This window comes from Aristolochia californica, unplaced genomic scaffold, assembly GCF_029961685.1.
Source record: "Aristolochia californica isolate CCGP_79_NKW_82.1479 unplaced genomic scaffold, dmAriCali1.0.hap1 SCAF_10, whole genome shotgun sequence".
NCBI lineage: Eukaryota > Viridiplantae > Streptophyta > Magnoliopsida > Piperales > Aristolochiaceae > Aristolochia > Aristolochia californica.
In genome coordinates, this window is record NW_027181771.1 from 1 (window position 1) to 107,309 (window position 107,309).

At 42.1% G+C, this 107,309-nt stretch overlaps 2 protein-coding genes and 1 pseudogene across 5 annotated transcripts; 2 read left to right on the forward strand and 1 right to left on the reverse strand.

The window, feature by feature from the left end:
• The first annotated feature begins 5,265 nt into the window (after positions 1-5,265).
• LOC137966272 (peroxisomal 2,4-dienoyl-CoA reductase [(3E)-enoyl-CoA-producing]-like) lies at positions 5,266-6,059 on the forward strand (annotated as a pseudogene).
• Positions 6,060-16,284: 10,225 nt separating this feature from the next.
• Positions 16,285-16,943, reverse strand: LOC137938831 (protein ALP1-like). Its single transcript, XM_068783895.1, has 2 exons — positions 16,820-16,943; positions 16,285-16,739 (listed from the first exon to the last, which is right to left on the reverse strand). The coding sequence occupies exons 1-2, from the start codon at positions 16,941-16,943 to the stop codon at positions 16,285-16,287; spliced, it is 579 nt and encodes a 192-aa protein (XP_068639996.1).
• Positions 16,944-20,409: 3,466 nt separating this feature from the next.
• LOC137943228 (two-component response regulator-like PRR1) lies at positions 20,410-86,975 on the forward strand. Of its 4 annotated transcripts, none has more exons than XM_068788918.1 (8): positions 20,410-20,850; positions 30,228-30,532; positions 49,513-49,674; positions 70,937-71,070; positions 71,222-71,389; positions 85,469-85,547; positions 85,634-86,632; positions 86,723-86,975. In XM_068788918.1, exons 2-7 carry the CDS (start codon positions 30,316-30,318, stop codon positions 86,620-86,622), a joined length of 1,749 nt encoding a protein of 582 aa, XP_068645019.1. In that variant the 5' UTR covers positions 20,410-20,850; positions 30,228-30,315; the 3' UTR covers positions 86,623-86,632; positions 86,723-86,975. The 4 variants fall into 4 exon arrangements, with proteins under 4 accessions (XP_068645019.1, XP_068645020.1, XP_068645021.1 ...); XM_068788919.1 differs by having other exon boundaries at positions 85,637-86,632; XM_068788920.1 differs by having other exon boundaries at positions 85,658-86,632.
• Positions 86,976-107,309: the final 20,334 nt, after the last annotated feature.

Below are 107,309 nucleotides of genomic sequence, written 5' to 3' on the forward strand. Positions count from 1 at the left end.
CCTAAACCCTAAACCCTAAACCCTAAACCCTAAACCCTAAACCCTAAACCCTAAACCCTAAACCCTAAACCCTAAACCCTAAACCCTAAACCCTAAACCCTAAACCCTAAACCCTAAACCCTAAACCCTAAACCCTAAACCCTAAACCCTAAACCCTAAACCCTAAACCCTAAACCCTAAACCCTAAACCCTAAACCCTAAACCCTAAACCCTAAACCCTAAACCCTAAACCCTAAACCCTAAACCCTAAACCCTAAACCCTAAACCCTAAACCCTAAACCCTAAACCCTAAACCCTAAACCCTAAACCCTAAACCCTAAACCCTAAACCCTAAACCCTAAACCCTAAACCCTAAACCCTAAACCCTAAACCCTAAACCCTAAACCCTAAACCCTAAACCCTAAACCCTAAACCCTAAACCCTAAACCCTAAACCCTAAACCCTAAACCCTAAACCCTAAACCCTAAACCCTAAACCCTAAACCCTAAACCCTAAACCCTAAACCCTAAACCCTAAACCCTAAACCCTAAACCCTAAACCCTAAACCCTAAACCCTAAACCCTAAACCCTAAACCCTAAACCCTAAACCCTAAACCCTAAACCCTAAACCCTAAACCCTAAACCCTAAACCCTAAACCCTAAACCCTAAACCCTAAACCCTAAACCCTAAACCCTAAACCCTAAACCCTAAACCCTAAACCCTAAACCCTAAACCCTAAACCCTAAACCCTAAACCCTAAACCCTAAACCCTAAACCCTAAACCCTAAACCCTAAACCCTAAACCCTAAACCCTAAACCCTAAACCCTAAACCCTAAACCCTAAACCCTAAACCCTAAACCCTAAACCCTAAACCCTAAACCCTAAACCCTAAACCCTAAACCCTAAACCCTAAACCCTAAACCCTAAACCCTAAACCCTAAACCCTAAACCCTAAACCCTAAACCCTAAACCCTAAACCCTAAACCCTAAACCCTAAACCCTAAACCCTAAACCCTAAACCCTAAACCCTAAACCCTAAACCCTAAACCCTAAACCCTAAACCCTAAACCCTAAACCCTAAACCCTAAACCCTAAACCCTAAACCCTAAACCCTAAACCCTAAACCCTAAACCCTAAACCCTAAACCCTAAACCCTAAACCCTAAACCCTAAACCCTAAACCCTAAACCCTAAACCCTAAACCCTAAACCCTAAACCCTAAACCCTAAACCCTAAACCCTAAACCCTAAACCCTAAACCCTAAACCCTAAACCCTAAACCCTAAACCCTAAACCCTAAACCCTAAACCCTAAACCCTAAACCCTAAACCCTAAACCCTAAACCCTAAACCCTAAACCCTAAACCCTAAACCCTAAACCCTAAACCCTAAACCCTAAACCCTAAACCCTAAACCCTAAACCCTAAACCCTAAACCCTAAACCCTAAACCCTAAACCCTAAACCCTAAACCCTAAACCCTAAACCCTAAACCCTAAACCCTAAACCCTAAACCCTAAACCCTAAACCCTAAACCCTAAACCCTAAACCCTAAACCCTAAACCCTAAACCCTAAACCCTAAACCCTAAACCCTAAACCCTAAACCCTAAACCCTAAACCCTAAAACCCTAAAACCCTAAAACCCTAAAACCCTAAAACCCTAAAACCCTAATCCCTAATCCCTAATACCCTAATACCCTAATACCCTAATACCCTAATACCCTAATACCCTAATACCCTAATACCCTAAACCCTAAACCCTAAACCCTAAACCCTAAACCCTAAACCCTAAACCCTAAACCCTAAACCCTAAACCCTAAACCCTAAACCCTAATACCCTAATACCCTAATACCCTAATACCCTAATACCCTAATACCCTAAACCCTAAACCCTAAACCCTAAACCCTAAACCCCTAAACCCCTAAACCCCTAAACCCCTAAACCCCTAAACCCCTAATACCCTAATACCCTAATACCCTTAAACCCTTAAACCCTTAAACCCTTAAACCCTTAAACCCTTAACCCTAAACCCTAAACCCTAAACCCTAAACCCTAAAACCCTAAAACCCTAAACCCTAAACCCTAAAAACCCTAAAAACCCTAAAAACCCTAAAAACCCTAAAAACCCTAAACCCTAAACCCTAAACCCTAATACCCTAAAAACCCTAAAAACCCTAAAAACCCAAACCCTAAACCCTAAACCCTAAAACCCTAAACCCTAAACCCTAAACCCTCAACCCTCAACCCTCAACCCTAAACCCTAAACCCAAACCCTCAACCCCAAACCCCAAACCCCAAACCCCAAACCCTATACCCTATACCCTAAACCCTAAACCCTAAACCCTAAACCCGATACCCTATACCCTACAAACTCCAAAAACCCTAGAGACCCTAAAATCTCCAAAAACCTTATACCCGAATACCCTATACCCTAATACCCCAAACCCAAATCCTTAAACCCTTAAACCCTTAAACCTCTAAAACCTAAAACCTAAAACCCTAAACCCTAAACCCTAAACCCTAAAAACTGGACCCCTAAACCAGAAAGCGAAAGGAGACTCTAGGAAATATTCAAATTGTAAATAAAAATAAAAGTGACCATGTTAATCAAATAATTAAGAAGAATAAGCAAAAAAACACAAAGCCAGACATTCGTACCTCGCGGTGGAGTGACAACAAGAGGGTGACTGCATTACGGGAGATGAAGAAGAGGGAAAAAAAGAAGGAATAAAGGATGAGGCGTCCCAGGTGGTTAAGGCGAGGGAGAGGAAGAGGACGACGGCGAGGAGAGGCGGAAGGCAATGAGGCAAGGGGAGGCAAGGGGAGGCAACAGGGCTAGCCGTCGGCGGCGGAGTCAGGATGGGTTAGGCGAGCGGGGCGAAATGAGAAGAGAAGGAAATAATGGGGAACGAGAAGCGAGTGGGAGTTGAATGGAACTTTCTTGCTCTTCCTTCTCTTCTCTATCTTCTTCCTCCCGTCGCACGCCCTCTCCTTTTCTAAATCGCTGAGATATCTGAGAATCTCCGGCTCTCCCCCTTTCTGCATTCTACTTACTACTTAGACATCGTCGGAGACGTCGACCAGATCGGCCGCTCCATTGGGCCACCGTGTCCTTCTTCCTCACACTTCGAGATAAGAAGAGAGGGAAAGAATGGGGAACGAGAAGCTAGTGGGAGTCGAATGGAACTTCTTGCTCTCCTTCTATTCGCTATCTTCTTCCTCCCGTCGCACGCCCTCTCCTTTTTATCTCCCTTTCTCTCGAAACGTTAAAAACCCTACCCGAGGTCCATTATATTTTTTTATTTCACCCTTCTCGGGAAGTAAACCCTAAACCCTAACTCACCTGCGGACGAATCAACACGACAGCTCCAAGCGACACTCGGGGTTCCCTCTGGAATCCAGATTCCACCGGCACATGCCTCGGAAATAAATGTTCCATATAACTTTTACCCCTGCTTTTTATTTTTTTATGTTTTTTAAAATCTTTTTCGTGGAAAGTACCAAAATACCCCCATCTTTTTTTCGTATTCTAGGTTGTTGTGCTCAATATTTCGGGTTTTGGGAGAAAGGGGCAATGGGTGAGTGTGTATTTTTAGGGACTTGAAGGAGGTGAAGGGACGGTTATGATGCGTTTTAGCGTTGGAGAAAGCGACAAGGTTGGGATAAGGCATGAACGACGTGTCTTTCGTTCCCGGTGGATGACAAACTAAGATCATTGAGAACGAGACGACGTGGCAGAGGCTGGAATTGGAGTTTTGTTATTCGTGTACAGATAATCTTGCTTTGATTACGTAATCGACTGTAATTAAATTGATGAACAGTCTTCCCTATAATCGGACGACTTCATCCAACTAGAGAGGGTGTTTAGTTTTAATCAATTTGTAAGAACCAATTCACGTGGGACAAGAAAAGCAAATTCGCATTGAAAATAAGAATTACCCGTGACACAATCAAACAAGAATCAATTAGAAGGGAGAGAGATTGGGGTAAATACTTCACTAAATCAACTTTCATTGGAGCGATTAAAGCAAACTCAAATTTGATTTGATCAAATAATCTTTTGTTTTGGGTTATAAGGTAGATTGTTTTGCTTAGTTGTGACAAATATATTGAGGATCACAATATGAGTCATCTTACATGTTACTAAAAAAATTTAAAAAAATTTTAATCTAGAGTAAACTATTAGATGAATAAATAAAGCATAATGAACATAATGTATTAGAAAATATTTGTAACATGTACATGAAAAATTATAATGCAGCATAATGTAACTTTGTAATAAATATTATACTTCTATAACATATTATGACATATTATAATATAATACTTCTATAACATTATATAAAATTCATAACAGACTTTTAAATTATAGAAATGTTTGTATATTATCACTTTTTTTTTCTTGTCCTTTTTTTTTGTCATCAATGCATGACCTTAACTTAGGGGTCTTATGCGTCTTCCTGTAGACGCGGGGTTCAGGGTACTCTGTATCATAAATATCAGACCAGTGTGACTATATAGTCTTGTTGGATATAATCAACTAGATAAATTGCTTAATGTAGTCGCAGTAAGTGAATGGATTGATCACTCTTTATGTGGGTTGGAATTTGAAGTCTATGTGTGTTGGAATTTGAATTTCTGTCAAGACAGTTGTTGATGCGTTTTTTGTTTTCTTTTGATTAATCTTGAGTGGTTCACGTTATTCATGTTGGAGTCTAACTCTATGTTTTTATGGTTGCAGATTTATTTCACTTCGCACATTATTCGGGTTTCATCATCAATAAGTCAATGACTGTTTTTTTCGTGCTACATGTTGTTTTCCTCTATTACTATAATGAGTGTTCAATGTTCTTTGTTGTCCACATAAAATAGCTATATTATTAGATCCAATTGATTATAGACGTATTCCTATTGGTTTCATTCATGTGGGAGCATTTTATATTTCCTTAATGGAAATTTGTAGCATTATTAATTGCATTTGTAGATATCATAATTTATGTCTCTATTGAATTTTGTTTAGCCATTATTTCTATGAACAAGCCCTACTTTTAGGAAAAACTATTTCACAATCCAATTGGAAATGTCCTCATTTTAGGTGTTCCAAAACATTCCTGATATGCCTCTCAGTAAAATTCATAGTTGTTATTGTTCACGATTGCTTGTGGTTACTTTCACAAGGAATCTTAAACAATCACATTATTCATTTGCATTTCAGGACCATGGCCCTCTACTCTTGGCTTCCGAGGTAACTAAGTAATTTCCATTATCCTTTATCTATGTTGCAGTTATGGATATTGATTTTGTTGGAACTTTTTCAATGTGCCATGAAGCACTAAAATATCTAAAGAAATGAGCCCCACAAAGAGAGGATTCATCTTCTGGGGGATTTACTTTGAACATCAGTGCAACTTTACTTTATACAACATCCTAGTAACCACATTCATGTATCTGCGGCTAAGGTTTGTCGTGAACCACATTCCACTTAACAGTAGTTTAGCTTCCCCTGGCTTCAGGTAGTTTTACACTGCACCTATTCCTCCTAACTGGCAATTGTAGATAGTATTACAAGGAAATTGACTCTAGAGTAGGGAACAAACTATGATATCAAAGTAAAATGGGATGGCACCAGGACCCATTGGAGACACTACAGAGATGAGAAAACTTGCACCTCATGAACTGGTGAGCTTAGCCACATAATCCATGCCTTAGTACAAACTTGGGGAGAAATGGGATATTGCAATGGCTGCTATATACCTGGCTTATGATGTAGGTTTGTGATTATTCACTATTGTAAGGATTTTTCTGTTATATAGCTCTGCATACAAATTTAGTGAATGGACCCCCCCACAGGTGATTTAGGGTTTAGGTTCATTCATGCTACTTATATCATTTTGAATCTTATTCTCCAATTTTTTGTCCCCCACTCGTAAATATGTGAATGTAACGACTCTGGTAGTTGATGGGGGACTACGGCTCAGCCCACCGCGCATTATTCCAAAAGAAGTTGTAATAAGTCTCTCTAGAATGGTTGAGAGGAAGTCCATAGTTGCACGAGTTGGGGTTCTAAAGAGTAAACTATAAGATAAAAGCTATTTATAATTGCTTAGAAATAAATTACAACCTTGTAATGGTTTTCGTTCAACAAAATCTAGGAAGCTATATTTCATTTGGACTACAATAACCAAATTTTTGTTCTCCTGAAGAGTCTGTTCTTTAAAACTTTTATTTTTCCATACTCTGTGCAAATTTAGTCAATTTGGAAATTTGGTCATTTTATTGAGAAGACTTTGTGGCCTAACAGTCTGGCACCAGGCATTCAAATCCTAGAGGAGTCATATTACTCTTACTATGTGCTAAACTCTTTCAATTTTTTTAGCCAACTGTATGGTGATATTAGTTTGAGCTATCAACTGTAGTTTTTTTCTTCACATATTGTTTTTTGTATTTTTGTTGTTCAACCTCCAAAGAGCAATTATTTGCAAGGATTTTGACACAACTAACTTGTAAGACTAGTTTAGTTGGAAAAATGAATTTATTTATCTTGTTGATTTATGTTTCTTATTACTTGCTGAGAAGTTGGACCTGTGGCCAAGTTAGTCTCATACTCATTCCTTGAAAAAACGATGAAATGTGAATTTTCACCTATCATGGTGGAACATAACTTTGTATTGTTTTGGTTTATTATGGTTCATATATCTTCTTCCTTTTTCTTCCTTCTTCTTCTTTTTTATTTTTATTCATAAGAAACTGACAAGAAGGGGAAGGAGGAAGAGGAGGCCATCCCCACTTGCAGTCGCCTTCCCAAAGCCGACGGTAGGGAAACGGCATCCCTTGTTCCCTTCTTTTTCTTGGCATCCTTTGGAAATTGTAGACTAAAGTGGAGAATGGAAAGGGGAAGGGGAGGTCATCCTCCCGTTCCAGTGATGGGAGGAGGACCACCTCACTTACCCCCTTCTTCTTCTCACTGTTCTCTGCAACTTGTAAAGGTCAGCATAGTGTAATCCCTCAATAATTTTAGTGACAAAAAGGTGATGGCAAGAAGAGGACGACCTCCCCCTTCCGTGTTCTACTTTGCTTGACAAAGAAAGGTCTCCCATGGACAGTGGTGGGAGGCCTTCACTCTTTTTTTTAATAATGTTTACTATAATTGTTATTGTTTATTTTTTGAAACTATTTATTGATCAATTAATTTATTATTTCAACTTTGAATTAATCATTAATTACATCTAAATTAAATATTAGCAACTTAATTTATTTCAGTAATTTATTTAATTTATCAACACACTATTGAATTTCACAATAATTTCTACAAAAGGTGTGTTCCCAATGCAATGATTTATTATTATTTTAAAAAAAATGTTTCTATTGCAATGTTGATGATCGACCCATCATAATGCACCATAATTAGCCTCTTGATTGAGCAAGCTTCATCATCCTGGTATTTGTTCTTTAAATGATACTGGAACCGTGTTTAACCGAATGGTTGTTTCCATCCTTATTATTACATAAAGCATTCTTCAGTGAGTTTTGCTTCCTTTTTTGTTTGATTATCTGTTTGTTTCTCCCATTTTGTCATGACTATGCCTATTTTCAAGCTAACTTTAGGAACAAAACAAAATATTGGATAAAATGTCATATTAAAGGTTGCAAAGATTGAAAATCTCAGTCGACTGGGAGAAAAGTGAAAACAAGAAAAGACTATCCTTTCAAGGAGTGTTGCTGCAAATGTTGTGACGCACAACCAACAAATTATGCTATTTCCACTTATGTGTAGTAGTGTTGTTTCTTTGTTTCCCTATAACTTTGAGAAGTTTTTGGTTAAAATTTTGGAAAACTCTTTGGACATTTATTTTATCGTTTATTGTTCTTGGAGATCATAAATTCCTTTTGTAGTCTAATAGCAATTATACACACACACATACACACACATTGCTGCAAGATGCTCCTCGTCTGTATTGGTAAAAGATCCTTGTTTTTATTTTTCATTGTAGATGATTGAAAAAGATTTGTTGTCCTTGAAAAAAAGTTAAATCGTGAGGAGAGATAGTTTAGTCAAATGATGCCCTATAGACTGCAGAGCCATACTTCAACTTGTTTATGAAAAATTATATTAATGTTTAGTTATCCATTGCATTAGTAGGAAGCTTTAGACACTAAAAAAAATTTGAGTGAACTACCAGCGTGCATTTCAACTACTTTATGAAAAGTTACATTAATTTTATTTCTCAAATTGCAATTTGTGCAAAATTGGTGTGTAAGTGTTTCCCAATATTGAAGAAGATATGTAATAGCCTATATTGGGATTATTCATAGAGGTATATGACCTTTATTTAGGACAGCTATTGGGGTACTACTTAGAGCCTTTTTTTGACTACCAGGTCTGGGCACTGGTATCATGAGTCTTAAAGAATTTCCAGTAAATTTGTAGGTTCTTTACAATTTCATGTAACTTATTTCCGGTGCACATTGGCATGAGTCTTAAAGAATTTCCAGTAAATTTGTAGGTTCTTTACAATTTCATGTAACTTATTTCCGGTGCACATTGGCATGATACTCTCAATCTCACCATGGATTTTTACTCTCACCATTTGATGTGTTTTTTTGCCACGTGCGTGACATGAGTGAACCATGTGACCGCCACACGGTCGCCACACTTGTGTAACCGGTTTGCCATGCGTACGCCATGTGTACACCACTTGGATGACACGTGTGTGCCACACTTGCTTCATGCGTCGCTATTCGTTCACCACATAGGCACGATGCGGCGGCACGTGTTTGACACACATGGATATCGGTCTTTTATAGTTTAGCCGTCCATTGGAAAGCACTACATGTTTTATGTGTTTTGCTTCAGAGGTGAATCTCATTTTTCCATTCGTTTTCATGCGCTTTGCTTTTCAATTTGTATGTGTGATGAAAAAAAATATGATGACGTGGTTTGTCAAATTGCCTACGTCTAGGGGAGTTGCAGAGGAATTTTTATTTCTTTTGAGGAATCGGAATACAATAGAGAGAGTCTCAAACCCTCTATGTTCAGTAGCATCAAAGAGTCCCAAAGTGTTTTGTACCAGCAGCAGAGTCGAAGTCACGAGCTGCTCTGTTTCTAGCAGCAATGACCTTTTCTCTGTTCAACCACAGCAGCGTCACGACTTCACGACCCTCTCCCTTTTCCAGCAACAGCGTCACCCTGGCGAGAGTCTCACACTGTATCTCACACTGGCACACCCAATGACGCAGATACAGAAATCCCAATGAATTTCTCTGGAAACAACAATCGAAAAACCGCTCCTCTCCGAAACCCAAGCCTTGTTCAAGCAGTCGTTGGGGAAGGCATTTCTCAGTGGAAAAAAAATACCTTTGTTCTGAAACCCTGTTTTTGTAAGTCCCGAGACTTACTCTCTTTTTTTTTTCGCTGTCTCTTTGTAGGTTCCAAGAGATAAATCAACAAAAATGAAGGCCCTTCATTTCTTTGATTGAGTGCAGCACACGCAACACAGAACATAAGAATGGTCCTCCGGGTCCCTTGGGCCCACCTCTCGAGTGATGTGGACCAGACTTCACAGTACTCAACAATTCTTCCACTTGGAGACCGGTACACCCACTGCATCACCTTGTTCCACAAACATGATATCTTCAACCTCTTCAACTCACTGCCCATGTCTTGATGCTAGAAGACCAACCGAAGTTGTGTACAACTTCAGTTTCTCCAGTGTAACACCCTTTGTCAACACATTAGCAGGGTTCTTACTTCCACAAATTTTCTCAAGTAACAACTGTCTGTCATCTAACAATGATCGTATAAAGTGATACCTGATCTAAATGTGCTTAGTGCTAGAATGAAATGTTGGGTTCTTGGCAAGGAATATGGCACTCTCACTATTGCTGTAGAGAATGCCGTTCTGAATCTTTTTGCCCAATTCCTCCAAGAAACCCTGTAGCCAGATCATCTCCTTTGCAGCTTCTGATACTGCAATGTCCTCAACTTTTGTAGTAGACAAAGAAACTGTTTTCTGATTAGAACCCCATGAAACTGCAGTACCACCCAAAGTGTAAACAAACCCAGTGGTACTTTTTCTGCTATCAACATCTCCAGCTAAATCAGCATCAACATAGCCCCTCACCTTTAAGGTCTCTCTTAAGAAACACAGGCACGTTTCTGAGGAGCCTTTTAGGAACCTCAAAATCCACTTCACTGCTTCCTAATGTTGATTTCCGGGGTTACTCATGTATCTACTCACAACTCCCACTGCATGGGCAATATCCCGTCTAGTGCAAACCATAGCATACATAAGTGAACCAATGGTTGAGGCATAAGGAACCTTACTCATGCAATCTTGTTCCTCCTCTAACTTGGGTGACTGATCCTTGCTGAGTCTAAAGTGACTACCCAAGGGCGTGCCAACTGGTTTGGCCTTGTCCATATTGAACCTACTGAGTACCTTTTTCACATAATTAGCCTGAGAGAGTCTGAACGTGCCTTTGACTCTGTCTCTGACAATTCTCATACCAAGGATTTGCTTCACAGCTCCCAAATCCTTCATTGCAAAGTGCTCTGATAATTGCTTCTTCAAATTATTGATCTCATCAGTGCTAGCCCCTGACATAGCAACAGTGATCTGCCTGACATCTGATGTACCCAGCACTGCACATGAAGTTGTCAAATTTCTTGTACCACTGTCTTGGAGCTTGCTTCAGGCCATACAAGCTCTTCTTCAGTCTGCAAACTGAACCTTCCTTTCCATGTACTGCAAACCCCTCAGGTTGGTGCATGTAGAAGTCTTCTTCAAGGTCTCCATGAAGAAAGGTTGTTTTCACATCTAACTGCTCAAGAAATAAATCTTTAGTAGCAACCATGGACAGTACTAACCTGATAGTAATGATATTCACCACAGGAGAAAAAATCTCAGAGTAATCAATACCATGCTTCTACTAAAAGCCCTTTACAACAAGTCTAGCCTTGTACCTCTTATTGCCATCATGCTCAGTTTTCACCCGGTACACCCACTTGTTGTGCAATCTTCCCTGGTGGAACTTCTATCAACTCCCATGTCTGATTCCATAACAGGGAATCCATCTCATCCTTCATGGCTAACTCCCACTTGCTAAAATTTTTATCTTGCAAGGTTTCTTCGTAACTCTGCGGTTCTCCACCATTTGTCAACATAATATAAGTAGGTGAGAAACGTTGTGGAGGCCGAATAGTTCTAACTGACCTGTGAACTGCAGCTACAGGAGTGGACAACTCTAAATCTGACTACCGAATAATAGGAATGGGTGCACTGGACAGACTTTCCCCATCACTCACATCTCTGCACTACACTGTGGCCTCTGGTAGGTCATCCAACCTCACGAACTCGGACTCTTGAGGAGCTGCTTCAACAATTGTACTGGACTTGACCTGTACTCAATCTTCATATTGAAAATCACATTCCTGCTTCTTATAATCTTCCGACCTTGATCATCCCGGAAACGATAGCCAAAAGCCTTGTCTCCATAGCCAATGCAATAACATTTCTTGGACTTAGCCTCAAGTTTACTACGAGCATCAGAATCAACAAGAACATAAGAAAGACAACCAAAAGTTTTAAGGTGAGAAAATTTGACCTCTTTCCCGCTCCTGGCCTCCTCAGGCAATCCACAATCCAACGAAACTGATGGCCCTCTGTTTATCAAGTAGACTGCAGTACTAACTGCATCGTCCCAGAAAGTAGGTAGTAATCCAGCGTGCAGCCTCGTGCTTCTAGCACGCTCATTTATGGTTCTGTTCATACATTTAACAACTCCATTTTGTGGTGGTGTCCCAAGAATGGTCTTCTCCATTCTGATACTCAGAGCTGCACAATATTCCTTGAACCCGCCATCAATATACTCACCACCATTATCAGACTTCAAACATTTCAAGTTTGTCTCTGTCTCAACCATGGCCTTCCAAATTTTGAACACATTAAATACTTCAGATTTATGCTTCAAAAAATAAACCCATACCTTCCTGTTGTGATCATCAATGAACGTGACATAATAACGAGAACCTCCAAGGGATGCCACTGGGGAAGGTCCCCACACATTTGTGTGCACAAGGTCTAGTTTTTCTTTCTTCAGTGTTCTGCCACTTTTCAAGAAACTGACCTTCTTTTGTTTTCCCATAATGCAACTCTCACACATACCGAGATTGCCACTTTTCAAGAAACTAACCTTCTTTTCTTTTCCCATAATGCAACTCTCACACATACCGAGATCAACAGATTTCAATTCTGGTAGCTTGCCTCTGGACAATAGTTCTTTCGTGCCCTTCTGACTCATATGGCCAAGCCTGCAATGCCACAAATCTGTTGTGCTTTCTGGAACGGTAGTAGTAATAGTGTTATTCAACCAGTAGTCGAATAAAGTGTACCAATTTTTTTTCCCCGAGCCAGTACCAATGCCCCTTTGGTGACCTGCCAGGTGCTATCTGAGAACACCATTGAGTGGCCACAATCATCAAGTTGCCCTACAGAAATGAGGTTCTTCTTCAACTCAGAAATGTACCTGACCTTTTCCAAGGTTCATTTGTTCTTGTTAGGGAGTGCAATGTCAATGTCTCCCATCCCCACCACGTTCAAAGTCTCTCCATCAGCCCAAATACACCTTCCCAAAGTCATCTGCAACATAGTTTTGCATTATCTCCCAATGGTAAGATGTATGGAACGAAATCCCCTGAATCCAGTATCTAGTCATCACCTGGACTATGAACTATAAGCAATAGTGCATCTTGTACTTCTTCAGTTCCCACATTAGCACTATTATTCTCGGTCTTCTTAGGGTTTCTACAGTTCTTCTTTATGTGGCCAACTTTGCCATAATTCCAGCAAGTTGCTTGCTGACCAGGCGTTGACTTGCTCTTGCCCCTTTTCTTTGATTTTGATCTGCCTATGTTTGAGTTCTTGTCATGTGATCTCCCCCGAGAATCAACATTCAATGCTGAACTAGAACCCGAGGTCTCGCCTAAATCCCTCTTGCGCACCTCCTTAGCCAAAATCAAATTACGAACATGATTATATTTCAAATTTATTTACCGACAAAATTACTGACAACCATTCTCATGGCTTCCCAACTATTTGGCAATGAGGCCAATAGTATCAGTGCACATATCTCGTCATCAAATTCAATTTCAATAGACGACGATTGATTTGTGATAGTATTACAATCATTCAGATGTTGTGCAATAGATGTACCATCTACCATCTTCAAATTGAATAACTTTTTTCATCAAATAAACCTTGTTATTCATTGAAGGCTTTTCATACATACCTGACAAAGTCTTTATGAGACCCTCAATCGTCTTCACCTTGCTGATGTTGCTTCCAACGGATCTCGACAGGGTTAGCCAAATAATCCCCAGAACCTGTCGATCCAACCGATTCCAATCGGCCTCCTCCATTTTTTTCAGTTTCTTCCCCAGCAGTGGAAGATGGAGTTTCTTCCCATAGATGTAGTCCTCTATCTGCATCCTCCAGTATCCAAAGTCCGTGCCATCGAACTTCTCGATCCTCAATACCTTCACTTCGTCTCCAGCCATCGTTTTCCCTCATACCCGAACCTCAACTCTGATACTCGACACAAAATTTACGTGGTTTGGAAAATTGCCTATGTCCATGGGAGCTACAGAGGAATTTTTATTTCTTTTGAGGAATCACAATACAATAGAGAGACTCTCGAACCCTCTTTGTTCAATAGCGCCAAAGAGTCCCAAAGTGCTCTATTCCGGCAGTAGAGTCGAAGTCGCGAGCTGCTCTATTTTTGGCAAGGATGACCTTTTCTCTGTTCAACCGCAGCAGCGTTGCGGCTTCACGACCTTTTCCCTTTTCTGGCAACAACGTCGTCCTGGTGAGAGTCTCACACTGTATCTCACACCGGCACACCCAATGATGCAGATACAGAAGTCTCGACAAATTTCTTTGGAAACAACAATAAAAAAACCGCTCCTCTCCGAGACCCAAGCCTTGCTCAAGCAATCATTGGGGAAGGCATTTCTTAGCGGACAAAAAACACCTCTGTTCCGAAACCCTATTTCTGTAAGTCCCGAGACTTACTCTATTTTTTTTCGTTGTCTCTCTGTAAGTTTCGAAGAGATAAATCAACAAAAATGAAAGGCCCTTCATTTCTTTGATTGAGTGCTCACACGCAACACAGAACATAAGAATGGTCCTCCGGGTCCCTTGGGCCCACCTCTCGAGCGATGTGGACTAGACTCCATAGTACTCAACAGTATGGATGGATGTGGTTGGTTATTTTTTAAGTCACATTGTTAATCTTGTCAAACGATAATGAGGTGAAATCATGGTTGTGGATGTTGAATGTAAGAGTAGTTGCACGACGTTGTTTATTCAGTAGGGTATAAATAAATCATTTTTTGAATATTTATATTTATTCTATTTACTCTTACATGTAACAGTTCTAAAATTATGTTTTTTTTTTTTTGAGAGCAGCGTGGCACGATTCGAACTAGCGTCCTGATTCACCTAATGTAAGAAGAATACCACTAGACCAAACGACAATCAGTATATTTAGGTTTGTCAAAATATATTTTATCATTTCAAATGTTTTATCTGATTTAAATGGATTGGGGAAGATGAGATTGATGAGTGTGATGGTCAGTTAAAATGTATTTTCTAGTTGAAGTTTTTTGTATGGAGGAATTTGGCTATTGCCATTTCTTATGAATTGTTTTCTTTCTTTCTTATTGATGGCTCATGTAATCTACACTATCTGTAATAATTTGTATTCTTGTTATATATGGATATAGAATTAGAGTCCAGGTACATAAACTCACCCTCTTGTTCAGGAAAGATGGTTGAATATGCCTGATTGTTAGATTTCTCTATATTCATGGGGGTCTTTTTTGTTAGTCTTTCTAAATTTGGTGTATTAAAGTCAAATATTGTAGTAAAATAGTCAAGTTTTAGTTAAAAATAGTGTGGCTTACACTTCATTTTTTTGTCTGTGGAGAACATTTGAAATTTTCTTAAAATGCTCTTTGGTCCTTTACAATGCTCTCATACCTCTTTTTATAAGTCTGGTCAATAATAAGTAAGCTACTAACTGTATGCGAATTTAGTCAATTGTGCAAATTTACATTGAAGTAATGATCCTTACAATGTTTTGACCTTGCCTTCCAAGTCTAAGCCAGTGAGTAGGCTCGAAGTATTATCTTGATATTGCTATTTCTAAACAGAAGTGTAAAATACCAAAAGCTAATGCAAATGTGGTGTGCACCCTTATTATCATATGAAATCGCTTTTATAAATATCATCTCTATACGAATTGTTGTTTTTGCTCTGCTAAAGTCTTTCAACATCTGTTGAAGGGCGTAACTAACAATTGTGTATGTTCTATGGCCAATATTTGTAGTCATTTCTGTTTGGAGAGTTCTATTTTAATCTTCTAAAATTTGTCAATTTGCAATCTATATTTTTTAGTTTTAAACTATCATATGTTTTGTTACTCTTGAAATACAATTTGGCCATAAATTGATGGTCTATTTTTATGCTGTTATATATCATTAATATGCTCAGTTACCATTTTACCATGGGTGTATTGATATACAATGGAAGTTTTTGAAGGAATATACTATTTTCATTAAGATACTAGCTGTAGGCTGATTTTGTCAATTGTGTAATTTTAAATTGAGGGAATTGACTTTAGAGTTTTTAGTGTTTTCTATCATGTCTATGCCACCGCGTAGACCGGAAGTATGATCATGATAATTCTTTTTTTAAGAAAAGCATATAATACAAAAGGCTAATGCAATAGTATGAAACCTTTCTACATATCCTTCCTACAACAATTATTGGTCTTGCTCTTTTGAAGTCTTTCAACATCTTGGTTTGTTAATCGTAAGAGTTATTGCATGAAAAATTGCTAGTAACTTTAATTGTTATTTTTTATTTGTCACTTAACCAAGAAAAATCTTCTCTTGCCTTTATGATATCCCTTCAAACTAATTCTTTAGTGAGGTCTATATTACTTTTTGCATGCTATCATTGTTTTGTATATTAATTTTCTTCCATGATTTATTGTTTATGGTTGTTTTATTCATTGTAGACTCTTCTATTTTTGTTCTAGCATTATGATTAGCCAGAGGTGTTCATTTTTTTCTTCTTCTATTATTCTTCATTTATGCTTTTGTGTGTGGTACCTCTTCTAAGTCATGTCATATATTAGTTTAATAACATAAGATATATTTTAACATTAAAACTCACAACCATCAATAATCACTCCACATGCTAGTTGCTATGGCATCTCGAAATTGTGCGGCTCTAGTGGATTCTCATGCACGCCACCTCCACATGGTTGTTGATAAGTTGTCTTCATCCCCAAGATCATCACTACCATTGCTAACTTCATCCTCATTTATACCTGCTAATCGGACCTCATCACCTCCTCCACCAAACTCATCGTCCGGATCATCATCTTCCAATTCAAACATATCATTGTAATCCTCTTTACGTATATAATTGTGTAATATGCAACAAGCTATTACAATTTTCATATGAATCTTATAAGAAAATGGAGGAGGGCCTTTCACCATTTGAAATCGAACTTTTAAAGCACTAAAAGTTTGTTCAATATTATTCCTCAAAGATGAGTGCCTTCGGTTGAATAACTCTTTATCATTTCTAGGAAGGTTATCTCCAAATTCTTGTTGATGATAACGAGTTTCTCGATATGGAGCCAAAAATCCTGGCATATTTGCATAACTAGCATGGACTAGATAATATTTACCTACAGTACAAAAAATATTTCACCTAAGATAATTGAAGATAAAATAGAAAAAAATTACTACATAAAAATATATTATTTACCTTCAGGTACAAAGATTCTATCTCGGCGAGTCAATGCGTCCTTCAGTACATGAGAATCAGCTGTTGATCCCTCCCATCCAACAAGTACATAAGTGAATTGCATATCAAATGTACATGCTGCCATTACATTTTGTGAGAGATATCCCTTTTTATTCCAGAACCTTTGTTGTTCTTCAAGTGGGATGTTTGCTTTGAAATGAGTTCCATTAATAGCCCCAATACAATCCTAATTATATGATTTCAATTAATACAAAGTAACTCTAAATATTAATCTAAAATTGTTCATTAGAAGCCAAGTGATGTTACCTTAAATACGGATAAAACATTGAATTGTTTAAAACCTTCGAGTGAGTGCGTTTTGAAGGCAGTTTGATGTAATCAGACTGAAGTTTGATAATAGCATTCAACACCTTATTGAATACTTACTTATGGTCCAATTTGATCTATCAAACATCTCTGCTATGACACTATACGATTGTTGTTGACCAACAGTTAGGAGAAAATATGCAAGTTGTTCTTTTACTGAGATGGTCTTTGTGGGTGATAAAAATCATTTACTATAAAGTATCTCTGCCAATTTATGAAACAAAATTTAATTCATCCTGTAAACTTTTCAAAATTTAACAGGTGATTTCGCTAATGCCATTTGCAAATAAATCGGACCACCAATCCCACGAGGACGTAGTGCACGTCTATTCCTATGGCTGAGAGAGTATCTTCCCATCATGTACAAAATACATGTGAATGCTATCATTCTTATAATATTTTTTTTTGTCTTTCTTAATATCCATGGAAACCTGCAAATACAATCACCACAATCACAATGACGACTATAAAAATAATTCATGTTTCTTGCTAAATTTCATAAACAAAAAATCATACCCTTATCTTCAATCATTCCTTTATACAATCATATCCAATCACACATCCATAATATTTATCCACACAATAAGAACACAACAATCATGAAAACCCAAATCTTATCCTTAATGACATTCATAATCTATCAATGATAAGTCTCATGATGTCATAATTAAAAAACATAATTAAAATTCAAAACAATCGTCCCAAAGTAGATAGTGTACTTAAAACTTATTACTACATTTCACCAGAACAATATTTAAGCTACTGGAGTCGCTCTTCCACTGTCATATTTGTAAACATGTTCCTCTTAACTTTCGTATCCAACTGTTCAGGAGCGCAAAACTTCCACTGTTTCTGAATGTCTAGGATTTTCGATAGGGCTTCAATTCATTTTTGTTTGTTGACTTTATCATCTTCCGATTTTATAGCATCACACAATACCCCGACAACTTCTTTCATTGTATCAAGGAACATGAACCTGTCATCAGTAGACATTTTCGGTCTCTTTCTACGACGACTTGAAGTTGACGGGTTAGCACTTCGAGACTGATCAGGTGCCGACTCATTTTCTATAAAAGAATGGTGATGGAGTATCTCTGCCTAAGTTGACATCCTCGAGCATGTCCAAGCATGAATTTTCTTCCTCAAGTTGGACATCATTGCACATGTCTATTTTGTTGACTTTATCATCTTCCGATTTTATAGCATCACACAATTACCCCGACAACTTCTTTCATTGTATCTAGGAACATGAAGCTGTCATCAGGAGACATTTTCGGTCTCTTTCTACGACGACTTGAAGTTGACGGGTTAACACTTCAAGACTGATCAGGTACCAACTCATTTTCTATAAAGAATGGTGATGGAGTATCTCTGCCTAAGTTGACTTCCTCGAGCATGTCCAAACATGAATTTTCTTCCTCATGTTGAACATCATTGCACATGTCTACATTAGTTTGACTTACTGTTCCCATGGCTATTGAGTTTCCCACTACCAAAGCTAATTTGTCATAAAAGGGGCAACCTTGTTGTCTATACTTTTCAATATCTTTATGATCCTACAAGAATAAAACATCATTTAGATGACTTGGAATAGAGTTATAGTAATGCGGAAAAAATACAAAATATTTTACAGTACATCATAATTTACTGACCTTGATGTAGTCTTGCCATACAAAATAACATGCAGTAACTCGGTGTGTGGTTGAATCCTAGTCGAACCCACTAGTGTTGAGACAACTCGTTACTGTTTTGTAAGTTTTCTTCCATGATCTTGTTCGATTCTTGAGCTACTAAACATTTTTTTTATTAGTTGCGTCTTCATTGAGCCTATTGACACAATCCAAATACACCTCATGCTTCCAAACCCCATTGGGCATCCTGTTCTCCATATTGACTTGCTCAACCAAGAGATCGAACATTTTGCTGTCATCCTCGAAGGTCCAAATGTCATATGATCGAGGAGTTTGTTGTCTTCTTCCAACCATTTATAATCTAAATCCGAGATGGTCCTCATGGAATTTTTTTTATCAGACAACCATTAATTGTCGTAGTAACTAGGGATACACATAAACACAAACAATAAAAAACAAAATACCATGTGGTGGATATTTATAACACCCAAATCTCCTCACCACATGGCCAAAACAATCCATAGCACTTCAAACATATTCAACAATATTCTAAAATATTTCAAAATTAATCGAACTAATTCCATTGCAGATAACTAGAACAATGCAAAAACACACTCATCAAGTCCAAATTCACCGAACACCCTGAGTATAGCCCCATATGACTTCGTAGTCACTATGAACCGTACATCGTCAGTGATGGGGGTCGGGTTTCGTTGGTTAATGGACGCCCATGTAGGCGATTTAGTCTTGTTTGAATTGGACTAAACACCCTAAACTCTAATAAATTAAAATAAATCATAAACCCTAAACCACCTTAAAACCCCTAAAAGCCCCAAACCCTAAACCCTAGACCTTAACACACCTAAATGCCCCAACCCCTAACCCTAGACCTTAAAACCCCTAATTTTTTTAAAAAAACCATAAACCCTAATTCCATACCTAAAGGCTAAACCCTAGACCTTAAAAATCCTAAAAGTCCCAAACCCCAACTCAAATCCCGAAATTAAACCCTATCAAGACGAAATTGAACCCTAAATCCCACAATTAGGCCACAATCAAGATAAATTACGCACAAAAATTTAAATTAAATCAAATACAACACTAAATTAATTGAAAACAAAATTAGGGTTTTGGCTTACCTTCTAAAATTTGGAGAAAACCACCACCGAATAGGGAAATCTAAGCCCAATCGAAGACATCGACGCCTAAATATCGAAAATCAAAGGAAATCGAAACTAAAATAAGTTAAATCGAAGGAAATGGGAGGGGGGGGGGGAAGAGCGGCGAGAGCGAGAAACGAGAGGGATGTCAAGAGTGAGAAGAGAGGGAGGCTGAGGGGGAAAAGAGAGAGGGAGACAGAGAGGGAGAAGGAAGAGGGAGGGAGAAATTCATGTTAATGAATAGTAAAATAAGTATGAATTAATTTTCCCTGATTTTTTCCTTATTGAATTACCTGATGTAATTCAAATGAAGTAGAATTCATTATGGACTAATTGCTTAATATAATGAACTAACTAATGCGGGGATAACATCTGTGTTTCATTTAAAAGGTGTTCGATACCATTTTATCTTTCTTTCCGGCTTGAGGTACCGACTTTCCGCGAAAGATATCTTGATACAGAACAGGTGGAAAGTGGTACCTCGAAAGAGACGAGGCCGTAGTCTGCGGTCTCTTCTATCTTTTGCTCTGTGCTTTGTCGTCGTCGACGAGGTCAAGGTCGCTGCGTTGCCGTCATTATAAAGGAGACTTACTCTGGATCTTCGTCTTACTCTCGATCTTCATGGACGTCTCTTCGGCTAGATACTATGATACTCGCAATACCTCCTGATTTGCGATTTTGAAGCTTAGAACGAAGGAAGAGGACGTCAGTTGTCTCCAAAATTGTTTCAAATTAGATGGTAGATCAGTTTGACCGGAGGGCAAACATGGTTAGAGTGTCAAGGGGGATTCTTGAGCTTGTATCTAGCCCGACTAGCCAGATGCCTTTGGGCTGTAAAGTCATCTAGCCGCTCCTTGGGGATGCAAAATTGCAGGTGGCTATTTCTCACTTTTCTGCGTGTGCTATTTTTCTTCCTTCTTATTTATTTATTCGAAGCCAATTTCTAGCTTAAACTTTTAGTAAAGTTGCTCATACACGTGAGAACATTCTTATTTCTTGAAGTCCTATGATCTTCGCTAGGGGTGGCATCGAGCCGAGCCTGAACCTGCCTATGTTTGAGCTCGAGCCGAGCCTAGGATCGACCCTAAAATTGTTATTGAGGTCGAGCCTAATAATTTTAACCGAGTTCGAGCCGAGCTCGAGCATCAACATTCATTTAAAATTTTTCAAAAAATACAAGTCTCGAGTTCATGCTCCAACATACATTTAAAACTTTTCAAAAAATACATGTTAAATCAATTGTATATAAAATTATGCATACATTTTACATAAAATTGGGAATGACCTTTACTTAAAATTGATCATAAGGGTGGCATCGAATTCAGCTGAGTCCGAACCTTGTTTAAGCCGAGTTTGATTTAAATATTTTGAACTCTAGCTTGACCGACCTTAGCCTCGAACCTAAAATTGTAATCGAATTCGAGCCTAATAATTTTAACCGAGTTAAAGCTCGAGCTCTAGCTAAGTTCGAGCTTAACCTACATTTAATACTCTATATAAAATATATGTCAAATAAATTATATATAAAATTATGCATACATTTAAAAAAAAATAATGATAGGGGAGGTTTATGATTGAATTTCAATAATGGATTAGAATGCACCAATATTAATCTTTTTTACTCCAAATCTTGTCTAACTTATTTTGTAATTTTTGAATCTGGCCATAAATTTACTATGGCCTCCTTATTGCCCCTAGTTGAAAATTTATATTCTAGGGAAAACTAGAAATGTTTTTCCTATGATACATATTTCCAAAAAAACCTTTAAATATAATCCTATTACTATTAGTAACTTATTAGAAAATTACAAGAAATATTTTAAATATTTTTTAGGAAAGTTAGGACCTCTTATTGCCTCTTTTAGGGAAATAAATAAAAATTAATAATCAATCTTATATATTACTATACTTATCGATAAATTTTTAATCAAATAAAATGTCAAACACAAAATTGCTATGAAAATTGCCTCGTGCTTAAAGTATTACAGCAATAACTGTTAAATACGTATTCAAAAATTTTCTATATGGTTTTCTAGCCCATCTTGGTAGAAAAATCGTACTTAGAAAATTATATGATTTTTTTAATAAGAATTTTCAATTAGAAAAATGTTTACAAAAAACATGAGACACTAATAGTCTTTAGAAACTTATTTCTACTAAAATGTATTTTCAATTTCTTCAAGAGCCATGAGGAAGGAGAGTTTAAGAATTTTTTTTTCTTTTCATTTTATGATCTCGCACTTGCGAAATTATCTTCGCTTGGGGGCGGGGGGATTATTTCTCCCCCTGCTCGTTCAGGTTTTTTGCGGGGACGAAGAACGATGCCGAGGGAAAAGCTTCTAGCGGTGTCGGCAATTGTCGGGGATAACAGCTGCGACGGAGTCGGTGACGACTGAAACAAAGGCGAAGGCAGACAAGGGGGAAGAAATCGAGCGGCGGCCACAAAATCGGCGACGACGGAAAAGCAGAAGGCGGCCGACGAGGCAGCTGTTGACGGCGACAAAGGTAGCCACAGGACGGTTGAAGGGGCTCAGCAATGACGAGGGGAGGAAGAATTTTCCCCCCTCGCTCCGCTCTGCGCTTTGGTCCAGCTCCCTGGTCCCGAACCTCGATTTGGTCGAGCTCGACTCGTTAATTTAAACGAGCCGATCCCGGATCTCGAACTGGGCTCGAGATTCGGGTATACCGAATTGAACCGAGCCGGAATCGAGCCGCTCGCAAGCCGGCTCGGTTCGAAGCCACCCCTAATCTTCGCCATATTTGATTCTTCTCGTATATTTTGTTATTTTGTTTTCCTTCAACGTAGATATGTGATCGAGGAAGTTTAATTCAAGTGGAAAGTGAAAGCTTGTATTGGTTTTGTTTGTACTGGTCTTCATCTTCTTTTCTAGGTCATATAGTTGGCTGAGGGTGAGAGATGAAAACGATTGAGTGGAACATTTTGGTTCGATTTTCTTGGCATGATATGTCATGTAGTAACTAGTCTAAATATACAATGTAGCCATGACAAAATAGGAGATGTGATTCCATTTGAAGATTCGAATTCTGATCGGCTATTGGGCTAGGCACAAAAGACATTGACAAGAGAATCTCCTTCCACAATGAGTGGCCTGCTGAAATGATCTTGAAATATATGAAATCCGTGCAGGAGCCCAGATAGCGCTGCCGTAGTCGAATCAACAATGCCAAGAGGGCCCGAGTAGGAAATAACCACGGTACTATTAGCATCAAACATCACTCCACCAAAGCCCGCCAAACTGGGACAATCGAGGGCGCACCCATCAAAGTTGAGTTTGAAACAACCAACCGGGGGGGAGTCCAAGCCACCATACGAGGGGATGGGGAGGGAGGAAACATCTGAGCAATCACCTTCCAGTTGATTCAGAGGGGGGCACAAGAGAGGTGCTGAAAATCCTTTCTAGAGTGCATCCAGGTAGAGATGAGGCTCGTGACAGTACAAGAAACCTCAACTATTGTGTGAAATGTGTTCTCAAATCTCCTAGCATTTCTCTCCTTCCAGAGGTACCAAGGAATGTGGGCCACACAGGTAGATAATAGGAGCTTGTCCAACCTGGGCAAGCGGGTCCTAGAGGGGAGGAGGCACCAAGAACTCAGGTTCTGGGGAATATAGAATTGGACGCCCAAGCTGCTGAGAAGCAATGTCCAAACTTGCCAGGCAAAGGACTAGTGCAAGAGCAACTGACAAATAGATTCCTCCTCAATCCCACAAAAGGGGCAAAGAGGATCCTATGATGAGTTGCCATGGCGAAGAAGATTGTCAGTAGTGAGGATCTTGTTATGGCAAGTGCTTCAAAGAAAGAATCTTATTCGGGGAGGAGCCCTGAGGCGCCATGCAGAAATAGCCGAATGAGGTTTAGGGGATCTGGTCCAACCCATGAGGTGGCGGTAGGTTGAAGAGAGAAAAAAAGGGCCACTATTGGCATGGAGCCAAATTATCCGATCAGACACATGAGGTCAGATGGGGATGGCCAAGATCATTGATCAAGCTACAGATGGCCATGGCCTCCTCATCAGAGAGATCATGTCCTAGGCAGAGATCCCAAGTGCCATTAGCCTAAGCATCGACCACAGAGAAGCTACGAAAAGTAGTAAGTTGGTGGAGTGAGGGGAGGGTGAAGGCAAGAGGGGAGAGAGGTTGTTTTTTCTACCATCAAGAAACCATTTAGGCCCGAGAAGGCGGAGCTTAGAGGTCACCATCGGCTTCTAGAAAGCTAAGAGTTGAGCTTCCAAAACCACTTAAGAAGGAGAACAACTCCCATATCCTTAGTGCATATAATTTCCAGACCACCCATAGTCTTCGGCATACAAACGTTATCCCAGCTGACTAGATGATAATGAAAATCATTGCTAGTTCCTTGTAAACATATAGAGGCGGGGGGTTAGGAGTAAATGAAAGAAAGTAGTTGGGTATACCTGCCAAACAAGAGTTAAGAAGAGTCAGTCTGCCAACTTTTGAGAGGAATCTTCCTTTCCAAGAAGATAAGCAATGCTCAAGTCTTTCAATAACCGGGTCCAAAGCTCTTTCTGCGCCCTACAGTCGATGAGGGGGAGCCCAAGATAAGTACAGGGGAGAGTGATAATCGAGCAACCCAAGATATTCACCACACTTTGTAATAAAGGGGGGGGGGGGGGGGGGGGGGGGGGTGTCAATGTGAATTCCCATAATTGAAGACTTGGTCCAATTAATCTTTTGCCTAGAGGTTATCTCAAAAAGGCAGAAGAGAGCCTTAATATTGCCGATTTGGTCGTGAGTGCCAGTGCCAAAGCAAATAGTGTCATCTGCAAATTGGAGAAGAGGGATGTCAAATGTACTCATATCCAAAACAACATCAAGCCACACAAAGCTACGGGCTGAGTAGAACATAGAGGCATTTTTTCGGCAATAATATTGAAGAGCGGCAGGGAGAGAGGGTGTCCCAGCCTAATACCATGGGAGCCATGGAAGTAGCCGTAGATAGTGCCATTAAGATGTAAAGAGTAAGAGGTTGATGAAGTGCAACTGCAAATCTAAAATCTCCACCTGTCCCCAAAACCCATACGCTGCATGACATCATCGAAGAGAGTCCAACTCACACGGTCAAAAGCTTTTTTTAGGAAATGCGGGAGGCCCCTGGCCGAATCCAGAATATCTCTACCATGAAGAAAAACACTTTGACCTCTGTGGATGATAGTGGGGAGAATAACCTTGAGGTGTCGGGCCAGGACAAACAATAATCTTGTATGGGCAAGACACAGGACTGATCGGTCCGAAATTGTGCAGATGCTTGATGTTTACTTTTTTCGGGATAGGAGCAATGAGGGAGGCACCGGTGTTTCTGAAGGTGATACCCCGGTCATAAAAACTGTGGACCAAAGAGAGAATATCCATCTTCAAGGTAGTCCAACAAGATCTGTAGAATTCACCAATCGGAGCCCAGGACTTTGTCATGGCGTCCTCAATCTCAAGGTTTGAGAAGGGTAGCTCAATGAAGGTTGCCAACACGTAGGATATCCCTGAGAATTGAAGATGAGTGAGATGAGGGCGGTGGCTGCATTCTTCCCTGTACAAATCTGTGAAAAAATTAAGGAAAGCATTAGTAATGGAGGCCCTATTCGAGATGACTTCATTGTCGATAGACAGAGAAGTCTCCCGGTTAGTCCTCCAACAGGCTGAGGCAATGGCATAGAAGAATTTTGTATTGGCATCGCCCTCAACAAACAACTTAAATCGGGCCCGTTGCTTCCATTGCATCCGCTCAGTGTGAATAATAGATTGAAGTTTATTCTGAAAATCGTCACGAAGGGAGAATTCAGAGGCTCTTCGATTAGGTCAAGGCCGGCGATCTGGAACTGGAGGGAAGACTTATCGGCAGTGGCAGAAAGACGACATTCCGAGGACCAAGACTTAAGTTTGCTCTTTAGTTGTTTCAATTTACGAGGGAGAGACCAACCATCATAATTTGTTCCCCCAATGGCTCCCCACCTAAAGTGAATTTGTTCAGCAAACTGATTGTCAAGAAGCCAAAAGTTGTCTAACCAGAAAGGAGTCGGGCCCCATATATAAATTTTTGAGTCAATCTAAATAGGCCAATGGTTAGATCCCGCGCGGTTTAGAACCGAGCCACAAACATTTACATATAGTCTCAACCAATCCCTAGTGGCTAAGCAGTAGTAAAGCTTTGAGAGGATAGACACTCTTTGCCTGATCAGCAAACTCTTATGTTGATAAACTTGCCAAAAAATGGGTCCATCTCCAATCTCTCATCATAAAGGGAGCCCCCCCCCCCCCCCCCCCTTAATTTCTGTCTTTTGCTTTGTTTCTCTTTAATAAAATCTCGCACCCTTTCAAAAAACAAAAACCAATGAGTGTTTGGTGATCAATTCCTTCTCTGGCAAGATGAATGGCAACACCATTAACAGATCTATATACATCAGACCATTTAGAAACAACATTGCTAGACAAATCACAAATTTCATAAGAAGTCTTTCAGTGCCTCCAAAGATCCTACAAAGAGCTGTTGCACCAAGTGATGACTACCTTAAGAGTCACTTCCAATCTCAAGGGGGTAGAACAGTATTAGTACTAGAGCCACAAATCATGAATCCACATTAAACTCAGTTGAAGTAGAACCATTTTGTCCGAAGGACCCAATGTTAGTGAGGGCAATAGATCCATTATACCACCTTAAGACACCCTCTGAGCCTGATCAGGATTTCCCTGAGAACATCCATATAAATTCAGCTTAATGTTTCCTTCATGTCTCTACTATTTATAAGGGGCTATTCTAATGTGGGCTCTTAACACCTTGTTCCTGAACAGATAGAGCTTTTTACCCTTTGTCACTCCCCTTCATGCCTAGACCTATATGGACAACTTGACCTAAAATTTGGTGAACAAAGTGATAGACCTAGGGTTGAATTTACACTGATACCATGAAAAACTTCCTACTCGAAAACTCAAGCATAAAGTTGACAGGCCCAACACTGATTCTTATACAAGATAATGATTGTCTATAATACTGATGTGCAATCATTCTCAACAATTTGTGAATAATTAAATCATCTGTGTATATACGTACCCTCAGTTACGTTCTCATGCGCAAGACAAGTTAATTTGATGGCCCGATAAGAGCGATGTTTTCTCTGTGTCCTCTACTTACTGCTTCATCAGAGGGTGGCACTCCCACAAGGTTGAGCATGATGTTACCTTCACTTGGCGCCTTTACGCCCCTCCCAAGATCAAATTCTTCATGTGGAGTGCCTGCCTCAATAAGATCCTTATGGTGGATATTCTTTGATGGAGTGGCCACCCCTTGATTGATCTCCTTTGCTTGTTATGCAACTTGGTGGAGGAATCGATCAGCAGTGCCCCTTCTTATGGCTGGTGTGGACCTCTATTCTTCGCAAGGTTGATTTACAATTCTGTTTGCCTGCGAATCTGATTCCTGGAAGTAGGATGCTTCTTGGTTTTGCTCTTCTTGGAATGGGGAAGTTGATTTTTTCTACTTGTGTTGCTTTCATTCCTTGGGGTCTTTGGAAGGAGCAAAATCACAGATGTTTCAATGCCATGTTTGAATCCCTAGAGAGAGTTGTCGACAATATTTCAGGGCACATTTACTCTTGCCTGCTCACCAAGAAGGCCTTCTCCACTTCTTTGGGTTCCACTATTTGGGATAATTGGCACTGCCTGGCTTAGTTACATGCTCGATCAAGGCGCCCCCCCCCCCCCCCCCCCCCCCCCCCCACTCACACACACACACACACACCATTGTTATGGAATGGTTCCTGCTCGGCCCGGGTTCCTCAAGCTTAATTTTGATGATTCTTGATTCGGTAATCCTGTGATTGCCGGCTTTGGTGGAGTTATTAATGACCCCTCTGGTAATCAATTGATTTCCTTTGCGGGCCCTTTGGGTATTTTGGATTCGACGACTGTTGAGCTTCATGGCCTCCTTAACGGGCTCCGCATCTTTTGCGACCATTGTAGGGGCCCTCTTCACATTGAAAGAGATTTCAAGGTGGTGATTGGATGGTGCGCTAATGATTCCCCCCTCCTCGTGGTGCCACTGGGACGTTTTCTTTGAAATTACCTGCACATTACTTCGTTCATTCAATTAGGCCATTAGTGGTGAATGAGCGCCTCTTCATTTGAATCACGCCAAGTAATCTTCTCAAGCAAAAATCGGGGAATCATGTTTCATACCTATTTTGCAAATCATTCACATAAAAGCGATTGTGCGGGACGCGTCTCTCCCTCCCCCCGATGAAATTTTTTTCCTCATTTCGCTTTGTTCTCCCTCTCTCTTAGCCTTCCTGTCCCGAAATTTTTTTCTCCCGCTCTCTTCTCCCTCTCGGCTTTTCTCCCTTCTTGGCCTTCCTCCCCCGAATTTTTTTCCCACTATCTTCTCCTTATATTTATTTTTTAAAATTATCCATATTTTTTTATTTATAAAATAATTATTTTTATTTATTCATTATATTCATTTTGTAATTACCGTATTAAATTAGTGATTTAATAGTCATAATTAAAATATTGTTAAAGTAAACATTTGATAAATTTTTTGGTTTAATTATCCCATTACTATAATTAATTAAACCAATGGTTTTAAATTTTGTGGCAATATATTATTAATTAATAATACATAAAAATATATATTATGTTATTGATAAAATAATATATTTATTTATTATATAATTTTTTATTACTGTATTAAATTAATGATTTTTAATGTTAAAATATATCTTATGTTATTAAAAAATAATTTATTTATTTATTATATTCGCTTATGTTATTTTTTACTTTTTTTATTTTATTTATAATTTATTCTAGTCACACTTAATTATTATATTAATTTATAGTAAATTGTAATCATTAAGTAATATAATATAGTCTTTCATTAATTACTTTATTAATATATTTTAATACTACACATTAAATCTCTTATAAGTGTAGTAACCATGTTTATTTTGGTTATCTGTTTAGGCATATATTCTATTTAAGTATATTATAAAAAGTTACTCATTCTCTTGTTTATATTATATTTTTCATTTTGGGGCACTAACACTGGAATCTTTTTTCCATTGCACTTGAACTCGTCTATAGTTACGCCCAAGGATGAGTTAAAGTTGAATCAATTCATTTAAGATGAATTGAAATCTTAACTTTATTTCAAGTTCATGAAATCTTAATGAAATCATCATTTCTCAAAAAAAAAAAAAAATATACGCACCCATCCACTTGCGCATGCAGACCAATCCACACGGCCACGCGGCTATAAACATTTGGGGAGGTGTTTGCAAAGCTTTGTTCCCCCTTGTCTCCCTAAGGGGTTCTTTTTTAAGCTCCACCCTGCCTTGCTGGGTTGAAGCCTTTCTTGTTTCTTGCTTTATGGAAGGTAGGTCCAACATTACTTTACTTATCCTGCTTTCTCACTCATAATTTCTCTTGTACTTACCCTACTGTATCACTTTTTTATTTGCATTATTTCCTTTTTTGGTGAATTTTCTCTTCTTTCTTCTTTTTTGGCTCATTTGCAAATTTTGAGACTATCCTTTTTTTGGAATGCGTATCTGCTGTACAACTGGAATCTCATCTTTGCAAATATTGGGATTGTCATTTAAAAAATTTGCATGGCTCTTTTACTGCTGAATGTGTTGTTTCTTTGATACATTTGACCAGAATTGATTTCTTTGTGATCTTCAGTACTTGTCAAGTTTGTCCTTATATCTCATTAGTTATCTTGCTTATCTATTTGGAAGTTAATACTCTATTGTGGTAGGCTATGGTAAATTTCATGTCAATGTGAGTTATTGCGACTCCTATTGCAGTGGCTGTCAATGTAGCTTGGTTCAGTTCAATTCTAAAAACTAATGTTTGAATCTTAAAAGTGACCTTCGACCCCACTAAAATAAGGAATAAGGAGCAATGGCAAATTAAATCTGGTGGTTCTTTCTTGCTTCAATACTTGTTCATTTCTGTTTAGTGTATGTATAAATGTTTCATTGTACTCTTTGATAGATAAGTTAGTTGTATGCTCTTCCATAATTGCTTCAATGTTCACACTTCTTGTATGTTTAAAGTTCATGTTTTCCTTGTCGAGGAAACTGGAGATTTTTTTGTCATAATCTGCTAGAATTGGCAGGAAGTGATCCAGGAACTAATGTGAAGGTTGACACTTTTATCTATTCACAATGGCAACAGTAAAACGCACTGTTGCTAAATCTGGTGTTTGCATGGTCTAATTTATGCAGGTTAAATACTTGCTCTTAAACATTGCTGCTGTGGTGATTGAGCTTTGGGTTATGGAGAATCTTTGTTTGGCATCCCCATCTTCCTTCCATGTCATCATTTCTTATGCAGTCTTTATATTATGTGTTGAAAGAAGTCTTTGGATTTGACCAAGCAATTATGGCGTGTAATGGAGGCAACAATCCATTAGGGAGAGATACCAGTAAGGACTTTCTTGATCGAAGCAAAGTGCGAATTCTTTTGTGCGATAATGATGCGAAGAACTCGCAAGAAATTTTTCAACTCCTTTGCAAATGCTCCTACCAAGGTGAGTCACCTTATTAGTATTTCATCTCATGACTCCTTTGTTTTATTTATTTAATTAGGCTATCTGATAAATAAATTTGAAAGCAAAAGTATCATGAAGGAGAGCAACAAAACCAGTTGTCCCTGGCAGAAAATAGGGAATTACCCCTTTGTTATGGTGATAAAGTCTTATTTTATCTTTTGAAAGCTGAGATTTTAATTGTGGGATGAGAAAACAAAGAGTGACTGCCCCCTGTGCACCTCCATTCTCTTTTTTGTATTTTCTTTACTATTAATGAATCAATTCTCCTTTTATTTAAAAAGTTAGACTTTTCAAGAAAAAATAATTCAGACTTTAAAAAAAAGTAATTCAGAACAAAATAATGTAAACTTATTCTTTCCTTAACAAGAGTGTCCATGTGATGAATTGCTTCGCGCAGGTTGTATATTCTAGTGACTGATAATGATTTGCTTTGTCAGTTCCTCAATTTCCCTTAAAGAATGGGAAGGATTGCCTAGGGCTCAGTGCTATTTGGGACACTACCTGATGGCCACACTAGAATTCCTTTGCACAAGAAAAGGAGAATGAAATCTGGTGGAATAGATGCAAAGACTCATTAAGAGAGAATGAGTATATTTCTCAAATAAAAAAGAATGAATATCAGCCTCTATATATGGAATCAGCTATTCCTAGAGGGCCACTGTAGGAGAAAAGAAAGTTTTTTTTTTTTTGAAAGTAAGAGAAAAAAAAGTTAAAACAGGACCACATGGGATATCACTTGCCCTTGGGGCTCCAATCAAGACTGAACTTGAGCTGACCCATTGGAGGTTGGAAATGCATGTAAGGCGAGCTGAAATCAATGCTCTGGCCACAAATGCTATTCTTCATATTTTGCTATAGTCTTGATTGTAGTTTTCTACTTTGTTGGTGAAATATAGTCTTTCATCCCAATTATCCCTTGAATCTAAAGTAGTTGCTACTTGAAAGGCACTGCTATTCTTTTGTCCTTAACATGGAAAATTGTCATTAGGTAATCTGGTTTTGGCTTCTAAGTGTAAAACTAATGGAATAGGCTTATAATAGCCACCTTTAGTATCTTCTTGTTAGAAGATGCAATTTGTGTTTACTTAGATCTCTTGGAAAGTATTTTCTTATAGAATCTTATTTTCTTGGGTATATGGGGAGTAGGGGCATTAATGTCTTTTATCATTGTTTTATGTTATAAATAGTAGGGAAGAGGGAACCCTAAGTGATCTTCTTTCTACAATTCAACATAAATTATGTTCCAACCATGTATGGTGTGGACACCAGTATGCCCATCATGCCCCAGTGGACCCACCAATTATGGTTGAACTTATTTTTATGATTTATTTTATTATATTTTATTTTTAGTTTGTCTTTACTGAATTTACTGGATTTGATCAGATAGTGATCTTATCTATTTTGAATTTTAAATTTCAATTTTATTTCAGTTTATCTTTCCTAATGTTATTGGATTTGATCAGATAGTGATCTTATCTATTTAGAATTTTAAATTTCAATTTTTAGTTATTTATAGGCTATAACAGGATCTTGAAAGTATTTTTGAAGATGAATTAATATAATCCTTGTGTTTGGTCTCTCCCTCTCTCCCTCTCTCCCTCTCCTTTCTTCTTCTTCTTCTTCCCAATTCTTCTTTCTTTCTCTTCATTTTATTCTTTTCTCTTTCTAATTCCAGCAATTAATTGACATGCACATACGTTAATTAAAATTCGTGCCTCGTCCAACATCAATCTATCTTCTCCAATGTTCCAACTCTCTCCTCTTACGTTCTATCTCCTGTGTTCATGAAAATTCACATGGTATCAGAGCAACAACAGTCCTAAGATGGAGAAGAAGAAAAAGATGAAGAAAAAGAAGAAACATTCTTTTCTTTGAGTTCCTTTTCCAGCACCTGTTTTTTCTTAGGAGTTCGCACCATCATACCAAAAATTTCATATTACTAAATATATGTTGACGGAAAGTTCTTTGAGTCTATTTTCCAATGCAAAAAGAATTTTGGGAATCAAAGTTTTCTACAAAAAGAAATTGACATCTTAAGCAGCAAAGCTTAAGTCGCAAGACGGTTTGAGAGATCAATAAGGATACTTTATATAGAGAATCATATGTAAAAAGAAAGATATGTAAGTCTAATTTATAACCTATCAAACCGTTTTTCAACATGAGTTTTCAAGAGAGATCAATAACGGAAGAATCAATGGTCATGCTTGAACCATCATTTTCCTTCGTCTAAGAAGAAAGAGAACTCAATTCGGCCAAATTGTAGTGTCCAAAATCTATTTGATTATTGATCTCTAAAGAAGTATACTTCATGCAGAAATATTAGTAGCGCCCGTGGGAATCCGGGCATTGCTGGCTTTGGGGAGTTTTCACGGAAGCGGATGGTACCACTCTCTTATCGTATGCTGGTCCGATGGGGATTTTTGATTCTACCTCTGTCGAGCTCTTTGCCCTCCTCAAGGCCTCATCATCTTCTGTGATCGTCTGAGAGGCCCTTTAATCATTGAGGGGACTCCCAGGTGGTAATCAGCTAGTGTTCTTCCTTCATTGACCTGCCTTGGAGACATTGGTTTGTTTTTCGCCGGATTTCTGAAATTGTATCCCAGATCCACTGCTATTGGAATCATGTTCCCTGGTCAGCTAACTCCTTTGCTGACTCGCTTGCTAAGCAGGGAGCTTCCCTCCAAATCAAATCACCAATCCCTCCTCCTAGAGCCCCGCCCCTGACACTTGTCCCATCCATACCCTCTCTGCTCCTTACTCTAGCAGCCCTTTAACCTACTCAGATATCCATCTCGAGCGCCACCCTCCCCACCTCCTCGACTCTTCCACCACTTGCCCTGATTCCGAGGAATATCTTCCCCCCGATCAATGGCCCTTCTCCGAGCTCTGAAAAGACCCCTTCCCCCTTCCCAATGCAACCTTACCCCACTCAAGTACTGCCCCCTTTCCGGAAACCCAAACCTCCCTTGCCCCGTTGCCATCCAGTCAGAATTTTTTTTTGAAATACCCACCCATTTTCTGTGATCTAAACCTACCTGATCCTTCTGTCTCTTGTCTTATTGAAGGACGGGAGATTGTTCCAATTGCCCCGAACTTGACTCTGTCTACATATCATCTCACAAACACTCGAAACTTCTTTGCTTCCTCTGCCACATCGAGCCACCAAAACCCCAACTCCCCAAATGGTCCTTTTAGTACCTCCATTTGGCAATCCCCGACCCTTTTGTCATCCACCCAGAATAATGATTCCCCAGCTGACAATAGGTCAGACTTAGGATCCTTCTATGATGTAGAAGATCGGTGGGACTCAAACCCCCAGGACTATCCAAATCTTATTGAATGGCATAGTCACTTCACCCAGCCAAATAAACGATTGCTAGTTTGTTTAAATATCCACTACCCCCACATTCTTTGTCCAACCCCTCTGGTGACTGTTAAGCCCAAGTCTAATAATCCAATGGAAGCCTCAAGTTCCGCCAACAAATCTCCCATCTCCCCTTTTGCTCTCACGTACTCTAGAAGAATTCCGAAAAAAAGGTCTCCCGTCACCCCTTTTGCTTTCACTTATTCCAGAAGGTAGAAGAAGAGCAAGGCCAAAGAAAATAGCGCGCCAAAACCAAGCACTCCTGAAAACCCTGCACCCAATCCCCTCCCTTCAAGACTTGATTATCTGGCAAGATTCTCTCAGATCTCCCAGACTGAGGCTCAAGATGACTTCATCCAGTTCCTCAAAGATCAAGAGCAGGAGTACCCGTCGCAAGAGTTCGAGGAAACGACAAAGTTAAGCTTGGGAATTCTGAAAATATTACCACGAGTCTCTCCAATGCCCAGAGGAGGATCTCACATCCATGGAACGCCAGAGGAATCGGCTCGCACTCTAAGCGCATGATTATCAAGGTAGCCCTTTTTTAATGCAAGCCAAATATTGTAATATTGGTCAAAACTAAGTTACAATCTTTTGATATTTCAGTTGCTCGTGATCTGTGGTACGATTCGGAACCTAAATGGGTGAAGGTTGATGCGATTGGGCATTCTGGTGGCATCCTTGTCATCTGGAACCCAACTCAATTGAGCCACTCTCACTCAGCAAGGCCAATTCTCTATCGGTATCCGATTTCTGGACCAATCCTTGGGGACATTTTGGGCCTTAGCTGGCATTTATGGCCCAACTTGCCACAATGATTGTGCCTCTTTTTGGGAAGAAATTCTCCTCTTCGTCCAACTTTGGGACCTGCCCTGGCTCCTTGCTGGGGATTTCAATGCCATTGTTTGTTGTTATGAAAAAAAGCTCTCCCGCCATTAGAACGTCTTCCACAATGTGAGCCTTCTCGGATCTCATTGGTAGCCTTGAACTCTTTGAAATCCCTCTCTCTAGAAAAAAGCACTTGGTCAAATGGCCAGAACCCCCCTGTCCTCTCCAAACTTGATAGATTCCTTGCAAATAATGAGTGGTTCCATCTTTTTCCCAACATGTCGGGCCAAGTCCTCAATAAAATTGGCTTCGATCATTGGCTAATTCAAATCAATACACACCCCCTAGCTTGGGGTTGATCTCCGTTTTGATTTGAGAACTCCTGGATCCTTGATGAATTCTTCAATTCCGATCTTGCTGTCTGGTGGCAAGAACTTGCTCATCACCCTAACCTGGGTTGGTCGCTCCCCTTTAAATTCAAAGCCCTGAAGGCAAAGATCCGTACGTGGTCTCTCAACCACAGCGCTGCTGCTACCTCTTGGAAAGATTCAGTCCGCTGCCGCATATCTGAGTTTGATGTCCTCGAAGAGCAAAAGTCCCTTTCTTCTCTTGATTTACTTCTTAGAAATTATTTAAATCTTGAGTTTTCAAATCTTCTTCGAAATGGTACTATACACTGGAAACAACGAGCTAGATTCCGCTGGCTGGTTGAGGGGGATGGAAATACAAAATTTTTCCATGATATTGCCTCGGCCAAAAGGAGGGCTAACCGTATCACATCTCTTTGTCATGGAGACTAGGTGATCACGGATAGTCCCTCTATATCTAACATTCTTGCCAAGTTCTTTTCAGATCTTTATTTAGAGGAATCCTTCAATCGTCCTACGCTATTCTAACTTGAATATAAGCGTTTCTCCTCTTCTGATGCGGATGAACTAGAACGCCCTTTCAGTCCTGAAGAAATTGATATGGCCTCTCTTGGCCTTCCTAAGGACAAAGCCCCTGGTCTAGATGGTTTCAATGGTGAGTTTTATAACAAATTATGGGGAATAGTTAAAAATGATGTGTGTATGCCTTTGTTCAAAATTTCCACCAAGTTGGTATCATTCACAAAGCTGTTGGTGCCTCTTTCATTGCTTTAATCCCAAAAAAAACCAACTCAGCCCCTTCCCAAGATATTAGACCTATCCGCCTCACCACTAGCTTTTACAAAATCATGGGTCGAATTCTTGCCAAACGCCTCAGATCCCTCCTTCCGTAAATCATTAACCCTTGTCAAAGTGCTTTTATTACACTTGTCAAAGTGCTTTTATTCGCGGTTGAAATATTCTTGACTCAGCAATGGCGGCCCATGAATTCCTAGACTCCTTCAAAAAATCCAAGCGGCCCAAGTTTATCTTGAAACTTGACTTTGAAAAAGCCTTCAACCGTGTCAATTGGAAACTAATTGACCAGCTTTTTGACAAAAAGGGTTTTGGGACCCACTGGAAATTCTGGATGACAAAATTATGGTCAGACTAGTGGATAGGACCGTGCAGTATTAATATCAGCCATACTTTGATTTCAAACTTGGCCAGAAATATGGAAGCCACTATCTCAGACCAGTAGACCGATTATGGAGGATGAAACTTAAATCTCCGGAGAGCGCTTTCGGACTCAGAGGCTTTAGTGGCATCCAACCTCATCACTTGTCTATCCTTTGTAAACCCCCAGAATGTGTCCGATACACTCATATGGACACCTTGCACCCAAGGTACTTTTTCCACTTCCTTTGCTTATAATTTCCTGAGCTGCCCCAACCCCTCACAAACCAATCATCCTGTAGCCATCGCATGGACCTTGCTTGCCCCTCTTCGTGCAATTTTTTTTATATGGAGCGCTTGTCGAAACAAAATCTGCACGTCCGATTCTTTAATCCGATGAGGAATCCCTATCCAAGACCCCTTATGCCCTTTCTGCCAAACTTCTCTCGAAATAGCCACCCATGTCCTCTTACTTTGCAATTTTGCCCACACTGTTTGGACTAGCCTCTTCAACCAAATCGGTTTCCAGTACTGCCCTTCTCAAAATCTTACACCCACAATCCTCTTTTTTTTTTTTTAGAAGAGGTGCTGAAGAAAAAAATTACATACCTTGAAGCTAAAAAGACATTTCCTCCACAACAAGATGTTGGAGGGTAACGCCTTTTTTGGCTTGGGTATTGGCTAAGTGATTAGCAGATCTTGGAACATGTTTCCAAATGCATTGTAAAACAGAAATTAACTTACAAATTTCATCAAAAAGCTCCCAATGACGCCAAGGAGGTTTTGATGGCTTCGAGCACCAGTTAATAATGACTTGAGAATCCCCTTCAACCAAGAGAGCACCCTCCTTTTTTTGCTTGAAAAGTTTCAGTCCGTTGAACAGCCCATGCAATCCTCTTTGTTACTAATGCTAGCCTCCCAAAGCTTGGGAAATTACTTATCTCTTGCTGCGTTGGTCATATCATTTGGGCGTTATGGAAGGAAAGAAACAACCGGAAATTCAATTTAAAATCTATCCCTAGTGATATACTGATAGAAAATATTGTTGGCCAAGTTTCCAGGTGGATTCTTCTACGTAATGAATTCCAAAATTTAAACGCCTCCAACCTTCATGGGAACTGGCGGCTGATAGCTGGCATGTTGTATCCTTCTCATCCCCTCACTATAGAAATTTGGTCTCCCCCTCAGATGGGCCACTACAAATTGAATTTTGATTGTAGCGCTTTTGGATACCCTAGCCCTGCTGGTTTTGGTGGAGTTATCCATGGTGGTAGCAGTAGTTTTCTTTTCACCTTCATTGGGCCAATTGGAATCTCAGACTCAACCACTACCGAGCTCTCTGGTTTGTTTAATGGGCTGCAGATTTTCAAACGCTATCAGGTGGGACCTCTCTACATAGAAGGCGATTCTAATATTGTTATCAAGTGGTGTGTGAAGTCAACTCCTCCTCCATGGCGACATTGGGATATGTTTTTTAATATATGTAATTTAATTTTTCTTCTAAACTGTAATTGGAAACACATTCCTAGGTCAGCTAATCATTTAGCTAACACTCAGACTAAATTAGGTGTTTCACTCCAACACAACACCTTGCTGTGGAGGAAGGCCCTTTTTAGCTAGGTATTGTACTCTTTACTCTTTTAATAGCTTATACATCTTCATTCAAAAAAAAAAAAAAAAAAAAAGGGAGGCCCCCTCTAGGCAGCTTTGTATGTTTTGTTGTTGCTCAATAAATCTAAAAAATAAAAATAAAAATATTCAAAGTCTAGTTTTAGAAGGAGCAACTTTCATGTCAATCAGATCTATCTGTAAGGAGATATTCTCATTGGAGTCGGCAAAAGTCATGCTACAAAACGAAGCAAATCAAGCAGTCATAAAAGATTCAAGGACAAAAATTTATATATCAAATTTGGGTGTGTGAGCCCAAATACAATTTAAATTAGCAGTTATATTGCAAATTTCAAATAAGTGTCCTAGTGCCGCTAGGAGGGGATTTTCTTTGTGCACAAAGTCAATGACCACATTGAAGCCTTCGATGATGAGGCGCCAATCAAGACGGTCACAAAAAATCCTGAGGCCCTGAAGCAGCCCAGCAAGCTATATAGTAGTTAAATAAAAAATTCCTAAAGGGCTGGCAAAGGAGTAGAGGAGACAACTATCTTCATCATGGATGATCCCTCCAAATCCAACAAGACCTAGGCAGCCAAAGGCACTGCAATTGAAGTTCATCTTGAAGGGCAAGATGCTGGATTTTATTAAATCAAAAGCTCAAAAGAGCAAGATTACAAGGGAGGGAAGCATTCCCCAACAATGAGAGATTGCTGGGAGGTTCCAAATTTAGCGAATTTATCAGCAATGAATTGGCTGATCTAGAAATATGATTCCAAGTACAAAAAATTGTGGACACAATGTCAGCAATACAATCAATGATAGGCCATTGGCTCCGGGGGGTGGATGATAGCCCCGCATAAGAGAGAATAAATTCCCCACAGTTATCTCTAAAGACACCTCTCGCCCCCGCCGGCCCGGGACAGCCTAATGCATTGCCATCAAACATCGAAGTTGAGCTTGATGTAGTTGCTAGGGGGAGGTTCCCAAACAGCCATGACCGACATCTTGTGAGAACCTGCCATATGAGCTAGTAGACTCCAATTTCAACGAAGGGGAATACTTAACAGAGTAACAAATTCCTTTCTAGTATGCAACAACTAGAGATCAAGCCCACTGCATAAGAAGCCGTGTTATCTGGGTACTGGATTTGGAGTTGAATCTCCGGTTGTTGCGCTCTAGCCTTAGGCACCATGGGATATGAACAAGGCACATGCCGAGAGGAGTAACTTGCCCAATCTAGGCAGTCGAGTCCCCATCACCATCTGACAAGTGCCGAAGAGGTCTTGATGAAGCCCCGCTTGAATGCCAATCTTCTGAAAAATCACCATCCAAACTTGCCAGGAGAACCCGCAGTGAAGAAGAACGTGCTGAATGGACTCCTCACACACACCAGAGAGAGGACTAATGCGGTGAAGCCTCTCTTGTAGAGGTTGTCAGAAGTGAGGATTTGCTTTCTGATGGCAATTCACATAAAAAACTTGATCTTGCTAGGCGCTGAGAGTTTTCATACCAGATTTGCCTTATGCTCAGGCAGACTGGGATCATCTTCTCTAATGTGAGAATAGGCTGAGCCAACAACAAATAGACCATTAATGCTAGGCTTCCATATTAGTTTATCAGTCGCATGCTCTCGGATAGTGATGCTACTAAGACTGGAGAGGAGAGAGCAAAAATCTGTGGCTTCCTCATCGTTCAGCCCCTGGCGGAAAGGAAGACTCCAAGACTGATTTCTCCAAGAATCTGCTACCGAGTAGGTAAGGTCTCTAGCTACCCTAGAAAGCCCTGAGAAGTCCTCCAAGAGGCAGCGGGGGACCTCACCACTCATCTGACCAGAAGAGGAGAGTCCTCCCATTTCCAGTGGAGAAGGAGGTCGCAGCTCAGAAGGCGAGGATCAACTTGTATACTGATTTCCATATCGGGGATAAGTGACGGGTGGCTCCACCTTCTCTCCACCAATGCCCGGAAGATTGAAGATAGAACCTGACCATATCTCTCCATAAGTTGTTGTGTTTGACATTGAAATTTCAGATCCATTTGAGCAGTAGGGCTTTGTTTATTTCCTTCGTAGGCCAGATGCCTAAACCACCCCTATTACGAGGCAAGCAAATCTCCTTCCAACTAACCCGATGGTATCTGAAGGTATTTTTGGGTCCTCTCCAAAGAGATATCTATATCTGAAGTGGTAAAGGTTATTCTGTCAAAAATATCTTTTTTTCCTATTTCTTCTCCTATTACTTCTCCATGCATTGACATGAATTAAGTTTCCTTTTCTCCTAGAGTCCTTGTATTTTAGAAAATGTTCCCCTCTAAATCCGAAAATTTTGGTTTAACTTAATCACTCCTAGTTGGCATCTTTTCGCCTCTATTTTCTCTGCAAGCATGTTTTTTTTTTATGAAATGTTTGTATATTGATAAACAGAAGAAAGGAATACGAACCTAGCTTTGGGGGCAGGACTCCACAACAAAGTGTTGGAGAGACACACCCGCTTTAGCCTGAGAGTTTGCTAAGTGTTTAGCAAAGTGTGGAATTTGTTTCCATATACAATTTAACCCTGAAAGTAAATTACAAATTTCTTTAAACATATCCCAATGTCGCCACGGAGGTTGACCATAGTTTGCACACCAATTGATGACTACTGTTGAATCGCCTTCAATACAGAGGGGGCCTGAGAGATGGCTGGTGAAGACCTTGAGCCCCTGCAGAAGGCCAGAAAGTTCTGCAGTAGTCGAGTTTGTGCTGCTAAGGGGACCAGCATAAGAGAAGAGGAGTTCGCTATTTCATTACGGATAAATCACCGAAAGTTGCAGGACCAGGGCAGTATAACGCACAACCATCAAAATTGATCTTAATGCATCCAGGTGGAGGGGGGGGGGGGGGGGGGGGGTCCATGTGGCCATAGTAGGGGGGCGAGAGGGTAGGGACGTCTCAGTAATAGATTGTCAGTTTCCTCTGAAGTTTGAGTCACTGAAATTTTTGAATTCTTTTCTGTTTAAGAGCCAAACAGAGACTTAACTAGATATTTGCTCAGTCAAAACCTCAATAGGACAAGATTTGAATTTGAATTTCCTTTTGTTACGTTCTTTCCAGAGAGCCCAGATAATATGTCCAATGCAGCAAGATAAAATCATTTTCCCAAGCTTTGGAAGCTGCAAATTGACAAGTGAGAGGTCAGTGTCAGCAAGGTTTATCGATGCTCAGAATTGGAGGCCAATTTTGTTTAAAAGGGATGTCCAAACTTCGTAGGCATACTGACAAGAAAGAAGGACGTGAGTTGTTGTTTCTGGGGTATTTGTGCAGAAGGGGCAGTGATGGTCCAAGATAGAAGTCCCCCTACGAATTAAAACATCAGAGGTTAGGATTTTGTTTCTGAAGGCAGACCAAATGAAGAACTTAACGAGGGGGGGCAAGTAGATCCCAGGCATGGGCCGCAGTGTGCTTTGGGTGATCTAATAGGTTGTTTGAGAATGCATAGGCAGAAGATGTGGAGAAAGATCCCTTTGGACACAGAGTCCAAATTAGAGTATCATCGGATGAATTTATTTGGCTGTGTGAATGCATAGGCAGAAGATGTGGAGAAAGATCCCTTTGGACACGGAGTCCAAATTAGAGTATCATCGGATGAATTTATTTGACTTTGTGGAAGAGTGATAAGGAGTTAGGATGCGAGGAGAGCTTCAACATTAGTAAGATGTCTTCTGAGGTTTAGATTCTAGCCTCCATTTTCTGACCAACTATCCGAGATATTGATCTCTGGGTTACCTGAGAAGCCACAGATTACTGGAAAGCTTTTTTGAGGGGTTCTTGTGACAACGGCTAGCCAATATACCCAAAAGACTGATCTGTTAGGTGCGGAAAGCTACAACCTACAAGAGTGGACAGAACCACTCTGACACCCACCCCGCCCATTCTTGACCGCCTCTCACGGGATTCGAACACGGGACGTGGCGTGCCCAGCTCTGATACCATGACAGCGGCTAGCCAATACACCCAAACATTGATCTGCTAGGTGCGAAAGCTACCGCCTACAATAGTGGATGGAACCACTCTGACAGCTTGGCCTACCTACCAATCATTCTAGAACTTTGATGTATTTCCATTTCTGACATAACATTTAGTAGCCACTTTGCATTTGGGAAGGAGTTGAGCAATTTTTTTCCATGCAGGCTAGAGAGCGGATTCGCCCTCCTTCTGTCCACCAGCCAAAGGAAAGGTTTGCTTTCTCCTTAACAAAAGCTCTCCAAATCAAATGATGGTTCATATTAAATTTTCAAATCCATTTAAGCAACATGATAGAGTTCGTTGTGGATGTGTCACAAATTCCCAACCCACCTAGAACTTTTGGCTTGCAAACCTCCTCTCATCTTACCAAATGATATTTTTTTTCACCATTTGGGCCTCCCCAAAGGAAGCGCCTCTTAAGAAGCTCAATTCTGTTTTTGATAGACGCTAGGCAACGAAACATGGACAAATAATAGTTAGGGATTCCTTGTAAACATGACTTGATGAGAGTTAACTTGCCTGCTTTTGAGAGAAATTTTCCTCGCTAGGTGGCAAGTCTCCCTTCCAGACATTCAATGACTGGGTGCCAAGCAGCCTTAGAGGGGAGATGTGGGGTCAGAGGAAGCCCCAAATATGTACCGGAGGATAATTCAATGCGGCAACCAAGGTAATTTGCCATAGAGTTGAGAAGACCAGATTGTACCCAGAAATAGAGGATTTTTCCCAACTGATTTTTTGCCCATACGAGATTTCAAATAAGCTCAGTAAGGCATTTAAATTATGAATTTGATTAAGGGTGCCATCGCAGAAAAGAATAGTGTCATCTGCATATTGGAGGAGGCTAATATCAAGAGCAGGGTTAGGGGAGACAGGGCTTAGCCAACCAGATGATTTAGCCAGACGGATCATTGCGGCTAATTGTTCTCCAACGACCGTGAACAAAAGAGGGGACAGAGGGTCCCCCTGCCTGAGCCACCTAGTGCCTTTGAAATATCCACAAGGTTTGCCATTTATTAGAACTGAGTAGAAGACATTGGTAATACAACTTCTCATCTAGAATCTCCAACGAGTGGTAAAACCCATCTTGTAGAGGAGGTGATCAAGAAGCTTCCACTTACTCTATCAAAAGTTTTTCAAAATCAAGTTTAATAACCACTCTTGGATTATTTTGTTTCTTGAAGGAGTGCAGAATTTCATGGGCAGCCATAGATGAGTCAAGAATATTTCTACCAGCAATGAAACCACTCTGACTATAGCTGATGACTTTAGGGAGAACAGATTTAAGGCGCTTGGCGAGGATACGGGCTAGGATTTTGTAGAGGCTAGTGGTGAGGCTTATGGGTTTGTAATCTTTGGTTTGAATGGAGCCGGATTTTTTTGGAACAAGGGCAATGAAGGAGGCTCCAATAGATTTGTAAGTGATACCTGTTGACAAAGTCATGGACATCACTTCTAATAATGTCCCAGGACTGACGGTAAAATTCCCCATTGAAACCGTTTGGGCCCGAGGCCCTATCTCTAGGCATTCCGAGGACTGCTGCATCAATTTCCTCAGTGGAGAAAGGCTTTTCAAGATGAGAAGCGTCAAATTCCGAGATCTGACAGAAGTTGATATGGTCAAGAACAGGCCGGTCAAAATGCTCCTCCATGTAAAGACTTGTAAAAAACTTAACAAACTCATTAGCAATAGAAATACTAGCAGTACATTCCTCCCCATTGATAATGAGGGACGATATACAGTTGGTTCTTTTTCTGCCCGATGCAATAGCATGAATTTTTTTTGTATTTCCATCCCCCTCAGAGAGCCATCGAAATTTGGACCGTTGTTTCCAATGAGTGGTTTCACTGGAAAGGATCTTTGAGAGATCTTGTGAAAGACTGTTTCTGCAGATGGGGAAAGAGATTTCTTTGTTCTTCCAAGAGATCCAGACCTGATAGCTGGGAACGGATGGAGGCTTTTTGTTCTCTCACATGAGATAAGAGGGAGCAAGCCCATGGCCTTATAGCTGATTTTAGAGTTCCAAGTTTACAGTGGAGCGTCCACCCAGGGTTCGGATGATGAAGGAGACTTTCCCACCAATTTTTCAAGTTTGAAGCAAAAGAAGCCTCAGAAAGCTAGGAGTTTTCAAAGCGGAACAGAGAGAAACCCCATTTTGGAGGGTGAGAATTTATGAGGATAGGCCAGTGGTATGAGCCAATTTTGTTGAGGACCAGATCAACAGTATTAGGGAAAAGATTCAACCAATATTTACTAGCTAGAAAACGGTCTAATTTGGAAAGGATGGGAGGGTTTTGACCATTGGACAAGGTAAATTTTTTCCCCGCAAGAGGAATTTCAATGAGTTCAAGGCAGCTGATTAGGCCTGAAAAGGCTCGCATTGTGGTGGTAATTCTTTATGTAGGAGGGCTTTTTTCGGAGCAACGAAGGGTGGCATTGAAATCCCCTGCAAGAAGCCAGGGTACATTCCAATGTTGAACTTTATTAAGAATTTCATCCCAAAAGATGGATCTGTCCCCATTACCTGAAGGCCCATTCAGATCCAAGAGATATGTCCCGGAAACGGATGTAAAGGGAGAAAAGATTGAGGTTTGTAGAGACTGCTTCAACCACATTCTTCCAAATGACAAGAATGCCTCCAGAATGCCCTATTGCATCAATCACTGCCTATTCGGGGTCGTTATTAAACCAGATAATGCGCACAGCAGATTGGTCAAAAGATTGTAGTTTAGTTTCAGTAAGTACAACAATATCAACCTTACAATAAAAAAGAGTAGCTTTGACAAGGTCACACTTGGAGGACGAGTTGATTCCACAAACATTCCAGGATAAGACTTTCATGGCCAGGAGATCTTGCAAATATCCTCGTTCGTATAGCAGAAGAGGCCATTGTAATATTTGGAGAAGTCCCAACAGTACTCCAACATCTTCTCGAGTCTATGAGGGGAGACGTTGCCATCGAAGTGTTTCAAAACCCAAGTTGGCAAGTTCATACACCTCTCCGCTCGGGTGAGGTGGGGGTAGTCTTTGAGATATTCTGATAGAGGGGGGAGGGGGGTTTCTATGGTAGGTTGCTGGATTCTGGAGCATCTAGTGCAGGGCTCTTGGGTTTGTTGCAAGTTTTCCTGCGGGAGTAGGTTTTGATGGGGACTGCAGGGGGTTCTTTTTGCTTGGGCCTACGCCTGGAGTAGGTGATGGGAGAAATGTTATTTTTTCCATAGCGAGAGGTGGGGGCTTGTGAGTTGTTAGAGGAGTTGGGGTTCATTGTTGCTGGTGGAGTGTGGAAGAGGAAGATGGTGCTGGGAGTGGGAGGTGGTGCGTAGAATTGGACGGGGGGATATCCTTTTATAGAAGGTGAATCTTCTGGAGGGGAAGGGATGGATTTCCTAGAGATATCATTACCTGGATACCATTGGGTTCTCGAGGTGAGGAAGGAAGAATTATTTGCTTGGAAGGGTTTGTCAGTATGGATGAGATCTGCATCGGGCAAGGTGTGGCTGATAAGATGGGGAAGAGTGGAGATGCTCGAGGATGGAGGGTGTGGAGGATGAGTGAAGTTTGGGGCCAGAGTGTTTAGGGGGTGGCGGGATAGGGGTACTGTGTTTAGGAAATTTTTGGGGTTTAGTGTTGGAAGATTGTAGGCGAAATGGTGGGAGTCAGAATCAAGCTGCGATGGTATGGTGATATGAAGGGGGTGTTCGGGGCCGGATAGGTTGATAGGATGGGGGAGGGTGAAGGCGTTTGATGATGGGGGATGTGGCAGAGGACTGACATTCGGGATCAGGGTTATGGGCTCTAGGGTCAGAGATTCAAGATTTGGGAGTGACAGTGGTTCGGGCATTCCAGGTGCCGTGGGAAGAAGAATGGAAGTGGTAGCTGGTTTCAGAGAGGAGATCAGGGAAGTGGATTTGAAGTGATGTGGAGGGGATCGGATGCATGAGTCAGAGATTTCTGACATAGAAATGTTTTGGGAAGGAGGAATGTGAGTGTTAGGGGATTTATTCAAAGTGTTGTTTCGGGGGCTGTGAGAGGATGTGGTTGCGTTATTTTGGTGGTTCTCGGGACTAATGGGAGCAAGTAGAAGGGGAAGAGTGTTAGATGGGTTTTCCAGATTTTTTCTGGGGTTGTGAGAGGATAAGAAGGTGGCGTGAACTTGGGTTTTTCTGGGATTGGTAGCTGCAAGGGAGGGGGAGGTGCTGAGAGGATGGTTCTCGGCAGTGGTATCTACCAACGAAGAGGGGCTGACGGGGTGTTTCTCTGGGTTAATATCTTTCAGTGAAGATGTACTGACAGGGGGGCGAGTGTTGGAGGGAGGGGTCTCGAGAATTTTTTGGGTTTGTGAGGGGATGAGAAGGTTGCGTGAATCGGGAGGCTTTTAGGATTGATAGCTGCCCTCGGGAAGGTACTTGCAGGGTGGTTATCGGGAGTGGCAGCTGCCAGTGAAGAGAAAGTATTGACAGGGCGGATTGTCAGTGGGTTTGAAATTTGAATTTTCTTTCGGGAAGGATCTTGAACAGGACAGCAAGTGAGTTGGGGAAGTTGGTTTGTGTAGTAACTCAGTTCGGGTTAACTTGGCATTTGGTGAGTTAACATCGTACTGAGTCAGGCACGGTTCCATGACTCGTAAGGTGTCGGCTATGGAGGGTGGGAGAGCAGAATTCCCCAAATTCCAGTATGACCCAAGCAGAGAGCGTATCAGAGGAGATTTCGATGAGTTTAGAGCCACTTACCTGGGAGTTTGGTCTGATGTAGAAATTTTCCCAAAGAAGTTCCTCCGGATCATCATCTGGCCAAATGAGTTCTCCAAAAATACCGGCCAAGCTCTCCAGGGTGCGTCTGCATCGGAGTTCTGCTAGTACACCACGCACAGTGGCTTTCTGTCCTACCCAGTGAAGATCGGATACCCATGGCCACATGTTTGTGATTGGGGAGTTTTTTTCCCCGATGAAAGCTTCTCTGTCTTCGATAGAGCCGAAAATTAGTTGCTAGAGATTACTTTGTATGTGAGCGATCTTCACTGGCCATCGTAGGTAGTCGCTGTTGTCGATCCAGGCCTTGAGTAGCTCGGCTGAGTTGTATTCGGTCGCTATTGTAGCGAGAGAAGCCAGTAAAAGCTTTTTTGTACCTTCCTTTAGGATTTGTTCGGGGAGGATCAGAGAGAAGTGATTTTCATGGGGGGAGGGTTTCGGTGGGATTGGGAGGGAAAAGACGTTTTCTGAGTGGATGGGTTGGAGGTAGAATTTTCGGGAGTTAGGCGGGGGGGGGGGGGGGGGGGGGGGGGTGGGGGGGGATTTTTCGGTAGGTAAGAGGGGTCGGGAGATGGGGTTAACGCCTACCATTTCGCTCCAGTAGCTTTTTGGGGTTTCCGATCTTTCTAGGAGGGCGGTGGAATTTGACGGTAATGGTTTTGAGCGACTGAGATGGGTTGGCTTTTTGGAAGCCTGCGGTTGAGATAAGTGTTGTAGTGCGGCTTGCAGTTGCTTCCATCTCAATCCTGAGCTTGGATTGCGCTGGATGAAGACCATCCCAATGATTTTATTTGCTCGTCGCTGGGTGATTGAGCATTGCAGTTTACCTCCGTGGAACTGGAGGTTGATCTGGAATTCTAGGTCCCTGGTGAAGAGCGATCTTCCGAAGCTTCTCCTAATCTTCCCTTCCCATACTTTTTCTAGGACTAAGCTGAAAGCTTCTATAGCTTCAATCGGGACTGAGATGAATGATCGCTTCACCCCTGCTTGGGAATTGATTTGCAGAGAAGTACCCTTTCGATCTGTCTTCCTCAGGAGAGAGATCGATCCAGAACTGTTTCTGAAGTGGATTTCTTCCTGGTTTTCCACTCTGATCCGTCTCCTTGACGTGCGGCTGACAACTGTTTGCCATTCCGCTTCGTCCGGTGAGTTTTTGGATTCAGTTTGTTGTTGCAGCGACAATTCGGTAGAGTGGATCGGTAGTTGAGAAGGAGATTCTGAAGGTTTTGGGTTGTTCGGGGCAAGATAAGGGGAGATGGGATGCTTCAGCGAGGATTCCTGAGATTTTTCGCTTCGTCGCCCCTCACTGCATCGTTCCGCATTATTCGGAATCGTCGCATCGTCTCGGTCCTCATTGTCGCTCTTCGTATCACCTTGCTCCGCATCGCTTCGCTTCGTATCCTCTCGCAATGCTACGCTTTCGTTTCTCAACGTATCATTGCGTGACGTCCTCTCGGTCCGCTCCGTGTCATCTCTCTCCGCTCGCTTCTCATCGTTCCCACAGCCTCGTATCACACTCGGTTCGCTCTCTCGTATCGCACTCGGTCCGCTCTCTCGTATCGCACTCGGTCCGTATCGCTTCGCATCGCTCTCGGATCGCATCGCCAAAAAACTCTGCAAGCATGTTAGTTTCTTCATGTCTCCATATCCATGTGAACTTCTTATTTTGGAAAGTTTCATGTTTCTTATTGTAATGCGAGTTTCATATATTTTTCATTATGACATATTTGCTTAATGTTGTTCTAGTCTGTCTTGCTATTTAATGAATGGCTAGTGTGCTGTTGTGTTTCGTTTCTCCTAGTTTTGGAAACTTACAAAATTGAGAGAGTAGTGTTCAATCAGTTAAAGCCATTATTGTCCTGTTAGGATCTGTCTCATGGAAGAGACGTATCCCAGTTCCTATTCAATGGTAGGCTATGAAACCTCTAGTAGTACTTGCTTGGTTAGCTTTGTTTTTTATTCACTTAGGAGCAATGCCCACACGTTTATTACTCATGGCAGACTTTTGTGACATCCCTTTTTTAAAGAATTGAAGGATGTACATGTGTTTTTGCTGCTTAGGAGTATATCTAACCAGAGTTGATGGGCATGGCCTTCTTCATTGGCTTTTGGTTTTTGTCACTGCAAGAGGCTGTGGTGAGTTAAGAAATCAACAAGGTGTTGAGTTCTTGTCTCAGTGCTTGGTAGATGTCGATCTACTTGTTTCTTGGAGTATGAGATTTGTTGTCTGGCTAGGATTTTTATCTTTTCTCTCATGTTGACCCTAAGTGACCCTCTTCCCACAATTCAACGTGAATTATTTCCAGCTTCTTCTTCTCCTTCAAAAAAAAAAAAGACTCTCTCCTCTCTTTGTTCTATTCTATGCTCATGAATATTCACACTTCTAATTTGTGTTTTGTGGGTATTATGTAACCAATCTCGACAGAAAAGCATACTCTAGTTCAAAAAAAATAAAATAAAAAAAATTCATGGTTTAGCATTTGAGTGTCCATTCAAAATCGCATAACTGAGACACCCCTTATTGCTTTGAACTGCTTCTTTAGATACTCTAGCCAGCTTCTTGATTTTTCTTGCTGAAATTGCTGTTGTTATTCTGTTAACCACTTAATTAGATAAACTAGCCTGATTTTGTATGTGCCTACAAATCAGGGAAGCTTGTACAGAAACTGATCATTTAGATTTCAGAGGTTTACTTTTTGTATCTGTATTAAAGAAAGTTGTCTCCTGCAATTAGTATTCTTGGCATTTCTTCCTTGAGGCACGATAAGCATCTATTTCTTGTCTGTTTTTTTTTTTTTTTTTTTAGAAACTTTTTGAGCATCAATCAGAAGTAAATAAATTGGTTCCAGACACTGATCAATCATACTATTGTATTGTTTCTTCTCAGTAACTTCAGTGAGGACGGCCAGACAGGTGATTGATGCATTAAATGCGGAAGGGTCTGAGATAGACATTATACTTGCTGAAGTAGACCTTCCAATAGCAAAAGGCTTTAAGATGCTGAAGTACATTATGCGTGATGAAGAGCTGCACCGCATTCCAATCATTAGTAAGTTTATCTGATTTATTAGTTTCTTCACTAGTGCCTCTCCTGTTAGCATGGAGTACATAATGTTTATTATATTTTCTTCTTTTTCTTGCTTTTCTTGAGTGCACTGAGAAAGGCATACAGATTAATGCATGGTATGTAGAAAAACCTTAGTCAATATACAACATTTTTTTTGATAATAGTGACTTTATTAAAGTCATAAGCCGAGAATATTGCAAGCTAGGGGAGTAGACCCAGAGATTGGAGGGTATCTCCGTCCTTTGCTTAAGATTCAGCCTATAGATTGTCGACCTAGGGACACGAATCCATTTACAATCAACACCAGTAGCATTGTCAATATTCAGTGAAAACCTTAGGCCTCAAAAGGGCTTTACCGCATATAATCAGTGACGCAAAGTCCTCTGTTGAAGGAAGACAAACACTAGATTCTACTCTTATGGTCTATGAAAGATTTATACAAGAAGGGAAAGGGTCATTATCAAACTTGACCTGGTAAATGTTAAATTAGAGAAATATGGAAAGTGTATGGAGAGGAGAGGAGAAAGGGAGCAGAAGAAAGAGGAGAATTTGAGAAAGCTGTGGCAGGACACTGCAGCACGATAGGGTCTAATCGATCCCTTAATTGCTTTTTTTTTTTAAATGATGCTGAGCTATATTAATAGGCTCGGAAGAACAAGATTACAAGGAGGGGAAACCGTCCCAAACAATGAGAGATTGCTGGGAGGTTCCAAATTTAGCTAACCTATCAGCCAAGGAGTTGGCAGATCTAGGAATGTGATTCCATGTTCAATAAATTGTGGACACAATGTGAGCAATACAAGAAATGATTGGCCATTGACGGCAGGGGGGGGGGGGGGGGGGGCTCTTCCAATGACGACTTTGGAATCCTTCAATTAGTAGCTTCCCATGGAGGCGGTCTTTGAAAATTTTCAGCCCATAGTGGAGGGTACTCACTTTAGCAGTGTTGGAGTCGACAATACCAACCGGCCCCGCATATGAGAGAATGATCTCTCCTTTGCAGTCCCTGAAGACTCCTCCCGCACCCGCCGGCCCATGACATCCCAAAGCACTTCTGTTGAAGTTTAGCTTGATGCAGTCGCTAGGGGGATGTTCCCAAATTGCCATGGTCGGCATCTTCTGGGGACCCGCCATATAAGCCAGAAGACTCCAATTCCTACGAAGGGACATGCCTGTCGCAGAGGCAAATTTTTTCCTGGTGTGCAGCCAACTAGAAATTATACCCACTGCACAAGAGGTAGTGTTTTCCGAGGTGCTGGATTTGGAGTTGAATCTCTGGTTGTTGCGCTCAAGCCACATGCACCACAAAATGTGAGCAAGGCAAGCTGAGAGGAGCAACTTGCCAATTCTAGGCAGGCGAGTCCCCAACACCATTTGGCAAGTGCTGAATAAGTCCTGATGAAGCCCCACTTGAATACCAACTTTCTGGAAGATCACCATCCAGACTTGCCAAGAGAAGCCGTAGTGAAGAAGAACATGCTGAACGGACTCCTCACACATGCCACAGAGAGGGCAGGTGCAATCAAGAGTGGTGAAGTCTCTCTAATGGAGGTTGTCTGTAATAAGGATCTGCTCTCTAATGTTTGTCCATATGAAGAATTTTATCTTGCTAGGCGTAGAGAGCTTCCATGTAAGATTTGCCTTGTGCTCAGGCAGGCTAGGATCATCCTCTTTGATGTGAGAATAAGTTGAGGCCACTGAGAAGATACCATTTGTGCTAGGCTTCCATATCAATTTATCAGGCACGCACTAGAGATGCTGCTAATACTGGATAGAAAGCAAAAATCTAGAGCTTCCTCATCATTCAGTCCCCAACGGAATAGAAGACTTCATCACTGATTGCTCCATGTGTCGGCCACCAAGCAAGAGCAATCCTGGATAGCCTGGGTAGTCCTCCGAGAGGGGGCTGGGGCTACACCACTCATCTGACCAAAAGAGGAGAGTCTTCCCATTCCCTGGATAGAAGGATGTCGCAGTCTTGAAGGTGGGAAGTAGCTTGTATACGGATTTCCAACTTAGGGATAAGTGGTGGGGAGCTCCGCGCTCTCTCCACCAGTGGTAGGGAAACTGAAGATTGAACCTCACCATATTCCTCCACAAACTGTTCTACTTGGAATTGAGATTCCAAATCCACTTAAGCAGGAGGGCATTATTCATATCCTTTGTAGGCCGGATGCCTAAACCACCCCTCATCTGAGGTAGACAAATCTCCTTCCAACTAACCAGATGATATCTGAAGGTGTCTTTGCAGCCTTTCCAAAGAAAGCGCCGACAAATGGTATCAATCTTGGAGCAAACTGAAGCGGGACACTGCATGAAGGACAAGAGGTAATTTGGCAGCCCCATCAAGCATGACTTTTGTTGGAAGATGGACTCCAGTCCACACAACCAAGGAAGGCCCACAAGATGGGCCCAAGCACATGGACGCACCATGATTACCACGAGCTGACATCCTTATCACATAAGTTGGAAAATCAAGAAGGACTCACAATGGTAACCGCAAGCTGGTTGGAAGATTAAGAAGGACTCACAAAGATAACCACGAGCTGACATCTTTATCTTATGGTCACGTCATAGAAGAGTTCTAGTTTGAGTTATGTTTGTCTTCTATTTATATTGAGTTATTTAATTATGCTAAGGCTTATCTTTAAGTATTAGAGTTTGGGTGTAATTGGGACAAAGGTAGTTTTATTGTAATTAGACTCTACTACCTTCCTCTATTATAAATAGAGGTTTATGTACTCTGATTATAAAAGTTAATGAAGTCAATGGAGTATTTCTCTTTTCCATAAATTCAACAGCTTTAGAAGGGTAAGACGTCCCGTTGAGGATAGAAGTTTGCCCCGCCAAGTGGCCAGTCTCTTCTCGAACTTCTCAACGAGGGGGAGACCAAAGCGCTGCCGTAGGTCAAGAGTCAAAGAGGGGACCCAAATATGTAGTTGGCATGTTCTCTATCACACACCCCAAGTAATCAGCCATACCTCGAAGCACTATGCCATCTTTGTGGTATCCAAGAACGGTGGTTTTCTTCCAACTAATACTCTACTCAGAAGCCAACGCGAATAAGCCAAGGACTACTCTCAAATTTTTAATCTGATTCATGGTGCCCACACCAAAGCAAATGGTGTCATCTGCAAACTGGAGGATCGGAATATCAAAAGCCTCGGAATCAGTCGTAGGGAGGAGCCACCCTAAATCCTTGGCCGAGTAAATCAGGGATGAAAGGTACTCTGCCACAACGCTGAAGAGCAAGCGGGACAGGGAGTCTCCTTGATGAATACCACAAGATCCCCTAAAATACCCACATACTGTCCCATTAAGAAGAACTGAGTAGTTGGCTGAGGAGATGCTGCTTTGAATCCAGAACCGCCACTTTTCGCCAAATCCCATCTTCCCTAGGAGAATATCCAACAACTTCTAATTAACTTTGTCAAAAGCCTTCTCAAAGTCTAGCTTAAGAATGAACCTTGGGAGCTTCAATGCTTTGAAATGGTGGAGGAGCTCATGACAAGCCATTGCCGAGTCCAAAATATTCCTCCCTTTGAGGAAAGCACTCTACCCCTGATGTATGGCCACCGGAAGAACCGCTTGAAGGTAGTTAGCGAGGAGTCGAGCTATCACCTCATAAGTGTTGGTGGTGAAACTGATAGGCTCGAGGTGGTCTCGCCATTAACATTGAGCAAAGTTATACAGTTAGCTCTTCTCCGTGCTGTGGCGACTGCATAGAAGAATTTGGTATTGGCATGGTCCCTTAATCTCTAATTGAGAACTTAAGGGAAACATTACAAGAATGACCATAATAGTGTTATGAAAAACCGATGACAATAAAGTAACAAGATAAACAGGTAATCACACGGCACAAAGATTTTACGTGGTACGACAAATTGCCTACGTCCACGGAGCTACAGAGGATTTTATTTTATCAATTGAGGAGCACAATACAATAGTCCCGATTTCCACAAAGATATCAGAATGATGCAAATACAGCATCCCAAGTGAGTCTCTCTCCGTGTCTTCTCACAGCAGGACACAACGACGCCCTTCTCTGTTTAAAAAACAGAGTTACCTTTCTCAGCCTTCTCTTCCGTCAACGACGAGGCACAACAACCTCTCTTCCGGCAACGGCGAGAACGAAACCCCAAGCTGCTCTCTTCCGATAGCGGCGACAATGGAACCCAAGCTGGTCTCTTCCGGCAGTGGCAACAACGGAACCGAGATGCTGTTTCTGGGCAGCAACAGCGTCGACCTCGCTCTTCTAGTGGCAGCGTTCACTTGCTGCTAGGTCGAGCTCGCGTTCCTCTGTTTTTCAGCGACAGTGTCGAAGCCCTCTAGTTTTTCTGCTCACTATAATCCCGAACCAACCCACATAAAATCAACAACGGAAGAGTTAAGAATATCTTGATTACTGCACACGCCAAACCCAACTTAAAGAAATGCCGAAATACCCTCCATGTCCTGCTCATACGTGTGGACCAGAATCCACCGGACTCAACAATTCTCCCACTTGGAGACTAGTACACCCACTGTATCGACCTCTTCCTCAAACAGGATATCCTCCACCTCTGCAACTCACTGCTCCTGTTTTCATGCTAGAAGACCAACTGAAGTTGCACACTAACTTCAGTTTCTCAAGTGTAACACCCTTTGTCAACATATCAGCAGGGTTCTTACTTCCACAAATTTTCTCAAGTACCAACTGTTCATCATCTAACAATGATCGTATAAAATGGTACCTGATGTGAATGTGCTTTGTCCTGGAATGAAATGCTGAGTTCTTGGCAAGGAATATGGCACTCTGACTATCACTGTAGAGAGTGCCCTTCTGATTCTTTTTGCCCAATTCCTCCAAGAAGCCTTGTAGCCAGATCATCTCCTTTGCAGCTTCTGATACTGCAATGTACTCAGATTCTGTGGTAGACAAAGAAACTGTTTTCTGTAGATTTGAACCCCATGAAACTACAATACCACCCAGAGTGTAAAGAAATCCTGTGGTACCTTTTCTGCTATCAATATCTCCAACTAGATCAGCATCAACATAGCCTCTCATTTCTAAGCTCTTTCCTAAGAAACACAAGCACGTATCTGAGGAGCCTTTTAAGTACCTCAGAATCCACTTCACTGCTTCCCAATGCTGTTTTCCTGGGTTACTCATGTATCTACTCACAACTCCTACTACATGGGCAATATCTGCTCTAGTGCAAACCATAGTATACATAAGTAAACCAATGGCTGAGGCATAAGGAACCTTACTCATGTAATCTAGTTCCTCCTCTGCTTTAGGTGATTGATCTTTGCTGAGTCTGAAGTGACTGCCTAAGGGTGTGCCAACTGGTTTGGCCTTATCCATATTGAACCTATTGAGTAACTTTTTCACATACTCAGTCTGCGAGAGTCTCAACGTGCCTTTGACTCTGTCTCTGACAATTATCATACCAAGGATTTGCTTCGCAGCTCCCAAATCCTTCATTGCAAAGTGCTTTGACATTTGTTTCTTCAAATTATTGATCTCATCAATACCAGCCCCTGCAATAAGCATGTCATCCACATACAGTAGCAAAATGATGTAAGAATTGTCAAAATACATGACGTAGCAACAGTGATCTGCCTGACATTTGATGTAACCTGCGCTGGACATAAAGCTATCAAATTTCTTGTACCACTGTCTAGGAGCTTGCTTCAGGCCATACACGCTCTTCTTCAGTCTGCAAACTGAACCTTCCTTTCCCTGTACTGCAAACCCCTCAGGTTGGTGCATGTAGATGTCTTCTTCAAGGTCTCCATGAAGAAAAACTGATTTCACATCTAACTGTTCAAGAATTAAATCTTCAGTAGCAACCATGGACAGTACTAACGTGATGGTTGTGATCTTCACCACAGGAGAGAAAATATCAGAGTAATCAATACCCTGCTTCTGCTGAAAGCCCTTTGCAACAAGTCTAGCTTTGTACCTCTTACTGCCATCATGCTCAGTTTTCACCCGGTACACCCACTTGTTGTGCAATGCCTTCTTCCCTGGTGGAAGTTCAGTCAACTCCCATGTCTGATTCTCTAACAAGGAATCCATCTCATCCTTCATTGCTAGCTCCCACTTACTAGAGTTTTCATTTTGCAAGGTTTCTTCGTAACCCTGCGGTTCTCCACCATCTGTCAACAAAATATAATTCAAAATAGGTGAGAAATGCTGTGGAGGACGAATAGTCCTAACTAAGCTGCGAGCTGTAGCTGCAGGAGTAGACGGCTTTGGATCTGATTGCGGAATAATAGGTGCACTCACTCTCCCCGTCACTCGCATCTATGCACTGCACTGTGGCCTCTGGTAGGTCATCCATTCTAACAAAGTCGGACTCCTGAGGAGCTGCTTCAGCAACTGTACTGGACTTGTCCTTGTACACAATCTTCTCATTAAAAATCACATTTCTGCTTCTTACAATCTTCCGACCCCGATCATCCCAGAACCGATAGCCAAATGCCTCGTCTCCATAGCCAATGAAATAACATTTCTTTGACTTGGCCTCAAGCTTACTACGAGCATCAGAATCAACAAGAACATAAGAAAGACAACCAAAAATTTTAAGGTGAAAAAACTTGACCTCTTTCCCGCTCCAGGCCTCCTCTGGCAATCCACAATCCAACGGAACTGATGGTCCTCTGTTGATCAAGTAAACTGCAGTACTGACTGCATCTGCCCCGAAAGTAGGTGGTAATCCAGTGTGCAACCTCATGCTTCTAGCACGCTTATTGATGGTTCTGTTCATACGTTCAGCAACTCCAGTTTGCTGTGGTGTCCCATGAATGGTCTTCTCCATTCTGATACCTTGAGCTGCAAAATATTCTTTGAACCTGCCATCAATATACTCACCGCCATTATTAGACCTCAAACATTTCAGTTTCAAGCCTGTCTCTGTCTCAACCATTGCCTACCAAATTTTGAACACATTGAATACCTCAAATTTATGCTTCAAAAAATAAACCCATACCTTCCTACTATGATCATCAATGAATGTGACATAGTAACGAGAACCTCCAATGGATGCCACTGGGGAAGGTCCCCACACATCTGTGTGCACAAGATCCAGTTTTTCCTTTCTTCAGTGTTTTGCCATTCTTCAAGAAACTGACCTTCCTTTTCCCCATAATGCAACTCTCACACATACTGTGATTAACTGATTTCAGTTCTGGTAGCTTGCCTCTAGACAACAGTTCTGTCATGCCCTTTTGACACATGTGGCCAAGCTTGTAATGCCATAAATCTGTTGTGCTTTCTGCAACGGTAGTAGCAACAGTGTTAATCAAACTAGTAGTCGAATAGAGTGTACCAGTTTTCTTACCTCGAGCCAGTACCAATGCTCCTTTGGTGACTTTCCAGGTGCTATTTGAGAACACCACTGAATGGCCACAGTCATCAAGCTGCCCAACAGAAATGAGATTCTTCTTCAATTCAAGAATGTGCCTGACCTTTTGCAAGGTCCATTTGTTCTTGTTAGGGGGTGCAATGTCAATGTCTCCCATCCCCACCACGTTCAAGGCCTCTCCATCAGCCAGATATACCTTCCCAAAGTCACTTGCAACATAGTTTTGAATTATCTCCTGATGGTAGGATGTATGGAATGAAGCCCCTGAATCCAGTATCTAGTCATCAACTGGACTATGAACTGCAAACAATAGTGCATCTTGTACTTCTTCAGTTACTGCATTGGCATTATCACTACCGGTTTTCTTAGGGCTTTTACAGTTTCTCTTTAAGTGGCCAGCTTTGCCACAATTCCTGCAAGTTTCCTGCTGACCAGGCCTTGACTTACTCTTGCCCCTGTACTTTGACTTTGATCTGTTTCTGTTTGAGTTCCTGTCATGTGATCTCCCCCGAGAATCAACATTCAATGTGGAACTCAAACCCGAAGTCTCACCTGAATCCCTCTTGTGTACCTCCTCAGCCAGAATCAAATCACAAATATCATCATATTTCAACTTTGATTTACTGGCAGAATTACTCACAGCCATTCTCATGGCTTCCCAACTATTTGGCAATGAAGCCAATAGTATCAGTGCATGTATCTCATCATCAAATTTAATTTCAACAAATGACAATTGATTTGTGATAGTATTAAAAGCATTTAGATGTTGTGCAACAGATGTACCTTCTACCATCTTCAAATTGAATAACTTTTTCATCAAATAAACTTTGTTATTCGCTGAAGGCTTTTCGTACATACCTGACAAAACCTCTAAGAGACCCATAGTCGTCTTCACCTTACTGACGTTGTGTAACGGATCTCGACAGGGTTAGCCAAATAATCCCCAGAACCCGTCGATCCAACTGATTCCAATCGTCTTCCTCCATTTTTTCCGGTTTCTTCCCCAACAGTGGAAGATGGAGTTTCCTCTCATGGAGGTAGTCCTCTATCTGCATCCTCCAAAATCCATAGTCCTTGCCATCGAACTTCTCGATCCCCAATACCTTCACTTCGTCTCCAGCTATCGTTTTCCCTCAGCCGAACCTCGGCTCTGATACCAGTTGTTATGAAAAACCGATGACAATAAAGTAACAAGATAAATTGGTAATCACACGGTACAAAGATTTTACGTGGTTCGGCAAATTGCCTATGTCCACGGAGCTGCAGGGGATTTTATTTTATCAATTGACGAGCACAATACAATAGTCCTGATTTCTTGGAAATCAGAATGACGCAAATACAGCGTCCCAAGCGAGTCTCTCTCTGTCTTCTCACAGCAGGACACAAAGACGCCCTTCTCTGTTTAAAAAACAGAGTTACCTTTCTCAGCCTTCTCTTCCATCAACGACGAGGCACAACAGCCTCTCTTCCGGCAACGGCGAGAATGAAACCCCAAGCTGCTCTCTTCTGGCAGCGGCGACAATGGAACCCCGAGCTGGTCTCTTCCGGCAGCGGCGACAACGGAACCGAGATGCTGTTTTTGGGCAGCAACAGTGTCGACCTCGCTCTTCCAGCGGCAGCGTTCACTTGCTGCTAGGTCGAGCTCGCGTTCCTCTATTTTTCAGCGACAGTGTCGAAGCCCTCTGATTTTTCTGCTCACTGTAAGTCCCAAACCAACCCACATAAAATCAGCAACGGAAGAGTTAATAATATCTTGAGTACTGCACACGCCAAACCCAACATAAAGAAACGCCGAAATACCCTCCATGTCCTGCTCATACGTGTGGACCAGAATCCACCATGCTCAACAAATAGCCCTCATGTCTATCATTTCTTAAGCAGCTAACAACCAACCACAAAAAGTAAAAATTATAACTTTTAACCCTGTTGAATTTATGGAAAAGTGAAATACTTCATTGACATCAATAACTTGTTGTAATCAGAGTACATGAACCTCTATTTATAATAGAGAAAGGTAGTAGAATCCAATTACAATAAAACTACCCTTGTCCCAATTACACCCAAACTCTAACACTTAAGGTAAGTCCTAACATAATTAGGTAGTTCAATGTTGATAAAAGACAAATATAACTTAAACTAAAACTCTTCTTGGTCGTGATCCTAAGATAAAGATACTTTTGTGAGTCCTTCTTGATCTTCCAATTGATGTGATAAGGATGCTAGCTCTTGGTAATCATTGTGGGTCCTACTTCTTATGGGCTTGGGCCCATCTTGTGGGCCTTCCTTGGTCATGTGGCCCATCTTATAATAATCTTACATATGTGGACCTTCCTTGGTCTTTTGGGCTTGATCTTATCTTCCAACACTCCCCCTCAAGCTGGGGGTGAGAGAACAATATGAACTCCCAACTTGTTGCAAATGATGTATAAAATATTTTTGTATAAAATGGCACATCTTCCAATATGCCTTCATCTTCCAACGTTCCCCCTCACGCTATTGCGTCCTTCCATGAGGCCTTGCGGCATTATAAGTGAGAGTAAAAATCAATTCTAGCCGGTAAGTCATTGCTTCATACTTCGGTCTTAATGCTGGATGTAGGGCACACTCCACTGCTATCGGTAGTGTGTCTATCAGCATTGCTCTGAAGTGTCCACCACCCTGTCCCTCCACAGGACAACGACTCTCAAGTGGTAGGAGACATAAAAGCCATTACAGGGGGGGATAACATTGATGTCATCATAAGTTCCTCCGTCATGGACTTTCAACCGCAAATAATTTTCATCTTTTTGACGGGGATGAAGTTCCTCCGTCATGGACTTCCAACCACAAATAATTTTCATCTTTTTTATGGGGATGAAGTTCCTCCGTCGTGGACTCCCAACCACAAATAATTTTCATTTTTTTTACGGGGATAAAGTTCCTCCGTCATGGACTCCCAACCACAAACAATTTTGATCTTTTTGACGGGGTAAAATAAATGATGACATGAGGTGACATCGTATTCAATAATAATGTCCCCAAAGAGACATAATAGCTGCAGCTGAATATAACACGACCATCTTCCAACACATAACACGAACCAAATAATAAACTTTGTAAAAGAACCCATGAAATAATCTGATATAAAAATTTCTTCTTAGATGCACAAGCTTCATCTTTTGTGCTCCCCCTTTCTTGAATATTTTGGTCACATAAACTCATCCGCAACATATGGAATAAAATACCTCTTTCTTGTACTTTTCTACTTCTCCCCCTCAAACTGGGAGGTAATGGCAGTGATCCCAGCTTGAACCAAATATCATAGATGTAGCAATAAGCCTATATAACATAGATGCATAGATAAGCCCTCAAACCAGGGAGAAGTGAGATATTTTTCTGATATATCAACTCAAAAAGTGACGCAAAACAATCGGCTTAAATTCGGATTTTCAATGTAAAAGAATACCAACATGACATTTGATTCTTCCAATGGGAATATATCTTTAAATATAGATCAGATTGACATGAAATTTTCTTCGTCTGAAACTAGAATTAAATACCTTTCGTCCAAGTATAAAATCTCTTCATAAAATATAATTATCAGAAGATAAATAATCTGATAGGTTTCGGTATCTACCATCTGGCTGAACTACGTACTGTTTATCCTATTTTTCCAGAATGACCATTGACTCTTCCAAATCAATATCTTCTTATAAAAAAATCATATCAAGAATTGGTTCAATAGGTAAGAAAATAGACTTAAAGATCTTTCTTTTGATATATAATTCTCCATATAAAGTCTCTTTCTCGATAGCATAAAATATCTCAGGATTTGAGGCTTTCTGCTGCCGCTCGAACCTCTTTTTAAATCTGACCTTTGCTGCTTCAAATATCAATTTCTCTTTGTAGATAACTCAAATAAAAAATTGGTTGAATAGGTAAAAGAATAGACTTATAGATATTTCTTTTGATATATATTTCTTCATATAAAGTCTAGTTCTCGATAGCAAAAAATACTTCGGAATTTAAAGATTGCTGCTGCTAATTGAACCTTTTTGCAAACTGACCTTCGCTCATTGAAATATCGATATCTCTCTGTCGATAACTCTGATTGGAACAAATTGTTCTTCTTTGGAAAGTAGACTCAAATATCTTTCCGTCAATATATAGCTTTCAATATGAAAAACTACGTATAGAGGTGAAAATCGCAACGAAACCTACGGGTGTAGGGACTGAAAAAAAAAAAACTACAAACCTAGATCTAGGGTTTAGGGTTTAAAGAAAAGGATCACATTACCTTAATGAGTTGACCCAGTCAACTCACAGAACCTTCTCTGATTCCATGTTGAATTTATGGAAAAGTGAAATATTTCATTGACATCAATAAGTTGTTGTAATCAGAGTACATGAACCTCTATTTATAATAAAGGAAGGTAGTAGAATCCAATTACAATAAAACTACCCTTGTCACAATTACACCCAAACTCTAACACTTAAGGCGAGTCCTAACATAATTAGGTAACTCAATATTGATAAAAGACAAATATAACTTAAACTAAAACTCTTCTTGGTCGTGACCTAAGATAAAAATACTTTTGCGAATCCTTCTTGATCTTCCAACTGATGTGATAAGGATGCCAGCTCTTGGTAATCATTGTGGGTCCTACTTCTTATGGGCTTGGGCCCATCTTGTGGGCCTTCCTTGGTCATGTGGCCCATCTTATAATAATCTTACATATGCGGGCCTTCCTTGGTCTTTTGGGCTTGATCTTATCGTCCAACAAACCCTTGTCACCCAATCATATTACAAGACAGACTTAATGAGACAACTATATGCTTTTGATATGACAAAAATACCTTGAATCTAACATTCCTCCTCGAGATGGGATATATCAAACAACCCTAGCTTGTTAATTTTTTTGATAACTCACGTTTTCCAAGGGCACTCACAAGAAGATATCCATCCGGGTCTCTTTAAGTACTTTTTATGGTCAGAGATTGGCATGGGACCTCCGTCTCCAACAGCCATTTAATGACTTAGAAGCTAATAAAGTGCTATGGAAGCTGGATTCCACATATATAAGTTCTGCTGGTCATGAAGAGCCAATATCGACAGCAACACCAACAGGGCAGCTCGCTACTGTCTTTTTATATAAGCTCATCCTTACTGATTTCAGTAACATAACTTCAAGCTGGGCCCCAGCAGAGCTAAAGTTGTTCAATTTATTTGGTGAGTTGAACACAAGAAGATACTTTTTTTTTTTTTTTGAGAAAGAACACATGAACATACTTGTGATGAACTCCAAAGAAGAGGTTGCCAAAAACTAAAGAATCTGTGGCAGTTTTATAACAATGTTGAAGTGTTGTTTGAACTTATCTTTTTTTTGAAATGGTGATGATTTTATTTCAAAAGAGAGCAAGAAAATACATCAAGGGAGGCCTCCTCTTACAACAAGAGATTGAAGGAACCCAATCTTGCACAAGAGTCTGATTCTACAACCGTACTGGCTGATCTAAGTACATGAGATCAAGAATAGGGAATAGAGGAAACAAGGTCCATAATATCAAGAAAAAGCTACCAATGACGCAATGGAGGGAAAGAGGCGGAGAATTACTAGCCAATGACCACCTTGGAGTCCCCTTTCACAATGAGCGGACCGCTGAAGTGATTCTGAAAAATGTGAAGGTTGTGGAGAAGGCCCGAGAATTGTGCCGTGGTCGAGTCAGCAATGCCGAGAGGACTAGAGTAGGTGATAAAAGCCGAGCCTCCTGGGTCAAATATCACCCCGCCGAAACCCGCCATCCTAGGATTCCTGAGGGCACTACCATCAAAGTTGAGCTTAAAGTGGCCGACAGGAGGGTGGGTCTAAACAACCACCCGGGGGGAGGATGGAGTGGACATCTGAGCAATCACCTTTTAGTTGGTATGGAGAAGGGCACATGAAAGGCACTAAAATTCCTTTCTAGTGTGAATCCAGGTGGAGATGAGGCCCGTAGCAGTACAAGTGATCTCAACAGCCGAGCGAGAGATGCAGTCAAAACGACGAGAGTTCCTCTCCTTCCAAAGGGATGTGAGCAACACATGCAAATAAAAGGAACTTACCAAGGCTAGGTAGACGGATCCCAGAGGGGTAGCGACACATGGTGCTCAAGTCGTGAGTAATGCAAAATTGGAGACCCATAATGTCGAACAAAAAACTTCAATTCTGCCAGGCGAAGGTGAAGTGTAGAATGAGGTGACAAGTGGTCTCAGCCTCAAGCCCACAGAAAGGGTAAAGGGGATCAGGAGAAGTGTTACCGTGCCATATGAGATTGTCAGCAATAAGGATTCTATTGCAGCAGGCACTTCTGAGGAAGAATCTCACCCGGGGAGGAGCCATGACATGCCAAGCAATGGCAGTCGGACAGGGGGCTTAGTCCAGCCCATAAGAAGACTATAGGTAGAAGAAACTGACAAACTCTCACTATCATCAGGAAGCCAAATCATCTGATCAGTCACTTGAGCACGAAGCTTAATACCACCAAGTCCGTCAATTGGATCACAGATGGCAATATCCTCCACATCTGTGAGTTGCACCTCATACGAAGATCCCAGGAGCCATTTCCCCAAGCATCGACAACAGAGAGATCACGACAAGTGGTAAGTTGGAAAAGCGGGGGGAAGGAGGTGGCAAGAGGACCGTCGCCCAACCACCAATCGGTCAAAAAGCAAAGGTTGGATCCATCAACAACAAAATAGCATATGGTAGTGCGGAAGATAGGGAGAAGATGAAACATGGCCTTCTAAATGGGGAAGAGATGGCGACTATTGCCATTGGTAATCCATCTAGCCCCAAGACGCAGAAGCTTGGAGGTCACCATCGGTATCCAAAAGGACACTGAGCTGGACTTAAGTTTCCAAAACCACTTAGTAGAAGGATAGATCCCATCTCATGGGTACACCATACCGCCCAAGAACTTCAGCATACAAACATCTTCCCAGCTGATGAGGTGATAGTGAAAATCATTATTGGTACTGCGCCATAGAAATCGTCTCTTGATCATATCAATGCGCTGGCAGACAGAGGTGGGGCAAGGCAGAAATGAGAGAATATAATTGGGTATACATGCCAGACAAGAGTTGAGAAGAGTCAATCTACCAGCTTTGGAGAACAGCCTACCCTTCCAGATAGATAGCCATCGTTCAAGCCTTTGAATAACCGAAGCCTAGAGTCCCATCCGAGGTAGGAGGATGGGGGAGACGCGATCGAGCAACCCAGAGTGTCTGCCTTGAACTGAAGGAGAGGGGAGAGGTGGCTCGATATGGAAACCCATAATAATTGTCTTCCTCTAGTTAATCTTCTAACTAAAAGTGGTCTCAAATAGGCCGAGGAGGGCTTTAATATTGTGAATTTGATATTGTACTGGTACCAAAGCAAATAGTGTCATCAACAAATTGTAGCAAAGGAATATCGAAGCAACTCTAGTCCGAGATAGCATTGAGACACCCAATGCTATAGGCAGATTAAAAACATAGAGGATAGGTACTCTGCAATGATAATGAAGAGCAGTAGGGAGAGGGTGTCCCTTTGTCAGATGCTACGGGAACTATGAAAAAACGCTACAAACAGTGCCATTGAGAAGTAAAGAGTAAGAGGCTAAAGAGATACAACTACAAATCCAAAATCTCCATTTGTCCCCAAAACCCATGCGTAATAAAATATCATCCAGAAGGGATCAGCTCACACGTTCGAAAGCCTTTTCAAGGTCAAGCTTGACGACAAAACGGGGGAGGCCCAACTTGACGAATTGATCAATAATCTCGTGAGTGGCCATGGCAGAGTCGAGGATGTGTCGGCTTTGGATAAAATCACTTTGACTGTAGTGGATGATGGTGGGAAGAACAACCTTAAGACGACAAACCAAGATGCAAGCAATGATCTTGTACGGGTTAGAGACGAGACTAATCGACATGAAATCTCGGGGATTCTCAACATTGGCTTTCTTGGGCACTAGAGCAATAAGGGAGACACCGATACTTAAGTGATACCACGATCATAGAAGTTGAGGACCATGGAGATAACGTTTGTCCTCTAGGTAGGCCAACAAATTGTGTAGAATTCACCATTATATCTGTCGGGGCCTTATCACACGGGAGGCCCAAAACAACATCCTCAACTTCAAGATCCAAAAAAGGTAACTCAATAAAGGCCGCCAAGACAGGAGAGATCGAGGCAAAGCGAAGACTAGACAGACGAGGGCGGTGGTGGCAGTCTTCCCTGTAAAGATATATGAAAAAACTAAGAGAAACATCAGTAATAGAGGCCCTATCCGAAGTAACTTCATTGTTTCCATTGTAGTCCTTCGGCGAGCCGAGGCAACAACATGAAAGAACTTTGTGTTGGCGTCACCCTCGACCAACCACTTAAAATGGGCCCATTGTTTCCATTGTGCCTGTTCAATGTGAAGAATAGATTGAAGACTATTTTGGAAAGAGATTCGATTAGAGAATTCAGCATAAGTAAGATACCTTTGCTCCTTTATCAAAAAACAAAAAGATACCTTTGCTCCTCCATGAGGTCAAGGCCAGCAATCTGAGACTAGAGCGAAGACTTATCAAAAATGGCAGAGGACCAAGAAGACGCTTCAGCTTGCAAGGGAAGGACCAACCATCATAATTGTAGTTCCCAATAGCCCCCCACCACGAAGTAATATAATCAGCAGAGTGTTTATCCATCAGCCAAGTGTTGTCAAACCGAAAGGGGCAGGGCCCCATTTGTCAAGTTTGGTGTCAATCTGAATGGGCCAATGATCCGAGCTTGCTCAGCTTAAAACAGAACCACATATGTTCTCATAGTGCCTGAGCCAATCACCAGTGGAGAAGAAGTGGTCTAGCTCTAAAAGGATGGGTGGTCTTTGTCCATTAAACCAGGTGAAGGTCTTACGGAAAGTCAAATCTCCTCCAGTTCAAAGCTACCAATGAAATCAACAAAGTGACGCATAGTAGAAGAAATTCTGGTTGAGGGGGGAGACTTATCACTGCAAAACAGATTGCATTAAAATCCCCAACAAGGAGCCAAGGGATGGGCTAATGAGAGAGGAGATCAATGAGTTCTTCCCAATAAGAGCGATGCTCCCGGTAGCGAGTATGCCCATAAATTCTAGCGAGGCCCAAATCAAATCCGTGCATCTGTCCCGTAATTTGATTCCAAAAGAGAAGGAGCCAATAACGTGATCCAAGACTTCAACTATAGATGAGTTCTAAAGGAGGAGAAGACCTCCGGAAAATCTAATAGCATTAATAGCTAGCCACTCCAGATTGCTACAACCCCATACATCATGAACAAAGGAATTAGAAGAGTTTTGACATTTAGATTCTTGCAAGATTACAATTGATGAGTGGCTCCTAGCAAAGAGATTGCGTTCAATGGCACGCATCCTAGGAGAGCCAATCCCGTGGACATTCCATGAGGTTACAATTATTTTCTTCCTTTTCGATTGACTCTTGAAGTGGGCTTGTCTCCCGGTAAGTAGCCCTTATAAATCACTTCCATTTTTTTCGCAAGTTCCATTATGTGGCTCCAAGTTTCCTCATCAAATTTACCACGTTCAGATTGTAGAGCTTGGAAAAATTGCTGGTTTCTATCGTCCGGCGGAGGGAGGCAGAAATCACCCAAGACTGGATCAACCTGTGGGTGAGGCGTGCTGCTGGATTCCCCAAAAGAGAGGGCTTTGGACGCGATGCGGCGTTGGCGTTTGTATGAGGCCAGCGAAGGTGGCGAGTAGGCAGCAAGACGGGAACCACCAGATGAGGGGTTTTTGGGCCAACTAGTAATAGATGAGGTAGATTCGCTATCAAAGAGTGAGGGGGAATTGGTCCGGTAGTGGAGGGTCCATCCGAGCACACTGTCTACTGACGGGAGGGGCAATAGCTGCGGACTGAGGCTAAAGGAGGGGAGGCACAATGTATGGGCCGGGTGTAGGAGAGGCCAGTTGCGGGAGGCTTGTGGTTCCGGTTGAGACAAGGGGGAGTCATGGAGCTGGCTAAGTAGGGGCGGGGGGCAGGCTAGGTGGGGCCAGTTGGGGAATATAATGGAGGGGGGTACAAAGTTTGGTGAGTTGGCAGGCTCACCAGTTGGGTGGGCCTCCAAGTGGGAAAAGGAGTTAGGTGATGGAGCAGTGGGAGGGTCTGATTTCAAAGAGGCAACGAAGCTAGGTAGGAGGCAAAGGTGGGTCGGGGTTTGAATTTGAAATGAAGGGTAGGAGAGGTAGCCGTAGGCAGATGACAAGAGGTTGTTAGGGGGCTCAATGGTGGTAGGGGCGGGAGAGTCTGCGGGTAGGCAGGGTGGCTCACTTGTTGGCCAAGTTGTGATAGTAGGTGAATTGTGGAGGGGTTTCATCTCTGCTGCTACCGTCGGCGAAAATAACAGTGTCACTGACGAGATCACCAAATGTCATATCGAGCCAAAAGGAGGATTGACCGGTGTCAATTTGTAGGAAGGAAGTCTTAGATTGGATGCTGCAGGGATTAATGACTAGATGGGCATGGTCGAGTCTCCGGTGATCGGCATTGCAATCATCAGGTCGGATGAGGGTGCCATAATGGTTGGCGATGAAATTGAAGACACTCTCGCCCCACAGATCAGGCGGAAGGCCCGCAAATTGGATCCATTGACCGAGGCATTGTCGGTGCAAAGCTGGATTCTAGTCTTGAACAAAAGAAAGGGGAGCCGAGACAAGGAGTTGAACAGCCATCCATCGATCCCGAGTGAACAAAAATTGACTATCCACTCACTCGGATAGAGGTAAGAAGACGATGGTCTGTAATTGAGGTGCAACTGACGAGAGAACCAGTTGGAGATGGTCAGACCGTTGACAGGTGTGGTGCCGAAGTAATCAAAGCTGCACATTCTAGTCAGTCGAGGCTAGAGCGAAGCAAGTGTGTGTGGTGGGGGGACATGAGAAGGGTGAAGCAAGGGTAGGTTTCGAGGTAGTCGAATTGGGTAGGAGTGGGGGATAGTCGATTACAGGGGTGGGGGGTTGGGTGTTAGCTGACGGTGGGGATGGGTGTGCCGGGGGCATCGGGGAAATTGGGTCCAGCCAAAAGAGATATTTGTGGCCTCCGAATGGTAATGCGAACCATGGTGGTTTGGTCCCGATATTGGACAATGCGGCAGTCGACAGGGTCTCTCCGGTGAATGATGTGAAAACTGAATCTCTAGGGTCCAAACCAGAGCTCTTTGGACCTTTGGCCAGGAGTCGTGAACAACTTTGGTAGCTTCCATGAACTGAGAGATGAATGAGGTGCATGCTGCAATCGGTATGGTGCTGAAGGCACGACGAGCCCCAATCTTTGTCGTCACCCAAACGTAGGGAGTGGCACGGAGAGCTACTTGAGCAACCGAAAGGTTGGCAGGGCCATATGTGTAGCAAAAAGGGGCAGTGAGGGGCATCACAGAGTCATGAGAGTGCTGGTGTCGATTCTGTCTTCGATAGACGGTGGTCCAGTTGGCGTCGACATCATCGTCTTTGGTCCTCGGAGCGTCGCGCGAAAAGCCAAGGCCGGAGGTCCTCTCTGTGTCATCAGCATTGCGGCGGTGAGGTGAGATCAGAACATTGGCAGGCCATCGGTCGTCTTTGGTGGTGTTATCTGGTGCTCGCCGGGAACGAGAGTTCGGCAAGGTTGTCGGGCTTTGTTGTCGAGAACAACGACGGGGCAGGGGAGGGGAGGGGATGTCTGTGATGGCCACCGCGATTGGGGGGAGTTTCCCGATCAGGAACAACGATCGCCTCTCGCCTCTCATAGCATATTTCCTTGAGAGGATAATAGCTTAGCTGATTCTTTAGCTTGTTTGAACTGATCTTAGTGGACTGCTCTTCCTCATTCTTGGTTTAGGGTGCAATATTCGGGAAAAATTGGGCCAGTTCAGCATGACAGCATCTGATCCACTACTTATTTTCCAAACCTGCTTATGGAAGCTTCCAAAGTCTGGCTTAATCCTATAGAAATTAGACATGGCTACATTCCCAGGGTGCCCATGGAAGGAAAAGATAAGAAAACTTCTGACGAGAAGTCTAGCTCTTTATGTCATGTGATTGAAGCAGGTCTTCACATGACATTTTCTACGGTCAACACTTATGAAGGACTTCCCCCCTCTCCTTCTTACCTATTTATATTATGCAGAAGTATTGGAAGCTAATCTCTACTTTTTCAGCTCCCTCTCCCATCAGAATTTTGCAATGGGTCCCTTCCGAGATTTGGATGGTTGAAGCTAAGGTTTGATGGCGGTCCTTCAGACACCCAAAGGCTGAGAGGTATTGGAGGGGCTATAAGGATCGGTTTAGCAGAACATTGCTGGTCTAGTTAAGTTCTCTTGGTGTTTGCAATTCCACTGAAATTGAAAGTTGTGCCCTCCTATAGAATTTGTACTTTTCTTTCAGCTTTTCAGCTCCCTAGTTGCTGTAGAAGGGGAATCGGCCAACATCATTTCATGGATGAAAAGAAGTCCTCCCAACCACCATGGAAACTTTTGTATGTTTTCAATGAGTGTTAATGAATAGTCTTACATGGATTAATGAATACAAAGATATTGGTTTTATTAGTTGGGAAATAAGGTTCTTAACTTATTAGTCATTTTGGGATAGACCTTCGATATGACTTCACGTAGTATCATTGTTCTTATACGTGGGCCTCCACCCAAACTGACCATGTGTAGGAACTACAAAAGAGTGCCTACACGTAACGGTGAGTATTAAAGAATAGTCCCACATGGATTTGTTAGTACAGAGATCTTGGGTTTATTAGTTGAGAAAGAGGGCTCTTAAGTTGGCTAGTCATTTTGGGATGAGCCTTGGACCCAACTTTACAATGAGATAATAGCCATTTGTTTCTTAATGAAAAATGGCAGCATATACTAAATCTGACAATAGTATTTCATACTCTTTGGCTCAAGGCGTCTCCAGGAGTTCTCTTTTAGTTGGGCATTCTTGTCCCATTTCTTCTGAAGCTTGGGAATTCCCTCTCCCTCTATCTTGTAATTATTTTCTTTTAATAATTTCATCTTCAAAACAAAAACAAACAAAAAAAAACTGTCAAAAGCCTGTTAGTGAGACCAAGGGAGCTCAGCCTTCTTACACCACCCAACGACTACTTTGGAGTCACCATCTACACAATGATGCCTCTATTTGATCCACAAGGCTTGGAGCTTTGTCAATGTCAAGTCAAAAATACCAGCCAGCCCCCCCCCCCCCCCCCCCCCCCCCCCTCAAAAGTAGCAACGGCTATTACATCATGAGATCTGAACACCCCACTTAAAAGGAACATCTGTCTAAGTTGAGTTTGAATACCTCTAGGGAGTGGTGACTAACCAATTGTGGTACTTAAGAGGCAGCTTCTAGTTGTGCTGTTTGAGATGTGCCAATACAAAATTAATTAGCTACTGCACAATTTTGCAGGAGGTTGATGATGATTTCATGCCTTTGGCAGAGTCCATCTGGCATGGAGTGGGAACTTTGGTTATAGGGGGTTAAAACAATTTTGGTTCTAGCAAGAGGGCCACTGGAAAGCTGGCCTTTCTACTCTCACTAGAAATCATTGAGGTTTGATTTTGAAACATTTTCATGGACCAGGGCCACGGCCCTCCCATGCTCTAGCATTAGCCCATTTACATTTCAGATACGTATGGACGAAGTCCATCAAAAAGGTATTCTACATTGTAATTCCCTCATTTTATTTATTTACTAATTTAAGATTGGCATGTGTCAATGATTAATTCGTCATTCAATTCAGATGCTAGACTCAAAATAGTACATACTGCATAACCAGATAAACTGATGCAGCCTTATTTTGAATGTTTAAGCAGTAAATGTTTGTGTAGCGCTGGACTTTTTGACTCCAGACACTAATTGATGCATTTCTTCGAATGTTTACTTAGTGATGTCATCACAGGATGAGGTTTCTGTTGTTATTAAATGCTTGAGACTTGGAGCAGCTGACTATCTGGTGAAGCCTTTACGGACCAATGAACTATTGAATCTGTGGACACACATGTGGAAGCGAAGACGCATGGTTTGAACAACTTAAATTCAGCAGTATCTTGTCTAACTTGTCACTGCGTTTCTGATGAAGCCTGTGTTTCTTAATGGCCTATAACACTTTTGAGTAAAAACAATATATGGCATGTCTGACCTAACTAACAATAATTGTCATGTTTTGACAGCTTGGGCTTGCAGACAAGAACATCTTAAACTATGACTTTGATGGGGCAGGATCAGACCCTAGTGATGCTAATACAAACAGCACAACTTTATTCTCAGATGACACTGATGACATGACTCGAAGGAGCAACATTCCTGAAACAGGTGCTTCAAATCATCCAGAATCTGATGTAAGTATGACATGGAGCTTGCATGGTAGTTTATATCGATAGATGGGAGTTTGAATGGTAAAATACTTCACTATTCACAAAAAGAGAAAAGATCGATAAGGGGTTTTGACTTCTGAAAGGAAAAATCGTCACCATTAACCTACCTGACAGATCATCTTTTTCCATAATATTATTTGCAATTGTTGCTCCCTTATGGAGGAGAACATGGATAACATGTACATCCACTGCCCCTTCGCCTTTGGCATCTGGGTCTATCCCAAAAATTTGGCTCTTCAATACATTTAAAAGAAGTTTCATTTGCTGTTTGATTGACACTTTGGTCTGTCTTCTATCTTTTCTTTTTACCTTTCACCCAAACCATTTCAAAAAATTCTCTTCCCCCCTTTCTCTTGCATCTTCTTACTCGGGTAGGTAAGGTTCCAGATTTCCAACATGTCTCAAGTGTGCTGCATAGTAGGGCATTTGGAAAATTGTATCTGCTTCTTAGAATCGGAGGCTGATGAAGCCTTATTATTGGAATACCTTTTCACTAGTGATGGTTGAGAGTTAGTTTTGATTGGAGTTGGATGGCGAATCCTAAGCCTGCAAGGAATGGTGGTCTCAGCAATGGATGTTTCAAATGCAACAACTAGGAGATTGAGGGTCCCCTTCTTGGAGGTGCAGTGCAGTCTTAACTTCATGTTATTTGATCTATGTGATTGTTTGTCCTAAGGGTAGGTATTTGATAGACCCCAAATTCGTTTTACTTACTCTAGAAGGAGTAAGCAGCAGCTGAAGGATAATTAGAAGAATTAACAGTTGATTAATGGGGACAGGGCTATTTTTGTAATTTTACAGTTTTAAGTGGTTACTGGGATCGTGGGGGAATATAGAGGGGCAGCAAAGAGAGAGAAGGGGGATTTTCGTGATTTGTCTTTAGAGCCTTGCTCAGAGAGTTGAGATTTTTTTGAGATTATTGTGGCAAACGGCGAGAATGAGGCGACGCCCAAAGGAACGTGAGGCGGAAACGCCGTCGCTCGAGAAGAATATTCACCAGACTCTCTCCTTGGCAGCAGGGGGGGCAGGAGAAAGATCAACCTCACCTCCTCAAAAGAGCAGTCGCAGTGGATAATCCTGTTACAAGGACTCAGTAGAGACAAGAAGACCGTGGCAAATCGCCGGCGACGGAGGAGGATGGCCCCTGGAGCACGGCGAAAGGAAGATCAGCGAGAAGTACAGGAAGTGTCAAGACGAGAGGCTCATCATGGAGTTACGGAGATTCTGAGATCACAATGGCCCTAAAGCAAGGGCGGAATACCAAGGTAATCCGAATCACGCTGCGGAACGGGCAAAGAAGCTCCTTTATTTCGATTCCCCTGGCCTCTGTCTCTGATTTTGCACGATGCCTGGAGGAGGGAGATCCCGGAAATGTTCCGAGATTTCGTGAAATCAGAATTGGGGAGATCTCCTTCTCCCTTTCCGTATTCAGAAAACAAAGGATTAGAGAGCTCAAGGTAATCTAGAGAAGAGGGCTTACAATCATGGCGCGGGTATACCTAACAGAGACTCTCGGGCAGGCTCAGTGCTCGAAAGAGATGTGGAACTCAATCCTGGCCATCGGAGAGAAGTATGCTGAATTTCCCATACTGATAAATGAAAAAACCCACTCCCCTCCCAACAAAGACCTTCGACACTTCCCCCCCTTTCCAACTCCCAACTCAAAAAGCCCAACCCCTAAACCACCACCCTCCATATCACCCCTCCAAAATATCTCCCAAACGACTGTCTAGATCCCGACCATAACTATACCCCCCGAAATATTAAAAAATGGGAAACAAAAGCTCAGCGTTGGATTAATTGTGGAATCATCCTATGAAAGATGGAATAGCAGTAGCCTCACGCTTTGGTTTGGCGAGTCTTCATGTTTCAGCCCATGGTAGCGTGGATGGAGCCTCGGAAATGGCTGGTTCTCCCTAAAACGGAGGAGACGGAAGAAATTCTGGAGAACAAGAAATGGCTACGGGAAGAAGAATTACTTGTATCTAAGTGGGAAGAAACCCCGGTATGCCAGCCTCTTGGCCAATGGGTTTCAATCCGAGGTCTCCCGATTGAGTTTTGGTCGATTGAGGTGCTCAACAAATTTTTTAATACATTCGGAAGGATCATCCAGTGGTTGGACACCACAACGGAGGGATCAAAGCTCGACGTTGCGATGGCATTTGTTGACCCAAACTCCTGTTGGAGAGAGCCCTGTTTTCAAAAATTAAGTTTCGGTGGTGATTTTGTGTGGATAGAGGTGTCCTTCGGGGAACTCTGCATACTGAGACCACCGGAATGTTGCCTAACGTGAAAGAGAAGCAACATGTCGGAGGTCATAGCTTACGAGAATCCTGGACGAGTTAACTCAGGAGACACCAGTCAGGATCCCTCCCGCTCAGGTGAGTCCACATCCCTACCGAGTTTTGACTCAGACTCAAACTCGAAGATAAATTCAGAGAGTAGTGTTTTCGAAAAATATGCCTATTCTGAGTGTCGAGGCGTGCATGTCAGAGGTTTTTAAATTAAACCCGGATTCCTAATCTGGGGAAATGGGCTTTGTGTCAAAATTATTAAAGCCAGTCCCAAATTCCCAAAAAGTAAAAGAGGGTAGCGTATCAGGTTTCCCATCGAGCATGTCCTTCACGACCTCCAATGTGAAATCCACTCAACCACATTCCAAAACATCTCAAAAATCAAATTTGACGAGTCAAGAGTGTATCCCGAGATCTGATCTCATCTTGGAAATGGAGTCTACCCCAAATTCGAATTCAAATATTCAATCCCCATTCAAAATATTTCAAATCTCAAGTTTGAAGAGTCAGATGTGTATTCCGAGATCTGACCTTGTCTCGGAAATCGAGTCCACCCCTATCTCGAATTTAAACTATGGCGTCCAGAACGAGAGTGAGTCAGAGCCCACTTCCACTTTGCAGAGCTCCAATATGATTCTTCTCATACTACAGACAGTTCCTTGTCAGGAAAGTCTACCTGTTCAGCTTTTTCAAACCCCGAAAATACTCTCCCCTATTTCCGCCTCATTTTTCTCATCTTTTCCCAAACCCCCTGTCTAAACCTCTCTTCCAGAAAGGCCCTCCCAATGGTTCTGCATCGTATCAAGAGACAAGTACGCATGCTTTGAGGATATCTGGTGATTACAAGCATGAAGATGATTTCGGAAATATAAAAAGGCAAAAAGAGAGGTTTAATCAAAACCTCGAACCAAGCATCTCGCATGTTCGTCAGATTGAGGGCCCAATACTACTCTCGGGATCTAAGACCTCGAGTTCCGAGATGACAGGATGCCATCTTAAAAGTGGATCTAACTCTGTCTCTTTTGAGGAATGGACTAAACACATGCCCGGAGCCGCCCTCACAGACCTAAACCTTTGTTCCACTCCTGTGGAGCAAGACTTCGTCTCTGCAAGAACAGTAAGGCAGACGGACTCCACCCCACCTCAGCGCACTCACATGGAGCTTGAGCAGTTGGAACTTCCAGACCTAGAAAAATCCCCCCTGGTCTCTCCACCTATCCTGGCTACATATCAAAGAAGAAGAAGGCATTTGGAAATTGATTTACCGAAGAGAGAATCTACTTGACTTGCTGAGAGGAAGAGTAGCTGAAATAGTGACAGGGCAAATATCCACCCGACTTCTGACTAAAAAACCTTTTTGCTCTTTCAAGGGCACCTCCATTTGAGATAATTGGAGCAATCTGGCAAGGATGCACATTGGGACCAAGGTTCAAGTAATGGAGTGGACTCCCCCGGAGGTTGGTTACTTAAAATTGAATTTTGATGGCTCTTTTCTTGGCAATCCGGGGATCGCTGGTTTTGGGGTGTGATTTCAGATTCATCTGGAAATCAGTGTTTCTCTTTTGCTGGTCCGTTAGGCATCTCAAACTCTTCGTCGGCAGAGTTACATAGCCTTCTTAATGAGCTCCGTGTGTTCAGAGACAACTGCAGTGGGCCTATTCACATGGAAAGGAGACTCCAAGGTAGTGATTGGTTGGTGCCAGCATAATTCCCCTTTGCCATGGTGTTACGGTCCCGAGTCATGGATCGAGTAACACAGTGTGGGATTTGTGAATCCAGCACTGGTACTGAGTTGCTGGACTCGGTATGAGTGTAAACAAAAATCTTCCTTGCTGGTTTTCTCTCACGTGGACAAGACTTGATGGATACAATATCTTGATTGCTAAATATATGAAGTTAAGCCATCAATATTGACCAGAAATAAGTAAGGAGAATACCTTTCTTTGTTCTCACGGAAATCAGGGTTTCCTCTCTTGATTTGGTTGTAGCAAGGCAAGCTATGTACACCTAGCTTGTAGCAATCCTTGGTCCACGTGCATGAATGATTATCCTCTCTTTTCTTGCTGGTTCCAAGCTTAGGAACAGCAATTAATCTCCTTCACGTGGACCAGAAAACTCTCCACTTGTTGCTCGTCAAGAGGGTTAGACCCCTTGATGGTGGCTGACGTTGATGAAGAGGGAGAACCCTCTCTTTGGGCTTGGAAAAGGGGCAGGAAGCTCCTTTTCTTAGTATGGATGATGGAGGATGAATTTGGGTGAAGATGGATGGCAACGGGGGGTGAAGGATAGGTTGGATTTTTGGAGTAAACCCTAAACTCGAGATCAAGAGGTGATCTCAACCTGTTTAGACTAGGTTATTCTAAAATCTCAAAGCTTACCTATTTCATTCATACCTATCCCTTAAATAGGGAGTTTTAGGGTTAGGGTTACAATAATTTCCCCTAATGCCCTTACATATAAAGTAATTAGAAATAACTCCTACTTAAAACAATATAAGAAATAAATCTTACTCAAAGAAATATAAGAATTAAATCCTATTGAGTGAGTTGTTGTTGTCTTCTTCGTTGTGTGACTCGGTGTGCTATTGAGTCCACAGCACATGGAGGCATTGAGACATATTTCAGGAGATTTTAGATACTGCATCATCATTTTCTTGTATTTGGTCTCACATTCCGAGATCTACAAATTCGACAACTAACGTGCTTGCCAAGCAGGAAGCTTCCCTGCAATCTCTTGTTGTAAGGGATTTGCTCCCTCATCCTTTGTAAATTTTCTCTTGGTAATATAAATACATCTTTTTTTTTTTTTTTTTAAAAGCCTTGCTGAGGGAGAGTGTTGGTCTCTCGAATACCAGTGGTTATGTTCGTTGATTTTTCGTCGAGTTCAGCAATGATTTTGTCAGTGTATTTTCCGTTTCTTTCCGTCTATTGTATTCGCATAAGGTTTCGTTATTTCTATCGGAGGTGTATCAACGCTATCGGGAATACATCGTCTGTTAAGATTTCGACAGTGGATTTTCCGTTTCTTTCCATCGATTGTATTTGCACAAGGTTTCGTTATTTCTATCGGTGGTATATCAGCACTATCGGGAATACATCGTCTGTCAAGGTTGGTTTATTTTCATTCGATTTCAGCAGTGAAGATTCATTGTTCTTTTTTTTTGCTTGAAAATCTTTATTCCTGTTATCAGGCTACATCAGCATTCCTATACAAGTGTTAAAACCCAAATGGTGAAGTTTTTTTATGTCCCCGAGTGTTTGGATTCACATGTTTTGTTCACTCACTCAATAATTCTGCTGTCAGGTTGTCCCCTCGTTCTATAAAATGTGAATTTTTGGGAATCATCAAAACGTTATGAGTGCTATGATCCTAAAAATCTCTTGTACAGAAGCCTCTAGTAGTAGTTCGGTTAGTTGTGCTTTTCATCACTTCATTACCTATGGAAGCAGTTTGTGGCGTGCCTTCTTTGACTAATCGAAAGGTGTACATGTGTTTTTTGCTATTGTAGAAAGTAGTATGTCTACCTAGAGTCGATGAGCATGATCTTCTTAATTAATTGTGGTAGATATCAAAATGCAAACAAAAGATAATTGGGCAATAAGAAAGAAAGTCTCAAAGACATCCACCCTGATAGTTGGTCTCTATCCGGCTGCTACAAATCTACTGTCGTGGCTTATAATGGTGGCTTGCACGAGGTCCCGTGTTCCTCTATCAGTTAAGACTACCATCTCAACGTCTTTGGCTTGTTTCCAAAGAGGTTATAACAAGCCTTGCTACACTGAAAAAGGAATAGAGCAGAAGGATGGGATAATGCAAAGGATTAAAGGACTCCAACAAGTGATCAAAGGACACAAATTTGGAGATCGTATACCTGGTCCCTTTTTGTGTACAAGTACGAACAACTTTGTGAAGAGACACAGGGAAATGTAAATCAATTACCTCAAGAAGCAATAGATAAGGAAGGCATCAACATAGGCTGGAGAACATTGGAGCTATAACATTGGAAGGTGTCTGTCTCTTGTATACCTGTGAAAGCTTGTATGACACCAAAATATTCACAAGAACTGGCACATCATTTGGAAACACCTACTATAATAATCAATAAAGGAAACAAAGTACCAATAACCAGAAATACTAGGAATCCAATATGGATCCCATAAACCTGAATGAACTATCTCATATAAACTCTGACTATGTTGTGAAGGAGAAGGAAAATTGGTTTTTTGGATCTTGAGTTTATTAGCTGGAAAAGAGGTTTCCTAAGTTGGCTAGTCATTTTGGGATGGGCCTTGGACCCAACTTAACAATGGTATTTCCCTAGTTGACATGAATCACATTGAAAAGATAAGGTGGAAAGTAACTTTGGAAACAACTACCTAATGGAGATGGATGTCCTAGCTTCATGTGGAATTGGAAGGAGGATTCAGTTATTTGGAGTGTTGAGGGTGAATTAATGGAACATTCCCCCCCAAAAAAAGTAGAGGTCTCCACTTTCAACACCTTGAACCAATCGTCTTCCTCGTCTAAATGTCCTGAAAGACTCAATAAGTAGGAAAAAGGGTTATGTAGTACTATAAGGATTTTTTAAGTTGACTCACAGACAATACAATTTACTGGGAATTTAGGAAAGAATAAAACAGATTCTAGGGACAAGGAGGAAGTAGGTTGAACTGTCCCAACACCATCAATAGAGGAAAGACAACCATTTACCAATGTTACATTTTTAATTGTGATGATTGATCAAGAGAGGAAAACACTGAAGACGTAGCATGGCACCAGACAGAATCAATGACCTAAGGAGAAACTGAACCCACATGGAATGCAGATGTACCTGAACTTGCTGTAGTAGATGTGGCAATAGGAACATTCTGGCTCATGGATGAGAAGGTAGCTATCAATGGGACCATGCGCTAAGCTTGCTACTGAAGCTCGGCAGGTGCACTGGGAAGAATGCCAACTCTACTAGTAGTTGAGGCTTTCTCATCTTTTGTAACACTTGAATTAGCCCAAGCAGGCTTACTATATTTGTCCCTGCATTTGTCTTATTAGTGATAAGTATGCACACGATGAGCACATTGCATTTCACTGCTACCTACCACACCTAGAGATATCTTTGCCTCGACCACGACCACCTTGTCCATGCTTGTTGGTGGTTTTTGAGCGTTGTTGCTTGCTAAAAAAGAAGAGAAGCCGCCTCTCTATCTTTTTTTTATGGAACCACTGCTAGTTCAGATTGATTAACTCGATTAAATAGCTTGGTGAGCGATGGTACATCACTTGTTGCAAGAATCTCTGCTTGATAAATCCATTGCAGTTCATTGTCCCCTACAGGTGTGACACCCCTCTTCAAGGCAAACAACTGAGTATATAATTGGTATACTCTTGACAAATTGCTCTCTTGAGCATACAAGAACTCAAGGACAATCCAAATTTATTTGACAGTCTCACAATTCATGACCTGCCTTTCGAATTATGTATCCATACTATTGAGCAACCAGAACATAACTTGACTGTCTTTTGCTTTCCAATTGTTTGTAAGCAACTGTGGAGGGTCATTTGTTAGATATTTGGCTTTCTTCTTGGCTTTCAAGTAGATTTTTGCAAATCTGCTCAACTCAAATAATTTGCACCACTAAATTTCTCTGTAGTAATAATAGTTGTATCTTTCCATTTGAAATACTCCTTTCATTGAGGACACAACTTCCCCCAAATCAAACATGATTGCTACTCAAGGCACATCAAATAACACATAATGTAGTTCAACAACGAAATTCAAGCATCCCCCCCCCCCTCTGGTGCATCCCTTTGCTCAATACCTTCCAATCTGGCATCAGCTTCTGGTTTGATTGTTGGTGCATCGGAAGGAATTTGAGCAGCTCCTTTGCTCCCATGATGCCCATCTGCTACGTGCGTCATGCAAAGGTTGTTGATTTCTGGTCCTCTCCCGGCTGCTGGGACCTTAACTTCAGGCGTGGCATCTCTGAATCGGAAGCTGTAATGGCGTCTCAACTCCTCTCTGATCTCCACAGCATCAACATCAGACCTTTCCAGGCAGACAAGATCATCTGGACTCCTGATTCCAGCGGCGTATTCACGATCTCCTTTGCATATCAGCTCATCACCGAGAGACTTGGCGATTATCCACTCCATGACAGTGCCAATGGAAGATCTCTGCTCCTCTGAAGGCCCGATTTTTCTTATGGTATCCTGATGGCAGACAATCTTTGAAGGTGTGGCAATTCTGCCCCTTGCCACTTATGCCCCTTCTGTTCCTAGTATGATGAATCCATTCAGCACCTTCTCTTGCACTGCTATTTCTCTTGGAGCATCTGGACCAGTGTCTTACAACACATTGGTCTTCAATTCTGCATACACGAGAACCTGTTGGGCGCTTGCGAGACCCTATTGGATCCTCCCCTTCCCAAGCTGGGGAAGACCCTGCTCTCTGCTTGTCTTGGGCATATCCCTTGGCTGCTATTGCAAGAAAGGAACAACCGCCGCTTCAACCAAAAGTTCAGAACTATTGAGGAAATTTTGGACCTGGCTGTGGGCCATATCTTTTCCTTGTTGAACTCCCGCAAGGATTTCAACAACATTAATGGCATCTCTTTGCGGACCAACTGGCGCTGCATCGTCCACATGGCTGGAAATCATCGCCCTCCAGCCTGTATTCCTTGGGCTCCTCCCCCGCCTGGTTCAATCAAATTAAAATTTGATTGCAACGCTTTTGGAAACCCAAGGCCTGCTGGGTTCGGTGGTGTCTTCCGTGACCTTGTGCTCCATCCTGATTTCGTATGCCGGTCCTATGGGAACCTCCAACTCCACCACTACATAGCTCTTTGCTCTCTACCAGGGTCTTGCCATATTTCGCGATTGTCTTCATGGCCCGCTCATTGTTGAAGGCGACAAGTTGTCATCCAATGGTGCTCCTCCTCGGCCACCCCCCTTGGTGGCATGGGCCCATTTTTCACCTAGTTTTTTACGTCGTCTCTACCCTGCTCAGCTAATTCCTTAGCTGATGGTTTTGCTAAGAGAGGAATCTACCTCCACTATTATAAAAAAACAACGAAATTCAAGCAAAAATCAATCAAAATATACCCAATAGGTGCACATATGGTGTGGGCCCCAATCATAGGTGAAAGCTTAGGGCATTCGAGAAACGACTTATATGATTATACCTATTATACAAGAGAAATTACAGAAGAGGAACCAGATCCCTGACAACCAACAATTGTAGGGTAACTCTTTGCTAGGCAAGCACATCTGCTACCGAATTTTTGGATCTCGGAATGTGAGACCACATACAAGATAAAATTGAGGTAATTTCAAGAATCTCCCAAAAAATGTCCCAATAGCGCCACGGGGGAGGGGATGCACACTCACACCATCCAATGACCACCTTCGAGTCCCCTTCAATATGAAGGGGATCGTTGCACTTATCTCTGAAAACATGGAGCCCGTTGAGGAGGCCATGAAGCTCCGCAGACGTAGAATCGGCGATTCCTAAAGGGCCGGCATATGAGAAAAGTTGGTTGCCAAATTGATCCGAAATAACCCCTCCGATTCCAGAGATCCTGGGATTACCGAGAGAAAAGCCATCAAAGTTCAACTTAAGGTAACCAGGTTCAAGATCCTAGAGTGCATCATAGTCAAATTACTTCAGTTTTCACGGATAGGAGTACCCACAAAGGTGGAAAAAGACTTCTTAGTCAAGAGCCAAGAGGAAATATGTCCCACTACTTGGTCTGCCACACGATCAGCTGCTTCACTTTTTCCATTAAACCTCCTTCGATTGCGTTCATTCCAAAGTCCCCACGGGATGAAACTAGCACAAGTAGAGAGCATCACTTTTTCGAGGTCGGGAAGGGAAGTACCAAGGAGCGACTTACTGAATAAGAGCAGATCGGCCGCCATGCAGAATTGCAACCCCAACATGCTAAGAATGGAAGTCCACACCTTCCATGTGAAGATGCATTGAAGTAGAATGTGACTTACGGTCTCAGCGTTAGTGTTGCAAAAAGGGCACATGGGGTCGATTGAGGGGTGACCTCTTCTTCTAAGCATGTCTGCCGAGAGAATCTTGCCATGATAGGCACTCCACATGAAGAATTTTATCTTAGGAGGAGCACAAAGACGCCATACAAAATAGATCTCATGTTCCGGTTGAGACGGATTCCAACCATTGATGAATCCGAAAGCAGATGATACCAAGAAAGTGCCTCTTTTGTTCAGCCACCAAATGAGCTTATTTGCCACCATAGGATGAATTTTTACCTAGATTACAGAGTCCATCAAACGGCTGGCCTCTAGTGCCTTCGTATCCGAATGAACTCTTCTGGGATGGAGGCTCATACCACCCCCCTCAAAAGCACCGGCCACTGATATATCTCTGCGGGTAGAGAGGAGAAACAGGCTTCTTAAGGCATTCTGTAGCGGCTCCTGCCCCATCCATAGGTCATCCCAAAACTTGTGGGATCTACCGTTTCCAACATAGAATCTACTGGCAGAAGAAATTTTTGGAAGAAGTAGGTATAGTGCTCTCCAAATTGAAGATAGACCTCTCCGATTACCCCCTGACATCCACCAATGAGCGATACCACCAAGCTTGGCAAGAACCATTTCCTTCCAAAAGTTTGAAAAGTGAGTATTGAATTTCCATAACCATTTTAGGAGCAATGCTTGGTTCATATCCTTGGATTTCCGAATCCCCAAGCCACCCATATTTTTTGGGAAATAGACATCATCCCATCTGACCAGATGATATTTAAAAGCATCACTCGATCCTCTCCATAGAAATCTTCTTTTGAGCTTATCTATAGTCTTACATATGGATGTACGACAGGGCATAAAAGATAGTGCTTCATTTGGAATACTTGCAATGCAAGACTCGAGGAGGATGAGCCTCCTAGCCTTACTAAGTAAACTCCTTTTCTAGGTTGCTAGCCGGGATTCAATTTTCTCAACCACCCGATTCCAAAAACTTTTGCAAATGCAACCGTTGAATAATGGTAGGCCAAGATAAGTTGTCGGTAAGTGACTTGTTGTATAGCCGAATATACTTGCCATCTCTGCAAGGAACTCAGGGCTAACATTACAACCCATGAGAGGTCTTTTCCCAATTAACCAGAGGCTAACTTGAAGAGACCCAAAACTGCTTTAATCTTTCTGGTTCCATCAATGTTACCAATTCCAAATATGATAGTATCATCTGCATACTGGAGGATGGGAATATTGAAAGCCTCTTATTATACTGTAATCCAAGTGAATCGGTAGTAGAAGCAATTAGGACTTATGTCAGCCCTAATGATGATGATGCCAACTCACTTCAAGTTTGGAAGGTTTGTGTAGACACAGAATTGGGATAGAGAACCCAAACAACCTTTTAGGGGCATAGAAAACTCATAATGATGTTCAATTGACAGCACAAGCCATTAACTCTAATGTTATGGCATAAAGAAAGAGAAAAATGTTAACCTTTGACTTCAATCAGTAGCAATTGCAGAGAAATCCTCTTCTGGAAAGAGTTTGTAGACTGTAGAAAATGGAGATTCTGGTTAAACTCCACAATAATCAGATTGATTGCTCTAATACCATATAAAAATAACAGAAATAGGAAATAAAGAAGAAGAATGAAATAGAGCAGGGAAAGTAGAAGATGCAGGAGTGCTGGTGTGTGGCACTGTTCATGAGGTGGATCTTGACCTCCTTTCATTAAATAGGTCACTGAAGTGAATAATGTATACAATGATAGAAATGCTTCTCTAGGTAAACCTAATCTCCTAGAATATAAGACATAAATCTCAAAATTTATCCTAACATTCACTATAAATGGATGAACACTATCCTACTCCTAGAGGAAGAATACATGTATGTAAAATGACCAATTACACTTGCACTAACAACTTTAACGTTATGAATCCCCAACTTGGTGGTGTTGTAAATGTTCACGTTATTCCAGCTTCTTCTTTGAGCTTGATCACCTTGTGAGATTTTCTCTTTACATCTTGCCTTGAACTCCATAAACCCTCAAGCTAGAGTTTGTAACTTCAACTTGCACAAAAAATCTTCAATCTTCAATCTCACTGTCTTTAGTACCTTTGGCTGCAAATTCTTTATCTTTTACTGATTGCTAGGTCAAGTGCTGAAGCAAAATACAAAGATATGGTTCATATTACATGTGAGATGTTGTGGGTGAAGTCAATCCTTGCAGATATTGGGTTTTCCACCTCAAAGCCTATGACAATGGCATGTTACAATCTTGCTACGATCGATGTTGCAAAGAATCATGTTTTCCATGTGATAACCAAATATATCAAAGTGGACTGCCACTTTATTGGCATACTGTGATAAAGAAGCTGGTTTCTACACCTTATTTTCAATTAGCAGACCAGTTAGGAGATTTGAAATTTAAGAGAGATAGACTGAAGAGAGGAGAAGGAGAGAAGAAAGTGGGGAAGATGGGAAAAGGAGACTGCATGATTCTCAGTCTTGATAGGGAGTCTGGTCGACCCCTAATTCTCTTGTCACACAACTTAAATGAATTACAAAGAAAAAGGACCATATTGCCCTTATCACTCTCACGATAATTACATCCATAAAACAGCAATGAGAAGTGATAAAAATTACACCTCTAGACTTCCCAACTTAACCTCTTTCTAAGTAGAACATCAAGACATAATAAAAGCCCAGTACAACAGCAAAATACCCTTGAAATCTAACAAGATTTTTTTACCAAGGCTCTTCTAAAGGCCAGTATGATTCTTTATGTAACAAGCTGGGCATGTTTGATAGTTATGATCCAGCTTAAGTAGGACTGTAGAAAACGTCAGTTAGGGTTGTATGATTAGTTCCTTTCTATTAGCTAGTTTCTTATTTTATTAGTTTTTCTCATAGTGAGGATATAATTATAAGTTAAATTTAAGTGGGATAATCTATAAATACAAGTAAATAAGGACAAGAGAGGTTTGATCTTCTCCTCTCTTTTTGCGGCAACTAATCTTCTTTCTTCCCCTTGTCAAACCCCTCTTCCCATGCTCGACCTTTCTACTCTATTCTTTCACTTTCTCTTTTCCTCAAAAGAAATCTAAACATGGATTTCTTAATAATGTCAGCGACACCTTGCAATATAAAGCTTAAAAACATAGCTAAAAAGATGACCCATAGACATTGTACTGACAACAGTTTCTGACCAGTAACTGACATAAATTCATAGGCAAAATCACCAAAATAACACTGATTCCATACTCTCTAACGATCTTTTCACATCTGGAGCAATTCTATGTAGGAGCAATTCTATGTAGCATACCATATTTTATTTGATCCTGGTCGTTTGGAGATACTTGTAGATACCTCATGATGCCACTGAGCATGTTCCCAAGTATCATATTTTTCTTTTCGTGCCCGACTCCGCAGTTGTGTGCATAAATAGCCTGGCTTGATCGATAATTTGCAAAATTTTGCATCAGAATTTTACCAGAACTTGATTTATCATCATATATTTAGTTCAATTATTAATTTGTGATCTGCATATACACTTGTTTCCCATTTAGAGTTTGCCGGTAGGATGAATCGAATAGTCCTACAAGTACTTCACACCCTGTTTGGCTACCTGGAGACTAGGTTTATTCCTGTGTTGTTAAATGCATATTAATAGGGTAGTAGAACTGTGAAGCTTTTGTTTCTCTTTTCAGTTATTTTTAACATTTCTTTGATGGTTGCCCATGTATACTCAAAAGCGTTTTTTTGCCAGTCCAAGAGCTCTCGCCTTACTTTATTGCAGAATTCATTAGAATATAATCCTGTCGTGCAGACAAATAATGACTTGTCAGGTGAGTTGCTGGTGTTTTTTCATACTGTAGTGGCTACTGTTTGATTTTTTTTCTCCTTTAGATGTTGTCTGTCCTCTTTTCTTCAGCAGAAACGATTGGATTACCTTTAGGAGGAATTCCATCATGTCCAAAGAAGAGTGAGCTGAAGGTTGGTGAGTCATCAGCATTCTTCACCTATGTTAAAGTTAATCCAACAACAAGGAACAAATCACCCAGGTTGGGTTGTCCAGAGGATAATATGTCTCAAACAGAAGAGGCCCATGAAAAAGAAAGACTTCCTATGATGCATAGGCAAGTGACTGGCGTGGACAAATGTCAAGATAAAGAATCATGGGAGTACAACATTTCCAAAAAAGGCGTGAGATGCAATAATGCTGCTGAAGTCCACTCTGCAGAGAATTTATGTACGCCATCAGTGCCTTTGGAAGGTTCATTTGGATGGAATATTTCCAAGGAAGAGTTACATCACACTGCACAGTTGCAGCCAGGCAGTGAGCTCCACCAACCTGATATTTTAGGTGTTCCATCTCTCCCTACAATGCCCTTTTATTTACCACCAATGATGAGGCAAATTATGATGCCACCATCCACACAAAGTCAAGGTAGCATTCACAATGTGCCAAAACATGCTGCTTCAGCGTCACTATCCCAATATAATGGAGTTCAACTTCCCCAGTGTGCTCATGTTCATATGAACATGATGGGATCATTTCCTTACTATCATCCAGTCAATATAGCCATGCAACCTGGTCAGATGCGTGCAGCTCCTCCATTAGGGCATTCAGCAATGGCAAGCTCACCTTCGACTGAACTGAAATCTGATCAAGTTGAAAGAAGAGAAAGAGCCTTGATCAAGTTCAGACAGAAGAGGAAAGGCAGATGTTTCACCAAACAGATAAGGTATGCAAGCCGGAAGCAGTTGGCAGAAAGAAGGCCTCGACTTCGGGGTCAGTTCGTGAGGCAGGTAGCTGATGGTAGTATTCTTAGTCTCAATGGGTGCTCTGCTGCTGATGATGATGATTCTGACACTGATGAAGATGTTGATGAAAATGAGGATGAGGCTTCAGAGTTTTGAAGACATAATGGTAGATAACTTATAATTTGGTTATGTTTTGGAGGTTTACATAGGTCTCAAATTTTATACTTGTATCTTGACATCACTGGTGTTAATGTAGTGTCTGCACCATAATATCATCTCCCTGGGTGGCTTTTCTCATATATGAATCAATAGAGGACTGTTATGACAATTTTGAGCTGAAGCATCTCGTTTGCAGTAATATCTGGTATGTTTATTCAATTTCTTCCAACAATGTGTAAACTTATCAATTAATTGCTTTTTGAGGTACACTGACTAAATGCAAATTGAGCAAAGACTGCATCTGTACCATGTCTTGCAGCTATGAAATCTTTGAAATGCTCTTATTGCTATTTCATATACCTTTCACACAATAATCCTAACAAAAAAACAAAAGAAAAAAATTCAACATATTTAGTTTGAGCAGTTTCTGTTGAATTATTTGCAATTTAGAGACACTTGTGTTCTGCATTGCTCATTTGTGGTCGTATAGTTGTTGTTTTTTCGAAATGGTGAAGCTTTTATTCAAATGTTATAAAAACAATAATTGCTCCCCTTCAACTGATAGTCACTGTCGTTGTGCATATCTAAAACATTTGTTCTATCAAATTCTTTTTATGATGCTGCTGTCATATAAACCTAAGGCCGCGGTACCTTTGTTCAAGGCTCTATAGTAAATGTAGAGTACCAAACTTGTGCTTCTTATTCTTCTTCTAGAATAGCACCGGTAGGCTGATTTGGATGATTGGAGGAAATCGATAATTGTTGCTCCTGAACTGCTTCCAAAACTCTTCAAGCTATGCAAGAGCCGTTAGTTGTGGAGATCAGCATGGCAGCCTTCTCTCAGCTAATGTACATTTTTTATACCGCACAAACCCACCCACCCCCCGTCAGAGTGGTTCCGTCCACTCTTGACACTTAATCGACTAATCGTTTAGGTTGTATTGGCCAACCTCTTGACATTGGGAGTTCTGGGGCACGCCACGTCCCGCGTTTGAATCCCATGAGAGGCGGTAGAGAATGGGCGGAGTGGGTGTCAAAGTGGTTCCATCCACTGTGAGCATTGGCTTTCCGCACTTAACCGACTAGTCTTTTAGGTTGCATTAGGTTGCATTCGCCAGCCCCATGACACCCACCGCCCCCCCCCCCCCCCTCGGCTGCCTTTTTTTTTTAATGAAGTGATAATTTATTAAAGAGAAAAGCAAAACAAACCAGAAATTAGAGGAGCTTTCCCTCTACAACAAGGGAGAGCATTGTTCACACAATGAGTGAGCGGAATGCTAAGACCCTCTATCCTTAGGTTTGCAAATATCGCTCCACTTAACTAAATGATATTTAAAGTCAGCACAACACCCCTTTATAGGAATCTTCACTTAAGGCCATCAATTTTCTGACAGATTACCATCGGAAGTGAAGAAAGGACAAGCAATAATTAGGAATGCAAGAGGCATGAATTGATGAGGATCAGCCTTCCTGCTTTGGACAACAATCTACCTCTCCAAGAAGCAAGCTGCCGGTCAAGTTTTTCCAAAACAGGGTCCCATATGGCCATCGGGTCTACCTTCAAAGAGGGAAGACCCGGACAAGAGGTGGGCAGAGAGCTGATTCCGCAATTCAGGTAAGTAGCCATGTCATGGAGCAGTGCCGAGTTGATGTGATATCCAATGAGAGAGTTCTTCCTCCAATTGATTTTCTGTCCAGAGGTCTCGAAGAGATTGATTAATGCCTTGAGGTGTTTAATTTGATCCATTGTACCAACTCCAAAAATCATTGTGTCATCGGTAAATTGGAGTAAAGGGCTGTTGAAGGCAGGCTGGGAGGCGACGGGCGCAAGCCAATGGGGCTGGTCAGTGTTGTAGATTAATGTTAAGCGATACTCAGCCACAATATTGAATAGGAGGGAGATAAAGGGTCCCTTTGACGTAGCCCCCTAAAACTTTTGAAGTAACCACATGCAATACCATTGAGCAATAGAAAGAAGGACGTGGAAGAGATGCAACTCCTAATCCAAAAACGCTATTATCTCCAAAGCCCATCGAATTGAGAAGATATTCCAACAGATTCCAGTTCGCCCAATCAAAGGCTTGCTCCAAGTCAATTTTGAGTGCAATCCTGGGTTCGCCAATGATCTTGAAATGGTCGAGGATTTCATAGGTGGCCATTGTAGTATCAAGGATAGATATTCCTTTGATAAATGCACATTGGCTAGGATGAATAATCAAAGGAAGAGCAGGTTTGAGGCTATGAGAGAGAATACTGGTGATGGTTTTATAGCTGCTGGAGATGAGGCTGATGGGTCTAAAATCAGTGGGATGCTCCACAGAGTCCTTAGGGATTGAGGCAATGAAGGCGGCACCCAAATTTTTGAAAGAGTCCTTGATGGTAGAAGGAATTGACCATGGCAGAGATGTCATCATTGATGATTGGCCAGCAATGATGAAAGAAATCTCCATTATATCCATCTGGGCCTGACGCACGATCCAAAGGCATGCTTAAAGTGGCACGTTCAATCTCCAAGCCGGAGGAAGGGAGCTCCAAGAGATTAGCGATATTGTTGGAGATAGAGGGATATTGAAGATTATGGATCTTGCAAAGAAATCAAGAAAGATGTTAGTAATAAAAATTCTGTCAGAGGTGACCACCTCATTGAGGCAGAGGGAGGTGATGTGGTTCATTCTCGGCCTAGGGTGTTGCCATCTCCATCCAAGAGCCATTTGAAATGAGCTCTTTGCTTCCAATGAATTCAGTCAAGGTGGTTGAGAGAAAGAACATGAGGAGAGAAAAACTTGAGATTGGAGAGCGAGACAGTTTGAGAATTCCTAAGTTGAGAGAGGTCGTGAATCCTCTTCAATCTTGTCTAATTCAGCAATTTTTGCAATTGCATTAGCCATCGAAGCAGTGGAGGCAGCATGACGGGATGTAACCCAGCTCCTCAAGTACCCTTTCATAGCCTCGAGTTTCAGAGGCAAGTGCCATTCATGAACAAAGGTGTTTGATGGAAGATTTCAGTGGCGAGAGTAGACTGTCTAGAATTCTTCATCGATGAGCTAGGAATTTTCGAAACGGAAAGGTTTGGGACCCCATTGTGCCATCTTGATTTTTTCCCAAATAAAGGGATTTCATCAAGTTCACAACTATCAATACAATTAGCGAAATTTTTTGTTGAAGAGTATATTCTTGGATAGGGTGGGGATCTGTGAGTACAAAAATGTACAGTGTTGAAATCGCTCGTGAAGAGCCAGGCAGTCAGCCAAATTTGGGAGAGGGCAGAGAGTTCCTCCCTGAAAAATCTGTGTTCCTGGTGACGATTGGGGCCATAAATGCCAGCTATACTTCACACACAGTTAGAGGAACGGTCCCGAACTTTTAGAGCAATTGGGTAAGTCCCAATGTTGTCGTCTAGTCAACAAGATCAGAGTTCCAGAGGGCTAGGATCCCTCCCGAATGACCAATGGAGTTGAGAGAAGTCCAGGCGAGGGAAAGACAATTCCAGAGTAGATTCTTGAAGGAAAACGATGGAATGCTTGGAGGAGGAGAGGAGATCTCTGATAGTAGCTTGCTTCCGGGGGTTCCCAATTCCACATATATTCCAAAAATTGATAATCATTTATCCCCAGTTTTGTTGTGGACTCCTGAGTTGGAAGGTGTATCAGTGGGAGGGTTATGAGAAATGGCACCCATGATTTTTGCCAATCGCATCATCTGGTTCCAAGATTCCTCATCATATTTATGCCATTCAGATTGGAGTTCAACAACCAACTTCCTGGAGTTCTAATTCAGAGGAGGGAAGATAATTCGGCCAGAAGTTGGGTCAGTTGGATGTTGGGTTGGATTGCTGGATTCTCCACACAGGGTTCTGGCACGACCTTTTCTTTGGTAAGTGGGAAGGAGGGGTGGGGAGTTGAATTGTGGTAGGAGTTTGGTGGGTTGAAGAGAAGCTCTTCCTTGCACACAAGCAGAAGAAGAGGATTCAGAATCAGTTGGAAGGTCAGTTGGGCGGTCCAGTGAAGGAGGAGGTGAAGGGTAGGAAGTCATTCCAAAAACGAGGTTGACAGGCGGGCTGAAAGGGGATACTGAGGGAGTCAATGAGTGTTGTGGTGAGCTTAAATTTGAAAAAGCAGGTGTGGGAGTAGGTGGCGTATTCGGTCAGGTATGAGGAGAACTATCTGAGGGAGTGTGGTGGTGCGGCGTTATTTGGTTTAGAGGGCGACAGATCAGGAGGAGCATTGGAGTGTAGGGGGGGCAGTGTGAGTCAAAATGCTGACTATTGCCAGTTGATAGTGTGGCAGGCAAAAAGTTGGGTCGACTTGGAAGGTTTTCGGGATAGGGTACATGGTTAGTGGAAGATTGGAAAAAGGAGGGGGACAGATCTGGGTAGGGTAGTTGGTGTCACATGTTCCTTTAGAGTTAGTGGTGTAGGGTGTCGGAGTTGTCAGGATGGGGTCAGAATTGTCAGTGGCAAATGTAGTCAGATTGGTGGGTGCTAGTGGGGGTGCAGGGTGTTTGAAATTTGAATTTTGAAAGGCGGGGATTGGGTGGGTGGTTCCAGGTTGTTGGTTTCGTGTGTTGGGTGACTCAGCAATGAGTTGGAGCCAGTCAACAGGGCTCGCCGTCTTTGAGTCAACTCGGTGGAAGAAGTCCAATGGTGGTGTGGTGGAAAGGTAATCCAAGCCAGGAGATGGCGTCACCAATAGAGAGATTGAGAAGCCTGGAACCAAAATAATGATTGTTGGGGATGTTGAATAATCTTGCTGTATCAAGTCTCGATTTTGAGGAGGTGGAAGCATCAAGGGACGATAATGAACCAAAGGTTTTGGCTATGAGGGTGAAGATGTGGTTGTGCCATAGTTCAGCCGGTAGTCCCCAAACATAAATCCTTTGGCCCAAAATATTGTTGGGTCGAGAGGTAGTCCTGTCACTTAGGCTGGTGATGTCAGTATTGAGAAGAGGAAGCTGCAGAGCTTTCAATTTGTCTTCAATGGTAAGAAAATAGAGGGGCCAGTCATTGTTTCACAGAAAGAGAATGTTGTGGTGTAGTTGAGTTTCAGATATGAGGAAAATCATTGGGCAAGGAAGGGGATGGTGGTACAACATTTGGTGGTGGTGGCAACAATAAATAGAGAGAAGAGTCTTTCACCTTCATCCCAAAGGTAAATGGGTATTCGAATAGTAAGGGTATCGAGGGAAATGTGTGAAATCCAAGTTGACGTTGGGGGTGAGGATGGAGGTGGGCCTTTAGTTGGGACGGCAGCTGGTGTTGGAAGAGTTGCGTTGGTGATTGTTGGTGGTGGTGGGATTTTTGGGTGTTGTGGTGTATTTGTAGGGGTGGGCAGTAGTGGTGGGAAAGGGGACGATGGAGGAGGGGGTGGTGGTGTTGTGTTTGGGGAAGAATAGGGGTTGAAAGCTTGATGATTTCCTTTTTGAAAGATGCCCATCCAAATCCCAAAATAGTTTTTGTTCCGGGATGTAAAGTCTTGCCATGATCACCCTGTCATGGCATTGTGTAGTCTTGCATTCAGTATCTCCTCGGTATTGAAAGACCGAAACGTAAAAGGTGATGTTATCGGTCCACAGCTCCCGGGTTGTCCTGCCAGGCTACCATTCTATGGTGACAGCATCGAACACCTGGATGAAGCTGGCTGCAACTATTATTGGTATGGTGATGAAGGATTGCTTGATCCTAGTCTTACTTGTTATCCTTATGCCATTGCTGGTTCTGCTGAAAGTGAAGGAGGTGCTCCCGGAGCGGTGCGTAATCTGTGGCTGTTGGCTAGGGGAGGAGAGGTGCCGCTGATGTCGTCTTGAGTGAACGGTTTCCCAGTCGTGCTCTGGAGGTGGTGATGATGGTGCTTGGCCACAGTTTTGGCTGTCCGAGCAACCGATATGAACCAAAGGTTCTGTTGGTTCCTTAATCTGAACCTCCTTACCTTTTTGCTGCTCAAAGGTAGCATGGCACTCCTTGGGGTGATCCACTCAATGGCTGCATGGTTGGATGGTGATGGCTGAGTTACTCCTCCGATCTGGTCTTCTGCTCTGTCTCCTTTCTCTGTCTTCCACGCACTCATCTCTCACTCTCCCTCACTGTCTTGTTCTCTCTCTCTCAGTCTCACTTTCTCGCTCACCATCGCTCCCCTCTCGTTTTTTCACATGTAATTATTCTTTCTCCACCATGCAAGCCCCTTCTCTACCATGATACCAACCATCCCCAAGTGGGGCAGCACTGTCACCTTAGGTAAGAGACACAAAGTCCATAATGTGGCATTGTCCATAGGAACAATAGGGAAATCCAGCATACGTTCCTAGCCACCAACAATGACTTGCACGTGATGACCACTCCAAGTATAGGTTTAGCTTCTGAGTTGATAGCCTTGATGCAACTGTTGTTGCAGGTGGACCTAGTATCCACCATTGCTTTAGCTCCACAACCATTCGCCACTACATCAATGTAAAATAGGTCACACCAAGCCCTGGCTGGCCTGTTAGCAGGCTTATTGCTGGTTTTTTGTGCACGACAGTATTGTGCAGCACCATTGAGCCCGTTCTTCTGTTGCACTGCAACCTTGTCCTTTTTCACTGAACTCAGTAACCTCTTCTTGGGAGAGTTCTTGGCCTAGTATTTTCCTCCACAGTTTAACAGGAGAACTTCCAGTAAGTGTCCTACCCATTTCAGCATGATTGTAGTGCTTTTTCTCATTCTTGAAGTCTTTTCCTCAATTAGACTTCTTTTTGTGGTTCTGCATTGAGCATCATTGCTGGATTTGAACCTTGCTAGAGTTGCGAATGTTCCTCCTTTTGAGATCAGTTAGCTTCTCAATTGTGGCTAATACTGTAGGCAATTCGATTGTTTACCAAAAGCACAGGTCTCCCCAAAGTCGTAAAACCGTGTATGGGGGCTGATGCCTGCCCAGTGCCGGAAGGACATTGTGTTAACAATCGAAATATGGTTGGAAGAAAATTTTCTATTTGATGGGGCTTCTTCCCATTCCTCCATTGGACCCAGAAATGTTTATGTTGGAAGAATCTTTTTGGTCTTCCAATATCAAAAGATTGATTGTTTCGCTCGTGTATCTTCCATAGGGAAAAAAGATCCTTGAGAGTTGTTTTATGGATTCAAAAGTCTTTACTTCATACTCGGTCAAAAGTTGAAGCCCCATCAGAAGTGAAATCAGTAGGTCGTCATCCAACATATTGGAAATGTTCAACACGAGTGAGGTGAAATTCTTGATGTATTTTCGCATTTTGCTCTCTGCATCAATCCATGCCAGGGAGAAGTGAGACTCTCCATGCTATCAAAGAAGAAGTGGTGCTATAGCCCTTTCCAGTTAGCTTATCCCATGTTTTCGCTGAAGGCATCATCTCTCAAAAACATTGAAGCAGTGCTTAATGTAGCCTCCGCATTCTCCGGTTTGGAAGCTTTAAAGTATTACTCCACTTGCAACAAAAGTTCTCAATCACCTTGGGGTCCCTTAGGATCATGGACACCATCATAAGCCTTTGACTCAGAACCTTGATCTTTATTCGGGTGGGAATTCCCACCATTCAGCATGAACTTCTCCAGTCCCCGTTCTGGTTCTCATCTCTTCTACTTCAGCCTTCATTGCCCACAATATTATCCATTACAGCTCACAACAGGGTCATTGTACTGTAGACATCCTCGTCCAACCCTTGAATCGAAGAATCAAGGTTTGGCTAGCGGACTTGGTGGCTTCAATCTGTTGTCCCATTGTCCTTCCAACTTCTGGAGCCGAGTCTTCAACAAGGCTAAATACATCAGCTTCTGTGGCCTTGTTCTTTCCCTTGGTAATGGCTTGTTATGGGGTGATCTCTAGTGTCGACATCACAATGCAGCTCTGATATCAGCTGTCATAAGAGTTTAGTTAAGGTAGTTGGTCTAACGAAACGTTGTGCAGCCTAGCTCACAAGTGCATTTGTGGGCTAGTCAGCTGTCTTTCACAAGAGCACTCTTAACCCTCAAGAGGAATTCGATACACTCAAAGTCTGAAAAACTAAAGGTTAAGCACGCTTGGGAGACAAAAACGCCTAAATTTTCACTAAAATAAGATGATGTTTGAATATGGAAGTCTTGCTCACCTTCTCATAGTCAAAGGTCGTCTTAATTTACAGCTTATTTACTAATCGTTTAGTAACAAGAACTACAACTTGCCACCTAGGTGATGAGATTATCCCAAGCCCCCATTTGTAAGTGTCCCAATGAAAACATGCCCTGTGGAGGTTCCAATCCCATTTGAAATGATTTGGGACTCTCTGGATAAGCCCCATTTCATATTTGACTGATTTGGGCAACACTTACAGAAGTTCTGTAACTCCACGAGCTAGAATACTCTGTACACAAAAAAAAATAAAAAAAAATAATAATTTCATCAAAGCTGGTTGTTACTCGCATGTTACCGTTCTGGGAGTTCTGCGTTGCTCTCTGATTCATATTACAGCCCTTCCGTTTTTATCACACGAGGGCGAGAGCCTTGTATTTTGCGTAAGCATCTCTTCTTTTCATTCTTGCGAACGTTAATGGTGAAAGAGAAAAAAGCAGAGAACAGAAAATCGGAGACATTAATGAATCATGACGCCCGATCCCTTGGTTCACGCCTCATCTATACGGTCACTGATTCCAGTGCTAAACTGAAAAAACTAGTCTAATATGGCATTCTTCGTGTCAGCTGAATCACCAGGGCTGTAGCACAGACAATAAGATGATACAAGTAGATATGCTGATTTGGTTTCTGTGATCCATCTTCATTCGAATTTCGGCAAAAGAATAGGTGGGAGAAGTCGGTAGAGTCATCAAATCTCAATATCAATCTCTGTACATATTCTATTGTTAACTCCATGTTATGTATTGATATCCGATATTTGTAGATATGAACGAATGAAGGTACAGAACAAACGGAGAAAAGTTGTTGGCTTTCCACCGTCCAGAAAGGGGAGAGAAAATGAAAATTCTGTAAATTAGGCCCGAGGAAGCCTAGCCCTAGTAGGAATAAGCTTTTGAGGGAAATTTGTTAAGACTTGGCTGAGCGAGGCGATTCAGTTTGGCAAAAATCCCAACGAGCGGGGCAGTGTTGTAGGTACAAGCCTCCGTTTGCATGTAGTTACCCCTCATCTCTGAAATTATCGTGACGATCAGGGCCGCCGACAAGGGCCCCAACCACGACGTTGGGATTGGGGTGTTGCCGGCCATACCAATTGTCATACCCTTGCGTGCACCCAATGAAGCCGTTGTTCGCTTTATAGGACACCATGGACGCAACCCTGTGATGCACTCTGCTCGGATACTTGGGCCCGAACCCCACCAAATAGCTGGTGCCCATGGGATTGGAACCTAGTATGTAGTCCACTTGGGACTTGGCCATGTCCAGCAGCTCCTGGGATCCCACGGCTCCGCCGGGGCAATACGCCCTGTACCTCGGTCCGGCCTCTCGCAGGTAGTCCGAGTAAACCATGAGCAGAAAAGCAGCAGTTGAGACGTACTGCATGTTGTTCCACTGCCGAATGTAGAGAAGACCGCCTGGCGTTCGCTCCACATTACCATTGCTGCCGTTGTCGTTCCTGTAGAGACAGGAGCACAGATAATACTCGGCTTTACTGCGATACTGTTGCAACACTTGCTTGGAAGCAGAACCCAGCTCCATCGAAACCTGACACCAATATTAATCAATTGTCACCCATGATCATGAAAACCAGAAATTTGTTGATCAAGAATGCATTGGAAAACTGTGTAAATGGAGTGCCCCATCGGCATCATTGCTCTTCTTCTGTTATTAGCACATCACCGGGGCCTTCTATTTTATCCAGAAACCAGTAAAATTAGATATTAGTATCAAAACTCTAGGCCTAATCAGATGTAATTCACTTATATAGCCCTCTTGCCCTTGGAATTGCGGCTCCTATTGACTCGTAATGCGTCGACAAACAATTGAAAATTGACGTGACTGATACCAAGAAGAAAAGAAAAAAGAAACACGTTTTATATCATAGATGTACGACACCCAACAGCATCATTAAACTATGCAAAGCTGGTCATTTATTCATACCTCCTTCTCCCTTGAGATGAATCCAGGTGAGGGGATTGGTAGGGGCTCACTCCAAAGCACAGCAAAGACCCACCTTTCTTTCTCGTCTCCGCCACCAGAACAGGCCCAAAAACGGCCCCAGTCACCCCAGACTGCCTCGCCATGGACAAGGCCGAGTTCCTCACGCACGTAGGAAATAGCTCCAGAGTGTAGATCAGCAACACGTCGAACGCGGTGCACATGCTAAAGTAGGACACGGCTTCAAACCAGATCTGGGCATGCTGCCTCTTCCCCAGAAAAGCACAGATGATACTGCTGGCAGCGCCCAGAGAGAGAAGAAGAAGATTGTAGTTCTCCGGTTGAATCTCCTTATGAGAAGGGAGCTGATTATGGAGGATGGGAGTTCGGCTAGAGCAGTGATGGTAACGCTTAAATAATGATCGAATTTCAGGGTCTCGAGAGCTAGAGGCATTCCGTAGTAGGTGAAGCCTGATCCGAAGGTGGAGTTGATGATCAATTTATAAGCTTTACAATACTATATACAAAATATTACAATCAATCTAGAATGAAAATTACACAAAGAATTAGCCTGTAATCAGGGCTAATTATCCTCAACGGATATACAGAAATAGAGCCTTGAATCAAGGCGAGATATCTTTAACTGTATCTTCAACACCCCCCCACAAGCGAAGCGTCGGATTGGAACGAACGTGAAGCTTGGATTGAAAAAATTCAAAAAGAGGGCGAGAAACACTTTTGGTGAAGATATCAGCAACCTGTAGATGAGAGGGCACAAACTGGGTGCGAAGTTTGCCAGCGACAACAAGTTCCTGAAGAAAATAGTAATCTAATTCAACATGTTTGGCCCGCTTGTGGGAAATAGGATTGGAGCTTAAGAAGATAGCACTTTTGTTGTCGCATAAGAGCAGGGGCGGTTGGGGAACTGGGACCTTGAGATCATGCAAAAGATGCGTAAGCCAAAGAAGTTCAGCAGCGGTCATAGCTAGAGCGCGATACTCAGATTCACAACTGGAGCGGGAGACAGTGGGTTGCTTCTTTGCACTCCAAGAAACGAGATTGTTACCAACATAAATGGAGTAGCCTGATGTGGAACGACGAATATCGGGGCAGCCAGCCCAGTCAGCATCCGAATAAGCGACGAGCGCACTGGGAACAGTGGATGGACAAAAACTAAGGCCAAAATGGAGAGTGCCCTTAACATAGCGAAGAATACGTTTAACAGCAAGAAAATGATCTTCAGTAGGGGCGTGCGAAAATTGGCTGACAGAATTAACAGCGAGCAATATCTGGGCGCGAAATGGTCAAATATTGAAGAGCGCCAACTAGAGACCGATAGAGGGTAGGATCAGAGAAAGGAGAACCATCAACAGACAAGTGTTGGGAAACAACCATGGGAGTCTGAACAGGTTTGTTGTCGAGCAACTGAGCGCGAGTGAGAATATCCCGAGCATATTTTAACTGACTGATAAATAGACCATCAGAAGTGGGCGAAGCTTCAAGACCAAGAAAGTAGCTGAAGGAGCCCAAATCCTTGGTAGCAAACTCAGAATGAAGCTTATGAGTAAAGCTGTCAAGCAGAGATGGATGATTGCCAGTAACAATAATGTCATCAACATAAATAAGCAAATATATAAGGCTAGAGTGTTGATGAAAAACAAAGAGCGAGGTGTCGGCGCGACTGCAAGAAAACCCAAGTGTGAGAAGAAAGGAGCTGAAACGCTGAAACGAGGCACGAGGCGCTTGCTTGAGGCCATAGAGAGCTTTCTTTAACAGACAAACATGAGTGGGAAAACGAGGATCAATATACCCAGGAGGTTGGTCCATATAAACATGTTCAGAAAGGTTGCCATTGAGGAAGGCATTCTTGACATCTAGTTGCCGAAGAGGCCATTTATTGGTAACAGCAAGAGAAAACACAACACGGACAATAGTAGCTTTGACAACCGGACTGAAGGTGTCAGTGTAATCGAGACCAGGTACCTGAGGATAACCTTTGGCAACAAGGCGAGCTTTGAGACGCTCGACAGAACCATCTGGAAAATATTTAGTGCGAAACACCCATTTAGAGCCCACTATGTTAGTGTTGAGAGGACTAGGAACCAAAATCTAAGTGCCATTTTGTTGCAAAGCTTGAACTTCTTCATCCATGGCAGCAAGCCAAGCAGGATTCTTAGCTGCAGATTTGAATCCTTTGGGCTCAGTAGAAGTAAGAAGAGCCGGAAGAAGTCCAGAAGAGCCCAAGACACTGAGATGTGCTGGATGGCGAGGCTTGAAAATACCAACTTTAGCGCGGGTAATCATAGGATGAGAGACCAAGGGAGAAGGCGGATGAGCAGCAGTCTCAATAGAAGGTGGACTAGAGACCGAAGATGGCAAAGAAACACCTGCAAGAGAATTATCAACCTGCACAGACTCATCCAAAGAGTCAGAACAAATATTACACAAGGAGGAGCTGGATTGAGGAATGTGCGGGAAATGGGGAGGAGAGGAAGAGGTGTGTGGCTCAATATGATGAAGACGAGGTTCCAAGAAATTGGATATGTGAAGAGAAGAAAGTGGTTGGGCCTGGGAGCTAGGGATTATAGGAAAGTGAGTTTCATCAAATTGAGCATGACGGGTGATATATAGCCGAGAGGTGAGCGGATCAAGACAACGAAACCCTTTGTGAGAGGGACTATAACCTAAGAAAAGACAGGGAACACTACGGGGAGAAAGTTTGTGAGGCATGTAATCACGCAAGCAAGGATAAACACGACAACCGAAAGGATGAAAATTTTCATAAGTTGGAGAGTAGCCGTATAAAAGGTCAAAAGGTGACTTACCTCCAAGAAGCGGAGTGGGCAACCGGTTGATAATATAAACTGCAGTGCTGAAAGCGTCAACCCAGAAGTGAGAAGGAAGATGAGAGTGGAAGAGAAGTGCTAAGCCAGTCTCAGTCAGATGACGATGTTTTCTTTCAGCGCGACCGTTTTAAACAGGAGTATATGGGCAAGAGAGTTGATGATGAATGCCAGAAGAACGTAGATGGGCTTTGAAGCAATTACTAGTAAATTCGGCACCACCATCACTTTGAAAAATCTTGATACGAGTGGAATATTGGGTTTCCACAAATTTTTGAAATTGAAGAAAAATATCAAAGAAATCATATTTAAATTTCAGAGGATAAAACCAGGTGAATCGGGAATAATCATCAATAAAAATGACATAGTAGAGAAAACCCGACGTTGATTTGGCTGGGGAAGGACCCCAAAGATCGCAATGAATGAGATCTAACACATGAGATGACCTGCGTTCATTTTGAGAATAAGGCAAACGATGATTTTTAGCAAGTTGGCAGGTACTACATAGTTTGGGAGAACGCAATAAAGACGTAAGAGAAAGATGTCCTTTTTTATTTAAAAATGAAATAACAGAGTGATTCACATGACCAAGACGAGCATGCCATAAATCATATGAAGCACGCAGAGATTTATTGCATAGAACAGAAAGAAAAGCAGAGTTGCCACACTCCAGCACATAAAGCCCTCCATCTCTTTTACCAGTTGCCACCACTCTTCCTGTTTGACGATTCTGGATAGTGAAAGAAGCATTATTAAATGTAACAGAGAGGGGAAAATCAGAAGTTAATTTGCTAATGGAAAGAAGATTTTTTGTGAGATGAGGAACACCCAAAACATCTAATAAGTGAATATTTGGAACAGGAGAAAAGGTACCAATGTGGGTAATGGGTAGAGATGCACCATTTCCTACAATCACAGAGTCCTTACCCATGTAATGTTTGGGCTGATCCAAAGTAGATGGATCGGTGGTCATATGGGCGGAAGCCCCAGTGTCCAAAAACCAGTCAGCAGCCTCGGATCTAGAGAGAGAACAAGATGTGTTGAAGGCTTTAGCAAGATGAGCCGAGGAGTCAGTTTGAGCATACCGCTGATTGCAACGATCAGCATAATGGCCCTCCATGCGACAAATTTGGCAGCGGGGTGGACGGCGACCCTGACCAAAGTGGGTGCGTCCTCGGTTGGAAGAGTTCCGGTCGTGGGAATGAGTACGACCTCGGTGGTTACCACAGGAAGCAGTAGAAGTTCCATGGGTATTGGTACGACAACGATTAGTGGCTGTGAACGCCGCAGTGGTGGCAGGCGGCTCAAGGGACCGCTGGAACAACTCAAAACTTTCTGCTTTAGAAACCAAATCTGCAAAATAGGGGAGAGTGGTGAGAGCCATCTGAGCGGTAGAAAAACTGGAAAACTCAGCGCCGAGGCCACGAAGGAACCAATGCACTTTGTCAATATCCTCGACAGGTCTACCAATGGCATGAAGCTGGTCACAGAGGGCTTTAAAAGTACGAGCGTACTCAACAGCTGGTTTGGTGCCGCATTTAATCAGTTGCAAATCATCCTTGAGTCGTAGTTCACGAGCTTTCGAATGATGGCTGAAGGTATTCTCCAACGCAACCCAAACATCACGGGAAGTGGAGAGGCCAACAACAGCAGCCATGACTTCCTCTGTGAGAGAGGATAGCAATAAACTGAGAAGTCTTTGATCGGCTGATTTCCATGCAAGAAATGTGGGGTTGAGTGTGGTAGAGGTGGCTGGTGTAAATCGAGGTGGCGGGACAAGAGTACCATCGGCGTACGCTAACAGTTCTTGACTCTCAAGGAGAGGAAGAAATTGGCTTTTCCAGAGAAGATAATTAGAAGAAGAAAGCTTGATGGTGATCATGTGGATTAGAGTATTAAAAGGGAGAAGATGAGAAGAAGATTCAGAAGCCGAGCTTTTTTTTTGACTTTGACTTTGACTTTGACTTTGACTTTGACTTTGACTAACGTGAATTTAATCAAAGAAGTGAGGAAAGAAGCAGCGAAGCGCCAAAAAAAAAAATTTAGGCAAAGCGGCGAAACGAACAAATGTGGATGAAGCAGCGAAGCGAGAAAAATTGAAAACAAAAAAAATTTGGGCAAAACGGCGAAGTGAATAAATGTGGACGAAGCAACGAAGCAAAGAAAAATAAATTTGGGTGAAGAAGGATACGAAGGGATGATAGCCGATTCACCAGGAGCGAGAAACAGAAAGCCGAAAATCAGTGAAGGAGAAACCGGCAAACGGCGATCGACGGTAGATTGGTTCGCGTTCGGCTGGAGGTTCGCGTCGGATAGCAGTGAGCAGACGACGAACAAGGGAGATAACAGTGACGGGATGCACCGCCACCGGCTCCGCCAAGAAAGCAAAGTTGTCGTCTTTCTTCAACGGCGACGATGACAGAGACGATGAACAGGGACGCCGTGAAAATAAAATAAAGAGGTAGTGAAACTCGGCGGAGAGAAAAAAAAAAAATTTAGAATCGCTCGGCAGAGACAGGGTAGAACGCCTGCTCTGATACCATGAGAGGATTTGATAAAAACCACCACAATCCGAAGGTGGAGTTGATGATCAATTTATAAGCTTTACAATGCTATATACAGAATATTACAATCAATCTAGAATGGAAATTACACAAAGAATTAGCTAATCAGGGCTAATTATCCTCAACGGATATACAGAAATAGAGCCTTGAATCAAGGCGAGATATCTTTAACAGTATCTTCAACACAAACGACATCACCATTATTGCAGATAATCGCCTGCAAGCCCATCTCTTCTCCCCTAACATCTTCATTGCAGTGTACATGTTCACCTTCTCAGCTTCCTTGGCCATGGAGACTTCCGATAAATTTATTTTCGATGTCATATTTCCATCCGTCTAGGCCAGTTTTTTCAGTGTGTTCATGGCTTCTTCTCTCCGGCTTCGAACGAACAACCATCTGGGGGACTCGAGGGAAGCACAGTAAAGCAATGCGCAGTTACAGAGTCCTGGTACTGATATGTACAGATAAAGCGTCCGCCAAGAAGAAGAATGTCTACCCAGAAAAGCTATTAGAGGCAAGGAGAGGAAACCCAGGGTGAAACAAAAGAAACCCAATGTTCCAATCTGACCCTTCCATCGCTTGCCCACAAGCTCCGACGATAGAATCAGAGAACTGCAGCCGATCATGATCCGGCCACACCCGATAATAAAGCGGAGGAAGGAGTAGAACCAGATGTTCGGCGAAAACAGGGTGAGAACTCCGGTCACTGACATGATCAGAGATGAAAGAAGGAGAAGGCCCTTTCTCCCAAGGAAGGAGTCACCGAAGGCGCCGAGGACTCCACCGATGAGGGAGCAGCGTGGAAGGAAGAAGAAGGCAGACCGGCGAGCATGGGTTCTGCACACTGTAACTCCCACTCCGAAACTACAGAGCTTTATTTGGGTCGATCCCATGCCCATGAGCTCTTGGGGAGGGAGCATGTACTGGTTGCCGAGAAGCAAACAGAGTCTTGGGGGTCGATGCAGTGCCATGAAGGTCGCTGATCGGTGAAGACGGTGATGAAAGTCTGTTGGGCATCGAAGAGCCAAGCAAGAGAAATTAAGATGGTCCGAAGGAGCTGGACTCGACAGTGACAATTTTTCAATAAACATTCACCACACCGATCGAGGGGAGGTTCTTCCATTAATTTATAACCGTAAGGAAACCCTCAATCAGTGTCTCTTAAGGCATAATCTTCAATAGTCCCCTGCAAGCTAAGCATCGGATAAGGATAAACGTATAGTTTGAATCGAAAAAATTGAAAGAGAAGCCGAGAAACGCTTTTGGAGAATATATCAGCAACCTGTAAGTGAGATGGCATATACTGAGTGCGAAGTTTTCCAGTAACCACAAGTTCACAAAGAAAGTGGATGAAGTCAATGTGCTTGGCCCGCTTATGAACAACCGGATTGGAACTCAAAAAGATGGCATTTTTATTGTCACATAACAGAAGAGGCCACTAGGGAAGAGAAACTTTGAGATAAGTTCAGTGGCAGTGAGGGCAAGAGTACAATATTCAGATTCACAACTGGAACGAGAAACAGTAGGTTACTTTTTGGCACTCTAGGAAATTAAGTTGTCTCTAGGTAAATAGAGTAACCAGAGGTAGAACGACGAGCGTCAGGACAGACAGCCTAGTCAGCATCAGAATAGGCAGCTAAAGCTCCAGAAGTAGCAGATGGACGAAAGGATAGACCAAAATGGAGAGTACCCTTGACATACGGAAGAATGCGCTTGACAGCAAGAAAGTGGTCAATAGTGGGCGAGTGTAGAAACTAATTGACAGAGTTGACAGCATGCGCAATATCGGGGTGTGTGATGGTCAGATACTAAAGAGCACCAACAAGAGACCTGTAAAGTGTATGATCCGAAAATGGCTGACCATCAAATGATAGATGCTGAGAAACAACCATAGGAGTGTGAACAGGCTTGCTGTCAAGTAATTGAGCCCAAGCAAGAATATCACGCGCATATTTCAGCTGGCTGAGAAATAGACCATCAGTGGTTGGTGTAGCATAAAGACCAAGAAAGTAACTGAGATACTCCAAATCCTTGGTAGCAAACTCCGAATGAAGCTTGCAAGTAAAGCTATCAAGAATAGAGGAGTTATTGCCCGTAATAATAATAACGTCAACATAGAGAAGCAAATAAATGATGTCAAAGTGTCGATGGAAGACAAAGAGGAAAGTGTCAGCACGACTATAGTAGAAACCAAGCTGAATTGTTGAAACCAAGCATGGGGTGCTTGCTTGCAAACATGAGTAGGGAAGCGAGGATCGATATACCCCGGAGGTTGTTCCATATAAACTTGTTTAGTAAGATGACCATTGAGGAAGGCATTCTTGACATCCAGTTGACGAAAAGGCCATCGATAAGTAACAACAAGTGATAGCACAACACGAACAGTAGTAGCTTTGATGACAGGGTTAAAAGTGTCGGTGTAGTCAAGTCATGGGACTTGTGTGAAACCCTTGGCCACAATATGAGCTTTGAGACATTCAATAGACCCATCAGGCAAATATTTGGTCTGAAATACCTATTTAGAACCCACAATATTGGTGTCAGCAGGTCGAGGGACCAAAATCCAGGTACGATTATGCCATAGAGCTTGAACTTTGTCATCCATAGCAGCAAGCCAGGTAGGATTCTTGGCAGTAGATTTGAACCCTTTAGGCTCATTGGATGTCAGAAGCGCAGCTAAAAGACCAAAAGAACCAAAGAAAGCAATATCAGTCGAGTGACAGGGTTTAAAAATACCAGCCTTGGCGCGTGTGACCATGGGATGGGATCCCAGTGGAATAACAACAACATGATCAAGGGGAAGCGAAGCAGTGGATCCAGGGAGATTAGGATCGGCAAGCGGTAGGGGCGGTCCAATAAAAATAGTGGCTTGTAAAAACTCATTCATGGGATCAGTACAAATAACACACAAACGGGAGCCGGATTGAGTAACATGCCGGGAATGGAGCACCGGAAGAGATGGGGGAATGTCAGAAAAAGATGAACTGGGTTCTAGAAAATTGAAAAATGCAGAGAGGATAGGGATTGATCCTGGGAAGAAGCTAAGGATGGGAAATGAGTTTCATCAAATTGAGCATGTCTAGTGATATATATCTTAGAGGTGATGGGATCAAGACAACAAAAACCCTTGTACGAGGAGCTATATCCTAGAAAGAGACAAGGAAGACTTCGCGGAGAAAATTTATGAGGCATATAATCATGTAAACATGAATAAACACGACAACCAAAGGGATGAAAATTTGCATAATTTGGAGCAAGACTATAAAGAATTTCGGAGAAGTAGTGTGGGCAAGCAATTGATGATGTAGGCAGCAGTGCTAAGTGTCAACTTAGAAGCGAGGAGACATGTGGGAATGAAAAAGCAGAGTCAAACCAGTTTCAGTTATATGACGGTGTTTTAGTTCGACGTGACCGTTTTGAGCAGGGTGAATTCCAGACATACGAAGGTGGTGTTGAAAACGATTACTAGTAAATTTGGTACCACCATCAATTTGAAAAAAAATTATATGAGCAGAATGTTGGTTTTCCACAAATTTTTTAAGTTGAAGAAAGGTACCGTAGAAGTCAGATTTCAATTTCAACGGTAAAGCGAGAATGATCATCAATAAACAAAACATAGTAAATAAACCCCAAATTTGATGTGACAGGTGAAGGACCCCATATATCGCAAAGAATTAAATCTAACACATGAGATGACCTTTTTCATTGAGAAAATAAGGTAAACGGTGACTTTTAAAAAGTTGACATGTATCACATAATTTCGGAGATGGCAATAAAGAAGTAAGATGAAGCTGGCCATTTTTATTTAAGAAATAAAGAACTGAATGATGAACATGTCCTAAACGAGCATGTCATAAATCATATGAAGCGTGCAGAGTTTTATTTTGCATAACGGAAAGAAAGGCTAAATTTCCACGCTCTAGCACATATAAGCCTCCATCATGTTTACCGGTTGCCACCACCTTTCCCGTTTGGCGATTCTAAATAGGGAAAAGATTATTAGTAAATGTAACAGATAAAGAAAAATTGTTCATTAATTTACTAATGGATAAAAGATTTTTAGTGAGATGAGAAACAACCAAAACATATAATAATTTAAGATCTGATGAAGGAGAAAGGTGACCGATATGAGTAATAGAGAGAGACGCACCATTCCCTACAATTACATGATCCTTACCCGTGTAGGTGACAGAATGATCCGGGGAGGAGTGGGTCGGGGTCATGTGGGCCAAGGCGCTTGTGTCTACAAACTAGTCCAAAGATTCATTTCTGGACATTGAGCAAGCTGGATTAAATACTTCAGCGAGGTACGCTGAAGAATCATGCCGAGAGTATCGTTGCCGACAGCAATCGGCATAGTGACCTTCCTGGCGACAGATTTGGCATCTCGGTGGTCGGCGACGGTGACTGGAGGTGGAACGACCTTGGCCGTGGCCGGAATCGCCGTTCGTGGCAATGGTCGTGGTTGGAGAAGGAGCTTTGCCCGTGACTGGAATGTCCGTCATGGTGGTTTCCGCAGCCACAATTCTGGCGAGAAGAGCCACTGGATCGCTGAGAGGGGGCTCGATTTGCGGTAAAGGCAACGGTGGAGGTCGCCGTCACCATCGTCGAAGGCTCGAGGGATTTCTGGAAGATTTTGAAGCTTTTGGCGCGGGACAAATGTTGGAAAAATAGGGGAGGGGGTTTTGGGCCATTTGGACGGAGGAGAAGCTGGATAACTTCGGGCCAAGACCTCTGAGGAACCAATGAGCCTTGTCGATGTCATCCATGGGATGACCGATGGCATAGAGTTGGTCACACAGTGCTTTGAACGCCCGGGCGTATACTATCACCGAACGATTTTCCCTTTTCATCAATTGTAGATCGTCCTTGAGACAAATTTTGCGAGCTTTGGAGTGATGGTTGAAGGTGTTCTCCAAGGCAAGCCATACCTCACGAGATGTGGAGAGGCCGACATTTTCGACCATAGCTTCTTCGAACAGAGAGGAGAGAAGAAGACTGAGGAGACGTTGGTCGGTTGATTTCCATGCTAGGTGTTTGGGGCTGGAAGTCCGAGAGGTGGGAGGGTCGAAAAGAGGTGGTGGCACAAGAGTGTCGTCCACATGACCCAGTAAGCCTTGGCTGTCGAGAAGAGGAAGAAATTGACTCTTCCATAGAAGATAATTGGAAGACGACAATTTGATAGTAACCATATGAATCATAGTGTTGAAGGGAAGACGAACAAAAGGGA

Coding starts and splice junctions, on each gene's coding strand:
- LOC137938831 (XM_068783895.1), bottom strand. CDS start 16,943: ATGGCAGCATGTACATTTGATATGCAATTCACTTATGTACTTGTTGGA. Junction 16,740..16,819: donor TAGAATCTTTGTACCTGAAG/GTAAATAATATA, acceptor TTTGTACTGTAG/GTAAATATTATCTAGTCCAT.
- LOC137943228 (XM_068788918.1), top strand. CDS start 30,316: ATGTCATCATTTCTTATGCAGTCTTTATATTATGTGTTGAAAGAAGTC. Junction 30,533..49,512: donor TTGCAAATGCTCCTACCAAG/GTGAGTCACCTT, acceptor GTTTCTTCTCAG/TAACTTCAGTGAGGACGGCC. Junction 85,548..85,633: donor GACAAATAATGACTTGTCAG/GTGAGTTGCTGG, acceptor TCTTTTCTTCAG/CAGAAACGATTGGATTACCT.